The sequence below is a fragment of the Amblyomma mixtum genome, chromosome 1, assembly GCF_055824585.1.
Source record: "Amblyomma mixtum isolate Tamu chromosome 1, ASM5582458v1, whole genome shotgun sequence".
Taxonomy (NCBI): domain Eukaryota; kingdom Metazoa; phylum Arthropoda; class Arachnida; order Ixodida; family Ixodidae; genus Amblyomma; species Amblyomma mixtum.
The window spans coordinates 10,784,704-10,928,882 of NC_143012.1; the positions used below are offsets into that span (position 1 = coordinate 10,784,704).

Below are 144,179 nucleotides of genomic sequence, written 5' to 3' on the forward strand. Positions count from 1 at the left end.
TGTAGCTGAGTGTGGATGAATATGTTGGGTTCCACAATGCAAGCTGTGGTGACCTTCGCAGAAAACTCTTGACCATGCTGTACCATGGCCTTTGCAGACACCTCAGGAGCCCGGTATGGCCACCCAGCTGGGTAACCAGACCAGCTGGGAGGTGACCAAACATGAATCTGGTATCCTGGCTCCAGAGCACATGAGACCCCATGGTGAGGGTGGTCTGCCACATCTGCATAAGATGCACACCATCACCTGCACACTAATCAATGCTGTGCACTGAAATCTCCCAACGAGCTAGACATTGTGTTCAAAAATAGTCTAGTTTTACGTACAAATGTAAAATACGCTCACTGCAAAACCAATCATTAGTATCAAAACAAACTGTTTCTATATAGCTAAAGGTTCTTGATGGCAGATTTCCCAAACTGATGCACAGAAATAATTACTACAGTCTTTTTATACTCAAGAAAACCGCTACAGAATGCACTGCAAGGAAGGGCACAAGTTTAACTGTTTATGACTACCTTGAGTTTTTTAGTATATGCATGCTCTCGCATTTTGCACCAATCAAAATGGGGCTACCTTGACATTGTGGTAACTGAGAGAAATTCAAAACCACAGAACAACACTGCGTGTCACGCACACCTATCTCCGTTGTCACCTGAAAAGTACAGATATGATTAATTTACATTATTTTCATACGTGGTTCTATTTACACTGTTCTTGCTTGCTGAATAAACTATATATAAATGCAATCAGATATCATTAGCCGTACGCAATCTTACTAAAGGCAAACATGCTATTCCTTAATGCTTGCCACTACACGCACACTAAGCGCGTGCTCACCAGTTTGACGATTTCCACGCGGGCAGCACATGAAGAGAGATTGCACAAAAACGGGTCATGGATGGGTCCCGCACAGACTTCGTGTGAGCTGGAACCTTCACCGGCAGGAGCAACACACCTGCAAATAAAATGTACAAGAGTCATACATGTTTGTTTTTCGCGCGCCCTAAGAGAGATGATTTTTTTTTCACCCTCCTACGGTCATTTCCACGTGACTGCTGTGTAACTGATGATGTAACACTGTTATGAAAATTTTACCTTGAATAGCAAAATCACTTTTGTGTGCTTCACTAATAATGCTTAAGCCAGGATATAGTATTCTTTTAGAGTTTCACGCATTTTTTTCCACACTTAAGGAAACGACGCCTTCCAGCTGATTTCACCTATGCTGCCTTTCACATTCATCAACACCAAAAACAAAGAAATCGACCAACGTACTAGCATGCTAGAATTTGTTTTCTCAACTTGAGCCGTGTGCAAAAACTGAAAACAGTATGACGAAAAAAGCAACGCGAAATGCCGAATAAAAATTTCGGATTCGCAGCATGCATGCAAAAGAAATGAGAATGACGCTACACACACACGGATGTCTCGTCGAGAAGCCCGACACATTCCTGGAGTTTGTTGGTCGGCCGCGCGAACGCCTGTCGTGTCATCCGCTCATCACGCGCGCAAAGCCCATCCGTTCTGCGACGTTTCACAGCTGGCGATCGCCCCTCAGAGCTCGACAGTTCGGCACTGCTTCTCGCCGCAATGCATCCTTGCATAGCCACCACACCATATGCCTCGTCAGGTGATTGCACAGACGAGCTGTCTAGTCAGAGACAACTCGAAAACATCGCGGTGACCTCGAAAGTCGCTCACCTTTCCCACTTCTAGGGTTTAACAAACGACGAATGAATGCAAGGAGCAGCAAATCGCAGCGCCGGCACCGCCATTCGAGCAATTTTCGCGCTTCACTAACCGCACGGAGGGATGATTTCTCACTGCGAGCGAAGGGTTTGCAACGGGAGAGCAATTAGCGCCCCTATGCGGCTGTACGCTTAAGCCTTCACTATTAACGCTCTCAAGGGTTGCTTATTTCAGATGTGCTCTTATAACGCCATACCATTACATTGTGCAATCAAAACAAGACTTTTCGAAGCTTAGTTTTGTCTTGAAATAAATACCCGTTAAAGTGCGGCTACCTAACGCCGTATAAATCAACATTTCACTAACTCATTTGCACGATTCGGGTACCTTTCGCCGGGCGAAATGATGGCGGCGAATTTCAGCCATTTTTTGCAATGGCGGCACAACGTAAACGTGATGAAACGTCATTCTGACATCACTCCAACATGTGTGCCTATCACGTGATTTACGTGATATTGTTCCAACCAATCAGATTTTAGGAAGTTGCCATTTCCGGTGTGCAGCTATTTTCTCCAAATTCGCAAGTCGAGCGCAAGTGCTCTCGCGCGGACCACTTGTAGCTTCTGTACCCTTCACAATCACATATATGTACCAACCGGGCACCAAGAATAGCGCTACGAAAATGCATTTTCAATGCCACGTCAAATCGACGTCACCGCGAAAAGTGCTCGTGTAACCAACCCTGATTGACACGCCCATTGACGGCGATTGACACTTCTGACAGCCAATCAGAGAGGCAATATGGCGCCGACAGGCGAATGTGAATATCGAGAATCGGGCCCCAGCTCGGCTCGTCGGCGCGGTCCCAGGGTAACCACACCGCGCTGCGCACCTGTGCTGCGCGCCGCAGCCGCGAGGAGGCGCTCGCTGTGGTGACGTCACACCAAGCGGAGAGAAAACTGGATCGTGGTGGAGCAGCGCAAAGGACGGACACAACAAGGAAGGACGTCCCGTCCTTCCTTCCCGTCCCGTCCCGTTCTTTGCGCTGCTCCACCACGATGCAACAGTACCAACTAGCCCAGCAACTTGCTCTTCAGAAAACTGGAGACCAGCTCGGCTCGTCGCCGCAGTCCCAGGGTAACCACGCCGTTGCTGCTCTTTCTCTCTCTCTCCTTCCCTTCCTCTCTCTGAGAGAAGATTACGCGTGGATGTGTATACACCAGGTGTCCCAGCTAAATGTACCCAAGCTTTTAAAAAATACGGGGTGTCCTAGCCGTCTGAAACCAAATGATGGTTGTTTAGAGTCGCGTGACCTAGTCTGCAGTATTTTTTTCGTTCTTCAAGGTTGACTAATTAGTTAATATTAACTAACCAACTTTTTAAATATTGACTTGAGGAACAAAGTGTCAATGGAAAAGTTGTAGATTGCTTTGAGAAACAGCTTACTGAGACATTTGCAGCAAAGTAATATTTACCTAAAGTAGTTTTTTTACCGGCCTTTAACCATAACCCGCACAATAAGAAAAAGCTTCCACATGACAACTGTGCCACTTCAACGTCCCAAGACGCGCCTTAAAGAATAAAATTCATTTTTCCTGAAGTCCTCTCCTGGATGAGACTTCGGGTGCGCACTGGGGCAGAGAAGTGAGCGAGCAGCTGGTCACGTGACAACTTTCTTTTAAGGCGAATAAATGAAGCTACGTAAATCGTAACTTAACGGAAACAGCACTACTATAGTCGGATACAACTTAAGTCTGCAGTGAATCTCCGCCCACATTCAGCCTCCGCGCACACAATTCCTCCTCGACGAAAAAGTAGTCCGCTGCTTAAACGTTTCTTGTTACCTAAACAAGAAGCTTACCACACACAAAAAAACTATGAGCTCTACAATTTTGATACACGGATTGTTTGATGTAGTCAGTCATTGAAAAGTTGATTTCGTTTGCTGTTGCGACTGGCCAGCGAAGTAATACAAGACGCCGCGGACCGCAGCCCAGTGTTAGCAACTGCTGTTTTTTTAAGTTGTATCCTACTATAGCGGTTCTGCGAGGTGATCTATTACTTTTGCATTGACACTTTCTTCTGAAGTCAATAATTAAAAAGTTAGATAATTAAACTTAACTAATTAATGAACTTTGAAGAGCGAAAAAAATACTCAAGACTAGGCCACGCGACTATCAACAACCCTGAGTTGGTTTCACTGGACTAGGACACTTCGCCTTTTTAAAACTTTGGTTACATTTAGCTGGGACACCCGGTATAAGGTGTTTCGACCAAGGCCTCGTTTGCTTTCGCAACTTTCCGGGCTTAACCAAACTAAGCCTCTGTCAATTTTTTTTTAACGCAGCCCTTGATTATAGGTCGCCGGTTCCAACGAGTATAGGTCGCCGGTTCGAATCCCTGCCACCAACTAGACTTTAACATAACTAGTAAGTTTATGCTGCACGAAACGCTGAGTTTTATGGATCTATCCGGAGCAATCTGCGGTCATTTTTACGCAGCCCCCGATTATTTCCGACATGCGGTGCCGATTAATACTACTACGACTACTACGCCGACGGCTTTTCGACCGAACAAGCTGTAAACGCTGTCACGTAATATTAGACGGATGAGCTGAGCAATCTGATGGAAGCAGCGACCATAAGTAGTGGTGCCTTTGACCTTGCAATTTTGCAATATTCAAAATTTTTGTCCGGGGCTGCTCGACATGTTCTCTCAACATGTTCTCTCAAGAGAAACGATTAAATAAAATGAAGTAAATAATGCTTATCTCATTGTCTCACGTAACCGGCGCCGTCAAGACGCGAGCAATCGAGTTTTGACGCTTTTCTTATAGCCGGTGTCCAAAGCAGAATTCCTGTCTGGTGATCCTTCCGCAACCCGTAAAGTAGGGAAGGTATGGCGGTCTTGTAGCAGTGGTGCGGAGGGCGTTGTAAGGCAATAGCCTGGATTGTATGGTGACTTAAGTGACGCAAGGTGAACGCACGTGACCCGAAAGACGCGGGTTCGATCCCGGCCTCGGCGGCTGAATTTCGATGAAGGCGAAATTCTAGAGGCCCGTGTGCTGTGCGATGTCAGTGCACGCAAAAGAACCCCAGGAGGTCGAAATTTCCGGAGCCCTTCACTACGGTGTCCCTCATAGCCCAAGTTGCTTTGGGACGTTAAACCCCAATAAACTAAACTAAACCAAACAAGAAAAAAAATTGCGAGGACACTTTGGCAAGTAAAGTGTTAAGAGGCGAAAGCCATGGCATGACGACTTCCGGTGGATGTGATGGCACACCGTTCCTGTGGCTATATCGATACCCAAATTATGCATCTTTCGGGGATCTTGAGTGTTAATTACGCTAATTATACAATTTTCCATGTGATTTCACACAAATCCGACGTTTTCCCGACCATTTTGTGGCAATTTTTACTATGCCGCGACGACTTCCGGTGGATGTGACGTCATACCGTTTCTGTGGCTATATCGACGTCCGCGCTATTTCAACGCAATTCTGACATTTTTGACTAATTAACTAATTACTCTACAGGCATCAAACGTAGCTTCTAGGTTTATTTTTTCCTCCTGTATCTGAAGCAATCAATTGTTTTCTGCTATCGTTTTTAGTTTCCGAGTTAACACGAGTTAAGCGCTGCCAAAGATGTGGCACCCTCTGCTAACGGACGACAGTGTGAGCCATTAAAGGCTTTCGCCTTAATAATAAATAGCATTGTGGTGAAGTGCTGACGTCTTCATGTTCGCGAGACATCCATAGCATTCACTGCGCCGACTTCTTGTTGCTTCAGACTCAAGGAAGAAAATCCGCAATTAGATGCAGTTTCCTGCTTTCCTTATTTGAGCCAACGAAAAGGAGTGAACCCGCAAGAAGACACTGGCAGAAGTAATTGCAACACTAATTGTTTCCGTGGCTAAATGAAGTTAGGAAAGCAATTTGCTTCGCTGATGACTGCTTACGCAGCAACTAGCATTTTATTGCACTTCTAATTGCAACGACGGTGTACGAGATTACTGCAGCCTTGTTAGCCATGACACCACAGCTGTGTGTCCTGCTGGGCGGCGCAGCGGACTTCGTGGACATTATACGCTGCTGGCCGAATTCATTAAACACGTAATTGAATCTAAGACAGAAAGGACAAATTGGTCCGTTTGTCTCCTTTACACGTAAACACAACCCATACTTGCTTGATTATACATTGATACTGTACAGCTGTCGCGAGTGAGTACAAATACCTTGAGGTTTATTTTTTCATCTAAACTAACTTCGACTAAGATTGTTGTCAGCAAGGGCTTACAAGATGCTGAATTTCGTCATACGCAATTTCAGAAAAGAACCTCCCAAAATTAGAGAACTACTTTACTGTACTAACGTAAGATCTCTAGTGGAGTACGCCTTTGCGGTTTGGAACCCGCAGGCAAAATTCTTTCGGGCATGCTTGAAGGGGTACACAACCGTGCAGCTAGATTTGTTTATCTAAATTATAACTTTATGTATAATTATTCGGATGATGAGAGGGAATTAATTGGAACAAGAACGGGCCGGGGGGGGGGGGGGGGGGGCTTATGGCACGTTCCAACAGATCATGAACGGCAGTTTACCAATAAAAAAAGTGTACGAAAGCTGCATCTTACCAGTACTCACGTATGAGGCAGAAACGTGGAGGCTAAGAAAAGGGTTCAGCTCAAAATTAAGGACAACACAGCGAGCTATGGAACGAAAAATGGTAGGTGTAACGTTGAGAGACCGGAGGCGGGCAGAGTGGGTGAGGGGACAAACGCGGGTTAATGACATCATAGTCGAAATCAAGAGGAAGAAATGGGCTTGGGCAGTGCATGTAAAGCGAAGGTAAGATAACCGCTCATCCTTAAGGGTAGGGGAGTGGATTCCAAGAGGAGGCAAACGTAGCAGGGGGCGGCAGAAAGTTGTGCGGACGGATGAGAATAGGAAGATTGCTGGGATACGGTGGCCGCAGCTTGCAAAATACAAAATACAGGGAGGGACATGGGGGAGGCTTTTGCCCTGCAGTAGGCGTAGTCAGGATGATGACAATGATTTTGAAGTGACTCACTGGAATCCTTGGCTGTTGACATGCTTACCGTTCTTGTAGAAATGCATCTAATTTCAAGGACGCAGTTTGTGTATTATTGCAAAGGCTCGATATATTTTGCTAGCTAAATACATACACTGGTGTGATCTTAGTGCGGTCTAGCGATCCGATATAGATAAAGATTTAGATTTCTCGTTTCTAGATTTTCTTTTGGTGCGCCTGTATTTTGCCAGGTACTGTGTTTGCCAAAGGTGACCAGATTCTCGTAACCTTAGAGAGATTTAGATCCTAAGGGGCGCAATAAGTGCTCCAATATACGGCTAAGAAACAAACCATGCAGCCTAGGTACTTTTGGCAAAGGCATGCAGTAAACGCCCAATTTCTCCGCAGCCTGTGGAGATCGAAGGTGTCTCTGGACAGCGTCTCTAATATGGTGATCCCTGATTGCCCCACATTGAAGAGGCGCGTGGTAGTAAGGATGCTATGGTAATTATAAGAGAACAGTGCTCTTCTTGGGCTGTGGTAGGAGCTGTATTTTGTTTGAGCTAAGCGAAACACCAACCGCCAACCGGCACCAACAAGCTATCCAAAATGTCTTCTCAGCATTACAGGATGAAGTACGGAGAAGTGGGCACTCAAAACGGAGACACTTTATTGCGCTCTCCTGACAACCACCCTCACAGTGATTTGCCCCGCCCGCTTTCAAACGCTTATCTACTTCACCTTAACTCTTTTGAGGCGCCGACCGACATTCGCATTAAAAAAAATATTCTTTGCTCGCGAACATATGCGGAGGCCTCAGGAAACCAATTTATTTAGTTTTTAGCGCGAAACACTATAGCTGTTCATTTTCTAAAGACATGTACAACTGCTCGTACCATGAGACACAGTGGTTACAGATTGTAATATCAAACACCATAAACGGTAAAAAAAAAGAAAAAAAATATCCGCTGTATCTTGAAACTACGGCATTTTTTTAGATATTTTAAGAGCTACAGACTGAGAACAAAATGCTGTTAGGCGCTCCAAGATCTGTCTCCGTTGCTATGTCGTAAAACGTGCGGCCAAGGATACTGTTTTCAGAAATTAAACTGAGTTCGCTAACAGAGGTGAAAAGCCCTGCAGTTGCGATTTGAACTGCACTAAATTCGTTTAAAACAAAGAAATGATCGCTGTCTGTCGTAACGTACTTGGGCTGAGTACCATACCAGGGTAAGTACCACCAGAGACCTGAAGAGAAAAAACGCCACCTTCCGCCCTCACCGTTCGATCACGTTTCCTACGTGGCACTCGCAGTAATACGGGACGTACTACGTCCGCCGCTATGGACGAGAGTGGCGCTGGTGAACACTCTCAACGTTCGCTTACACTACTGATAAATACTCCCAAAAGCAGATGGGACAGCCGCCGCCGTAGCTCAGTTGGTAGAGCACCGTACGCGAAATTTGGAGGTCGTGGGTTCGGATACCTCCGTCAGAACTTGGTTTTCTTCTGCTTTCTTATCAATTATCTGTCGGAATTGGGGTCACAATGCACTGGCGACTGGAACAACAAGCTTCCACGGAGGCCGTATCTCTTTCACAACCCTCCTTTCTTAAAGTACCGTAAGCCACTGAAATTGGTTCCGCATCTTGGCGCACTGCGTCGTCACCGTCGTCTCGGTTCGGTTTAAATAAGCCGCGACCGTCACCAGCGTTGACAGAAAAGAGATTCGCAGTATTGTATGGCTCAGTTCTATGTTAGAGCCGTTTGAGCGACAGCACGCGGAATGCATAACTTAGTGCGTGACTGGTTCTTTATGCGTCGTGCGTGGCGTAGAGTGGCGGATGGAGTGGCATGCCAGCGGCTTTTATTTATGTATTTATTTATTTGAGTATACTGCAAGCCAGAGTTGGCCCAAGCAGGAGGGGCATACAAATAAAAAAATTATATAAGAGCATCAGCTACAACACCGCAAGTCAATAAACAGGACACAAATCCAGAGTCATCAAACAAAATACTAGGAGCCATACAATAAGTTCTCTAGCTCCTTCTCAAAATTCCTAGATTTACATAGACCCGAAGGAAGACCATTCCACTCCGCGACAGTATTCGGAAAAAAACTGTTCTTAAGCCCACTAGTTCGTGCGAAAATTGGTGCTAATGACAGCTCATGTACATGTCGTGTTCTCCTAGTGCCCGCCAGCTTCACACAATCAGGAAGATCTGCCTTCAGATTTCCAGACATGTAATTATGAAGCAGTACTAGACGGGTAGCTTTTCTTCTCATTGCCAAGAACTGTAAATTACTCTTTCGAATTAATGCAGTTGGAGAGTCTGTCCTTCTATATTTATAGCTGATTTTTATATTGCTATTTTATATTGCTTTTATATATTGCTTTTATATTTCTTTTTACATTGCTATAATTATAGCAGCCTATATATAGGCTGAGGAAGATTTTTTTTTAGCAGCTGCCCCTCTGCGGCCGTGCGTTGTGTGGGTCGTGAAAATGTGAGGGGCTTTTGACAATGCCTTCATCATCATCATCATTTATTTACCCTTAAGGGCCCCAGAGGGCATTACATAAGGGGGGGGGGAACAGTAATCAAGTCACAAAGAACAAAGAACAAAGTTGGAACATAAACTTAGACACATGTAGATACAGCTGTGAACACTTCAAAAGAAAAACAAGCGAGTAAGTAGGTAAACACAAGAAAAAGAAAGAGAAAAGAAAAGAAAAAGAAAGGGCCTTTAACAGGAATCATTTGGGGAATAAATCAATTAACATCTGTTTAAATTTTAGGGAATTAACTTCATTCACAACACTGTCAGGAAGGACATTCCACTCGGCTATGGCAGCTGGCAAGGACGAGGAATTGAACGCATTGGTTGAACATGAATGCGTTGAATACTACGGCAATTAAACAAACGTCGCGATGATCTTAAAGGGGGCAAAATTAGGCTCTCACGCAGTTGGGGAAAATTATAATAAAGTTTATGAAATAGACACAGCCTTGCTATCTTACGACGGGATGCCAAGGAAGGTAAACCAACGGAGGATTTGATATTAGTAACACTCGACCAAGACTCATAATTTGATGTTATAAACCGAGCAGCTCGATTTTGAATGGCCTCTAACATATGTGCTAAATACTCTTGATGGGGATTCCAAATGCTCGATGCATATTCAAGTTTAGTGCGGATGAAAGTTTCGTATGCGATTAGTCTAACCTTAGGGGGAGAAAATGTGAGCGATCGTCTGATGAATCCTAGTGATTTAGAAACGCTAGCAGCCAGGGACGTAATGTGCTTCGACCAGTTAAGATCACTTGTTATTTCTATGCCGAGGTATCTGTAGGATTCAACTTCAGATAGCGCGGTCCTGTTTAGCGAGTATGAAAAGTGCAGGTTAGATCGTTTACGGGACACGTGCATAAACTTGCATTTAGTTTCGTTCAATTTCATGAGCCAGGTAGAGCACCAACTTTGTATCAAGTTCAGGTCGTCCTGCAGCAATGACTGGTCGTTCGTAGTGCTAACACGGCGGTAAAGAACGCAATCATCTGCGAACAAACGGATGGATTATGAAATGCCAGTAGGAAGGTCATTGATAAAGACAGGAAACAGGAGCGGCCCAAGAACTGAGCCCTGAGGCACTCCGGAGGTAACTTTAGTAACGGTAGAAGGATGGTTGTCGATGACGGTGTATTGCGAACGATTAGTTAGGAAACTGCGAATCCATGATAATATCAGCGGGTGCAGTGAAAGGGAGGAAAGTTTAGCCAAGAGGCGCTGGTGGGGACGGTCGAAAGCTTTAGAAAAATCGAGGTAGATGATTATTTGTTTGAAACAAGGAGTTAAGGTTTAGGTGGAGGTCAGTCGTAAATTTAAAAAGTTGAGTTTCACATGAGTAGCCAGAACGGAATCAGTGTTGGTTTGGAAAGAAAAAAAGAATTTCTATCGAGGTGATTAGCTACTTGGGAGTAAATAATATGTTCAAGTAGTTTACACGCAATGCATGTTAGCGAGATGGGACGATAATTTGATGGATCAGAGCGGTTTCCTGCCTTAAAGCAAGGCACGACTCGGCTAATCTTCCACTCAGACGGAATTTGGCCACTAGAAATAGATTGCGTGAAAATGATTTGCAGGAAGCGGCTGGAAATTTGGTACATTTAAGAATTTTCGCAGAAATGTTGTCGGGCCCAGGAGCACTTGATACCCTTAAATCTTCAATAAGTTTACATATTCCTTCGGCTGAGATACTAACAGGTGGCATTTCAGATACATTTAGGCTCTGTGATGTAGGAATGTTTACGGCTGGTTCGTGGGTGAAAACAGATGAGAAGTAAGCATTCATTACGTCCGAGCGAAGCTCATTTGGAACATGACAACCATCTTGATCTAATAAAGATATATTATGCGAACCGCTACGACCTGGAGTTAAAATAGTCCAGAACTTTTTTGGGTTGTTTCGAAGGATATCGAGTAGGTCATTGCTGTAAAAGTTTTGTTTAGTGCTCTTAAGCAACTTGGTATAATTTCGCAGGTAGCTAAAATATTTTTCCCATTTAGACGCTAAGTTGGAGCTCTCAGCTTCTCTAAATAATCGTTTTTTCTTATTGCACAGACTTCTCAAAGAGTTGGTAAACCACGGTTTTCCGGCATCACCACGAATGCAAACGAGGGGTACATAAGATTCAGTTAAAGAGGTGATTTTATCTCTATACATGGACCAGTTATCATCAATAGACCTGAAAGAGGCAGTCTGTTCGAAAGTGGAGAAGAAATTTGGCTAGTTCTTCATTGATTTTAGAAAAATTGGCTTTTTTGTAGTCGCGTATGTATTTCACTGAGCGTTGTCGTGGAGTGATGCGAACTGAAAAGTTGAACAACACTATGCTATGATCGCTAAGACCGGCGATAGATGATAAAGACTGGATTAAATCAGGATTATATGCAAGTGCAAGATCTAGGATGTTTGTGCCCCGAGTTGGTATTCTGACTGCTTGAGAGAGGTCAAACGAAAGAATAAGATCCAAAAATTCTCTGGAATGGCGGGAAGATGCGGTTAGATTGTCCCAATCGATATCAGGGAAGTTAAAATCGCCGGTAACTATGAGGTTGGCTCTGGGAAACTGTTTATTTATGTCGAGCAGAATGGTACTTAGGTCGTCGATGAAGGAATGATCGGAGTCAGGTGCTCGGGAACATGCGATTATTATATTGGTGCAATGAGCAAGTGAAACGTTCACGCAAATTATTTCGCTTTTACTATTGACTGCGACAGCAGAAGAGACCAGAATACTTTTAACAAGAACCATCACGCCGCCTCCCCTACGCCCTGGTCTGTCACGGCGGAAACAAGTGAAGGATTGCTTATCTTGGAAAAGTTCGTCATTCAGTATATCAGGTGTGAGCCACGTTTCAGTAAAGATGGCAATATCTGTGCTGTTGTCTTGCAATATAGCTTCCACGGCTTCTTTCTTTGGAAAATAACTTCGGATATTTGTTAGTAAAACGGAAACTGATTTATCGATTGGGGCAGGGGCTGCACGCGTGCGATTTTGGAAACATTGGTGCATAAAGGACCTGTGTGCCTGCGGTGAGCGCTATAAATTTATTTCAACGACAGAATCTTTAACAGCATCGTACACAAACTGTTTGTTGTTCATGATGAGCTTATCAAAACGGATTTTAAATGAGCCACCTCGTTGCTGACCATACGAAAAAAGTTTCTTCCTTGCCAAGCGAACGCGTGCAGAGTAGTCCTCACGGACAGAAAAGGAAGAATTTTCTGGAAGAATTTCTGGAAGGAAGAAGTTCACTAAGCATAGTATTTTGAGAGCATTCAATGCGGGATATAGCCAAGGCAATTGATTCGAGGGACGGTTGAGGGGCGTTATTCTCTGGGGGTCCTGGATTCAATTCCACATCCCCGGCTAGCACAAGCATAAGACAAACGACATAGGCGTTGATGCACTAGTAGCATGAAGTGCACAAGAACCTTCGCAAACTGCAGTCAGCGTCGATGGGGCACGACACCGCAACCAAAAACGAGTTATCAGAGCGAATGCAAATTGAATTTGGTAAGTAACCAACCTGCATGAAAAAGGGCATTCTTGTGACCTGCATCGTTGCGGTGGCGTGCCCCGAGTGATCGCAGTGTGATGGCGGTATTTGTAGTCCAATCAACGCGGTGGCGCTGAGCGTAGTTCCTGGTTGCCAGATGTGGAAACGGTTCGCCAGATGGGGAAAGGTTGAGACAAGCGGGTACTGCACGGCGTCGATTTCATTGTCCATGAAGTCAACTTGATGCCGAACGTCGGAATCCATGTCCAGGTTGTAACAGCTGCCTTGACAGCCCGGCGGCGTTGACGTGGTAATCCATATCAGTAAGGCCTGCATGAAAAAGGGCATTCTTGTGACCTGCATCGTTGCGGTGGCGTGCCCCGAGTGATCGCAGTGTGATGGCGGTATTTGTAGTCCAATCAACGCGGTGGCGCTGAGCGTAGTTCCTGGTTGCCAGATGTGGAAACGGTTCGCCAGATGGGGAAAGGTTGAGACAAGCGGGTACTGCACGGCGTCGATTTCATTGTCCATGAAGTCAACTTGATGCCGAACGTCGGAATCCATGTCCAGGTTGTAACAGCTGCCTTGACAGCCCGGCGGCGTTGACGTGGTAATCCATATCAGTAAGGCCTGCATGAAAAAGGGCATTCTTGTGACCTGCATCGTTGCGGTGGCGTGCCCCGAGTGATCGCAGTGTGATGGCGGTATTTGTAGTCCAATCAACGCGGTGGCGCTGAGCGTAGTTCCTGGTTGCCAGATGTGGAAACGGTTCGCCAGATGGGGAAAGGTTGAGACAAGCGGGTACTGCACGGCGTCGATTTCGTTGTCCATGAAGTCAACTTGCTGCCGAACGTCGGAATCCATGTCCAGATTGTAACAGCTGCCTTGACAGCCCGGCGGTTTGACGTGGTAATCCATATCAGTAAGGCCTGCATGAAAAAGGGCATTCTTGTGACCTGCATCGTTGCGGTGGCGTGCCCCCAAATGACAAAAGATCATATCGATGAATAGATTTCAAGCACGGGTTTGATTTTCCAGGAGGAGCGGAAATGATTTACACAGGAACGCTTTTACTCGACACGAGCTTGTGCTTGCTCTTTCAGGGCTGCCCGTTAAACGTGAAATGAAAACGCCTCCACAGCTGTCGCTTGACCGCGTGTTTCATACTCTACTCTTCCCCGTGAGTTTATTCTTCTTGTTACAACTCGACTGCTTGCTTCCTTTTAGGCATGCTGATGCTTGTTCGACAAAAGACGAATTTATACCGGAGAAAATGCGATTTCAAACTTGAAAATATTTGCTCCCACTCCTCAGTTCTAACTCATAGCGCCATGACTAGAGACCGGATTTTAGGCAAATGCCTATTTTTTTCAACGCTTCCTAGGCGCACCATTTTTACATATGAGCACGAATTAGGTGTTGACAATATGTTTAATACTATTTTTATAGCACCTATAAATGCCTATTTTGGGTTTCAGTGCCTATAAATGCCTATTTCCGACGTCGGTGCCAAAAAATGCCCTATTTTACAGAAAAGGGACCTGAAATACGCTATGGTTTTGCTTTCAGATTCTGTTTGCTTCCGAATCCATTTCGGTTTTGAGTAGAACACACACGTGGCAACATTAGATGACCTCGTCAGTTGGCTGTGGTGAACACTGCACCTACGCCGGCTGCGTACACAATACCAACCACGTCAGCCGAAAATATTGCCACGTTTCCACAAGCAGCCACTAGGCGGCTGCTCTTCGCAAGTCGCGTGCACCGCCGAGTGAAAGAAGATCGGTTCCGGCTTCCTCTAGGTGTTCTTGGCTTGTTCTCCGGTGCCGTCCACGTCAACCATTAAAGCCTTTCGGTTACGAGCCCCAACGGCTACGTAACACTGGTGGAGGTGCATTCAAGATCCCATGTCCCGGACCTCTTCTCGCAGCGGTTCAGCGAGTCCCGACCGACTCCCGCTGGTGTCTACACCCGTTCATCGCAGCAGCCGCCGCGTTCACGGCCTCTCCCCAGAGTTCGGTCTCCTTCCCGACCGCCGCCCCGTTCAGCTTCATCCCATGGCGCAGGCGAGTTCCCCTCATCTAACCCTCCAGCAGCCCCGTGTACCGACGAGTTTCCATGGCGCTCCTACTGAAGACGTCGACGACTGGCTTGAACAGTTTGAACGTGTGGCCAACTTTAATCAGTGGAGTTCTGCCATGAAGCTGCGCAACGTATACTTCGCGCTGGAAGACGGCGCCAAAACCTGGTACGAGAACCGGGAGACCGGTCTTCAAAGCTGGGATGCCTTCCGCCAGCAGCTGCGCGATACGTTTTCCAGCCCCGACCGCCGCGACCGAGCGCACCGCCTCCTGGAAGCCCGTATCCAAAAGCCCAACGAGAGCGTCGCCATGTTTGCCGAAGCCGTGACCCGTCTTTGTCGGCGGGCTGATCCCGACATGACGGAGGCCGCGAAGTTGCGCCACCTGATGCGGGGCGTAAAAGAACATCTTTTCGCTGGTTTGGTGCGGAATCCCCCCCAGACCGTTGCTGACTTCATCAGTGAAGCAACCCACATTGAGCGAGCCCTCCAGCAGCGTTCCCGACGAAACGAGTCTGCGTACGTTCAGCCCTTCAGCTCAGTGGCCGCTTCGTGCAGCGCCAGTGAACATTCCTCTTTGCGAGAGTTGATCCGAGACGTAGTTCGCGAGGAGCTCCGGAAACTCCACATCATCTCGCCTGATCCCACACGCGCTGCCCTCACTGAAGTCGTGCGCGAGGAGATCCGGCAAGCGTTTGCACCGCCTCAGTTGCTGCCCGAGCCACGCCCTCTGAGTTATGCAGCAGCTGTCCGTCAGCCCGCGGTGCCTCCCGCGCAGCCTATCCCGTTCGACTCGCAGCCGCCGTCCGTACTGCCGCCACCCTCCTACCAGCGGCCACCGCAGCAGGGACTCGCCATGCAACCACCGGTCCGGAAGGCCGACATCTGGCGCACTCCTCGTCAGCGGCCGCTCTGCTTCCACTGCGGGGAAGCCGGCCACCTGTATCGGCGCTGCCCCTACCGTGAACTCGGGCTTCAGGGATTTTCACGTCACGCCCTGCGCCCACGGTTCGGTGAGCGACCTCGGGAAATCGAGGAATACCTTGCTGCCCAGCAGACTTCACCGAACGGCCGCCAACGGTCACCTTCTCCCGTCCGCTACTCGTCACCTAGCCGTCGTACTTTCAGCGATACGATGAGGGGGCGGTCGCCAAGCCCACGCCGGGGAAACTGAAGGCGGCGACCTCAGGGGGGCAGGTTGCTGTAAAACGAAACCGACGTCCCGAAGACCCCCCCGTGATGACGCAGCGTGATTCCGTGACTCCGAGCTTCCCTCATACCGATGACACAGCTAGCGCCGACCTTCCCGTGCTTGTTGACGGGCACCCAGTGACTGCTTTAGTAGATACAGGAGCAGACTTCTCAATAATCAGCAAGAATTTCGCGGATCGGCTCGCAAAAGTTCGGACTGAATGGCCTGGACCCCAAATTCGTACTGCTGGTGGCCACATTATGACACCTTTAGGGCGTTGCACTGCACGAGTCACCATTGCCGACTCCGTGTTTGTTGCGGTTTTCGTTATTCTGCCAAACTGTTGCAAGGACCTCATCCTCGGCCTTGACTTCTTACGACAGCATGGTGCCGTCATTAACGTTCCTCGCCGTTTGGTCACGTTTTCACCGCCTGCACCGACTTCCGCAGACGCCGAACGACGCCACGCACCTTTGCGCATCCTTGACGCGGATGTAACCGTGCCGCCACGCTCATGTACTCTCGTTACCGTCAGGTGCGACGACCAGTCCAGTGCTGCAGGGGTGGCCGAACAGAACACTGAGCTGCTGCTCCATCACGGCGTCTGTGTTGCCCGCGGTATCGTCCATCCGACCAACGGCCTCGCGGATGTACTCCTTACCAACTTCGGCAATGAGCGACAACGCATCGCTAAAGGGACCACGGTCGCCTACTTGGAAGATATCGCCGAAACTTCTGATTGCATCGCACTCCAGACCGGGACATCTGCCAGCCGACCGGCCCAATTCGCCCTCGATGTGAACCCCGCTCTATCACCTACCGAGAAGGATCGACTTGTAGGGCTGCTCTCTCAGTTTCAAGACTGTTTCTCGTCTGCCTCCGCGGTCAAGCAGACGCCCCTCACCAAGCACCGCATAATAACCGACGAACGTATCCGACCAGTCCGACAGAACCCATACCGAGTGTCACCGCGGGAACGCGAAGTCATCGCTCAGCAGGTAGACGAAATGCTGAATGACGGTGTCATACAGCCATCGAGGAGTCCCTGGGCTTCACCTGTCGTCTTGGTTAAGAAGAAAGACGGCAGTCTGAGATTCTGTGTTGACTACCGCAAACTCAACCAGGTCACAAAAAAAGACGTCTACCCCCTACCACGCATTGATGACTCCTTGGACCGGCTGCGCCATGCGCGCTACTTCTCCTCGCTCGATCTCAAAAGCGGTTATTGGCAGATCGAAGTAGACGAACGGGACCGTGAGAAGACTGCGTTTGTCACGCCGGATGGACTATACGAGTTCAAGGTCCTACCGTTTGGATTGTGCTCCGCTCCAGCGACATTCCAGCGAATGATGGACGCAGTCTTATCCGGCCTTAAATGGCAAACTTGTTTAGTATATCTGGACGACGTTATTGTGTTTTCCCCAACGTTCGAGGAACACCTCCAATGCCTTTCCACCGTGCTACGGGCTATAAGATCTGCCGGCCTCACGTTAAAACCTGAAAAGTGCCACTTCGGTTACGAAGAGCTCCTGTTCCTGGGCCACGTCGTCAGCCGTCGAGGTGTTCAGCCCGATCCCGCCAAAACTGCAGCCGTCGCCAACTTCCCTACTCCATCCGACAAGAAGACAGTCCGGCGTTTTTTGGGACTCTGCGCCTATTACCGCCGATTCATTGCAAACTTTTCACGAATTGCTGCCCCGTTGACGCGTCTCACCCGAGATGATGTCACCTTCGCCTGGACAGACGAACAGCAAAAGGCATTCGATGAATTACGGCACCGCTTGCAAACAACGCCTGTGCTTGCCCACTTCGATGCCCATGCCGAGACCCTGGTTCACACAGATGCAAGCAACGTAGGCCTCGGCGCTGTGCTCGTACAGTGGCAGGATGGCGCTGAGCGAGTCATCGCGTACGCTAGCCGGACTTTGTCTCGTGCTGAAACCAATTATTCCACCACCGAGAAAGAGTGCCTCGCTGTTGTCTGGGCAGTGATGAAATTTCGCCCGTATCTTTATGGCCGCCGCTTCCAGGTCGTGAGCGACCATCATTCTCTTTGCTGGTTGACGAACTTGCGCGATCCCTCCGGACGCCTTGCACGTTGGAGTTTACGTCTACAAGAGTTCGACATGACCATCGTGTATAAGTCCGGACGCCAGCACAACGACGCCGACTGCTTGTCCCGTTCGCCTATCCAGTCGACGAACGAAGACGAAGAGCCCGACTTCCCTCTTATCGCAACTGTCGACGCAGTCACTGTTTCGCAGCGCCAACGTGAGGACCCGGGACTCGCTCCACTCATCGACTTCTTGAAAGCGCGTACTACGGAAGTACCCCGTCCCTTCGCCAGAACGCACTCCTCGTTTTGTCTCCTAAACGACGTGCTCTACCAGATCAACTTTTCTCCCACGGGAAGGGATTATCTCCTCGTCGTGCCAGACACTCTCCGCGACGAAGTCTTGCTGGCATGTCATGATGAGCCCACCGCCGGTCATCTCGGCTATGCTCGAACTTTGGCTCGCATTCAAAAGAGTTTTTACTGGCCCAAACTTGCGGCGGCAGTGCGCCACTATGTACGAACGTGCCACGATTGCCCGCGACGGAAAATACCGTCTGTAAGGCCAGCTGGTTTACTGCAGCCTGTCCAAGTGCCCAGACTTCCATTCGAGCAGGTTGGCATGGACTTGTTGGGCCCTTTTCCAACTTCCTCCTCGGGCAACCGGTGGATAATAGTCGCTACTGATTACCTCACGCGCTATGCTGAAACAAAAGCCCTCGAACGAGGCACGGCAGCCGAAGCAGCGAAATTTTTCATCGAGCGCATCGTCCTCAGGCACGGCGCCCCGTCAGTTGTCATAACGGACCGAGGCACAGCTTTCACGGCCAAGCTGCTGGAATCCGTCATGCAGCTGAGTGGCACTACCCACCGTAAATCCACCGCCTACCATCCACAGACGAATGGCCTTACCGAACGTCTCAACAAAACTCTCGCCGACATGCTGTCTATGTACGTGGACGTTGAACATCGGTCTTGGGATGACATCCTACCGTACGCCACATTCGCGTACAATACGGCACAACAAGAGACAACGCGCATGACGCCCTTCTCTCTGTTGTATGGCCGCGAGGTGTCCACCATGCTAGAGGCCATGTTGCCCCATGACGGTCGTGACTCCGAAGCTGGTACCGAGGACTTTACTCAGCGCGCCGAAGAAGCACGGCAGCTTGCGCGACTGCGCATCCGGAACCAGCAAGGCCGAGACGCTCGGCGTTACAATCACCGCCACCGAGTAGTGACCTTCGAACCGGACGACATGGTGTGGGTGTGGACTCCGATTCGACGCCGAGGGCTTTCCGAGAAACTGCTAAAGCAGTACTTCGGTCCGTACAGAGTGGTCCGTCAGCTCAGTGACGTCACATACGAACTTCTTCCAGACGGCTCTTCTACTTCTCATCGCCGCCAGCAGAAGCCCGAAGTCGTCCACGTCGTGCGAATGAAGCCGTACTTTTCGCGCGAGCACCGCTAGCAGCCTACCGCCACGCCATAACCGCATGCTTCTTGTGACCGTTCATTTTCTCACCATCCTTGCTTACGAACTGCTTATTTTCTGCGATGTTCTTCTGAACTGCTTTTCTTACCTTCTTTTCTTGCGCATGCATCGGGTCGATGTTTTTTTTTTTAGGGAGGGGGGTAATGCCACGTTTCCACAAGCAGCCACTAGGCGGCTGCTCTTCGCAAGTCGCGTGCACCGCCGAGTGAAAGAAGAAGAAGATCGGTTCCGGCTTCCTCTAGGTGTTCTTGGCTTGTTCTCCGGTGCCGTCCACGTCAACCATTAAAGCCTTTCGGTTACGAGCCCCAACGGCTACGTAACAATATCGAAGCAACCTTTTTCCTATTTTCTACCATTTTATCGTGGCAGCTTGTTGATGACTTAGGCCATTAAAGTGGTAGTTGACCAGATGGCACCACATTTCGGAAAGTATACGGAGTAAGTTATAGGTTCGTCCAAATAATTCGCAGTTGGTTCCAATTGAAACCAACTGTAGAATGTTCCATAAACCTGCTGGAAACAGTTTAACTGATTAAAATATTCACCTGGGTAATCTGCCTTATTTTCGTTCCTTGTGCCCCTGCCGCATGCCATCTTCATCAAATGGCATTTGGCGGTAATCTTGTTGGAGCAGGCCACACTAGACAGCTGGCAGTCGTGCGTGCATACGAAAACGCATTCGTGCACTGAAACCATAGAGTAGATGACTCAAACAATGTCTATTTAATGCTTGCATGAAGGCCACTCTTCCGGCGTCGCTCCCGAAAGAGTGATGAGAGTGAGAGTGAGACATTTCTCAGGTGATGAGAGTGCTCTAGTCAGGAGGGCTCAAGCTGCCCTCTCAGGACAACCTTCAAGGACACCTCGTGTACTTGTGCCCTAACTTCACTTTTCTTGCGTGCACTATAAAAAAAATGGAATGTGGGGGTGTAATGCTCACTACCAACATTGGACTAATTGAGAATGTGCAGCAACGAATCGCTGCTCTTCCTCACGGAGAAGTTGCGGAGAAAATCCGCGCAAAGTTGCAGTCCGTCTTGGACAAAAACGAGGGGTTCTCAGTACTCAAGCAAATTTCAGGAGTACTTACCGGTGAACATTCTATGATACCCAACACCTGTGTAAAGCCATCAAATGTTCCTAAGTACAAGCACGCTCCTGTAACATCCGTTGATGTTGAGCGTTCCTTTTCAGCATACAAGCTTGTTCTTACTGATAAGAGGCATAAATTTGAGTCCATCAACCTGGAGATGGTGCTTGTCTGCTACTGCTTCCATAGCTTTACCAGTGTTTTCTAGATGGATGATGTTTAGTTTACCATGGATCCTCATGGATGTACGTAGGCCCGTGTAGAACTATGATTCTTTTCGGCGTATTCCGCATCCAGCAGCACTGTGTGTATCATTTTCTAGCATCTCGTATTTATGGTTTCCAGACCCTTCTAATGGCAAGCACCATTTGATATTCGCGTAGATCCTGACACGTGAAGCCACAAACTATAAAACACTGTTTACACAAATGACAACATATTTATTAATGTTGAAGCATCGTGTATGCCTGCAATAAATAAGTTCAATTCCTGTGTGAGCGAAGACTGAACTCATTTGTCAGATGCTTTGAATTGACAATGTTTCTATCAATTTCTAAATACATGGCCTTCTGTTAAGGTGTTCATTGTTTCTACTTTTGTACACGACAAGCGAATTGTTTGTTTCAAGGTATACCAAATTGTTTTAAAAGGGTTGGTAACCGTCTCTTTTCCTCTGATGAAGCATGTGTATTGTACGAAAAGTTGCGCGACAGCCTTAAAAAAAAAAACGGCTTCTAGTGTTCGCACCTTGCTTAAGGTCCCAAATCATTCCTGCTGTGTTTTTGTTTTATTTTACGGTAGATATTGCGCGCTGAAGTTCGGAACTGTGTGCACTTTTGATAAAGTTTATAGTGCCTATTTTTCTTCGTTAGGTGCCTAAAATGCAATTTTAGTGCCTAAAAATCCGGCCTCTAGTCATGACCTTTAAAAGAGCCTTATTTTTTATTTTTGTTTATTTATATTTAGAGTTTATTTTTTTTTCTTGCATGAAAATTAAAACCGGTAATGTAAAAAGATGAGTCGGGAACGAAAAAAATTAACTGGAGATGTACAGTTTTTTCTTGAGGCAAACATTGCTGGGTTTTAACCCGTCGTATTTCTTTTGTTTTCAAAGATTATTCAAGTTCGCAAGGACATGACATTCAATTAGCGTGCATATTATTCACTAGACTGCAAATAAATAAATCCCCGGTCCGATTTGATATTTTATGACATGCTGAATTTTGCTAAATCACCCTGCTTGTAATCTTTGCCAGGCCGTTCGAGGACGAAAAAATGGAGAGCAATGAGAGCAAAGTACTTCGAGCCGTCACACTCCTGCCATAACCATTCTTTCCTGCGTCCTCCTGTATTCCATGTCCTTTTCAGAACTGTGCCGTTAGCGTGCGCTTTTCTTGGCTTGAGTGACTCCAAGGAAAGCCGGGCTGGATTTAAAATAAGGCAATGCTCCCGGCTTATGAGCCACTCATTTCACGAAGATTTACTCTGAGAAGCTTTTCTTCGTGCTTGCATCTCGTGATCGCGCCGCCCTGTGTTCCACTCAGAGCGGGGATGAAGTTAATCAGCGAGCAATTATAATCCCCAACTGTGTTTGTCAGGCGAGACGATGAAAGCTGCCTATTACGGCGCCAACCTGCGTATATTTGAGTAAATATCAAGTTTCGTGTTTGATTTTCATCATATTGGAGTCCTCATTTTTCCATTCTTTCCATTCCCTTGTAGCTGATCGGCTGTCATGTTTTAAACTGAGCTCGTGTGATGATGTAAAAAATCAAATGGGCAACAGCGGAGGCACGTGGACGCTTCGTTGCATTTCTTCGACGCTGTTCATTTTCTTCAGTGTTTTACAGTATTATTTATTGAGAAGGTGGCTGTCTGGTGGTAGGGGTGAAAAACATTTATTATATACCCATTAATATGTTACAGAGAGGTGATTGGGGAAAGGCCCTATTGGTCCTTTCCCCTCACAATTCTAGGTGGAGCCCCTAATCCGGGGCCCCATTGGCAGGCAACGCCGCCCGCGTCCGCTGAACCAAGTCCTTTTGGGCCTTTAGGTTCTGACAGCCGAGCAGGGCTGCCTCCCAGTCGTCTCTGGTGGGGTTGGGGGGTGGGGGATAGATCGGGCACGAGTCTGTGCGGGCTTCAGGTCAACACCAGACTGAAAAGCAAAATGAAAAGGCGACTGCACACATTGTTTGAAACGCGCTCTACACCGAGCAGCGTGAGGGAAGACGTGTACATAAAAAAAGAAACACGGATATAATTTGCGTGAGAAATAAAGCACAAAAAATATTTGGCACTTAAGATGTACGTCCATGCTGCTAAAGCTCTATGCACAAATGAGCCATCAAGAAACTCATCAAGCATGGCAGTCACTAATTCACAAATAAACCACAAAAAAAAAAGCGGAAAGCATCATTTCAGCGATCGTTGTGAACTCGGCAACAATGAAGGTGATCGCTTGGTGACTCCGACGCAGGATATACTCGACGCTTGGTGCTCCGTCGCGGTTAAGTTCTCTATGTCCTTTGAGCTTAATGTACCCGAGTGAAGTGCTCTGCCGTGATTCATTTTTGACAAAAGGCGAAAAAAATACATCACCATAGCTGGTGCCTTGGCACCCAATTTTCGCTGTATTTTTTCGGGACACTGGTCGTCGAGCTGGAAAAGAGATCGGCTGCCGGCAAGGCCCAAATGGTTGGACTAAAACGATATTCTCAATTTTCTTTCTTTCATTGTTTCTGCTCACGGGATGCTGTCGCTAGTTCCAGGACACCCGGTCAAGCGAACGCGAAGGGGCGCAGTTTAAGCAATCGCCGTCCGCATTCTTGTCGTCGTATCTTACGAAGAGCAGGTGACTCGGCACTTGTATGCACCACCGTGAAAAAACGCCCCGCAGTCAAACGCGATATGATGTAAGCGTGAAACCGAGATGAAATATTGGGATCCGCCGGCTAAAAAAAAAAAAAAAGGAAGAAGCAAAAGTGTTGATATGGCCTCAGTTGCAACACGTGCGAACTAAAACTGAAGATAAGGCTGCTCGCGTCTTCTCGGCCCGGCGTGCGAGATTTGGCGAGACTTGGCCTAAGCCTACGGGCAGCTGCCATGTGGCGGCAGCGGGGCTTCGCTCTTTCAGTGCTGCTCGTGTGCCATTTTCTTGCGTCTTTTTTTACGTCGTTCGAAATTAACCTTGAATTAATGAACTAATGAAGCCTTCCCTACTTCCTTCGTCGAGCTGTGGCGTCAGCTGAAGCCCTGTGACACCCGGGGTCCTGGAATTGCCGAAGCTGTAGCGTGAGAGAAATTACAAGGTCCCAGCTTTTACCGCCGCCTGAAAACGTCGCGCTTGAGTCAGCTCTTGGCCTGTTCATCGCGAAACACGGAAGATGACCTCTTTTATCGCGTATGAAAGAACTCTTGCCGAATTGGCACTGCTGCCAACTTGTCATCGAAGTGCGGTGTTGTCGGCGTCGCCTCTTGTGAACTCGGTTTGCATGGATGAAGCCTTCTCAAAGCTTTACTCGCGGCAGCAAGAACGGTAAGTGCGATTACAGTCGGTCAGTTCTGCAACTCGCACAGTTTTCAGATTCTGGAGCTTTTGTTAGCGTGGAAAATGCGTTGAATGCTCATAAGGAGATACCCACCAACGTATATATGCCCCAGGATATTTCTGCGCCAGTCGCGCGGAGGCGCAGGCACAAGCCATGATAGGAGGCGCTCGAAGTCGTGGATCGCTGAAGTGTGATGGCATACCTGTGACTGATGTAGGAGTGAAAGGCAAGCCCCGATGCGATCATCTGTTCTAGAAAGCAGGGAGGGAAGTAAGCAGCGAAGGTTTCGCTCGGCGACTACTGCAGGTTTAGGAATTAGCACTGATCTTCCCGTTCCCATTACCGCTCCCGTTCCCGAAGTATCTTTTGGCAAGAGAGAGAAGGAACCAAACCAAACCAGAAGGAAAGGCGGGGATGTCAGCCAGGAGAAGACACCAGTTTCCTTTCCTTCGCAGAGGGAAATGGTGAAGGTTTGTGACCATGTATGAGGAACTGTGAAGTGCAAAGAGTGCAAAGCGGCTCATATCCATAACATCGGAGAAGCCTTCAAGTTTTGGGCCAGCAGAAGGCGCGTGGTTGGCTTGCATCGGAATATTGGTTCGCATGATCCTTCTTTCCCTGTTTCATATCGATTGCACTGGCATGCATTTTGTTGAGGAAGAGGCTCCGTTTCGCCGATACTTCAGCCAACTCACGTTGTACGAACACTTTTACGCTAACATGAACTGGGTGTGGAGGGCATTTTACTTACGATTTATGTGGGTTTAACGTCCTAAATTTTGCGGCTGAGGCTGTGAGGGACACCGTAGTGAAGGTCTCCGGAAATTTCGACCACCTGGGCTCCATTCACGTGCACTGACTTCGCACACTAAACGGGCCTCTAGAATTTCGCCTCCATCGAAGTTCTACCGCCGCAGCCAGGATCGAACCCGCGTCTTTCGTGTCAACAGCCGAGCGCGATAACCGCTGAGCCACCGCGGCATTTTACTGCCTGCCTCAGCTTGATGCGTCATTCAGCGTTCGCACCCCTGAGCACGCACCACTTTAATAAGCCATAATTATTATGCAAAAGCAGAGTTTTTGCAACGTTGTCACAAGCCCTTGGCCTGATATTTCGAACTATTCTGCACTGGAATACATGACTGTATCGCGTGTCGCACAGGTCGGCATTAGCTCGTCGCGTGAGAAATTGTTGCGTTCGTTTTATTTATTATTAATTTTGATCGGCTACATCAAGAAGCAGAACCACCTTCATGCAAGCTGTCGCAGACGCGATTCGCTGCCAAGTTCCACCGCTGTTGAGGTTCATTAGGTTATCTAGGCGCTTTACTATGTTTATCTTTACCCTCATTCTTGCTTATCACCGCAGACGCGCGGCCTTTGCGTGGTCTTTTCGACGTGCTTCGCGTATGCCCACCGGAAATGATAAAAAAAACTGGCAAAATATCGCAGTTTCTTGCTGATGAGTTCGCGATGTCGAAACTGTTCGCAAAGATGCATGTGCGGCCTTTATCAAAAATACCGGTTGTTTCACCTAAGATGTTCCGTGGTTTTAATGCGAAAACAGTTCTTGCCTCATGATGGCGTGGACAGGATAGGTCACTACGGGCTGTGGACAGAGCGTGTCTTCAAGAACTGTCGATCATCTGTTAAGAGTGTAATGGTAATTTGTAATGATCAGTAATGATTACATCGAAAGTTTAAGTGGCCTAATTACTAAATAAAATAATTGGTCAATTAATAAAGCAAATTATGTCGCCAATTACTCCGTGTAATGTACGAAATTGTTGAAGTACTACTAATTCCAACAGAATTGAACAAATACAAAACCAATAATGAAATTATTTGGGTGTTAGTTATTATAATTATTTATTTATTGTCATACTCAGTTAATTGATCAGTAATTGACTACTACCCCGAGTGGTCAATTACATTGCTAAATAACAGAAGACGCAAGGGAACTCGAAATGCTTTTCCGCATATTTCCGCACATAAGTAGACTTAAATGACCTTTCAAGAGAATTTTATTGGACCCCATGGTTACACGATAAGGGACCACAGTCCCTCAAAAAATACAAGAGTACAGTTCGCGACTAGTGTCGCTCGATTACGGAAAAGCGATCACTCAAGACACGACGGCGACTCCTGTCGCCCTGCAAACAAAAAAGTCAGGGGGCACTTTGACTGTCTAAAGTGCGTAGAGGCGAAAGCGTTTTCCGCACCACTTTCAGTGCTTCTGTGGCACTGGTGGCGTCACATGTAATTGAGTACTAATTACTAAGTGATGACAAATCACTAATTAATCGTTAATTACTGATGAATGCCTGAATACTAATTAACTGCTAATTAAGCTTAAGCGTAAGCTTCGCCTTTAGGAGTGGAACGCGACAGCGTGTTGTAGCGCTGCCAGGGAGTCCACGGAACGCCACCACCCGTTCGGCGCGATGCCTTGCCGTTTCAACGCAACGGTTTTTGAGGAAAGGAAATGGCGCAGTAAATCTCTGTCATCTCGGTGGACACCTGAACCGCACCGTAGAGGAACGGAGGAAGTGGGAGTGAAAGAAGACGAACATGGCCCGTAATGAAGAAAATGAAAATTGTATTTCAGGAAAGAAAATTACGCAGTAACTGTCTCACATATCTCGTTGGACACCCGTCAAAATTCAGGGGGGGGGGGGGGGGGGTGCACTTTTTTGACCTAAAGTGTGGTCACTGATGTGTGGTTAAGATGTTAAGCTTCGCCTCTAAGAGTGGAACGCGAGAGCGTCTTGCAACGCTGCCAGGACGCCATCGCCCATTCGGTTCTACGCCTCGCTCGTCGGTAAATTGGTTTTTGAGGAAAGGAAATGTATTTCTCTCTCATATCTCGGTGGACACCTAAACCTCGCCGGAAGGAAAGGGAGGAGGATGGCAGTGAGCGAAGACACCGTATTCACTAGACGTGCCTTTGTTCATTCGAAACCATCGAGCTGGCATGGCGGAGTGGATAGCATGCTCGTCTCGCACTCCGAAGACCGGGGTTCGATTCCCGAGCTCGACCAATTTCTTACTAGGTTTTATTTATTTATATGGCCTTACTAGAGAAGTTAATTAGGCTAATTGGGTAATTAAGCAATTAACTAAGCTCAGTCCCACTTACTTGGAGCATCACTATATGGTCCCTTCAATTGGTTGCATGGTTACTAGCCAAAGTACAATTGGCCGCGTTTGAAATTGGCGCACTGTGACGTCACGACCGTTTCGACCAACTGAAAAGCGTGACATTCTCTGTCGACAACTGCTGCTTACAACGATGAGACATTAAAGGCTTTCGCCTTAAAAGTCATTCACTGCACGTAATAATGTCCACGGTGTCCGCAATGTCCGGATGCCGCGGGGGAAGCACGCTCCCTAACTAAATAAGAAACGCGCAATAACACCGCGCACTGCACACACTCAATAAGGCAGGAGCCGTACGGTCACGCGGCCCCTGTCGACGGCGATGAAGCGAGTGCTCGAACTTAATTCAAAATAGGCTGATTTAGAAGAGCGCTTTTTCTGGCATAACATTGTCAGCGGTGTAACGCATCAGAATACAGCTAAGACGTGCTTGTTAGTAGCCTTGTTAACTGAGACTGCATAGTTAACTTTGTTACTCTTAGTCTCCTTATTACTGAGAGGCATGTAGCGCTTCTTAAGCAATATCGATATGTATTTTTATAGTTTGGAAAAGGCGGCTGCCCTCGGCCCTATGGCGTAATAAATTTTGGTGGTATCGCGCCAAAATACAGGCGCTATCGAGAGGCTTGCAGGCAAGGCAACTCCTCCAGTGCACGTAACTTGTCGAAAATTATAAAAATTTGTTGGGCCGTCGCGCCGAAGGTAACTGTGTTTCGAAATTTTGAAAACTAATGTGGATATTACGAACACCGGGCTACACGCATCTCAGTAAATAGACTACAGTAATGAGCGCTGGGGGGGAGGGGGGCTAAGGGGGCTGAAGCCCAGGGCTTCACCCGCGACAGCAGGAGAAGGGGGACATCTTGTCAAAAACAGCGCTAGCAGACAAAGGACCAGAACGAGAAGGACACACAACTGCGCTGTGTGGGGGCCCATTTATTCTAACCTGCCGAGTATATGGAACCACAGGCAATGGAACTGAATTCGAGCGACATATATGAAGGGAGAAAACCAGAATGAGGAGGCGGACCCCCACCTGATGTAACTTCGTCTAGCCGAATCAGTTGTGGAGAGCTTGTCGAGCTGCAAAAAAAGGAATCCCCCGCCACCCCGGTGGGACCCCCTTCCTCAGGAAGCATAGTGCGTTTGCTTACTGATCGCGGAAAAGTTTTCGTGATTTCCTGTTAATCTCCCCCGTCCAGCGGCGTCTGAAGGTGCAGTGTGTTTGAGAATCCTAGCATCGGCATTAAGAATCAGAATCAAGAAGTTTTATTAAGTGACACAAAGAAAATCACTACACAGATATTTGGACCGATAGCCAATGAGGCTAGTCAGCGGTCCAACACAAAATAACATGCAGGTGAGCAATCACAAACACAATGAAGAAAAACTAATTTTGTAGCCTTGCTTAGTTTCCCAGAAAATGTAGCTTGCATGTCAGTTTGAAATTCCTAGCTTGTTTTATTTCAATTGGCAACGAGTTCCAAAGTTTCGCTCCTGTAAATTCTATTCGTTTTTTTTCGTATGCATTATGGCAAATAGGAAGATTAAAACTGCCATTACTGGCTTGTCTAGTGTTGCGGTTGGGAATACTGAATGTACCAAGAGGTAAGGGGTAGTTGGTATTTATAATATTATTAACCATAAGAGCTATTTTGTAGTCGCGTAAAGTTGGGAATGATATGATTGGCATTGCGTCAAAAATGTTATTGCTAGAACTATACGAGGTAGGTACTCCAATGGTTTTCAAGGCACGTTTTTGTAGTCTCAGCAATGGTGATAAATACGTTTAGTAAGGGATTCCCCATGATTCGCTGCAATAACTGAGATGACTGTGACGTAATGAAAAATATAGCGATCTGAGAATAGCACGTGGAAAGTGCTGCCGTGCCTTTGCCAACGTAAAACAACCGTACACCTCTTTTTTACACACACTGTGCACCTGTTCCTTCTAAGACAAGTGACAGTCAAACATAACCGCTAAATATTTAAAGGAAGACACATTGTGAATAATATTGTCTTCAACACATAGAAAAAGCACTTGATTCAATACTTTTGTTTTGAACGAAAACTAACATATTTAGTTTTTTCAATGTTTAAAGTTAGATGATTATTACGAAACCAAGTCGAGATGCGTTGGAGTTCATTGTTTATAGGATTTTTCATTGACTCAAGTGAGTTGCCAGTAAAGATAAGTGCAGTGTCATCCACGTACATCAAAATTTGAGAACACTGTATTGCACTAGGGGGGTGTTTAATAAAGAGCGAAAATAAAAGCGATCCCAGAACTGAGCCCTGGGGTACACCACACGTGATAGCTTGGTATGCAGGCTTGAACTGTTTGAGGACAACTTTCTGCGGTCGTGAAGAAAGGTAATTTTTAAAGAACTCAAGTGCCCCGCTCCGAGCGCATTGATAACATTCTTGAGGTTGAACGATTCCAGTAAGAAAATATAATCAGGACAGTCATCCATTGATAAGCCAATGTTGAAATCACCAATTGATTATTAAAAGACATCATAGGAACCAGAATGGACTCCATATCAGATATGAATTGACTTGTGCACGAGTTTGGCGGATGATATATCACGCCTATTACGACGTCTGTCTTAAGGCGAATAAAAAGTACTTCGGTGGTTTTAGAACTTAGAGAGGAATCTGAGAGCTGTTGATAATCTATGCCGTTTTTAATACAAAGAGCGACGCCGCCACCTCGTGCGCTGCTATCTCTTGGTAAAGATAGTGTTGTGTAACCCGGTATGTACGTTATTTTTCCTTTCCTAAGCCAGGTTTCACTTACAGCGATAAGATCATACTGGAACGAATGTTGCGGTAAATGTACAGTGAGTTGGTCTAGATTTTTATTGATGCTGCGGACATTGCAATGAAAAATGGAAAGTTTTTTGCTCTCATGCCAGTTAGCGTTGATTTCTTCAACGGAAAAGGCCATGATTCTAGACTACCTGAGCAAGATCATCGTCACAGGTTATATGTAGAACATGCGAGGTATCTGTCTTGTGCATCAGGACCTTGCCATCTGATACCTATGTGTGTTTGCACTGTTGTTCCTTTTTGGCTTTCCGTGCTTTACCTAGCAAAATTTTGTTTGCCGGGCACAAATGCTCGTTGATGAACACGGGATTCTCGTGATCGTCAAAGCTCAAAAGTGTGATGTTCAGCCGTTGCTTTTTCGCGGTTTTCAGAATGCTGTCTCTCACTTTGCTAGAAGAAAACTTTAAAACAATGTTGGGTTCATCTTTGTTTTTTGAGGGAACATGATGGATAGCTTCAACATCGGATTCATTGAACTCGGTGCTCAAGAAATGACAGATCGATGTCATCACTGAAATCAGATTTTCACTTTGTGCCGGAGGGATGCCTTTGATTTCGAGGTTATTTCTTCTACTGTACTGCTGCAGCTCAGTTAATTCATGCCTGTGTGTTTTCACTTCATTTGTGAGTCGGTTGTTTTCTTTTTTCGTTTCCTGGTTTTACGTTTTTCACGTCGGACAGGGTATTTTTGAGCTCAGAGATCTCAGTTGTAAATTCTTAGAACTTTTCATTGATAAAACCCATTGCAGTTTTGACAGATTCCATTTCAGATTCAATCACATGCTTTAAATCGAGCTTCAGTTCAATTTGCTTAGTGTCAAACTGTGCACTCAAATCAGTCGTTCTTCTATGGTTGGAGGAGGCTTTTCACCCATACTGGACACAAACAGAGCAATCAAGGAGCCTAAGAACGACGTTTGTAATTAAAGATACAGGATAAACACCTGGAATAGACGAAGAAGGCGGTTAGCCTCTGTCTGGTTGCGAAGGCTGCCTGGATTGCTCCGTGAATATCCGCTTACACAGAGCGGCGAGGCAGGACTCCCGCCTCGGCGCCAAGCATTCCATTCGAGCTGCTTTCATAATCCGCAAAAAAATCCCGTAATTTTTAAAGCCACAAGTATATCCGCTAATATGCAATGCAGTGTTCGATGTGAAAAATATTTGCATTGAGGCTTTTCCATGGCTTACAAATGTAAGGAAATGCAACGCTTTGGGGTCACAGCAGGGTAGGCAGAACGAAACCAGAATGTGCAGCGGCGTTTGAAGCGGCGTCTACCTGTGCGAATATCATATACAGACACTTGTGGAAATAGTAGGCTGTGCTAGCTCTTTGGAAGTCCCACAGTTTCACTTTATTCATTTATTATTTATTTTTACCTCAAAGGCCCCATTGAAGGGGTATTACATGAGGGGGTGGAATACTCAGCAGTACATTTCTTCGATGGACGATCTGAATGATGATGAGTCGGTCTGATCCAAGATGGCGTTTGGCAGGTCATTCCAGTCCCTTGCTGTATGAACGAAAAATGGTGACAGATGCGCAGAAGTGCGGGCAGGGGGAGGATAGACGGCCTTCCCGTGGTTTGTGCGATTGAAGATGCGATGTGGGGGCTGATAACGGAGTTAAGCAATGGATGATAACAGAACTTGTGAAACAGACACAGTCTGGAAATTTTTCGGCGGCTCGCTAAGGTAGTGAGATGAGCATTGCGTTTTAGTTCAGTTACACTTACATGATAAGAATAGGCTGAGAAAACGAAACGAGCTGAGCGATTTTGTACAGATTCGAGAGTACTGGAAAGGTTATTTTGATGAGGGTCCCAGACAGCGCATGCATATTCTAATTTGGGACGAATGAGTGTTAAATAAGCAAGGGATTTCACTGATGGGGGTGCTAGTCGCAGGGTTCGTCGAAAATAACCAAGGACGCGATTTGCCTGGTTAGTAACCTGAGATATATGAAAAGACCAATTTAGATAGTGTCAAATGGATGCCTACATACTTATAAGTTGGTACTGAAGAGATTTCTGCATTCCCGATTAGATATCTTGAAGATAGTTGAGAATGACGTCGGTGAAATGATAGCAGAGATTTTTTTTTTGCATTTAAGGACATTAGCCATGTATTACATTAGGTTAAAACGTGCTGAATGTCAGCTTGGAGAAGCAAAATGTCAACGCTGTTAGTTATAGGCCGGTAGATAACGCAATCATCAGCAAACATACGAATGTTAGAACATATGTTAGCAAGCAAATCATTAATATATATGAGAAAAAGAAGGGGGCTCAAGACGGTGCCTTGACCTACCCCAGACATAACAGAGGAATAAGGAGATAAACATTTATTAGCAAAAACAAATTGCTGTCGATTAGTGAGAAAGTTGGCGGACACTAGGAATTTTATAATTTGAGAGAAAGTTATATGTTCCATTAGTTTAGAAGTGATACACGTGATAGACATTGGTCGATAATTATGGCGAGAAGATGGCCTTTTTCGGGGGGGACTGGGATGACCTTGCCTATTTTCCAGTCATGTGGTATGATGGCTGATGAAAGGGATTGCTGAAAGATATGAGACAATATGGTGCTAGTAGCATGTTTTGTATTTTTTAACACTTTAGTATTAATGCCGTCAACACCAGCTGAGGGAGCTAATTTCAAAGAGTCGATTATTTTGGCAATACCATCAGGTTCAAAGCTGAAATCCGGCATAGGGGTAAAGTTAAAGGAAGGAAAATTGGGTAATTCGTTATCCGGTTCGTGAGTGAAAACTCAGCTGAATGATAAATTCAAAACTTCCGCAACGTCATGATCTTGAATTGGATTATTGTCATCGTCACACAGTGTTATATTTCTGATGCAGTTAGGATTGATGCATTTCCAGAAATGACGCGGCTTTGTACGAATCATGTCGGGTAAGGAAGAAGAAAAAAATGTCTGTTTAGTTTTGTAGACTCGTAAGTTATAGGATCTTTCTGCTTCGTAATAATTCTGCCACGTGTTCGGGTTATTGGTTTTTTTTGGCGGTTCGGAAAAGTCTTTCCTTTTTGTTATTCATGCGCTTTAGCACGGAATTGAACCAATGTGATTCATGGCGCTCGGTTACGGTGATGGTAGGTATAAATTTTCCGATGAGAGCGTGAATTTTGTTTCTGAATAACAGCCAATTAGTTTCAGGAGTGCGATCATGAAAATCGGTAAGAAACCAGGTTCGGAACGCATCTAGTTCACTGTTCATGATTTCATAGTCTCCTTTTCATAAAGTGTGATTGTTTTAGTTATTTTCCGGCTTGTGAAGCGAAACACTCGTTTATGGGTTTATGTTTAGGTTTATGTTGTTTAACGTTCCAAATCAAGTCCAGCTATGCAGGACGCCGTAGTGGAAGGCTCTGAATAATTACGACCACTTCGGGTTCTTTAACATGCATTGATATCGCATAGTACACAGGCCTGTAGCGTTTCGTCGAATGCGAAATGCGATCGCCGCGGCCAGGGTTATTTATTTCGTTGGCTCTTTTTTTCTTAAGGATTGGTTTCGGAAAGCCAGGTGAAAAATTTTAATTTTTGAGGAAATAAAAGGCGCAGGAGCTGCCTCACTTCGAGGTGGACAACTCAACCGCATCTTGAGGGTTGGGAGTAAGGTGTGAATGAAAGGAGAGGTAGAGGTGCTTTAGTGGAGGGCTCAGGAATAATTTCGACCACATGGGGATCTTTAACGTGCACTGACATCGTACAGCACACGGGCGCCTTTTTGCATTTCGACTCCATCAAAACGCGGCCGCCGTGTGGCTGGGTTTGAACCCGGGTACTCGGCTCAGCAGCCGAGCGCGTTAACCAGTGAGCCAGGACTTAAATTCTGCTATTCAAATGTGCGCCACGAGGGACAGAGTAGATTGAGACCCTAGGTTGGGACTCTCCCGCACCACTAATGTATCGCGGGTGACGCCACGAGGGCAGTAGTAAAAATTCACCGTGAAATAAAAATAATTTTAATATTACCCTCTCGGGTCACTAATTAACGAGTTTTTCTATTTCTTAGTCGCTGCCACATTACCCAGCTGAACTGTAGGAAGCTAGCTCAGCCTGCTTTTCTTTTATCGTTAGCATTAAAGCAGTGCTGCGAGCGAAAACCTTTCAGTCGGCTTGTGTACGGCGCCATATTGAAAGAGGAGAGGAGGAGGCGCGCTCTGCAATGCAGCGCCGCAAGTTGTCGGTCGGCCCACGTGGCTCTTCCGCGGCGCTCGGCCACGGACGCGTACACGTGTCGCGCGTTCCAAGAGTCGCGTTGTGTTTTGTGCGCTGTAAAACTATTGCTAATGCGTTACTGTTGCATGAATCCCATTGATCGCACTTCATTCTTTTAAATTTGGTGGAATTAAAATGAAACATGGGATATGGTGTATCAGGGGGCAGAGGGGTCATTAGAGGGAAAGGGGGCCTACATGCGCATTAGCCCAGGGCCCCCATTTTTCATAATTGGGCTTTGACAGTAATAGTTAAAAACTATATACTCAATATTAGATAAACATACTAATTGGCATGTCTTAGCTGTTTTTATTTATTTATTTATTAGAGATACTATCGGTCCGGTCAGGACCAAGATAGGAGTGATACAAGGTACAGATTAGAAAGGCGGAACATGACAATCAAAACACCAGCACCATCCAGTCGGTGCCAAGGTTTAACATATAAAGAAATGGAATTGACCTCTAAGCAACAAATAAAAATGCACCAAAATATCGCTGCAACGAAACATAAAACAATCTGGAAACACCATGTCCAACACAAATGCAAGGCGCATTATATCAGGCACTATACCAACCAATCACGAACTCCAGCAGAGAACACATTCACACCCGTTGCGAGCACCACATTCTCTGGCAGTCTGTTCCATTCTCTCGCTGTAGACAGGAAGAAGGAATGCTTGTAGCAGTGCTTAGAAAACTTTTGTTCTTTTACGTGTCTGCAATGTTTAACCCCGAGTGATACGTGAAGTAGTTTGGCTTATGTATTGCTGCTTATCGATATGTACCATGTTGTCCATAATCTTATAGAAAAGAATGAGTCTCTTTTGTTTCCGGCGACATTGAAGAGGGCGCAAGTTCGCTAGAGTGTAAAGTGGGGTTACCTGATCTTGTCTTCGGAAGCGAGAATAGATAAAGCGAAGTGCTCGTCGCTGCACTCGCTCCAGTTCAGCTGCAAGTGTTTGAGTGTAGGGATCCCACACCTCACACGCATATTCCATTATCGGGCGTACGAGCATCTTATAAGCCGTAAGTTTAGTATCCTGTGTAGCATGCTTAAGTGACCGCCTAATGAATCCTAATCTTTTATTTGCTTTAGCAACAATGTTATGTACGTGAGTGTTCCAACGCAGGTCTGAAGTAACTGTCACTCCCAGGTATGTATATTCTGTTACTCGATTAAGTTTGTTTTCTTGTAATGAGTAGTCAAATTCGAGTGGCTGATGTTTGTGTGTGATTGTCATACATACTGTTTTACTGGGGTTTAAAGACATTTGCCACTTTCTACACCATTCGCTAATGTTGAGCAGGTAACCATTGAGCTTAACTTGATCTTCAACTGAATTAACATTAGTATAAATAATGCAATCGTCTGCAAATAATCTGGCCTTGATTTCTGAATCTTCAATGAGGTCGTTTATGTAAACAAGAAACAATAACGGTCCGAGTACCGAGCCTTGTGGTACTCCCGATGTCACGTCACACACTTGGGATGCACTCCCGTCAATACTTACAAATTGCCTGCGGCCCACAAGAAAACTTTCCAGCCAACGAACTATATTTGAGTTTTTGAGTACTGATTGAAATTTGCTTAAAAGTTTTCTATGATTTACCTGATCGAAGGCTTTCCTAAAGTCTAGGAATATTATGTCAATTTGCCCTTTCTGGTCAATGATTTCGCTAAAATCGTGCAAAGTTTCTATTTTGTAACCGTCGACATGCCCTGTCGAAAACCATGCTGACACCTATTCAAGAATTCAATATCTGTTAGGTATTGTCGAATGTGCTTTGAGACAATGTGCTCTAGAAGCTTACAACAGGTTGACGTTAGTGCGATGGGACGATAATTACTTTACCGTTTTTGAATCTCCAGTCTTGAGAATAGGAACTATTTTGCTAGTTTTCCAATCATCGGGAACCGTGCTTGTTGATAGTGACTTCCTAAACACTAGTACGAGGTATCTAGCGGACCATTCTGCGTATCGCTTCAAAAACAGATTAGGAATATCATCAGGGCCCATTGATTTTGATGTTTTTAGGCTCAACAATAAATTCAGTACGCCTTCTATCGATAAGCTTATGTCGTCAATTGCGCGTGTTTCAGCATCGAACCTAGTATCCGCTGGCTTGTTATCGTCTTCACTGAAAACACTTGCGAAGTATCTATTGAAAAGATCGCACATTTCAGTCTTATCATTTATAGGTCCGCTCTCTGAGCTTATCTCCGCGACTTTTTTCTTTGGTACTGCCAAGTGTCTCCAAAACTTTTTCTGAGGCGCTACACTGCTTGCTGACAATGCTATATAGAAGAAAGCGCTCTTCTAACTCACTCTATGTTAAAAATTGCGGAGCATCTTAGATGAAACACCTTGTATATACAGCCCACCGAGTTTGCTTCCGGCCTATGCACTGAGGCTCGCTTTGGCCTTCCAAATTTCTCAATGGTGAGGCGAACTGTTCTTTTCATCTACCCGAAATTCAGCATTTCCCGGAGCTCAAGAAAGCTCTACTTAATTGTTTAGAACCAAATCTTTCCCGGCATTATATATATCCGACAGCAGTTGCGCAATCTATCTCAACGTGAAGGTTCACTCTCATGTAGACCGATTTGCACCAAACAATTTTCACTGGTGTAAAGTTCATTTACTCACCAATAAAAATTGCGGGGCAGGGTAGAGACGCCTTGCGGTTTGCTGGGATATGTTTTGCTCAGCCTTCTTGCGGTATCGAACGGTGTTAGAATGCTTTATTTTGAGCGGAAGTTTGCGGGGATACAGTGGCGGCAACTGACAAAGGACAGGGTTAATTGGAGAGACATGGGAGAGGCTTTTGCCCTGCAGTGGGTGTAGTCAGGCTGATGATGATGATGATGGATGGCATTAATTGATCACCTGCAAACTGCCATATTATAGAATCCTACTCTGCATTCAGATGAACATGGGCATTCGGCGACGACCATGGAGTGGTATGCGCCATACGGTAGCTTGAACGTGCCATGATGGGCACATGAAGGCCACTGCAGGTCAAGCAGTTTTGATTGCTGGCTGCATGCACTACTTCCCGCCACTGCTGGGCTACCACTACTTTGTGATCAGAGCTCCGTCATTAATTTCTGTGTTTCAAAATTCAAATCACACTGAGTGCCTTGCTGTCTGTTCATGTGTATGGTGACAGTTTTCGTAGTTTCGCTTGAACAGCGCGATATCGAGAGCCTCGGCCACTTGGATCCCCACGACTGCCTGGTGTACGAGTCACTTTCGCTGCCATAATAATAATAATTTGTCTATTTCCATCAATGATGAGGGAGACTGCGGATAAAAGCCGCTTGACAACCAAGCGACTTGACTGAAGCCCGCAGCCTTCCTACAATGCAGGCGGCGATGGAACAAAAAAAAAACTTGCACAAAGCACAACATTCAAAATTAATGCACATACACTTGATAGTCACAAGAGGTAAACATAAAAAAGGCAAGATAACACTTTTAGTTGTTATTGTAAGCAAGGATTCTTAATGAAATGTTTGCGTAGGGTTCGTACAGGAATTGTATGTAAATCTATACCTGATTTGTGGAATGAATTTAGAAGAGTTGGCAGTGTGTATGACACTTTTTGCCTAGAATAATTGGCCCGCGCAGTGATCACCTTCCACGGTTCTGTGTAACGGGTGGTGTAGGAATGTGTGTTTTCATCGCGATCCGATAATTCATGCAAAAAACTTGAAATTTTCTTTCACCTCCCGTTTGAACGCCAGACTTAACTTATAGTTATAAAGATTAAACACGCATATTATGTTCGCTTTCGAAAATAGCTCTGAAGTATGGGAAGTATACCGACTTTATTTCAATAAATGAATGAATAATGAATGAACGAATGAATGAACGAATGAATGAATCGATCAGCCAATCAATAAATCAATGAACTAATCCATGAGTCAATCAACCACTAAATCAATGAATGAATTAAAGAATGAATCAGTGAATGATCACTGAATGAATAAATGAATCAATGAATTTTATTTTTCAAGAAAGGAAGCTGGATGGTCTCGGAGGCTAAAAGCTGCTCAGTGATTTCCTTGTGAAGTCGCATTTATCGTACTGCCTGCATTTGGTCATAGTTACGTAAGTGTATCCTGAGCCATGTCGTGAACTTTACGTTGTCGTGCCTGCAGGGGATTTTCAGTTCCAGTGAATGACAGTGACGTTTTCTCTTCTCCGCAAAGTTATCTTTAGTGAGTGCTTAGGCAGTAGGCAGATCAGCATCGACCTGGTCGTCATTCTCTGTGGCGTATTAAGCACCCTCAATTTCCGCTGCCGGCCAGCGCATCGCCTTTGAAAAGTGGGAAACGCCGTGAAGGCAAAAAAAAAAAAGAGAGTAGCGCCCTTTAAAGCTAGACACACCCTGGAAACGAAGTGGTGGGCAGCTACCAGAGCCATACCTGGTAGTTGGAGACTTTAATGCATATTCTTGCTTTTGGGGAACCGAGAAAACTGACTCTAAAGGGCAGGTTATAGATAATTTTATTCTATGCGTTAACGTCAGTTTGATGAACTCTAGTAAACCGACATACTGCTCCTCGACCTGTGAGAAAATGAGTGTTTTAGATTTGTCTTTTAGCTCACCCTCTGTTTTTAGCAATTTTAAATGGGATGTCATCGACAATCCATATGGCAGCGATCATCTCCGTGTAATAATCGGTTTAACATCTCCACCCAAAACCATCCCAACAAAACAAATCCGAACTACCTATAAAAAAATGAAACAAAGCTTCTAGACATTACTTTTGACAGAAACTAACTTTCCTACCTCATATCAATGGTCTCAAAAAGAAAGCCACCCGATCCTGGAACATACTTAAAGTACTTTCCCGAAAACACTGGGGTTCCCATAGGACATGTCTTTTACGAATCAATTTTTCTGTATTACGCTCTACCTTAGATTATGGATGTATAGTTTATGGGTCAGCGAGACAATTGTATCTTCAGTTTCAGTTTTTTTATTTCCCACAAGTACAGGGCATGTACGAGGTGTGGCGAGGGTGACGGCTGGATCCAGTACAAAACCTAGGCTTGCGTCTCTCCATTGGTGCATACAGTTCTTCACCCGTAAACTGGTTTTATGTAGAGACCAACGAACCGTCACTGACCGACAGAAGCGCCATGCTCACATGTGCTCATACATTCTAAATATCCGGTCGCTGCAGAAACATCTATGTTACCCTATAGTCACAAAGTGCCCATCTGGAATATTTTTAACAACATAACACAAGGTACAGTCGTGGACAAAAGTCTCCGGACCACGTGTTCGTCTAACGAAGACAAGAGCTCTGCTATTAGTCGGTGGCTGGAGACCACAATTGTGGAGGTAAAAGTCAAAATTTTGTTCTTTCATCTCCACAAGTGTGGTCTCCAGCCGCTGTCTGATAGTAGAGCTATAAGCTTCGCTTGAGGAACAGGTGGCCCGGAAACTTTTGTCCCCAACTGTACCAGGCAACTGCTACTGCGATTTGAAGAGATATGCCAGGGTCTTGGCGTACTAAACACATTGCCGGGTATTGCGCAAAGACAAGATCCACTGCCTCCATGGTACAATATTCCATCAATCTGCGATTTTACACTTGCATGATTCCGTGAAAAACAAACTCCACAACAACATATGATACAAGAATTTCTTGTACTCGAGGAAACGTACAGTACTTCAGAAGAGCAAGGTTCCGGGCTAGTTGGTAATGCATTTGAAGGAACACCCACCCCCTCATGTTTTCTATTTAAGGGTCTTTCCACCAGAATAAACTTTCAGTTGTGAGTCAGCGCTCGTGTGTGTGTCTTTTCTACGTGTGTCCGTGTTTCGTCGCGCTGTTTGTTCCTTCAAAGTACAGTACTTTCACAGGTTTTTATACATATGGTTCAAAACCAGGTGCTTATGTTGAAAGCGCAGTGGTACAAGGGGATTGGAATCAAATAGTAAGACTTCCGCAGTATGCATCCATCTTCACTGCCGAATATTATGCTATCTCCGTAGCCATACAAAAAATAGTGTGACGAAGACGAAGCTGGCAGTGGCGCGGGACAGAGCGCCCGCGCTAGGCCAGCGGCCATTAAAATCATCTCTTGCTCATTGTTCACCACGTCTCATTCTTCGGCTGGCCGCCACGTAACATTTGGTGTGAGGTGCGGGGGTCCCTTCATCGCCATTCTGGTCACGGAGCTTCGCCGTCCTGGGCCTGCCGTGGACGTCGGCCGTGAGTACCTGGTCAGCGCCGCACGGCCGTGCCCCAGCCCGCCCGACCTGAACCGACCTTGACGCTCACCCCAGCCCCGTCCCCCGCCCGGACCACACGACACGACGACCCAAGACCCGACGGACCCCAGACCCCACCGACCCAAGACCCCACTGACCCAAGACCCAAACATGGACACCGTCCCCTTGCCTCTGCCGTTCGGTGCGTCCAGAGACCTCGGCCGTCAGCTCCTTGCACCCTACGGCCCGTGGACCGGGACTCATTCTCTCATCTTTCTCATCGTGGCGGCCAGCACTGCACCATCTTCTACATATTGTTCAACCCCAAGGTGTAGGACGCCATCCGAGCAGTCAATGGGGGCGGAATGGTCAGTCAGAAAATCCAAGCCAAGAATGAGGTCATGGGCACAGGTGGTCAGCACGGTGAATTGAACCGGTATACTGTGGCCGCCAATGGTAACGCGCGCGGTACACGTACCGTCGACAGCAGGCGTGCCACCATCCGCGACACGCACACGGGACATTGCAGGCGTGAGGACTTTGCGTAGGCGACGGCGGAGGGCAGCACTCATCACTGATATTTGAGCACCGGTGTCAATCAGGGCGCGCACAGGAACACGGTCGATAAAGACGTCCAGGAGATTTGATCGAGAGGTCGAGAGAGGATTTGTGGTCCGGGTCGTAGATAGTAAACAAGAACCTCGCAAAGTTCTTCGCAAAGAACCTCGCAAAAACCTCGATGTTGTAACGAAGACAGGACTGGCACAGCTCACAGTTTCAGCAAAGTTCAGCGCACAGCAGAGAACTCACAAGATGGCTGGCTCACTGACCGAACCACACACACACTTCGTCTTCGTCGACCGACACAAGCACGTACACTTCGGCTTCATCGTCGGCGCGCTCCCATGAGCACGCGCCATTACCCCCTCCATCAAAGCGGCGGCCCGACGCCGGGAAGCGTAATCGCCAACTGCAGCCTCCCGCGTTCCCGGCGGGAACGAACACGCAGGGCAAAGTTATGTTCGGTATAGAGGGCGGAGGACACAGAACATGGAGAGCTGTTAAGGTGGTGAAACGGTGGGTTGCCCGCCTCACCGCTGGCCCGCCTCACCGCAGTGGTAACAAAGGGGCCGCTGGTCAGGTGCCCGCCACACGTCCGTCTTCCCCAGCCTCACTTCGGCCAACACAGGGACAGGCGGGGGCCGCGGCTGGAAAGCAGATGGGCTTGCGCTCCAAGGGGTGAGGTCGCAGTTCTGCCGGAGTACGGCGTCTGGCGCGGGGGCGTCGGTGTGTGGGCAGCAGGGGCAACAGGTTCAGGGACCGCCTGCTGCACTTCCTCTCGGATAATTTGTGCTAACGATGGACACTGCGGCTGCGACTGGGCAGAGAGGTGCATTTTGTGCAGCTCTTCTTTGACGATAGACCGAACCAGCTCCCGCAGGGTGTCAGTGGAGTCGCTGGAGGCTGACGAAAAGTCGGCAGTAGATACAGTGTTCACGGCGCGATTGTAATAGCGGGCGCGTTGTTGCAGTGTCTTTTCCACGGTAGTGGCCTCCGATAGAAATTCCGAAGTGGTGTTAGGTGGGTTTCGCACAAGGCCAGCGAACAGTTCTTTTATCCCGCGCATCAGGTGGCGCGCTTTCTTGTCCTCGGCCATGTTTGGATCCGCCCTTCTGAACAGTCGTGTCATGTCCTCATAATACATTGCGACGCTCTCATTGGGTCGCTGGTTCCTTCACTGCAGCGCCGACTCAACTCGTTCCCGACGGTCTGTGTTGACTTAGGTCGCCAGCAACTGCTGCGGAACCGTTCCCAAGAAGGAAACGTTGCCTCGTGGTTCTCGTACCACGTCCGCGCCGAGTCGTCAAGAGCGAAGTAAATATTGTGCAGCTTACGCTCCGCATCCCAGCCGTTGTACCTGGCAACGCGCTCGAACTGGTCAAGCCAGTCCTCCGCGTCCTCAAACACTTCGCCATTTGAAGGTCGGCGGCGTTCGCGGCTGGAGGACCATGAAATGAGCAGCTGAGTTTCCGTTGTCAGCCATAGCTGCCGCGTCTCCGTTGTTAGCCATAGCTGCCGCGTCAATCCTGTGCGTCGCGGCTGGAGCCCTGGTCTTAGGGGATAACGGGCCGAACTCTGATGACTAACCTTGGAGTCGGCGGTTCGCACTGCGATGAATCGGAGTCAAATCCGTGTTCATAGAGAGCCTTTGGGGCACGTAGATGTTAGAAAGTACCCAGCACCTCCACCAAAAATGTGACGAAGACAGGGCTGGCACAGCTCACAGTTTCAGCAATGTTCAGCGCACAGCAGAGAACTCACAAGATAGCTGACTCACTGACCGAACCACACAAACACTTCGTCTTCGTCGACCGACACACGCACGTATACTTCGGCTGCATCGTCGGCGCACTCCCGTGAGCACGCGCCAATATACACAGACTCGCTAAGTGTACCTACAGCCGTTCACTCCAGACATGCACATACTCCACTGCTTGGTGGCATTATACACAACATAAGAACAGCCATAGCTCAAGGACAAAACATAAAACTCCGCCATGTACCGACTCATATCGGAATTCAAGGCAACGAGAGAGCAGACTTCTGCGCTGCTCAAGCCGTTGTAAACTAATAAACAAAGCAAATATATCCTTTAATGATTGCATGCACTTAGTACACCGTAAATTAAGGAAGACATGGCAGTTAGCTGGGAGCAGTGAAGTAAGTGACAAACTACACTTGATAAAGCCAGTTTTAGGGGAATGGAAGTCTTGCACACATCAAGAACGTTTCAAGGAAGTAACCACGCGACGAGCGGTTAGACCTGGCCTAGTATTGATTTCGCAATAAAAGTAGCCGAACATACTTCGCTGTGGTGCTGTTGTTTCTGATGGAGACACTGCAGGCAGCTGCTGAACTGGGGGTGCTGACTGCCAAGCTATTGTAGCCTCGCTGGTCTCCATCCTGGACACTCGAATGGGAAGGGGTTCTGGTTCACTGCAGGCTGTTACAAAAATACAACAGCTACATGCACTGCATTTATGAGAACTGCTCGTAATAATCCTGTCAGCTCCATATGAAATTAAAATGTAGATATTCAGGTACTATAGATCACAGTAAAAGAAGCAGTGAATAGACTTTCTTTTCATGGTTCCTCTTAGCACCTATGCATATATCTTAAAAGTCGGCACAGAAACATCAGGTAAAGCGTAGAAAGTTGGGCTTGTTGGTTGCTGGTACTATTGTGAGACATTCCAGCGGCTAAAAAGACGGACAAAGGAAGACGAGACAGGACGAACGCCGGACTTCAACTGAGGTTTATTTCACAAGCAGCTATAATAGACAAAATGGGGCGCAAAGAAAAGTGATCCATGACAAGATAAGCCCATAATAATAAAAAAAATGCAGAAGGCGCCTGTGCCATGCCACTCATGTTTGCCACATCGGCGCACCTTCTATTTATCGCCTACCTGGCTGAATAAACCCGCTTTCCTTCAGGTACTCTATTTCTTTTTGCTTCATACAATATAGATCATCTGTTGTTTTCATTGGTGATTTCAATGTTAACGTTCTTTGTCCTGATTTCACTAATCAAGAACTTACTGATGTGTTTCTTTTATACGGGCATGAAAACGTCATTTATGTACCAACAAGAGTAACAAACAATTCTGGAACCCTGCTAGATCTTTGTTTCACGAACTGTAGCTCGGACGATATTGAATCTGGTGCTTTATTAGCGGACATGAGCGACCATCTACCGATCTTTATTTTTCTAACACATCTTACTCAACACACGCCGCGACCTTTGCGGAAACGGATTCAGTACACGGTTATTAATGAAGAAACAATTAAGATATTTGAAAGACTAACAGCGCAAACAAATTGGGACGACGTTTACTGCTCACAGAACCCAGTAATGGCGTACAATTTATTCTGAGAGAAAGTTGAGAACACTTATAAACAATCATTGCCAGTATTAGAATTTAGGAAAAGTAGGAAAGTAAGAAAGCCGTGGATTAACAGAGCACTTTTAAACAGAATCAAGGAACGTGATAGTCTTTTCGCTCTATTTATCACAACTAGAACTGTGGACTATTTAAATCAATATAAGAAATTAAGAAACAAACTAAGACATGACATTAAAAAATCGCGCCATTCTTACTACGAAAACAAGTTTGCAGGTGTCATCAACAACCCAAGAAAAATGTGGCAAACCGCAAACCATCTTATGTCAAATACTCAGAAGAAAGAACTCCAGGAATTGAGTAATGAAGGCACAATTTATACGGGAACCTCGCTAGCAAATAAATTCAATAAACACTTCCTAAATGCAGGAGCATTTAATAAGAACAGCGCGGATAGCTCTAACCTTGACTGCAAATCAGATATGAGTTCGGCTATTGCAGGTTCAAGCTATTTCACTCCTACTACAGAGGCAGAAATATTTTCCCTACTAAAAAAGCTAAGTAACAGTAGTGCTTGCGGAGTGGTAACTTGAAAGCGCAACCAATAAAATTAGTTGCACATCTTTTTAGCCGCCCTCTGTCTCACATATGCAATTTGATCCTAAGTTCGGGTGTCTTTCCCGATAAACTGAAAATCGCAAGAGTAGCCGTTGTTCATAAAGGAGGTGATAAATGTAACCTTAATAACTACGGACCTATCTCTGTCTTGCCAATCTTTTCTAAAATAACAGAACAAGTTATAATACGCCTTCTAAATTACTGCCAGCAAAACGTCAAAGTAGAACAACAGTATGTGTTCCAAAAATGTAAGCCAACGGAGACGGCCCTTCTAAATATTAAAGATCAAATAATAGATAACAGCATAAATTGTACACAGTAGGATTGTTTCGTGATTTCAAAAAAGCATTCGACTCTATCAAACATGAAATCTTACTGCAAACGTTACCCAACTACGGAATTAGAGGTGTTGCTCTAGACTTAATTAAGAGTTACCTGTCAAATAGATTCCAGTACACAGCGGTAGGCAAAGCGCAGTGAGATATTAGTGTTATCGCTTATGGGATACCACAAGGGTCTATACTTGGTGCATTATTGTTTCCGTTGTATATCAATATTGTTGTAAATAGTATTCCACTAACCCTGCAAATTATCCTGTATGCTGATGACACTAATGCCTTTTCTTCCGGTGCGAATATTGTAGATATTGAGAGGCAGGCGAATGTCTAGCTGTGTAACCTATCCGTGTGGCTTGGCGTAAATAAATTAGCCCTGAACACGCACAAAACAAAATATATTGTATTTCGGCCAAAAAATAAATGTACGTCAGACATTCTTCTGCGCTTCGGCAATGAACAAATCGAACGCGTTGCATCACATAAATTTCTAGGTGTAATCTTTCAGGAACACCTAAACTGGTCTGCACATGTCGCAAAAGTTCGAACAGATATCTCAAGAACGATTGGGCTCACCTATCGACTAAAGGATTTGCTACCACCATGGTTAAAAAAGCAATTGTATAATGCTCTAATACACTCCCGTGTTCACTACTGTCTTCTTGTATGGGGTACGACCACAAAAACAAATTTATAGAACCTACATGTACTACAAAAACATTTCCTGCGCCAAATAGAAAATGTTCCGCGCCGAACTCACTCAGCCCCGTTTTTCCAGAAACACCGAATCCTGACTATCACAAACATCCTATGTAAAAAAACTAGCAGTAGCTATATACGATACACTCAAATCAAACAGAGTGCATCATCTTTCATAGAGAAATATGTTCATAAACAACACATGTATAATCTCCGGCATACCATTTATAACAAAGACAAGATTCGTACAAACTACGGAACACAAAAGTTAACATATCAGATTCCTGACTTCTTGAATAAGCACGCCATGGTTTTGAATATCATTACTGACAGTACTTCAGCTCAAGCCTTTAAAAAAAACGTTAACACATTTTTTTTGACCACACAATTTTGACTATCTCCTTTTTTTTTCTCTGGGCCCCAAGTAGACACCAGATGGTTTTTGTTGTGAATGTTTTATTGTTCCTGCTTGTTTATTTTCTCTGCCTATTACTACATGGCATTTATTTTAGCTGTTTGTTTCCTCGCAGTATGACTTAGCCCTGTATGCTATGCCGTCTTAATGTGTTCCTTTTATGTTGGTGATTACTGATCGAAACTTTGTTCAACGATGTGACTGTAACTGCTGTTGAGTGATGTGTTTGGGAAGGGGGGAAGGGGCCGACACTGAGTCAGGCATTAAGTTGCCTTTATGTCTGCCTCCTAGGCACCTTATTGCGCTGCCTGAATAAAATGACTTTGATTTTGACTTTGACTTTGAAATCACACAAAAATGTATCAAAAGAGAAAGGAACTGTTAACGACATGGTAGGAATATTCAGCTGTTATGCGTCTTCGATGGCAGTTATAAAACTTTGAACTAGACATGAACGAATGGACCCAGGAAGAGAATTCCAGGCTTCTAGTGAACATGGAAAATAACTGATTTTGAACAAATTAGTATGTGCAAAATACGGTATCAAAATCAGTTCACAAGGTTGAGAATTGGGCGAGTTGGTACGAATTCCACAGTAGTATGAATTCCACAGCAGCCACAGCGGTATGAATCAAAATTAGCTCGTGATGACTTCTTGTAGATGATAATGTTGCAAAGTTAATGTAGTGGTTATCTGAGAGTCTTACCGAGGAACTGACTATACAATGTAAGAATTTTAGTGATTCAGTGTGGCGACGGGCGGAGAGCGTGGTTAAATTTAATGAGAGAAGTGTAGAAGAGGGTGAGAAATCGCGATCATAATGGTGACATATAAAACGCACAGCTTTTTTATGGACTGCTTGTACTGCTTGCTCTGCAGTGGTCATAGTCAGGCTGATGATGATGATGATGTATGGAGTAACATGTATGCCTTAGCGCAGGATCGGGGGAGGGGGGAGTGCTAGTCTCGATTTGGGAGCCAGGAGGCCGCCTCCTCTCGTCGGATCTTTTTGTGAGGTGGTGAGTATGTCCTGCGGGAGAGTCGGTATTGTTTGAGTATGTGCGAATAGGTGAGTAGGATGGGCTCCGCCTCCTATAAGTTGGAATGGCCTTCCACTGTCGCGCGGAGGATCTCTCTAACTGTAACATGAGCGCACTCATTTCTAGGGAGAAACACGTGCCCAGGTGTCCAGATGAAGCGAGGTTTCGAAATTTTATGCGCGCCACAGAATGCTATGTGTAGTAGGGGAGATGCGTGCCTGTGCATAGTTACTTCAGACAGTTTGCAAGCCAGTGGTGTTAATTATTGATTGATTCGGTGACCTCGTTGGTATTGCCAAGGCTATGGCACATTCTTCCGCCTCGGTTCATAAATAACCTAACCTCATGTTAAGTAATTCACGCCGTAACTTTTCTGAGGCCCCATTCTTATTGAAACTACCAATTTACGAGCCACTCATCATCATCATCAGCCTGACTATGCCCACTGCAGGTTGAAATTGGAATACGCGATGCCTCTTTGGGACCCTATCACGAGAAACTAGTCAATTCACTTGAAATTGTTCAAAATAATTCTGTTCGTTTTATTCTATCGAAATATGACCGCACAGCTAGTATAACTAACATGAAATCCAGGCTAGATATTATATCCTTGTCATTACGTCAAAAAACTTTCCGGCATAGCCTTTTTCACAAAATTCATCATCATGCCACACTACGCCATAGCCTTTCACCTTACCCTCCGCACTTATAAAGCCGTATCGACCATCCTCATAAAGTTACGACTGAATCAAGAAGTTTTTGCTCAATCATCCATGCCCCCTACCGCACGAGAGTGGAACTGCCTTCCCGCATAACTCGAGAATATTGATGACCAGGGGCTTGACCCCGAAATTTTCTGAGCACTGCATACCCCCCCCCCCCCCCCCCCCCCCCCCCCTTCGTCCCAGACGATTTTATGTAATGTTCAGCTTGTAGAGGAACTCACACAAGTTACATGCATTGCCGCAGCCATATTTTAATAGCACTCTTTATGACTTTGGCTTTCAAACAGTGGCCCTCATTTTGTGTTTCAGTAATTATTCAGGAATTTGCTGATCCATTTGCATTCTCTCTTGTTTATTCTAGATAAGACTGATGTACGTAGTTGGGGCTATGTAATAGGAAGAAGTTATTTCAGAAAAGAGTCACTCCTTCGCCATGACATGACGTATAGAACTCCTTTTAAATTAGGGACACAGTTCCCCCAATTAAACATTACTTTTTAAATCAGCCTACTCCTTCATCCTTGTCATTGTCCTCAAATCACCATAAACTATCATGAAAATAACAAGCGCTTTTTTTTAAAAGTGACTCTGTGGCTGTGCGCAGGTTCACATGCATGGGTTGGAAATTTCGACAAAAGCCATTCGTTCACAGTTGCTGACTTTGTTGTAGAGCAGAAGCTTTTATGTTGTTTTTTATGTTATGGGAAAAATATTTTAAATAACCATGATTTTTCGCTGCGGTGTTTTTTTTGTGAGGTAATAAATATTATTTACTAATCTAGTCCTCAGAGTACTGTGTGCACTCGTATTGTTACGTAAATATTAAAGTGAATGAAACAACTAACACTTCGGCTTTATATAACAGCGGAAAAAAGGACTAAGGTGCTGTTTGGGCCCAGGCTATCTTTTCATTTTTTTACCGGCTGCGTATAACAACTGTCGACAAATATTGCTGGCTGCACCAGTGTTAATGACAGCCAACTTTTTCGTGCTGCTTTAGTTAACATTGTATATTCTGGTCCTTTGTAACGTTGTATATTTTGTACAGCGCATTTAGTTTCCTATGCTTTCGATGTCTTTTTTTTTTCACCAATCCCCTTCTGTAATGCCATTAACCCTGAGGAGTAAAATAAATGAAATGAAACTTCCACACATACGACAAGCGAGCCAAAAAGGCATTCATACAAATGAAGCTTTTCAACTGTGCCATTTTTCGTGTGTCTCATGTGTCGAGAATGTCTTAGTAGCATGCAGTAAAGAGACATGCCATGAAGAGTATGTATAAATCAATTAATTTTCCCCGTTTTTCAAAGTGCAAATGATCAGCTTGCAAAAAATTGGTCCTACATTGTAAAGAGGAACGTACCAAAAAGATGCTCAGGTGGGCATAAAATCGCTTGCCTTTTAGCGCATTCCCTTTTGGCAATTCTCTTTATTCCTTCGAAAAGGCATAAATAATGTATGCCCACCCAGGGAAGTTTTTTCTGGGCGCAGTGGGAATAATTATCAATTCCTTAAAGGAAAAATTTAGCGGGGCACTTTGTCGACCTAAAGTGCGGTGAGGCGAAAGCATTAAGCGCGGTGTTGCTGCTTGTGTTACTGATGGGTGCTTAACTCTAAGAGTGGAACGCGACAGCGTTTTGCAACGCCGTCAGGGAGTCCACAGAACGCCATCGCCCGTTCGGCTCTACGCGTTGCTCGTCGGTAAATTGGTTTTTGAGGAAAGGAAATATATCTGTCTCACATATCTCGGTGGACACCTGAACCTCGCCGTCAGAGAAGGGAGGAAGATGGAAGTGAACGAAGACGCCGTATTCACTAGACGCGCCTTTGTTCACTCCAAAGCATCGAGTTGGCATACGTAAGATGCCAGTCTCGTCGTGTACAAAGACCTTTTTCTTTAAGTTACACACCGGTACGTTGCCCGCTAGAACATGGTTAGAGAAAAAGGTAATTTTTGTGTCTACCGTTAATTGCCGCCTTTGTGATGAACCACAGACAATTGAGCATTGTTTCATCAGTTGCAAAGATGCAGTACTCTTCTGGGGGATCCTGCAACGCACATTTAAAAAAAGAATTCATCTGACTCCACATTCTGTTCGCTATCTCACTGCGCTGCCATTTGTTGATGAACCCCTGGACATGTTCTTTCTGATTGGACTGCACAGCCTCTGGAAAACCCGCATGATGGACAGACACTGTGAACCTGTTGTGTCTACAAAGGATCACTTCAGTCGAATGGTTGTTCATCTAAGAGACGTGTATGCCCAGACTGAGTACGAACCGGAGCACTCACTATTAGTGATGTGCTCCGCATTGCCCGTTTTCTAGTGCATGGTCTTTTCAATATGTATTGTTTAACACTTTTTTCATAATGGCTTGTATATAGTTCATGTACATAGAACATTACATCACTGTAATAAATACCATGTTGAAGAAAAAAAAAAGTTGGCATGGTGGAGTGGTAGCGTGCTCGTCTCGCACTCCGGAGACCCTGGTTCGATTCCCCAACTCGGCCAATTTCCTACTCGGTTTTATTTATCTTTCTGGTCTGACTAGAAAGGTTAATTAGGCTAATTGGTTAATTAACTACTTAACTAAACTCAGCCCACTTGGAGCATCACTATACCATACCGTTAATTGGTTGCATGGTTACTAGCCAAACTGCAATTGGCACTATTTGAAATTCGCGAACTCTGACGTCATGACCATTTCGACCTATTGAAAAGCGTGACACTTCTGTCGACAGCTCTTGCTTACAACGATGAGGCATTAAAGGCTTCCGCCTTAAAAGGTACGGGGTGTTGAGGGAATGTTTTTTTACCCTGCAGCGGCAATGCATTACAGCAGGGGAGCAGGCTTTACGATAGAATACATCATGTTATACAGCTCTAAGAAATAAAGAAAAGTCCAGACTACAATAAAAACGTGCCAGTTTTCTTTCATCTCAGTTCCGTTCTTCTGTTCAGTTCTTCCGTCATTTTCTAAAGATGCCATGAAGAAAGCCCAGAAAAGAGTGCGCATCCATATAGTTAATGGTAATCACATGGCGCGCGCGATTCACCAGAGTGCAATAGCAGCGAGTACTGGGCGGTTGGTTTCGGCCTTCGACTTCTACACTCCGGCACGTTGCATCTATGGTCACTGTCTGCTTGGGTTACCTAATCAGCCCATTACTTATCCTGCAAGCCACAACACAGACGACGTTTTTTTCGGCATTAACTGAACATCAGGTTTGTGGCGTAGCCAGAAATATCTTTCCGGGAGTGTTATGCTCCGCGGGTAAGAAATATACAGGGTGTTTCACGTAACTTGAACCCGGTAGCTGCGGTTTACCGGTTTCACGTAACTTGAAAGCGGTAAACCGCAGCTCGCTGAAACCAACGATACATTGTTTGCCATCATGTGGCGCTCCTCAGAACATTTTTTTTCATTGTGCTTAATTAGTTAATTAACTAAGGAGACTTATGCAAATTTTCAAATATTCATTTTAGTGCCACGACCGTTACGTTAGCTTGTAGAACAGGTTTATCAACAACCGATCCAGTTTATTCTAATATCGTATCACCTACGGGCTCCTTTTTTCCGGCATCTAAAGAAAGCCCTCGAAATATGAAAAAAATACCACGTGACTACGCTCGTGCGCTACCATATTGCAGCGCTTTCAACGGCGTTTCCAGCAAGCGGAGCGTGTTCGCTGACCGTGGCGAAGTGAACGGCAGCCGCGGTTAGCAGCGGCTTCACAGTGCGTCAACACTTTGCGCAGCGCTGTGTAAGTGCTGTGGTGCAAGGGGAATGGAGTAAGGCTTCCACAGTGTGCATCAATCTTCACTGCCGAATGTTACGCTGTCTGCGTAGCCACTCAACAAATAGTAAAGGAAAAGCTCACAAACAGTATTATTTACACAGACTCAATAAGTTTAATTACTGCTCTCCACTCTAGAAATGCAATCACTCATTTACTTGGTGACATCATACATAACATAGTAATAGCCACAGGTCAAGGACAAAACATGAAACTCTGCTGGGTTCCAGGTCATGTCGGAATAAAAGGAAACGAGAGAGCAGGCTTCTGCGCTGCTCAAGCTCATGGCAACCAAATCAGAAAAGTAAATGTACCGTGTAAAGATTGCATTAACTTCGTTCATCGTAACGTAACACAGAAATGGCAGCCCGCATGGAACTATGAAGCAAATAACAAACTGCACTTAGTAAAGCCAAAAAGAAGACAGGCCACAATTTGAATTATGCGGAGATGAGCTGACGATAAACCATGTTTTATTTTCATGCTGAAAACTAGAAAGACTGAGGAAGGAGCATTTTACAGTTTTTTATAACGAACACATACCATTCCATCCAACATTGCTCTTAGGTGAACATGCACTTGTTGACATTCACAGGTTAAGTTTTTAAACATAGCAGGTGTTTTAAACAAATTGTAGATGGGATAAATAATGATGAGTTTTTTACAAGCAGATTTTTTTCGAACCACACCTCAGCCACCCTCTCGTCCTAAGAAGAAGGCTGAGGGCTTTATTCAATTTGTTTCGAGCCTCGACATCCTTGCGCAGCCAAGGATGGTTGCAGTGGTTACCTGACCATCTTTAAGGCTTGTATTAGAAGCAACTTCTATAATTTTGCCTTATGTTTCTTTAGGTTGCACGAAATAACTTTTTAGGCGTATTACACCACCGCTGATTTACACTTGTGTATAACATCCTCTATAATACAATTTTCTACTCCCTGAGCTTGGCGCATGAGAGCCTTAGCTGCTTATGCTCCACAACACAAAACTTTTCCGCTAAGCGGGACACTCAACGCAACCGCATTCAAAATCTGACTTTAGTGGTGTGCATCGCGAGAAAATTTGGCTCTGTTTTCCGCACAAAACTGAAACAGTGCCAGCAAGTGCGCAAGAAGTGCAAAACAACGTCCGCTGATGACTTATTGTAGTGGCGAAGGTGCCAAATTCGAAATCCGTACTGGCGATGCATGTTGATATCCGGCGTCTTCGGCGGCATTGTGAGCGAAAAAGCAGATGGCCCACCTGCCACCTATGTCAGGTGACCATGTGACGTCATATTTGTGCCTAACATGCCAAGTGGCAACCTGGCAAGCAGACTGTGAGGATTCTGCCCCCCGCGGCACGTGGTAGTTAAATTATTGATCGCGATAAGCTGCTCGGGAGGAGCAACCTCAGTCTCACGAGTCACGAGCCTCACCGGAGGTTCTGTTTGAAAGATACCTGTCGGGGAAGGGTCACATCACTAAACCACTGCACCGCTTGCAGGAGAGACTGACGAGTTCCGCATATATTGGCATGCAGGCAGAACCTAGGCGACTGAGACGGAAAACTTGCGCGGGGGAGGGATCTAGATTATTATCACATTTACTCTTAAGGGTAGGTTACGCATTAAGTGATGGTGAAAGAACAGTATCCGCGTCTGCGAACTGCGACACAAAAGGGACCCTAGGCCCATGAAGGCACTATAGATACACTAAAGGTGTAGCTTAAGTTTCCTCGCGAGTGTTTTAACCTAGGTTTGTTTCTCCTGGAATTTTCGCTGCCTTGCGTCAGTGTGGTTGCATCTAATACTATATTCTATTTTCCCATTTCGAGCTTCCCTTGCAGCAGGAAGGGCTGCAGGAATCCCGCCACTCAGAAGCACTCGTGTCCTTCAGGAGACGGGATCCCCTTCTGCTAGAAACCTGCAAAGGGTCTCACATCAGCCGCCAGCCATAGCAGCACCAGCAGTCGGACAAGCTCACAACTTTGCGGGACCGCATGGTCTACGCAAACGACCGGCCGTTCTCGAAATGTTTATTATTTATTTTTATTTATTGAGGATACCCTCACCTTGAGGGTATTACGTGAGGGGTGGATCAATAATGCGGCAAACAGAAAAAATAAAAGTGCTAGCATAATCATAAAAGGACTAAAAGATATATTTCCGAAAAAAAAAGATCAGCAGAAACAACGAAAAAAAAAGGCATGAAATGATACACGAAAAGGAATAAATGGAAAAATAAGGATAGGGATCAAAAAACCTCAAGAAGAAACGTCATGCATAAGTGGTTCAATAGTAGTAGGGCGCATTACAGGCAGGGAAAAGAGGTGATACCTTCATTTTGATGTATATCTTACCTTTTTGTAAAATGAAGAATTTCCGCATTCGATGGTGTGCTGCTGAATTTCCTTTTTTGCCACATTCTTCTTTTGTACGCTCTTGTTCTGCGCCATTTTACTGGCTTCCTGGTCAAGGGAAACCGGCTGGGGAGGAAATTAGCCGTTCTCCTTGTTTCTTGATGCCTCGCTTCTTCTAAGACATTTGGAAAAACTTCTCCGAAGTGACTTTTTCCGTGTTACGAAACGCATGTGTCCTTTCGATTTGCTTCTCAAATATGAGAAGGATTTTGCTTCCTTCATCATACCCTTGAAAGCGTTAAAAAGCAAACGCTATATGGCGCGCTCATGAAAAACAGTGTGCTTAAATATGAACAGCAATAAGTGCTACTACTTCATCATTTCCATACCACTTTCCTTAATCCCTATATATTCTGCAATATTTGCTGGTATGACTGTATATGGTTGTGCCTATTTTTTCTCCTCATTTTGTTGTTTGAAGCTTCTGTTGAAACAATTACGGGAGCAGAACTACACCAAACTGGCAGCATTCCTGCCATTCAGAAGAAAGGAGGCCCTGCAGCTACCTGGGCTGTTGGTGCAAACCTGTCGCCTCAGAGGAGCCAGCTCAGCGCTCATCAGTGATAGCAGCGCCCCCAGTTTGACCGGCTGTCGTCTTGCCAGACGATGTTCTCCCACAAAATTGCTGCCCAACTGGTAAGAAGAGCCCACAAATTGCACGTTTGGGAAAGGAGTAATTTTAAATATTTTACTGCACTCTTTTAATTTTGATATCCCTTACTCCAGTTTTACAGTGTAGGTGGTCCCGTGATGATAATAACCCCCACCTTTCCCCTTTCTGCAAGCTTTGGAATCACCCGTCCTGGTGTTTCAGTGAACGTGTTCAGCGAACGGTTCATACACGCCTGGGCTGCGTTAAAAGCGGAGTAAGGTTGAAATTCAGACAAAATTCTTTGACATTCCTGGATTACCGTTCTTAGGCAGTTTGTTTAGGTTAGGTATGAAAGGATACAAGGAGGTCAAGAATATTTGCACTTCCTCGAGTAACAGGCGAGGGCTGTGTTAAAACCTCAGTAAGGTAGAAATTAGGACAAAATTTTATGACAGTCCGGGATCCTTATTTTAGGATGTTTGGTTAGGTTGGGTATGGGAGGTTAGAAGGCGATCAAAAATATTTGCACTGTCTTTAGTAATTGGCCTGGGTTGGGTGAAAACCTGAGTAAGATGGAAATTCAGACAAAAATTAGGGGGGGGGGGCGGCACTTTGTTGACCTAAAGTGCGGTGAGGCGGAAGCCTTAAGCGCAGTGTTGCTGCTTGTGTCACTGATGTGTGGTTAAGATGTTAAGCTTCGCCTACGCGAGAGCGCCTTGCAACGCTGCCAGGGAGTCCACAGAACGCCATTGCCCGTTCGGCTCTACGCCTTGCTCGTCGGTAAATTGTTTTTTGAGGAAAGGAAATGTATCTGTCTCGCATAACTCGGTGGACACCTGAACGTCGCCGTAAGAGAAGGGGGGAAGATGGGAGTGAACGAAGACACCGCATTCACTAGACGCGCCTTTGTTCATTTTGAACCATCATGCTGGCATAGCGGAGTGGTTAGCGTGCTCGTCTCGTACTCCGGTGTGGTGGCGGGGAAAAACATTTATAGTGCAATAAATTTTTACACAGAGGTGATTTGGGTAGGCCCTATTGGCCCTTTCCCCTAACAATACTAGGTGGAGCCCCTATTCCGGTGGAGCCCCATTGGCAAGCAACGCCGCCCGCGTCCGGTGAACCAAGGCCTTTTGGGTCTTTAGGTCCTGACAGCCGAGCAGGGCCGCCTCCCAGTCCTGTCTGGTGGGGTTGGGGGGGATAGATGGGTTGGATTGACACGCCCAAACCATGTGGAAGGTGTCAGCCACCTCCCCACAGAACTGGCACGTGCCATGAAAGGATGCGTTGAAATGTTTAAGTACCGCCGGGCACAGTACAGTGTTAGTAAGAATTTTGATGAGGAGGCGCTCGTCAGCGCGATCCAGTCCCTTACAAGGGGCCGGGTAGCGCCGGTGCTCCTCCTTGTAGTAATCGGTGATGTGTTTGAATGTAAGGGCCAGATTGTCTGATTGGGAGTAGGCTTCCAAGGACAGGGAGAGAGAGTGCGCGGGCGGCCTGATCGGCCTGTTCGTTTGCCTGTAGGCCCTGGTGACCGGGGGCCCAAATCAGGTTGCGTGGAGTTGGATCTTCGCATCGGCAGCTATATTCCAATATGCGCCAGGCAAGCGGGGGAGCCCAGCCTAACTCATAGTTCCGACAGGCCCCTCGCGAGTCGGTGATGATGTGTTTCGACTTGGGAGTAGGGAGAGCCAGAGCAATGACAATCTCCTCCGCGTGTGTTGCGCTGTAGGCTTTGAAAGTGAGCCCGTTAACTGTGTTTGTGTTGTGTACGACTGCGGCCGTGTACCACACCCCGTGGTGTGGGCCGGCAACGTCCACGTAATACACGTGTTCTTGGTTACCATAGTATCGCGCCAACGCTTCCGCGCGCGCCTGGCGACTACCGCTATGGTCTTCTCTGGACATGTTGCGGGGAAGGGGTCGGACCCGGAGGGCTCGTCTCCAGGGTTCTGGCACTCTCTCCCTTTCCTCAATATGGTAATCATGTTTGATGTGTAGCCGCTCCAAGAGGCGGCGACCGGACGTGGTCTGTGCAAGACGCGTGTATTGGTTGACTAAGTGGGCTTCTCGAAGCTCCCGGAATGTGTTTACCACGCCCAAGGCCAGAAGTCACTGGTTGGACGTGGTGACCGGGAGGTCGAGAGCCCGCTTGATGACTTTCCGGTGGATGACCTCCAGTTGGTCGTCATCATGTTTGCGCAGGTGCAAGTAGGGGGTTGAGTAGAGGATTCTACTCGTCACGAAAGCATGGGCAAGCCGCAGTGCATCCTTGCTTCGTAATCCGCCCCGCTTGTTGGAGACCCGGCGGACCATGCGGCCCACCTGGTCTCCCACTGTGCGAAGTTTGGCTAGGGTAGTGTCGACCCTTCGTTGATGATGTATGAAGAGACCAAGGACGCGGATCTCCTTGGACTCCCGGATCGGTCCCGAGGGGAGACTGATTCAAAGCGGCGTTGTGTCCCGAGGGAAGGGACGTATGTGCACAAATTCTGATTTAGATGGGGCGCACTGGAGTCCGCAGTAGGCCGCGTAGTCGTCGACTAGGGTCGCCGCTGCTTGCAGGCAGGATTCCATGTGGCCCAGGTTACCTTGCGTGGCCCAGATTGTAATGTCATCCGCGTAAAGAGCGTGATGTATCCCGGGCAAAGAAGACAATTTGGAGGGAAGATGAAGCATTGCCAAATTGAAGAGGAGGGGAGACAGGACCGCGCCTTGAGGTGTTCCCCTCGAGCCGATGGTGTATGGCCCGTGTTCCGCATCTTGTATGCGTATGTAGGCTTGACGGTCTGTAAGAAATTGTTTTATGTAGTTGAATGTTTTGTGGCCACAGTTGGTGTTACTGAGGTGGTCCAGGATTACTTCGTGTTTCACGTCGTCGAATGCGCCTTTAAGATCCAAGGCCAGGACCACCTTGTCGTTGGACTCCGGAGACCGAGGTTCGATTCCCCAAATGGACCAATTTCCTACTCGGTTTTATTTACTTACCTGGTTGACTAGAAAGGTTAATTAGGCTAACTGGTTAATGAAGTAATTAACTAAACTCAGCCCACTTGGAGCATCACTGTACCATCCATTTAATTGGTTGCATGGTTACTAGACAAAGTACAATTGGCCCCCTTTGAATTTCGCGCGTTGTGATGTCAGGACCATTTCGACCAATTGAAAAGCGTGACATTTCTGTCGACAACCCCTGCTTACAACGATGAAGCATTAAAGGCTTCCGCCTTAAAATTCTGTGAGGTTGCGGACTTGCATGTCCTGCAGTTCAGTTAGGTTTGGTATGGGAGACTAGAAGGAGGTCAAGAAGATTTGCACTGTCTATAGTAACTGGCATGGGCTGTGTTAAAACCTATGTAAGGTAGAATTTATTTATTTATTTATTTATTTATTTCACATACTTTCAGGGCCCGAAGGCATTACAGAAAGGAGTGGTACAACAACAAAAAAAATACAGTGCATAGTTATACAAAACAAGTTATATGATGGCAGAAAACACAGTTTTCTTGAAGTTATCAACATCGGTAATGGCAGCGATGGAGGGCGGAAGGTCGTTCCAGTCAACGCTGGTTTTAGGAATAAAAAAATCATGACACAATTTGGTTCTCGAAAATGGAACACCGACTTTAAATATATGATCGGAACGGGATGAAATGTATGAAGGGCTCGAAAAAAGATGATCCTTTAACAGGGGGTTATGGTGATACAGTCTGTGGAAAAGACATAGTCGAAAACACTTCCGGCGCGAAGAAAGGTCTGGTAAGGCAAGTGTGCTTTTCATAGAAGTAATGCTGGCGTAACGGGAATAGTTAGTTAAGATGAAACGTGCTGCACGATTTTGAATGGATTCTAATGTGTTTATCAGTGTGATTATATTAGGATCCCAAACTGCAGATGCATACTCTAGGTTTGGTCGTACTAATGTTTTATAAAGGGTTAGTTTTATCGGCAGAGGCGTGGTAGAGAAATTTCGGCGCAAGTATCCAAGAGTCCTGTTGGCGTTATTTGCGACATGTTGGACGTGTCTATGCCATGATAAGTTACGTGAGATATGAACACCTAGGTATTTGTAGGAGTTAACTGATTCAAGTGGAATGTCGTGAAGAACATAAGTACGCTTGTTATCAGTGATGTTAGTGCGACGTGACACATGCATCGTTTTACATTTATTAACGTTTAGTCGCATGCACCACTTATCACACCAGTTAGATACGCTTGTGAGATCATCCTGAAAATAAATAGAATCAGTTTGGTTAGATATTTTGTGATAGATGACGCAGTCGTCTGCGAAAAGCCTGATAGAAGAATGAGAAATGCATTCAGGAATATCGTTAATGTAAATTAGGAAGAGAAGAGGTCCCAGTACCGACCCTTGTGGTACACCGGATGTCACAGAGGTGTGAGAGGAGGAACAGCCGTTAGCAGAGACATACTGAGTTCGATTCGATAAGAAGCTTTTAATCCAGTTCAGTACGTTAGGGTCAATGTTAAGCATGCTAAGCTTAAGAATTAGGAGATCGTGGGAAACAGTATCGGAAGCTTTCACGAAGTCCAAAAACACACAGTCTACATCAATGTTCAAGTCAGTGTAAGCAAAAAGGTCATTAGTAAAACATACAAGCTGTGTTTCACATGAAAATGTCTTCCTGAAACCGTGTTGTTCTGCTGAAAAGAAGGAATTAGACTCAAGGAAATCAATCAGATGAGAGTATATGATATGCTCCAAAATTTTACATGGTATACTTGTGAGTGATATAGGACGATAGTTATCGGGAGAATGAGTGTTACCTGATTTTGGTACTGGAACAACCTTGCCAACCCTCCAATCGCCTGGAAGTACTGAGGAACAGAGTGACTGGGAAAAAATCATTGAAAGCATAATAGAAGAGTAGGGTTCAGAGAGTTTCAGCATTTTAGAGTTGATTGCATCGTCACCGGGCGAAGAAGACATTTTCAAGTTCTCAACCAACTTTTGCACACCGACCCAGTCAATACTGATAGGGTCCATTGGAAAATAAGAGAAAGTAGTTACAGACGGTAAAATATTAGCACTTTTCTGGAAAACGGAAGCAAACACATCATTTAAAACGGAACAACACTGGTTCGGAGGAATGGAAATATTGTCAGAACGGGTTAGTTGAATTACCTTATCTTCTTTGCCCCCAACAATATTCCAGAATTTACGCGGATTAGATTGCAGAAGTGATGGGAGGGTGTTGTCAAAAAAGTTCTGTTTAGCATCTTTAACAGCCATTAAATATTCAACATGAATGCGATGATATGCTGCCCAGCGTTCAGGAAGGTTAGATGCTTTAGCGCGACGAAAAATACGCTTCTTTTTGTTGCATAAGCGGCGTAGGATTTTGTTAAACCACGGAGAGGTAGTATTTGAGAGAATCCTAATTTTAGGTACGTATCTATCTATTAATTCTATCAGTTTATTTTTGTACAAGGACCAGTTTTCTTCAATAGTAAGTTCGGAAAAGTTCTCAGTGTAGTCGGCAATGAATGATTCTAGTTCAGCTGTGATGGACGTGGTATCGGCGGCATTGTAATCACATATGGTCTTAACTATTTTCTTAGGACGAACATTCTTCCTAATTGTGAAGTGAAGCAGTGAGTGGTCACTCAGTCCTTCTAGGTACGTTGGCGGAGAGACCAAATCTGGAGCTGTAGTAAAACAGAGGTCTAAAATATTAGACGATGTGCTGGTGGTACGTGTGGGTTTGTTAATTAGCTGGGTTAGATTAAAATCGGCGCAGGTGTCTAAAAAATTAGTGCACTCGGAGGATGGCTGCTTAAGGGAGGGAATACAGTTTCGCCACACTATGTTTGGGAAGTTAAAATCACCCAGTAGGAATAAGTGTGATTTCGGGTGTCGAACAATTAATTTATTCAGGGCATCATGAAGGTCGGCGCAAAAAGTAGTAGGTGAGGATGGGGATCTATAACAAGCGCAAAAGATAAGGTCACCCGTTGGAAAGCTAACATGGATGCAAACGATTTCTAGTGGTGAATCGATAGAGATAGCAAAGGAATTGATAGCAGAGCTCACGGCAATCAGTACACCTCCGCCTGTTCGGAAATCGCGGTCGTATCTGTAAAACTTGTATGTTTTTTCGCAGTCTAGTATTTCGCTATTCTTTATTTTTGCTGAGAGCCAAGTTTCGGTGAGCACAACAATATCAGCCGAGCATGCATCGATATGTGACGATAGTGATGTACGTTTGTTGATGACACTTCGGACATTAGTGAAAAGAAGCTATATGTAGTCTGTTTGCGTTCGATCATGAGATAGCTATGCTGAGCTTGAATGTGCGGTGGGTGAACCTGGTGGTGTGATGTCTCTTTTTGGGGTAATTGCACTCCTGGCTGGTCCGATTTCGCATACTTCGTCAGTAGCTGCACAGTAAGCGTAGCATTTTTTACCTATGATCAATTTGTTGTGGCGTAAAGAATAGAATTGGCCGCTAGCCTTGCCGAAATCACTAAGGGCTTTCCGCGATTTACGGGTTGCTTTACAAAAATCTTCGCCGATAGAAACGCCTTCTTCTTTAAACTTTGATTTTTGTGAAAGTATATATTCTCGAGTTTTATAGGACGCAAACTTAGCAATAACAGGTCGTGTTTTGCCATTTCCAAAGCTGCCTAACCTATGAGCCCTGTGAATCGCGACTTCCGAGGAATTCAGATTGAGACACTTCGAAAGAAAGTGTTGGATCTGGGCTTCCGATTGTGCCCACGTTTCTGACGAATTGTCAGAGATGCCATAGAATATTAAGTTGTCGCGTCTTGACTGGTCCTCCAGCTCGTCCAGTCTGGACGCGAGCGCAACGCTCTCATTTGAAACAGCCTCTTGGACTGCTGCAGTAACATCGCTACTAGAAGGCATGTTTTCGAGACACTCAACCGCGGCTTCCACGGCAGTCATCCTATTAGAAAGGTCTGAAACAGTGTCGGACAGCGCTTCCTGGTTAACCTTGAGTTCAGCTATGGCATTCATCATTTCTTCATGTCGTGTATCAAACTTGGACGACAAAGCATTTATCGCGGCCATAACTTCACTATGCTGACGGTCGACATCCTTGTTAGGACCAGGATTTAGTTCTACATCGCCGGAAAGTAACAGTAACATTGCAGTGGATACACAATCATTCAAGGTGGCAGCAAGCACTTGTGGGCAAGGGAAGAGCAGCAAACATACATTGCTTGTACGTTTGCAAAATAGCGATTCAGATTGACTAACCTGCACAAGAAAGCAGAATGGAGAACTTAGCGACCGCATGGTAGCCGCTCTCCCATGCCCACTGGAAGCGCCTCGTAGATGCCAGCTGCTTAAATAGGGGCGGTGCAGTGCTTCCGCTGACGGATGCGTCGATGTTCCACGAGACTCGGACGTGAAGGTGATGACGTCTACTGTGCTCAGATAAGGCCCGTTGTCAGCTGTTGGTAGTCGCAGATCCAGGCCAAATTCCCAAGAAGATATCGATGCATAACACGTGTCAGTCGGTGAGGACGGGAAGCCATAGACAGCAAGCTGCACAAGAAAGCAGAATGGAGAACATTCCTGGTTTCCTTATGTTAGGCAGTATAGTTAGATTTGGTATGAGAGGTTAAAAGCAGGTCAAGAATATTTCCACTCTCTTTATTAACTGGCCTTGGCTGGGTTAAAAGCGGAGTGAGGGTAAAATTCAGACGAAATTCTATGACAGTCCGGGATACCTTATATTAGGCATTTTGGTTAGTTGGGTATTTGAGGTTAGAAGGAGGTCGAGAATATCTTCACTTTCTTTAGTAACAGGCCTTCTTTGGGTTAAAAGCTGAGTAAGGTTCAAATAAGGACAAAATGCTGACAGTCCGGGATTCCTTATGTTAGGCAGTTTGGTTTGGTTGAGTACGGGTGGTTAAAAGCAGGTCAAGAATATTTCCATTGTCTTTATTAACAGGCCTTGGCTGGGTTAAAAGCTGAGTAAGGGTGAAACTCTAGACGACATTCTATGACAGTCCAGGATTTAGGCATTTTGGTTAGTTGAGTATGGGAGGTTAGAAGGAGGTCGAGAATATTTGCAGTCTCTTTAGTAACAGGACTGGGACGGGTTAAAACCTGAGTAAGGTAGGAATTAAGAAAAAAATTTATCACTATCCGAGATTCCTAATGTTAGGTAGGTTGGTTAGTTTGGGTGTGGGAGGTTAGAAGGTCAATAATATTTACAGTCTTTATTAACAGGCCTTGCCAGGGTTAAAAGTTGAGAAAGGGTTAAATTCAGACGAAATTCCATGACAGTCAAGGATTCCTTGTATTAGGCAGTTTGTTGAGGTTGGGTATGGGAGGTTAGAAGGACGTCAAGAATATCTTCACTCTCTTTAGTAATAGGCCTGGGAAGGGTTAAAAGCGAGTAAGGTTGAAGTTAAGACAAAATTCTATGACAGTCTGGGATTCTTTATGTTGGGCAGTTTGAATAGGTTGGGTATGGGAGATAAGAAGGCCAATAATATTTGCACAGTCTTTATTAACAGGCCTTGGCTGGGTTAAAAGCTGAGTAAGGGTTAAATTCCGACGAAATTCTATGACAGTCCGAGATTCCTTATATTAGGCAGTTAGGTTAGGTTGGGTATGGCAGGTTAGAAGGATGTCAAGGATATTTGCAGAATGTAGTCAAAAGCCTTGGCTGGGTTAAAGGCTGAGTAAGGTTTAAGTTAAAAAAAATTCTATGAGAAATCGGGCTTCCTGATGTCAGGTAGTTCGGTTAGGTTGGGCATGTGAGGTTTATTTATTTATTTATTTATTTATTTATTTATTTCACATACCCATTCGCATACCCTCAATCGCCAAAGCATTGTAGGGGGAGTGGGTTACAAAAAGCAAAATCAGAACATGAAAGCGGCAGGTATATAGTACAAAATACAAAATAAATTTTATAGCGTGAACAGTTAAAAAGCGAGAGGATGAATATAATTGCACCAGAAAAGTAAATCGAAAACCAAAAGAAGACACGAATAACAATAACAAACAAAACAGCAAAAAGGAAAAGAAGGCATTAATAAAATCTTAGGTGACATCACAAAAATGATTGTACAAGGCTTGCCTGAAAAGAGTGTAATCTGATATAGATGCAATCCCTGCGGGAAGGGGGTTCCAGTCATTAGATGTGTTTGGCAAGAATGAATAATAAAAGGTGTTAGTGCGGCAATTAGGAACAGCAACCTTGTTGCGATGGTCGACACGTCAGGAGCGGTAGCTAGGCTGCATGATGAATTCACGATGCAGAGTCTCATGGTAGAAAATTTTATGAAACAAGCATATGCGAAAAATTTTACGGCGCAAAGACGGACACGGCAAACCGACATTAGACCTCATTAACGTTATGCTGACTGTTCGGTTATAGTTAGAAAGTACAAATCGAATAGCATTATTCTGCACCATTTCAACAGCATGAGATAAAGTGTTTTGATTAGAATCTCAGATGGAGGCAGCATATTCGAGTTTGGGTAGGATTAGCGTTTTACGAAGAAGCTTTTATGAAGTAGGGGCTTTACTGAAATTACGTCTCAAGTATCCTTAAGTGCGATTGGCGCTGCTAATACTATGGTTAGTGTGAACTTTCCAGTTTAATGTGGAAGAAATGGTTAGGCCAAGGTATGTATATGAAGGCACAGACTAAAGTGGAGTGTTGTAAAGTGTGTACACCGAGGTACATTCACCTTGTCGGGAGACACGCCTTATTTTACACTTGTTAATGTTTAGCTCCATGCGCCATTTCGTGCACCAAAGAGCAATGTTACTTAAATCGGACTGAAGTATTAGTATATCTTCATCATTACGAACCTCACGATAAATGACACAGTCGTCAGCGTATAAGTGCATGCAAGAAGAGACACAGCTTGGCAAGTCGCTAATGTATATTAGAAATAAAAGTGGCCCTAAAACGGAGCCTTGGGGCATGCCTGATGTTACTTCGGTTAAGGAAGAATTACAATCGTTAATAGAGACGTACTGGGAGCGATTAATAAAAAATGTTCAAGCCAGTTTAGTACAGCATGATCAAGATTCGGTGACAGTTTAATCATTAAGAGCTTATGATGTACTTTATCAAAGGCCTTGCAAAAGTCCCCAAATATGCAGTCTGCCTGGGAATTCCGCCCCGCCGCGGTGGCTCAGTGGTTATGGTGCTCGGCTGCTGACCCGAACGACGTGGGTTCGATCCCGGCCGCGGCGGCTAAATTTCGATGAAGGCGAAATTCTAGAGGCCCGTGTACTGTGCGATGTCAGTGCACGTTAAAGAACCCCAGGGGGTCGAAATTTCCGGAGCCCTTTACTAGGGCGTCCCTCATAGCCTAAGTTGCTTCGGGGCGTTAAACCTCAATAAACAAATAAACTGGGAATTCCGATCAAGTAGGCTGTGCTATGAAGGCGTGAAATGAAGGAGCTGAGTTTCGCATGAGAAGGAAGGGTGAAAGCCATGTTGAACAGATGTAAAGAAGGAATTAGAGGGCAAAAAACGATAGATATAGGAATATGATATGTGCTCCAATAATTTACACGGAATACTGGTCAGCGATATGAGTCGATAATTTAAACGGGATGTTTTGTTGTCTGATTTACGAAGAGGAACAACCTTCCCGATTTTCCAGTAAATCGGCAAAATGCTTTGGTTGAGCGACTGCTCAACCAAATTCAAATCATGGGAGTGTCATTCAAATTATGGGAGTGTGGAAGGAGGTCAAGAATATTTGGCGAGTTCAGTGATAGGCCTTGGCTGGGTTAAAAGCTGGTTAAGGTTGAAATTTAGACAAAATTCTATGGCAGTCCGGGCTTCCTTAAGTTAGACGGTTTGGTTAGGTTGGGTATGGGAGGTTAGGAGGGTACCAAGAATACTTGCACAGCTAGGATATGCTGACAGGATATGCTAGGATATGCTGGTTAAATAACATTCAATTGTTAGCTTTTGAACTATTACTGTCAAGCTCCTTAATAATTGGGAGTCGTGTAACGCACCGTAAGTTATACCCATATCTGTTTTTTTAATTTAGAAAACACGGTTACCCTGCGCGTTGCGGTCGAAGAAATTTTGGCTACATCGCGTCAAAATGCATGCACTTTCGAGAAGCTTGCAGGCAAAGCAACCTGTCCGGGGCACGTAACTTGCCGAAATAGCCACATTTTTTTTGGGCCGCAGAGCCGAGGGTAACCATGTTTTCTAAATTCTAAATACATATATGGATGTCACTCTACACGCCTTTCGGTTATTAAGGAGCCCAACATTAATTGGTAGAAATTTCGCTATTCAGTATTATTAAATCAGACTGTTAGCACTTGTTAGCTGTGTTCTGATGTATTACACTGCTAACAATGGTTTGCTGCAAAAGCGCTCTTCTAACACAAAAATCCCATTTTTAAAAATTCTGCAATGTCTTAGGGGACACGCGCTGTACATAACTACTGCACAGCTCCAATAGTCCTCCATAAAGTGGGCAGTAAAATTCCAATATCCAATGCCAGGCTTGGATACACAATAAGATCAGTGCTATTCACCATCGGTTTGCTGGAGATATTCCGAGACCTGGATTGGGAACACTTGGGGATAACAGTTATTGGAAAATACTTAAGTAGCATGGGATTCGCTGATGACATTACCTTGCTTATACACTCACGAGATGAACTGCAGAGCAGGATCAGTGAGTTACAGGCACAGCAGTGCGGTTGAGAATTGGTAGCAAGGTGCTAGAAGGAGCAAGGAATCACGTCTACTTAGTGTAATAGTGACCGCTGATCCGGATCATGAGGTAAATAACTGGGAGAATAAGACCAGTGGAGTGCGTATGGCAGGCTCTTTCAAATCATCAATTTCAGTTTACCAATATCCGTCTAGAGTAAAGTATACAGTAGCTGTATTTTCCTGTACTAGCCTATGATGCAGAATTGCGGAGGCTAACGAAAAGGGACAATGCGACGAGCTATGGAAAGATGAATGATAGGTGTCACATTACGACACCGGAAGCGGGAGGAGTGGATGAGGGAACAAGCGTAGCATGGGGCGGCAGAATGATAGGCGGGCAGATGAGATAAACAAGTTTGCGGGGGTACGGCGGCCTGAGCTGGAAAACGACAGGTGGTTAACTGGAGAGACGTAGGAGATGCCTTTGCCCTGCAGTGCGTGTAGTCAGACTAAATTGGTAAATTGGTTTTTTAAGGAAAGGAAATGGCGCAGTATCTGTCTTACATATATAGGCGGACACCTGAACCGCGCCGAGTAAGGCTTATGAAATATATTTTTAGCAACCTGCCCATCATGTCAGCTGCATTAATCTGGAAAGGCTGCTCGGGAAGAGCAACCTGGGTCGCAAACCAGCACAAGCAACCCGGGTCCCACCGATGGGAGCACCTTCCCTAGAAGTGTAGTGGCGTATCGCTAGACAGCAGCATAAGGGCGCTTGGAGTGGTCATTGAATTTAGACAGTGACCGATTCCATATATATGGGCATTAAGCCATTATCGATATCCGAAAAACTGCCATCCTCGAACACTGGATCTGAACAATCAACCGAAGTGAAAACCGAACTGCTATTCGTAGTTCGTATTGGGCCTAATTACTCAAATCGACCATCATAAATTTTTTCTTGACTTCCACTAAGATGTCAGTACGCGTTTCTTCCTTGACCGAATCTTAACGTTACTCCTATCGCCGCGCTTTCCTCAACTTAAGTAGAACTCTTTTCGTTAGTCTCCATTTTTTCATAGGTGAGACCGGTAAGGTACGGCTCTTGTATACTTTTCTCTTGAGGGATATTGGTAAAGTGGCATTCATGGTTTGAGAGAACCTGCCATTTGCGCTCGACGCCATTCTTCTTCTAGTTCTTTCACTCTCGTGATTCGGATCTGCGGTCAACACCCACCCTATGTCCTTTACCATTCGTTACCAATCGTTAACTGTTGTTCCCTTCCATGACCGTTGAACATAACTTCAGTGCTGTTAATTAATTTTTAGACCAAACGTTCTCCTCTGCTGGAATAACTCGGTGATCATGGTGTTCAATCGATCCCTTGAGTGACTTGGCAAGTCAGTCATCAGCACATCGCAGGTTACCCACGTATTCATCATTAACTCTGTGGGGTTTCTAGCGAGGCTGGGGCTCTGCACTCAGGGCCAAGACCTTCCGCTAGCTGCGATAACACTGTGCTGGTCGCGAAGGACAACACATCAAAAAATGGCCCGCGGGCAAACAGTTTATTTCAGTTCTCCAGGCATGCAACGCGCACGGGGGAAAGTTAGATGTCACCTGAGAAACCCGGGACTATCGCTTGGGTCCGTCCACTTTATTAGGATCTTCCAGCAGCGCCACAGGGGGCGGCTCTTTCTTGCATTCCCACAGGATATGATCATATGCCGCCGGGCCCCTACACAATTTACACTTCGGCTTCACCTCAGTTTGCTGGGTATGTAAGGACTTAGGAAAGATGTCGTCTGTAGTATTCTCCAAACACACTCCTGCTCCTTGACCAATGTCTTATCCGCCGGCGGGACAACCCTCCGGTTAGGCTTGTTGTCCTAGGACTCGCTAGTTAACCTCTCTGCCTTTTCTTTCCTTCTCTCCGGGTCTCTGTATGCAGTGCCTTTGCGGTTGCAGGACGCCACGGGTACCTCTAGCTCTTCATCTTCCCCGTTCCACCCGTCCGGATGACGAATTTGTGCAGGCCTCTGCTGTACGTGGGCGCGGCTGTGGGTTACCAGAAGCGCAGGACATGTTCTCCTTGAAGCTGCGGCTGAAGGTTTGGACGGCAGAGGTCACCACTCACAGAGGACTTGCACACGGTGAGCACATCGTTGATTTTAGCCTGCGCGCTGCGGCGTCCGCTAAGTCCCTAAAAGCAGAACTGTGGAAACTTTTCTTGGATGTCTCCAGTATATGCGCTTCCCGTACTGCCACACTTCTGTTGTGGCTGTGATGTTCATGTCCTTCAATAGGGCAGTCACAGTTTTTGTGATAGTGGAGTGGTCATCATGCTTATAAGTGTGAGTTCCAATTCGAATTTTCCTTGACTGCTTAACTGTTATACAGGTGAAGGAAGAATATTATTGATTCTAGCAGCGCCACGATGAGAAGAGATATGAGCAAATATATATGAAAACGAACAGCAGGCTCAGCTGGTGGTTCGTCCGTTTTGTTTACTGAGCAATCCCTTTTAGAGCGAAAACTCTACTTCACGACCAGAGCAGTCAGCCTGATTTTCGAGTTCTCAAGTTGCTTCCTCGCTGGCCAGTGGACGAGAGCAGGATTCTGTCGCGGCAGCCGATCACGCCTCGTGTTTAACAAGCGTAACTGAACAGTTGTGTTGTGTACTCGTCGTCTTCTTCATCTAATAGTACTCTCGACTTAATATCGTCTCTAGGCGTACCGAAGACCCAGCAAAGGAAAACCAATGTGGCTAAACACTTGCTTCCGTGCGTCTTCTCCGTTTAACTGCTTTAAAAGCCTGCCACTTTTTCCAGGAGAAAATGAATCTGATACCAATCTGACCACACGGCATGCTAGTGTGTTTTCTGAGAGGGAGGGTAACTGCAGGGCCTACGTCATCCGATACATCGCGCGAGGTTCTTAAGTTCAGTTCCTTGTTTTGTCCTCTCAAATTGCACTTCGCAGCTAGTGTTACTCCCCATATCTTTTCGGTTACTTTTCTTTGCGCGTGCAGCTTCAGTGATTTACTGAGACACGGACGGCCGCACAGGATCGTTCATCCCAGCAGTCAGCCTCAATTTCGCATTCTGAAGTTATTTCTTTTGAGCGGGAAGCCCTTGCGGAAGGAAGTTAAAAAAATATCGGTTGGTAACTGCTTAGATAATTTAATTAGGTATCGAGAAGGGACCGTTTCATTACGTAATCTCAGTCAGCCATAACCTGCATTGAGTACGTTCCCTTTCGTGCATATCTCGTTAGCACAGCTGTACGGAAGAATTGTTATGCTCTCATTGCGCGCGGAAAACTCTGGAGAAGGCTTACCCTGGGTGGGTGTTCGGTGGTGGCCTTTTTCGTGCTCATTTTTTTCTTCATGATTTTCCTTCCTGCATATATCTTCTGTATGGTATCAGACGTTCTCTCGCGGCTGCGCACCGCAGTCTGCACGCTTCATTCGAACACACTGATCGCAGTTAGCAGCTTGTAGTACCATTGGAAACACGGAGAGGTGACATGTCAGAGGGAAAAAAAGTCAGCTTCCTAGTGCGAAATTACATATATATGGAGTGTGTGGGATGCTGTGCGCTGTGTGAATAATTGGAGCTTTGGGGACTGTGTCGCATGTAATCGCAGGTGGTATTGGTGAGCATTCGCATGGTACATAAGAACCTCTTCACGTGCCGAGAATTCTTCAGAGACTGGGAGCTAGGTGAGGACTGTCGATGCGGCACAGTTTCAGCACAGTGATGAAAATCCTTGCACAGTGGCAGTGCACCTTAGTTCCTTTCACCTTCAGCTCAGCTCGGCTCTATTCAGCTCGGCACGGTTCAGCTCGGCTTGGTTCTGCGCAGCTCGGTTCTGTTCTTGTCGTGTCCGGTCGCTGTGTTGAATGCAGCGAAAGACGCACACGGTACTTTAAGACTTCGTTTATTTAAAGCCGATGAGGGTGCGACCAGCGTCGACCGAGGCAGGAGCCGAACTGGCCGCCCGAAGAAAGGAGGGAGCGGAGAAGCGTCCACGGGAGGGAGTGGCTTCCCAAAACAGGAGGAGGATGCGGGGGCGCACCATGGGGGGGCATCTGGCGACAGCGTGCGACGAGGGGCAAGTGGTCGTTAGGAGGAGGATGCGAGTGGTCGTTAGGAGGAGGATGCGAGTGGTCGTTAGGAGGAGGGTGCGGGGGCGCACACACACAAAAGCAATAAGGGGACACAACACTTCCTTCCCCCTTAGAAAGTTGCCTGGTATCGTGCAGGGGGTCGGCGCTCACGCGTGGAGGCGCGCTGGCTTTGTGCGCTCGGGGGAGAAACACTTGTAGGCTGGCTGTTGTTCGCTGTGTCTCCTAGGTCTGTCCTGGGCGAAGTCTCTTCTTCCGGGAAGAGGTGCCAGGCTATGTGGGAAGATGGTGCACGTGCTCTCTCCGCTGGCGGACAGCTCTCAGACGGCGTCGTAAATCTACGCAGCTGGTTGAGATGTCGGCGTGCTACTGTGCCATGTATGTTGACGAGCCAAGAGCGCAGGCCTATGCGTCTGACAATTGTAGCTTCCTCCCAGCGTGGCTTTTTCAGAAACTGTCGGGCGAGGACGCGCTGCCCCTCATTAAGCGTGCCGCAGCGCGGAATTGCTTTTTCTTCCCGGAACGTCTCTGCCTTTGGCTCGGGGAGGATGGCTGTGAGCTGGGTTCGCATTTCACGCTCGAACATCATTTTCGAGGGGGTCTCGCCTGTTGTGCTCTGAACCGTCGTGTGCTGCTTGAAGAGAAAGCGCGCAAGGCGGCGCTGCAGCGAGCCTGTCTGATCTCTTTCAAGGGCGCGTTTTAGCTCGGCTACGTAGCGCTCGGCTTGTCCGTTTGTCGCTGGGTGGTAGGGGGCCGATGTAACTGATGAGATCCCGTTGTCGCGATAAAACTTGAGGATCTCCGCAGACACAAACGGTGTTCCGTTGTCCGACACTACCTTGCGCGGCAGGCCGAACGTTGCAAATAGTGATCGGAGGTTGTCAATGACTGCTGCTGAAGTCGTCTGTCCCATTTGCCTTATCTCAAGCCACTTTGTGTAGGCATCTACGACCACAAGGAAAGTGCAGCCCTCAATTGGTCCTGCAAAATCAATGTGCAGTGTGTGCCATGGTGTGTCTGGCTTTTCCCATTCTGGGACAGGAGCTTTCGGCGGGGCGCTCCGGCTGCTCTGGCAAGGCTTGCATTCTCGCACCACTGTTTCGATGTCGTTGTCAATGCCAGGCCACCACATGTAGCTTCTGGCACACTTTTTCATTGCAACGATGCCCCGATGTCCGGCGTGGATGAGAGACATAGCTTGTGCGCGTAGTTCTCTCGGCATCACAACTCGGGACCCAAATATGATGCAGCCGCGATGGGTGCTCAACTCTGTAGCTCGCCTGCGGTAAGCGTCGAAGTTGTCCCCTTTGAGTTTATGCACGTTGCCTTGTTGAACAGCTGTGTAAACTAGCCGGAGAGCTGCGCACTTCTGCGTAGATGCTGCAACTGTGCCTGCTGTAAGCGGAGGTTCTGGCAGTGCTTCGAACATCAGAACGTCTCCTGGTGGAAATGGTTCGTCAACAGTTGCGTCTAGTGGCAGACGGCTTAGCGCATCGGCGTTTTGATGTTTACTCCCATTGCGGTAGACCAGAGCGTAGTCGTACGCTGAGAGTTTGATGCACCAACGTGTCATTCGCGGAGACAAAGTTGGTGGCATAGGCCTTTGTGGTCCCAGAATGCCCAATAGCGGTCGGTGATCGGTTATAAAGGTCACCTTCCGGCCGGCAATGTACTGGTGAAAATGTGTCGCCGCGTAGACGATGGCTAGCCCTTCTTTGTCAAGTTGCGCGTAGTTGCGTTCTGCTTGCGACAACGTACGTGAGGCGAAGGCGATGGGAGCTTCCCTTCCTTGCTCGTCAGTTTGCGATAGAACCGCGCCGACTCCGTACGGTGATGCGTCGCAAGCCAAAAGCAGAGGCTTCCTTTCGTCGTAGTGGCGGAGGACTGTACATCTTCGAATCAGGTCTTTCAGGGCATCGAATGACCGCTGATGGCGTGGCGACCATGTCCATGTCACATCTTTCCGAAGGAGTTGGTATAAGTCGTTGGCCACGGTAGCTCTTTGTTCCAAGAACCGGTCGTAGAACGTCAAGAGTCCGAGAAAAGCCTGTAGCTCCTGCTTGTTTGTTGGAGCTCGTGCTTCTGTGATCGCTCGCACTTTGTCCTCGGTAGGGTGAATGCCTTCCGCATTAATTCGGTGTCCCAGAAATTGCACCTCTGGCACCGCAAAACAGCACTTCGATTTGCTTATGCACAAATTAGCGTTTGCTAGCCTTTCGAGAACGAGCTCTAGGCGCACTGCATGCTCTTCAGTGGAAGTGCCACTGATGATGACATCGTCAAGGTAGACACAAACTCCTGGGATGCCCTGAAGCACTGTCTCCATGAATTTTTGAAATATGGCCGGGGCTGCAGCTACGCCAAAAGGCAGTCGCTTGACTTTGTACAAGCCTTTCAGTGTGTTAATTGCCAATAATTCAGCAGTTGACTCGCTCACCTTCAGCTGCTGATACGCCTGGGTGAGGTCCAATGTGCTGAAGACTCTTGCGCCACGCAGTACACTGAATACTTCTTCAGGTGTCGGTAGCGGGTAAGAGGACGCTTTAGTCGCAAGATTGACGGTGCTCCGGTAGTCTCCGCAGAGGCGTATGGTCCCGTTCTTCTTGCGAACTACGACAAGTGGTGTGGCCCATTCTGAATGCTGCGTCGGCTCGATGACACCTTGCTGCTCCAGTTTGTCCAACTCTTTTTCAACTGAATCTCGGAGAGCAAACGGCACCGGCCTGGCCTTCAGAAATTTGGGTTGCGCGTTGTCCAACAACTCCAGTGTGACCGGGGGCCCTTCGTTTCCTGGAATCTCTTCCGAGAATACTCTTTCGTATTTCTCTTGCAGTTGCTCAACCATGTTCTGGCTCGGCGTCTGGTGTATGCCGCATATCATCACGCCTAGTGGAGAAAACCAGTTTCTCCCTAGAAGGCTTGATCCTGTGCCCTTCACAACAAGCAGAGGTAGCGTATGGGTCTGGCCGTTGTAGTTAACCTGCACGTTGGCAGAGCCCAATAGTGGCAGATTCTGTCCTGACCACGTTCGCAGGTGCGTGTCGTCTTGTTGCAGGGCGGGTGCGTCAGATGGCCATGAAGTTCGGAACGTGTCCTCACTGATCAGAGTACAGGCTGCGCCGGAGTCCACCTCGAACTTAATCAGCTGGTGATGTACGCTTACTTCTGTAAAAATCTTCGGTCGCGTGCCGAGATTCATGGTGTTCAGGTCGTACAACACAGATGGTGTTGCTGATGTTGTTCCATGGAGATCAGATAGCGGCGTATTCTCTGAGGCGTTGACGCTGTGATTAGGCTGGGAAGGTGACTTTATCTTGGCAAGTCTCCGTTTCGTAATGCATGCTCTTTCGATATGCCCTCGCTTGTGGCAAAAATTACACGTGGCTGACTGGAATCGACATCCCTGGGGGTTGTGTTGGTCGTCACACCGCCAGCAGCGTTGTGCCTTTTTGACCGATTTTACAACAACAGAAGGCTTGCGCACCTGGTTGCTTGTCTGGTGTACCGGCTCGGTGTTCCGGCGAATCCCTCTCTGCTGGTGACCGGCGCTCTCCGCTCGAACGGCGATGTCGTAAGCTTTGCTGAATGTGAGGTCCTTCTCAGCGAACAGGCGCTGCTGCAGTGACTCGTCACTCAGTCCGCACACAAATCTGTCGCGTAACATCACGTCCAAGGGAAGCATGGTGGTGTTAGCAGAAGAAGCTGCGTCTCCCTCCTGCCCGGTAGCTGTTGTCGACAGCGTTCCAAAATTGCAGTCGGCAGCGAGCTTCTTGAGCGCGGCTACGTAGGCGCTCACAGTTTCTCCTCCCAGTTGATCTCGTCGTTGGAAGCGAGCCCGGCTGTAGACCTCGGATGGCCTTGGGTCGTAGTGCTTTTGCAGCGCTTTTACGATGTCGTCGTAAGACACTGCCGCTGGTGTGCTTGGCTGAATAAGGGCGCAGACAGTATCGTAGGTCTGCTCCCCGCACAGCGTCAGCAGGTTGGCCCTCTTCAAGGCTGGGTCTGTGATGTTGTTAGCTTCAAAGTAGAACTGAAGGCGTCCAACCCACGATGACCACGATGAGCCGTTGAATTCTGGTATCTGATTGGGAAACCCTCGCGTAGCCATGGCTTGTCAATAGCGTTGCGTAGCGCGGGTCGAATCCACTTTCTCGTCGCCACTGTCGTGTCCGGTCGCTGTGTTGAATGCAGCGAAAGACGCACACGGTACTTTAAGACTTCGTTTATTTAAAGCCGATGAGGGTGCGACCAGCGTCGACCGAGGCAGGAGCCGAACTGGCCGCCCGAAGAAAGGAGGGAGCGGAGAAGCGTCCACGGGAGGGAGTGGCTTCCCAAAACAGGAGGAGGATGCGGGGGCGCACCATGGGGGGGCATCTGGCGACAGCGTGCGACGAGGGGCAAGTGGTCGTTAGGAGGAGGATGCGAGTGGTCGTTAGGAGGAGGGTGCGGGGGCGCACACACACAAAAGCAATAAGGGGACACAACAGTTCTATTCAGTATAATGGCAGTACGCAAGGATGTGGGCACAGCGCGCACCCTGAACTATAACAATTAAGGTGCTTGTAGTCACTGCCACCTAATTACCAAAAAACAAAATTGTGTGCATCTGTGCGTCAGAATAAGTTGCGCTAGTTGGTATGTGTTCATTTTGGGTAGAAAACAGCGTGAACGGACGAAGGACCGAGAACAATGAAACGCACAGATGAGCGCTGACTCGCAACTACATTTTTTATTCAGTTATTATGCTATTTAGGCAAGTGATTAATACTTATAAATGTTTTTTGTGAAGAAAAAAATGTAGTTGCGAGTCCACACTCGTCTGTGTGTTTATTTCTGGGACCATGCTGTTTTCTACCCAAAATGAAATGCTAGTGGCGTGTTCCACGGTACCTACGGTGTACGTAGGTACACCGAATTGAATAAAAACACCAGGCACTCCAGAATTTTTTTGAAGAATGTAATTTTTTATCTTTAAGGCCTCAAAAAAAAGTTTGTATCGAAAACCTTACTGGACATCTTTAGAACGCCAGGTCAATGTTCGCATGTAGCCGCCATATGCGGTACCAGACGTCCTAAAGGTGCCGCGTAAGGCTTTCGGTGCACACTTTTTTTTGTTTAGGATATGGATAAAAAGTTCATTCTTCATAAAAAATAAATAGTTCCGGAGTGCCTGATGTCTATATTTGTATCTGTTAATGTTGCTATGAAACATGGATACGAGGCACTCCGAAACTATTTTTTTTTTAAGAACGGGCTTCTCTATCCGTATGTCCTGTAAAAAAAAATTACCGAAAATCTGTACTTTTTTTATAGGACATACGGATATAAAAGCACCTTCTATGAAGAAAATAATTCCGGAGTGCCTGGTGTTCGTGTCCTAGTTTTCTCATTGCAGCGCGTGAACTGAATAATCACCCCCTAACATGCGTCCGATATTACATTGTAAAAAAAAAATTGAACCCTCCCAGGCAACCACACCAGGGAGCAGCGTCGGGCATCCGCCCTTTGGATACCCGGGGGACAGCGAGGTGAGATAATGTGTCTCAAAAGACACACTACCTCGCCTTGTCCACCACGCACGGCGGCCGAGCGTACAGCCGGGCACAAATCGCCCGGAACGACCCTGGAAGGAATACCAGTCCCCGCACCGCTGCGATCGCGGCATAAGCGCTGCAGGCACTGGGATTCGATCCAGGGTCTTCGCGAGTGCGAGCCCCACACTTTACCCACTCGGCTACCGTGCGGCACAGCTTCTTCGTGTTACGAGCGGGTGCTGATACGCGGGCAACAAGCATGCGGCCGAAACGGAGCATGCGTCGAGCCACGCCGATGCGAGCGCGAGATATGAAGTTTGACGCTGATAACCGCCAACATGACGAGTGGTCAGCGGTTCGTGCGCGCCGCTGTAGCGTAGTTTTGTAAGCATGAAATGCTTTTAGCTCCCGTTGTCGGCAGCGTGGTGACGTCACGCCGAGACCCACAGCCGACATCCCGGAACTGAATTCCACCCATACGGGCACCGTACGAGATTTAACGAGACTCAGACGTCATCTTTTAGTGGCTTTGAGAGAGGGCCGCTTAGAGCAACAGGGGAGCTCCAGGGCGAGAAGGGCTTTAGGCGGAATTCCGCGCCGTCCCCAAGGATGGCGCTGTGGTCCCACACTCACGCATGTAAAAGACCGGCCGCTGGGCCTTCAGCCCATGCAGTTTCCCCCTTTGGCGGGCAGATGTATACACGCTCGCGGAGTATTCGAACGTGCTGCATATGCATTCTTCTCAGGCTTGCGTCTCGTCGTGTCCGCGTACGCTTCTGCATCGTCCTGCATTTCAATGCCGCCACCGCCAGAGCTGCTTAAATGGAGCCTGATGAAAGGAGAGATAGGAAGCGTCTTGCGGAAAGCGTTCGCTTTGCGAGTGATACGCCACAGCTCGCAGCTCGCACAAGACTGCTCGCCCCTGCCGACAACGCCATGATTATGCGGCCGCTCCAAAAAGCGCCAAGGCAGCCACGGTTCACGGCTGCCTACCTAAGCCCGCACGATTGCTTCGACGCAACAAGAAGAGTGTGGTGTGTTTAGACCCATTTCAAGATTTTGACTAGTACCATCTACAACCAATGTGTTAGGCCCGTAAACATTTCATGTTTACGCTACTCTCGGTTACGGGAGAGGCAGAGATTTTTAGCTTAGATCGTATATAGTAGGTCGGTCGTACGCGACTCTGCACATGGTCTTTCTTCTGAGCGCTGTAGTTGTTTTTTTTATCGCCTGAAAAGCGTTATCGTCAAGAACGCTGGGGAAGCTAAACACACGGAATGATTTGACCTCGGATTCGTGAGTGATAGAATCTACACAGATGGAAAGGGGTCGCTGGATGAAACGTTTCGTGCCTGCTGCAGATAGATTGCTCATGCAGAAGCACATCCCTGGAAAACAGAGGCAAAGATTTATTAGTTGTTTTGCGCATTCCCCCATAGCCTTCAAGCACTTCACATTTCTGAACTGAATTTGCGACGTTGCTTTCGTAAACAAGGGAAGCCCATGATGAAGTCCATTCAGGGATAATTCTTGTAGACTGGGTGACTGTTAACTACACATACCCGAAATTGCACCGATAGTTATTCCAGCCACTCATCGACGCGATTGTAATGCGAAACTTACAAACACTTATAGAAGTTTTCAAAAAGAACGTGGTCGAAAATTAACGTGGTCGAACTGTTTAACTTGTCGTTCTGTTTGTGTGCTCTTCATTTCCTTCTCCTCTATTCGCAGGTATTCGCGGAATTCGAAGGGACAGGAAGTGGAGCGAGGTGCTGGAAGTTAAGCCGAGGAATCGAGTCCCGATTCCTCCCGTCCTGGCCGCAAAGTGTCCTCACTGTCCTCACTCCAGGAATTGATAGATGTTGCGGGAATCAGCAATGCGCAATTGTCATTAAAGACATTGTCCTTTCACCACCGGTGATTCGCATTCTGGTACAGCAGGCACCCTTTACACTAATTCACTGCGCGCTACGGTAAGATGTTCAATCGCCCATCACAAGGAAATGCTCGCCACTGTAGTGAATCATATTCCATGCAAATGCGATGCTGTGTGAATGCGGATTTGTGTTTTGTTCGAGCATCCGCGTATATTTCGGCATTGCATCAATGAAGCCTGCCGTCGAGCACGGTAGTGCAATCGCAGTTCACAGTCCTGACGATGATGCAGGAAATCGGTTCGATCCAAGGTATACAGCTCCGCCATGTCCCGTTTCAAGGCACCATTTCCGCAGCACTGGCCACATTGCCAAGCTCTCAAAGCCCCAGGAAGTACTGCTCCAGATCCCGAGGATGCAGCATGTCTGCCAGTACTGAACTGAACTGTACGTAGACAAAATACATGCCCGCGAAGGTCCTTCGTTGAACACGTCCCTTTTGAATAGCAGCCTCCAAGATCGCGTGCCTCGCAGAACAGGTCGCGGAACATGTCGCCCGCGCTGCAGGTCGCAGCAGGTCCCCGCCATTCAACAGGCCACCACCCCTCGCGGAACAGGTCACTCCCCCCACCCCACCCGCACGCTACAGATCGTTCCTCGCGGTGGCAACCACCAGTGCTACAGGTCGTCCAGAGTGCTACCCTACAGCTGCCCCTTCACCCGCGGTACGGGTCGTCCCTCGTGCTGCATATGCCCCCCCGCACCCACCACCCCCCAAGCTTCACTCCCTCTTCACCTTCACGCCCCCATTCCCGCCTTCACCCGCGCTACAGGTCGTCCCTCGTGCTACAGGCGCCTCTCTCCCGCCTTAATCCGCGCTACAGGTCATATCTTCCCCTGTTATGCCTTCGCTCGTGCTACAGGTCGTCCCTTCCCCTCCTCCCGCCTTCGCCCGCGCTACACGTCGTTCAACCCCGTCCCGCCGTCGCCCGCGCTACAGGTCGTCCCTTCCCCTGTTAGGCCTTCGCCCGTGCTACAGGTCGTCCCGCCTTCGCCCGCGCTACAGGTCGTCGCGCGCGCCACGTCGTCCCCCTCCCGTCCAGCCCTCGCCCACGCTACAGGTCGTCCGCAACGACGACGGGACGGGACGACGACCTGTATGCGCGGGTGACGACGGGACGGGACGCGACGACCTGTATACGCGGGCGACGACCTGTAGGCGCGGGTGACGACGGGACGGGACGCGACGGGACGCGACGACGCGTAGGCGCGTGCGACGACGGGACGGGACGTGACGACCTGTATACGCGGGAGACATGTATACGCGGGCGACGACCTGTAGGCGCGTGCGACGACGGGACAGGACGGGACGCAACGACCTGTATACGCGGGCGACGACGGGACGGGAAACGACGACCTGTAGGCGCGTGCGACGACGGGACGGGACGCGACGACCTGTATACGCGGGCGACGACGGGACAGGACGGGACGCAACGACCTCTATACGCGGGCGACGACCTGTACGCGCGTGCGACGACGGGACGAGACGCTACGACCAGTAGGCACGTGCGACGACGGGACGGGACGAGACGACCTGTATACGCGGGCGACGACCTGTAGGCGCATGCGACAACGGGACGGGAGGCGACGGGACGGGACGACCTGTAGGTGCGTGCGACGACGGGTCGGGACGGGACGCGACGACCTGTAGGCGCGTGCGACGACGGGACGGGACGGGACGCGACGACCTGTAGGCGCGTGCGACGACGGGACGTTACGGGACGAGACGGGACGCGACGACCTGTATACGCGGGCGACGACCTGTAGGCGCGTGCGACGACGGGACGGGAGGCGACGGGACGGGACGATCTGTAGGCGCGTGCGACGACGGGACGGGACGCGACGGGACGCGACGACCTGTAGGCGCGTGCGACGGGATGGGACGCGACGACCTGTATACGCGGGCGACGGCCTGTAGGCGCGTGCGACGACGGGACGGGACGACCTGTATACGCGGGCGACGACCTGTAGGCGCGTGCGACGACGGGACGGGACGGGACGCGACGACCTGTATACGCGGGCGACGACGGGACGGGACGGGAAACGACGACCTGTATACGCGTGCGACGACGGGACGGGACGCGACGACCTGTATACGCGGCCGGGCGACGACCTGTAGGCGCGTGCGACGACGGGACGGGACGCGACGACCTGTATACGCGGGCGTCGACCTGTAGGCGCGGGCGACGATCTGTAGGCGCGTGCGACGACGGGACGGGACGCGACGACCTGTAGGCGCGTGCGACGACGGGACGGGACGCGACGGGACGCGACGACCTGTATACGCGGGCGTCGACCTGTAGGCGCGTGCGACGACGGGACGGGACGCGACGACCTGTATATGCGGGCGACGACCTGTATACGCGGGCGACGACCTGTAGGCGCGGGCGACGATCTGTAGGCGCGTGCGACGACGGGACGGGACGCGACGACCTGTAGGCGCGTGCGACGACGGGACGCGACGACCTTTATACGCGGGCGACGACCTGTAGGCGCGTGCGACGACGGGACGGGACGCTACGACCAGTAGGCGCGTGCGACGACGGGACGGGACGCGACGACCTGTAGGCGCGTGCGACGACGGGACGGGACGCGACGACCTGTAGGCGCGTGCGACGACGGGACGAGACGGGACGCGACGACCTGTATACGCGGGCGACGACGGGACGGGACGGGACGCGACGACCTGTATACGCGGGCGACGACCTGTAGGCGCGTGCGACGACGGGACGGGACGGGGCGGGGCGGGACGACCCGTAGGCGCGTGCGACGACGGGACGGGACGCGACGGGACGCGACGACCTTTAGGCGCGTGCGACGGGATGGGCCGCGACGACCTGTATACGCGGGCGACGGCCTGTAGCCGCGTGCGACGACGGGACGGGACGCGACGACCTGTATACGCGGGCGACGACCTGTAGGCGCGTGCGACGACGGGACGGGACGCGACGACCTGTATACGCGGGCGACGACCTGTAGGCGCGTGCGACGACGGGACGGGACGGGACGCGACGACCTGTATACGCGGGCGACGACCTGTAGGCGCGTGCGACGACGGGACGCGACGACCTGTATACGTGGGCGAGGACGGGACGGGACGGGAAACGACGACCTGTATACGCGTGCGACGACGGGACGGGACGCGACGACCTGTATACGCGGCCGGGCGACGACCTGTAGGTGCGTGCGACGACGGGACGGGACGCGACGGGACGCGACGACCTGTATACGCGGGCGACGACGGTCGTCGTCGACGGTCGTCGTCGCCCGCGTATACAGGACGACGGGACGGGACGCGACGACCTGTATACGCGGGCGACGACCTGTAGGCGCGGGCGACGATCTGTAGGCGCGTGCGACGACGGGACGGGATGCGACGACCTGTAGGCGCGTGCGACGACGGGACGCGACGACCTGTATACGCGGGCGACGACCTGTAGGCGCGTGCGACGACGGGACGGGACGCTACGACCAGTAGGCGCGGGCGACGACGGGACGGGACGGGACGCGACGACCTGTATACGCGGGCGACGACCTGTAGGCGCATGCGACGACGGGACGGGAGGCGACGGGACGGGACGACCTGTAGGCGCGTGTGACGACGGGACGTTACGGGACGAGACGGGACGCGACGACCTGTATACGCGGGCGACGACGGGACGGGACGGGACGCGACGACCTGTATACGCGGGCGACGACCTGTAGGCGCGTGCGACGACCTGTAGGCGCGTGCGACGACGGGACGGGAGGCGACGGGACGGGACGACCTGTAGGCGCGTGCGACGACTGGACGGGACGGGGCGGGACGACCCGTAGGCGCGTGCGACGACGGGACGGGACGCGACGACCTGTATACGCGGGCGACGGCCTGTAGGCGCGTGCGACGACGGGACGGGACGCGACGACCTGTATACGCGGGCGACGACCTGTAGGCGCGTGCGACGACGGGACGGGACGGGACGCGACGACCTGTATACGCAGGCGACGACGGGACGCGACGGGAAACGACGACCTGTAGGCGCGTGCGACGACGGGACGGGACGGGACGGGACGCGACGACCTGTATACGCGGGCGTCGACCTGTAGGCGCGTGCGACGACGGGACGGGACGCGACGACCTGTATATGCGGGCGACGACCTGTATACGCGGGCGACGACCTGTATACGCGGGCGACGACCTGTAGGCGCGGGCGACGATCGGTAGGCGCGTGCGACGACGGGACGGGACGCGACGACCTGTAGGCGCGTGCGACGACGGGACGGGACGCTACGACCAGTAGGCGCGGGCGACGACGGGACGGGACGGGACGCGACGACCTGTATACGCGGGCGACGACCTGTAGGCGCATGCGACGACGGGACGGGAGGCGACGGGACGGGACGACCTGTAGGTGCGTGAGACGACGGGACGGGACGGGACGCGACGGGACGCAACGACCTGTAGGCGCGTGCGACGACGGGACGGGACGCTACGACCAGTAGGCGCGTGCGACGACGGGACGGGACGGGACGCGACGACCTGTAGGCGCGTGCGACGACGGGACGTTACGTGACGAGACGGGACGCGACGACCTGTATACGCGGGCGACGACGGGACGGGACGACGGGACGGGACGGGACGCGACGACCTGTATACGCGGGCGACGACCTGTAGGCGCGTGCGACGACGGGACGGGAGGCGACGGGACGGGACGACCTGCAGGTGCGTGCGACGACGGGACGGGACGTGACGGGACGCGACGACGGGACGGGGTGGGACGACCCGTAGGCGCGTGCGACGACGGGACGGGACGCGACGACCTTTAGGCGCGTGCGACGGGATGGGACGCGACGACCTGTATACGCGGGCGACGACCTGTAGGCGCGTGCGACGACGGGACGGGACGCGACGACCTGTATACGCGGGCGACGACCTGTAGGCGCGTGCGACGACGGGACGGGACGGGACGCGACGACCTGTATACGCGGGCGACGACCTGTAGGCGCGTGCGACGACGGGACGGGACGGGACGCGACGACCTGTATACGCAGGCGACGACGGGACGGGACGGGAAACGACGACCTGTATACGCGTGCGACGACGGGACGGGACGCGACGACATGTATACGCGGCCGGGCGACGACCTATAGGTGCGTGCGACGACGGGACGGGACGCGACAACCTGTATACGCGGGCGTCGACCTGTAGGCGCGTGCGACGACGGGACGGGACGACGCGACGACCTGTATACGCGGGCGACGACCTGTAGGCGCGTGCGACGACCTGTATACGCGGGCGACGACCTGTAGGCGCGTGCGACGACGGGACGACGCTACGACCAGTAGGCGCGGGCGACGACGGGACGGGACGGGACGCGACGACGGGACGGGAGGCGACGGGACGACCTGTAGGTGCGTGCGACGACGGGACGGGACGCGACGACCTGTAGGCGCGTGCGACGACGGGACGGGACGCGACGACCTGTATACGCGGGCGACGACCTGTAGGCGCGTGCGACGACGGGACGGGAGGCGACGCACGCGCCTACAGGTCGTCGCGTCCCGTCGCGTCCCGTCCCGTCGTCGCACGCGCCTACAGGTCGTCGCGTCCCGTCCCGTCGCCTCCCGTCCCGTCGTCGCACGCGCCTACAGGTCGTCGCCCGCGTATACAGGTCGTCGCGTCCCGTCCCGTCGTCGCACGCGCCTACAGGTCGTCGCGTCCCGTCCCGTTGTAGGCGCGTGCGACGGCGGGACGGGACGGGACGCGACGACCTATAGGCGCGTGCGACGACGGGACAGGGGGACGCGACGGGACGCGACGACCTGTAGGCGCGTGCGACGACGGGACGGCACGCGACGACCTATAGGCGTGTGCGAAGACGGGACGGGACGGGACGCGACGACCTGCAGGCGCGTGCGACGACGGGACGGGACGGGACGGGACGCGACGACCTGTAGGCGGGTGCGACGACGGGACGGCACGCGACGACCTGTATACGCGGACGACGACCTGTAGGCGCGTGCGACGACGGGACGCGACGGGATGCGACGACCTGTATGCGCGGGCGACGACGGGACGGGACGACCTGTGTGCGCGGTCGACGACGGGACGGGGCGGGACGACCTGTGGGCGCGTGCGACGACGGGACGGGACGAGGCGGGACGACCTGTAGGCGCGTGCGACGACGGGACGGGACGCGACAACCTGCATGCGCGGGCGACGACCGATTGGGAAGGGACGGGACGCGACGACCTGTATGCGCGGGCGACGACGGGACGTGACGGCATTCGACGACCTGTAGGCGCGTGCGGCGACGGGACGCGACGACCTGTAGGTGCGGGCGACGACGGGACGAGACGCGACGACCTGTAGGCGCGGGCGACGACGTGTAGGCGCGTGCGACGACGGGACGGGACTGGACGCGACGGGACGCGACGACCTATAGGCGCGTGCGACGACCTGTATACGCGGGCGACGACGTGTAGGCGCGTGCGACGACGGGACGGGACTGGACGCGACGGGACCTGTATGCGCGTGCGACGACGGGACAGGACGGGACGCGACGACCAGTAGGCGCGTGCGACGACGAGACGTTACAGGACGCGACGGGACGACCTAAAGGCGCGTGCGACGACGGGACGGGACGCGACGACCTCTAGGCGCGTGCGACGACGGGACGCGACGACGTGTAGGCGCGTGCGACGACGGGACGCGACGCGACGACCTGTATGCGTGGGTGACGACGGGCCGGGACGGGACGCGGCGACCTGTAGGCGCGGGCGACGACGGGACGAGACGACGTGTAGGCGCGTGCGACGACGGGACGGCACGCGACGACCTATAGGCGTGTGCGACGACGGGACTGGACGCGGCGACCTGTATACGCGGGCGACGACGTGTAGGCGCGTGCGACGACGGGACGGGACGCGACGACCTGTAGGCGGGTGCGACGACGGGACGGCACGCGACGACCTGTAGGCGCGTGCGACGACCTGTATACGCGGACGACGACCTGTAGGCGCGTGCGACGACGGGACGCGACGGGATGCGACGACCTGTATGCGCGGGCGACGACGGGACGACCTGTGTGCGCGGTCGACGACGGGACGGGGCGGGACGACCTGTAGGCGCGGGTGACGACGGGACGGGACGCGGCGACCTGTAGGCGTGGGGGACGACGGGACGGGACGGGACGCGACGGGACGCGACGACCTGTAGGCGCGTGCGACGACGGGACGCGACGGGATGCGACGACCTGTATGCGCGGGCGACGACGGGACGGGACGACCTGTGTGCGCGGTCGACGACGGGACGGGGCGGGACGACCTGTGGGCGCGTGCGACGACGGGACGGGACGAGGCGGGACGACCTGTAGGCGCGTGCGACGACGGGACGGGACGCGACGACCTGCATGCGCGGGCGACGACCGATTGGGAAGGGACGGGACGCGACGACCTGTATGCGCGGGCGACGACGGGACGTGACGGCATTCGACGACCTGTAGGCGCGTGCGGCGACGGGACGAGACGCGACGACCTGTAGGCGCGGGCGACGACGGGACGCGACCTGTATGCGCGTGCGACGACGGGACGGGACTGGACGCGACGGGACCTGTATGCGCGTGCGACGACGGGACAGGACGGGACGCGACGACCAGTAGGCGCGTGCGACGACGAGACGTTACAGGACGCGACGGGACGCGACGACCTAAAGGCGCGTGCAACGACGGGACGGGACGCGACGACCTCTAGGCGCGTGCGACGACGGGACGCGACGACGTGTAGGCGCGTGCGACGACGGGACGCGACGCGACGACCTGTATGCGCGGGCGACGACGGGACGGGACGACCTGTATGCGCGGGTGACGACGGGCCGTAACGGGACGCGGCGACCTGTAGGCGCGGGCGACGACGGGACGAGACGACGTGTAGGCGCGTGCGACGACGGGACGGCACGCGACGACCTATAGGCGTGTGCGACGACGGGACTGGACGCGGCGACCTGTATACGCGGGCGACGACGTGTAGGCGCGTGCGACGACGGGACGGGACGGGACGCGACGACCTGTAGGCGCGTGCGACGACGGGACGGGACGGGACGCGACGACCTGTATACGCGGGCGACGACGGGACGCGACGGGAAACGACGACCTGTAGGCGCGTGCGACGACGGGACGGGACGCGACGGGACGCGACGACCTGTATACGCGGGCGTCGACCTGTAGGCGCGTGCGACGACGGGACGGGACGCGACGACCTGTATATGCGGGCGACGACCTGTATACGCGGGCGACGACCTGTAGGCGCGGGCGACGATCTGTAGGCGCGTGCGACGACGGGACGGGACGCTACGACCAGTAGGCGCGGGCGACGACGGGACGGGACGGGACGCGACGACCTGTAGGCGCATGCGACGACGGGACGGGAGGCGACGGGACGGGACGACCTGTAGGTGCGTGCGACGACGGGACGGGACGCGACGGGACGCGACGACCTGTATACGCGGGCGACGACGGGACGGGACGGGAAACGACGACCTGTAGGCGCGTGCGACGACCTGTATACGCGGGCGACGACCTGTAGGCGCGTGCGACGACGGGACGGGACGCGAAGGGACGCGACGACCTGTAGGCGCATGCGACGACGGGACGGGAGGCGACGGGACGGGACGACCTGTAGGTGCGTGCGACGACGGGACGGGACGACCTGTAGGTGCGTGCGACGACGGGACGGGACGCGACGACCTGTATACGCGGGCGACGACCTGTAGGCGCGTGCGACGACGGGACGGGAGGCGACGGGACGGGACGCGACGACCTGTAGGCGCGTGCGACGACGGGACGGGACGCGACGGGACGCGACGACCTGTAGGCGCGTGCGACGGGATGGGACGCCACGACCTGTATACGCGGGCGACGGCCTGTAGGCGCGTGCGACGACGGGACGGGACGCGACGACCTGTATACGCGGGCGACGACCTGTAGGCGCGTGCGACGACGGGACGGGACGGGACGCGATGACCTGTATACGCGACGACGGGACGGGACGCGACGACCTGTAGGCGCGTGCGACGACGGGACGCGACGCGACGGGACGCGACGACCTGTAGGTGCGTGCGACGACGGGACGGGACGCGACGACCTGTAGGCGCGTGCGACGACGGGACGTTACGGGACGAGACGGGACGCGACGACCTGTATACGCGGGCGACGACGGGACGGGACGACCTGTATGCGCGGGTGACGACGGGCCGGGACGGGACGCGGCGACCTGTAGGCGCGGGCGACGACGGGACGAGACGCGACGACCTATAGGCGCGTGCGACGACGGGACGGGACGCGACGACCTGTATACGCGGGCGACGACTTGTAGGCGCGTGCGACGGCGGGACGGGACGGGACGCGACGACCTATAGGCGTGTGCGACGACGGGACGGGACGGGACGCGACGACCTGCAGGCGCGTGCGACGACGGGACGGGGCGGGACGGGACGCGATGACCTGTAGGCGGGTGCGACGACGGGACGGCACGCGACGACCTGTATACGCGGACGACGACCTGTAGGCGCGTGCGACGTCGGGACGGGACGACCTGTGTGCGCGGTCGACGACGGGACGGGGCGGGACGACCTGTAGGCGCGGGTGACGACGGGACGGGACGCGGCGACCTGTAGGCGCGGGGGACGACGGGACGGGACGCGACGGGACGCGACGACGGGACGGGACGGGACGCGACGACCTGTGGGCGCGTGCGACGACGGGACGGGACGCGACGACCTGCATGCGCGGGCGACGACCGATTGGGAAGGGATGGGACGCGACGACCTGTATGCGCGGGCGACGACGGGACGTGACGGCATTCGACGACCTGTAGGCGCGTGCGGCGACGGGACGGGACGCGACGACCTGTAGGTGCGGGCGACGACGGGACGAGACGCGACGACCTGTAGGCGCGGGCGACGACTTGTAGGCGCGTGCGACGGCGGGACGGGACGGGACGCGACGACCTATAGGCGTGTGCGACGACGGGACGGGACGGGACGCGACGACCTGCAGGCGCGTGCGACGACGGGACGGGGCGGGACGGGACGCGATGACCTGTAGGCGGGTGCGACGACGGGACGGCACGCGACGACCTGTATACGCGGACGACGACCTGTAGGCGCGTGCGACGTCGGGACGGGACGACCTGTGTGCGCGGTCGACGACGGGACGGGGCGGGACGACCTGTAGGCGCGGGTGACGACGGGACGGGACGGGACGCGACGGGACGCGACGACGGGACGGGACGGGACGCGACGACCTGTGGGCGCGTGCGACGACGGGACGGGACGCGACGACCTGCATGCGCGGGCGACGACCGATTGGGAAGGGATGGGACGCGACGACCTGTATGCGCGGGCGACGACGGGACGTGACGGCATTCGACGACCTGTAGGCGCGTGCGGCGACGGGACGGGACGCGACGACCTGTAGGTGCGGGCGACGACGGGACGAGACGCGACGACCTGTAGGCGCGGGCGACGACGTGTAGGCGCGTGCGACGACAGGACGGGACTGGACGCGACGGGACCTGTATGCGCGTGTGACGACGGGACGGGACGCGACGACCTATAGGCGCGTGCGACGACGAGACGTTACAGGACGCGACGGGACGCGACGACCTATAGGCGCGTGCGACGACGGGACGCGACGACGTGTAGGCGCGTGCGACGACGGGACGCGACGCGACGACCTGTATGCGCGGGCGACGACGGGACGGGACGACCTGTGTGCGCGGGCGACGACGGGACGGGGCGGGACGCGGCGACCTGTAGGCGCGGGCGACGACGGGACGAGACGACGTGTAGGCGCGTGCGACGACGGGACGGCACGCGACGACCTATAGGCGTGTGCGACGACGGGACGGGACGCGACGACCTGTATACGCGGGCGACGACGTGTAGGCGCGTGCGACGACGGGACGGGACGCGACGACCTGTAGGCGGGTGCGACGACGGGACGGCACGCGACGACCTGTATACGCGGGCGACGACCTATAGACGCGTGCGACGACGGGACGGGACGCGACGACCTGCAGGCGCGTGCGACGACCTGTATACGCGGACGACGACCTGTAGGCGCGTGCGACAACGGGACGGGACGGGATGCGACGACCTGTATGCGCGTGCGACGACGGGACGGGACGCGACGACCTGTAGGTGCGTGCGACGACGGGACGGGACGGGGCGGGACGACCTGTAGGCGCGTGCGACGGGACGGGACGCGACGAGTTGTGTGCGCGGGCGACGACCTGTAGGCGCGGGTGACGACGGGACGGGAAGGGACGCGACGGGACGCGGCGACCTGTAGGCGCGGGCGACGACGGGACGGGACGCGACGACCTGCATGCGCGGGCGACGACCGATTGGGAAGGGACGGGACGCGACGACCTGTATGCGCGGGCGACGACGGGACGTGACGGGATTCGACGACCTGCATGCGCGGGCGACGACCCGTAGGCGAGCAGCGTAGGGGACGGGACGGGACGATCTCTATGCGCGGGCGACGACGGGACGGGACGGGACGCGACGACCTGTATGGGCGGGCGCCGACGGGACGGGACGAGACGACCTGTAGGCGCGTGCGACGACGGCACGGGACGCGACGGGTAGCGACGACCGCGTCCTGTATACGCGGGCGACGACCGGTAGGCGCGTGCGACGACGGGACGGGACGCGACGACCTGTAGGCGCGGGCGACGGCCGGTTGGGACGGGACGGGACGCGACGCGACGACCTGTATGCGCGGGCGACGACGGGACGGGACGCGACGACCTGTAGGCGCGGGCGACGACGGGACGGGAAGGGACGCGACGACCTGTAGGCGCGGGTGACGACGGGACGGGACGCGACGACCTGCATGCGCGGGCGACGACCCGAGGGCGCGGGCGACGACCGGTTGGGTCGGGACGCGACGACCTGTATGCGCGGGCGCCGACGGGACGGGACGCCACGACCTGTAGGCGCGGGTGACGACGGGACGCGACGAGGCGCGGGCGACAACGAGACGGGACGGTACGCGACGACCTGTATGCGCGGGTCGCCGGGACGCGACGACCTGTATGCGCGTGCGACGACCTGTAGGCGCGGGGGACGACGGGTTGGGACGGGACGGGACGCGACGACCTGTATGCGCGGGCGACAACCTGTAGGCGCGGGCGACAGCCTGTAGGCGCGGGAGACGACCTGTAGGCGCGGGAGACGACCTGTATGCGCGGGCGCGGACGACGGGACGGGACGCGAAGGCCTGGACGGGCGACGACGGGACGGGATGACCTGTATGCGCGGGCGACGACGGGACGACCAGTAGGCGCGGGCGACAACGAGACGGGAGGGGATGGGACGGGGCGACGACCTCTAGGCGCGGGCGATGACAGGACGGGACGCGGCGCGACGACCTGTATGCGCGGGCGCGGACGACGGGACGGGACGCGAAGGCCTGGACGGGCGACGACGGGACGGGACGACCTGTATGCGCGGGCGACGACAGGACGGGACGCGACGACCTGTAGGCGCGGGCGACAACGAGACGGGATGGGACGGGGCGACGACGGGACGGGACGCGAGGACCTGTATGCGAGGGCGACGACGGGACGGGACAACCTGTAGGCGCGGGCGACGACCTGTATGCGCGGGTGAAGGCGGGACGGGAGGGGACGGGGCGACGACGTGTAGCGCGGGCCTGTGAGACGGGCGACGTGTAAGACGAGCAACGTGCGACGTGAGACGAGCGACGAGCGAGGCTGGGTACTAGTCTCGATGGCGACCTGTTCTGCGGGCGACTGATTCTACTGGGGACCGGGTCAACAGGCGATCTGTTGAACGTAGGTCCTTAGCGCGCATGCGTTTTGTTTTACAGTTCAGTAGCGGCATACATGGTGCATACTTTGTGGCTGAATCCTCCGGATCGGAAGCAGCTCCTACAGTACGTCCTGGGGCTTACCGACCTTTTGGGAGCTTCGAAATGCGGCCAGTGCAGCGAAAGTGGTGCCTCGAAACGTGTATACCTTGGATCGAACCATTACCTGCGTCGTCGTCAGTATTCTTAACTCCGGTTGCACTTCCGTGATCGAAGGCAGGCTGTAATGCCGAAATATACGCAAATGCTGGAAGCAAAACAAAAGTCCGCATTCACACAGCATCACATTTGCAAAGAAAATGGTTCACTACAGGGGCCAGCATTTCCTTGTGGTGTTGATTGAACACCGTGCGGTAGTCCGCGATTATTTTGTGTAAAGGGCGCCTGCTGTACCAGAATGCGAATCACTGAAGGTGATAGGACGATGTCTTTAATGACAATTGCGTGTTGCTGATGCCAGCAGCATCGGCTAGTTACTGGAGCATAGTAAGCACACACTGCAGGCAGCTGTCCCGATTCCTTGGCTTGACTTCCAGCAGCTCGCTCCACTTCCTGTGCAATCGAATACCTGTGCAAGAAATGAAGGAAATGAAGAGAACAGAACGAGAACAGGTTGAGCAGTTCGAGCCCTGACGTTCTCTTTTAAATCTTCTGTACGTTCTTGAAAGTTTCGCAATACCCCCGCATCGACGAGTATGTGGGGTTATCAGTCAATGAGTCTGCACGAATTATTCCTGAATCCACCTTATCAGCGGGTTACGAAAGCAACGATACAAATTCAGTTCAATTTTAAGGCTGTGGGGGAATGCGCAAATCAACTAATAAATCTTTGCCGCTGTTTTTAGTGATACGCTTGTGCATGAAGAATCTGTCTGCAGTAGGCGCGAAACTTTTCATCCAGCGATCCCTATCCATCTATGTAGATTTTATCACTCAGGAATCCGAGGTCAAGTAAGTCATTCTGTGTGTTTAGCTGCGGCCGGCGTTTTCGACGTTAACACTTTTTAGGCGATAAAAAAAAACGACGCTACAGCGGCGCGCACGACACCGCAGAACACTCGTCATGTTCGCGCTTATCAGCGTCGAACTTCATATCTGGCGCTCGCATCGACGTGGCTCGACGCATGCTCCATTTCGGTCGCATGCTTCTTGTTCGCGCATCAGCACCCGCTGGTAACACGAAGAAGCTGTGCCGCACGGTAGCCGAGTGGGTAAAGTGTCGAGCCCGCACTCGCGAAGACCCTGGATCGAATCCCAGCGCCTGCAGCGCTTATGCCAGCGATCGCAGCGGTGCGGGGACTGGTATTTCTTCCAGGGTCGTTCCGGGCTATTTGTGCCCGGCTGTACGCTCGGCCGCCGTGCGTGGTGGACAAGGCGAGGTAGTGTGTCTTTTAAGACACATTATCTCACCTCGCTGTCCCCCGGGTATCCAAAGGGCGGATGCCTGACGCTGCTCCCTGGTGTGGTTCCCTGGGTGGGGTGAGTTTTTTTTTTTTACAATGTAATATCTGATGCATGTTAGGGGGTGATAATTCAGTTCACGCGCAGCAAAATCAGAACACTAGGACACGACCACCAGGCACTCCGGAATTATTTTCTTCAAAGAAAGTGCTTTTATATTCGTATGTCCTATAAAAAAATTAATATTTTTCCCAATCACGTATAAACATTTTTTTTATAGGGCATACGGATAGAGAATCCCGTTCTTTAAAAAAATAGTTCCGGTGTTCCTGGTGCCTGGTGTCCTGGTTCCGTGGCAACATTAACAGGCACAAATATACACTCCAGGCACTCCGACTTTTTTTTTTTTTAAGAATGTACTTTTTATCCATTTCTCCTGAATAAAAAAAAGTTCGTAGAACGAAACCCTTCAGCGTGCGGCTGTCATATACGGTACCACATTTGATAGCCACACGCAAAAATTTACCTGGTGTCCTCAAGACACGCGCGGTTTTCGGTACAAACTCTTTTTTTAGGCCACAAAGATCAAAAATACATTCTTAAATACAGTTCTGGAGAGCCAGGTGTGCACGTTTGTGACTGTTAATGTTGCTCTTGCTGCACGTGAACTGAACAATCGTCCCCGTTTTGCCATGGACGCATGCGAAAATTAACCAGACGTCCCAAGTGCGCCGCTTAAGGTCAAGAGATCGGAAGCGGCCGGAGTAGGTGTGAGAACAAACGCGGGTTAATGACATCCTAGTCGAAATCAAGAGGAAGAAGTAGACTTGGGAGGGAGATGTAATGTGAAGGCATGATAATCGCTGGCCCTTAAGCGTAACGGAGTGGATTCCAAGAGAAGGCAAGCGTAGCAGGGGGCGGCAGAAAGTTAGGTGGGCGGATAAGATTAAGAAGTTTGCGGGGATACAGCGGCGCAACTGGCAAAGGATATTGTTAATTGGAGAGACATGTGAGAGGCCTTTGCCCTGCAGTGGGCGTAGTGCGGCTGATGATGATGACGATGAAGGTTAAAAAGTACATTATTAAAAAAGTTCTGGTGTGCCTGCTGTTTTTGTTGAACCTACTATACATACACCTAGGTACCGTGGAACACACCACTAGGATTTTATTTTGGGTAGACGACGGACCGAGAACAAAGAAACACACAGACCAGCGTGGACTCGCAACTGCATTTTTTTTTCAGAAAAAACATTTATAAGTAATAATCACATGGCTAAATAGCACGATAACTGAATAAAAAATGTAGTTGCGAGTCAGTGCTCATCTGTGCGTTTACTTGTTCTCGGTCCTTCGTCCGTTCACGCTGTTTTCTACCCAGAATGAACACATACCAACTAGCGCAACTTTTCCATTCTGCTACACAATTTTGTTTTTACGTAGTCAGGTGACAGGGCCCACAAGCATTTCATTGTTATAGTTCAGGGTGCGCGCTGTGTCGACATTCCTGCGTATTGCTCTTTAGCTGAATAGAGCAGAACCGTGCAGCAGAAGTAAGCCGAGCTGAACCGCGCCGGGCTGAACCGAGCCGGGCTGAACCGAGCCGGGCTGAACCGAGCCGGGCTGAACCGAGCCGGGCTGAACCGAGCCGGGCTGAACCGAGCCGGGCTGAACCGAGCCGGGCTGAACCGAGCCGAGCTGAGCTCATGGTGGAATGAACTAAGGTGTACTGCCGCTGTGCAAGGATATTCACCACTGTACTGAAACTGTGCCACATAGACAGTCCTCAGCTACCTCCCAATCACTGAAGAATTATCAGCACGAGAACAGGTTCTCATGCACCATGCGAACGTATGGTCACTAATTCCACCTGCGATTACATGCGACATAGTCCCCAGGGCTCCAGTTATTCACACAGCGCGCAGTATCCCACACACTCCATACATATGAAGATTCGCACTTTTTTCCCCTCTGATATGTCACGTGTCCGTGTTTCTAATGGTACAATGATGCCCAATGTGCTCAGTGTGTTCGAATGAAGCGTGCGAAGCCGCGAGAGAACGTGTGAAACCATACAGAGGGAAAACCATGAAGAGAAAAAAAAGAGCAGGAAAGGCCACCAACGAACAGCCACCCGGGGTAAGCCTTCTCCAGAGTGCTATGAGAGCATAACCATTCTTCCGTACAGCTGTGCTAACGAGAAATGCACGAAAGGAAACGTACTCAACGCAGGTTATGGCTGACTGAGGTTACGTAATGGAACGGTCCCTTCTCGATGCCTAATTAAATTATCTAAACAGTTATAAACCACTATTTTTTAGCTTCCATCAGCAAGAGCTTCTCTCTCCAAAAAAACAGCCTCAATTTCGCGTTCTGAAGTTGACTGCTGGGGTGAACGATCCTGTGCGGCAGTCCGTGTCTCAGCACGCGCAAAGAAAAGGAACCGAAAAGATGGGGAGTAACACTAGCTGCGAATTTCAGTTCGAGAGGACAAAACAAACATCTGAATATGTAAGTAAAACAGCGCTAGACACGGGACAAAGGAAGAACAACACAGCACAAGGCACAGCGCCTTGTGTTGTGTTGTTCTTCCTTTGTCCCGTGTCTAGCGCTGTTTTACTCACATATAATGTACCAACTTGCCCAAGCCTCCGCCTTAACAAAGCATCTGAACTTAAGAACCTCGGGCGATGTATGGGACGACATAGGCCCTGCAGTTACCCTCCCTCTCAGAGAACACACTAGCATGCCGTGTGGTCCGATTGGTATCAGATTCATTTTTTTCTGGAAAAAGTGGCAGGGTTTTAAAGCAGCTAAACGGAGTAGACACATGGAAGCACGTGTTTAACCACATTGGTTTTCCTTTGCCGGGTTTCGATACGCCTAGCGACGATATTAAGTCGACAGTACTATTAGATGAAGAAGACGACGAGTACACAACACGACTGTTTAGTTACACTTGTTAAACACGAGGCGTGATCGGCTGCCGCGACATAATCCTGCTCTCGTCCACTGGCCAGCGAGAAAGCAACTTGAGAACTCGAAAATCAGGCTGACTGCTCTGGTCGTGAAGAAGAGCTTTCGCTCTAAAAGGGATTCGCTCTAAAAGGAATAATATTCATCCTTCACCAGTATAACAGTTAAGCAGTCAAGGAAAATTTTGGATTGGAACTCGCACTTATACGCGTGATGACCACTCCCCGATTATAAAAACTCTGACTGCTCTATTGAAGCTCATGAACATCTGAGCCACAAACGAACTGTTGCAGTACGGGAAGCGCATATACTCGAGACATCCAAGAAATGTTTACACAGTTGTGCCATTAGGGGTTATGCATTTAGCTGCTAAAATAAACGATGTGCTCACCGTGTGCAGGTCTGCGGTGAGGGGTGAGCTCTGCCGTCCAAATGTTAGCCGCAGCTTCATGTAGAACATGTCCTGAGCTTCTGGTAAACCACAGCCGCGCTCACGTACAGCAGAGGCCTGCACAAATTCGTTATCAGGGCGGAAAGAAGGGGGTAGATAAAGAGCTGGCGGGTACCTGTGCCGTCCTGCAACCGCAAAGGCACTGCATACAGAGACACGGAGAGAAGGAAAGAAAAGGCAGAGAGGTTAACCAGCGAGTCCTAGGACAACAAGCCTAGCCGGATAAGACATTGGTCAAGGACCTGGAGTGTGTTTGGAGAATACTACAGACGAGATCTTTCCGAAGTCCTTACATACCCAGCAAATTGAGGTTGAGCCGGACTGTAACTGGTAAGAGGCCCGGCGACATATGATCATATCTTGTGGGAATGCAAGAAAGAGCCGCCCTCTGTGGCTGCGCTGGAGGATCCTTCCCTTGAGCAATGGGAGGCCGTGTGGGCCGCTCAGTTTGCCGTCACTAGATGAGAACTGATGACCATCTAGCACAGCACCACCTACACGCGATTTTGATGAAATAAAGTTTGTCCACCCCACCCACCCTGCCGAACTCTTTCTGATGGCTTACTGCTTCCCTTGCCCTCCCGGTCCCCTCAGAGCGACAGTGGAAAAAGCGAGGAAAGGAGCCATACGCTATATCACTGGCAATTTCCGCTCTCACAATCTCTGCAGTGAATGCCTAGATGCCCTTTCATGGTGTTATGCACGTTGTTATGTTCTTTAGCCGTTCGTTTAGGTATCTGCCCGTCTGGCCAACGTATTGCTTGCCGCAAGAAAGTGGAATTACGTAGACGACACCCTTTTGGCAAGCCACGAATCTGTTCTCGTGATTAGTAGTACTTTCTTGTGCAACGTATTGCGATTTAACTTTTTTACAAATCTTGCCAAGCCTATCGGGAGCCGAGAAGACAACCCTAATTTCTGCGCATTTACCAATATTTTTCAGCCTGTGTGCGAAACGATGAATGTAGGGGACTAAGTGGTCTTTTTTTCTTGTTTTTCTTCTTGTTTTTGTTACCGGTCAACCGGTCAGCAGAATCCTGTGTCAGCCGCCCATCTTTGGCGCTTTCATCTAATGAATAGTACTTTTTATCGATATACAAGTGATATAGCGTTTGGCACCTTCAATATCATGATTAAGTGTGTATGAATAATGAGCGTGTATGATTGAGTGTGTTCTTTTTCTTCATTGTTTGGTGGCCACCGATTTATTTTCACTGTCCAAGCAATAAAATTTTCAATTGCAAGTCAGCGCCCGTCCATGTCTCTTTCTTGTGTCGTCCTCCAAGTTCGCGCTTTTATTCAGGAAAATGTCCTACCAACTCGCCCAAGCAACCGCTTTAAACGCCTTCTAACCTCCCATACCCAACCGTACCAATCTGCAGGACATGAGGAAGCCCGCACCCTCATAGAATTTTTCTCAATCTCAACCTTAGTCAGGTTTTAACCCATCCCAGGTATGTTACTAAATACAGTGCAAATATCCTTGACCTCCTTCTAACCTCCCATACCCAATCTAACCAAACTGCAAGATATGAAGAAGCCCGCACCCTCATAGAATTTTTTCTGAATCTCAACCTTAGTAAGGTTTTAAACCAGCCCATGCCTGCTACTAAAGACTGTGCAAATATTATTGTCCTTCTAACCTCCCATACCCAACCCAACCAAACTACCTAAAATAAGGAATCCCGGACTGTCATAAAGTTTTGTCTTAATTTCTTCTTTACTCAGGTTTTAACCCATACCAGGTGTGTTCTAAAAACAGTGCAAATATTCTTGACCTCCTTTTATCCTCCCAAATCCAACCTAACGAAACTGCCTAACACCAGGAATCCCGGACTGTCAAAGACTTTTGTCTGAATATCAAGCTTACTCAGATTTTAACGCAGCGCAGGCCTGTTACTAAAGACAGTGAAAAAATTCTTGACCTCCTTCTAACCTCCCATATCCAACCTAACCAAACTGCCTAACATAAGGTACCCCGGACTGTCATATAATTTTGTCTCAATTTCAACCCTACTCAGGTTTCAACACAGCCCATGCCTGTTACAAAAGACAGTGCAAATATTCTTGACCTCCTTCTAACCAAACTGCCTAACACAGGGAGTCCCGGACTGTTAAAGTATTTTGTCTGAATTTCAGCCTTATTCAGATTTTAACCCACAGAAAGCCTGTCACTAAAGTCTGCAAATATTTTTTACCTCCTTCTAACCTCCCGTACCCAACCTAACCAAACTGCCTAACCTACTGCCAACCCTACTCAGCTTTCAACACAGCTCATGCCTGTTACAAAAGAGAGCAAATACTCCTGACCTCCTTCGAACCTCACATCACCAACCGAACCCAGCTATTCGACATGAGGAATCCAGCACCTTCATAGAATATTGTCTGAATTTCAAGCTTACTCAGCTTTTAACCCTGCCCTGTCGTGTCTGAAACATTCGCTTAAAATGTTGGCTGAAATACCGGGAAATACCAGAAGGGGGAAATACCACAAGAGGGAAATACCAGAAGGGGGAAAGGCGGGGGTTCTTGTCTTCGGACCACCTACACAGTAAATCTGGAGTAAGAGATATCAAAAGTAAAAGTATGCAAAAAAGTACTAAAATTACTCCTTTTCCAAATGTGCAATTTGTGGTCTCTTCTTACCAGCTGTTCGGAGATTTTCTGGGAGAGCATGGTCTGGCAAAACGACAGCAGGGCAAACTGGTGGCGCTGCTATCACTGATGAGCTCTGCGCTGGCTCCTCTGAGGTGAAAGGTTTGCTCCCAAGCGGCTGCAGGGCCTCCTGTCTTCTGAATGAAGGAATGCTGCCTGTTTGCTGCAATTCTGTTGCAGTACTTGCTGCAACAAAAGCTTCAAACAGGAAAATGAGGAGAAAAAAATAGGCGCAACCATATACTTTCATACGAGTAAATATTGGAGAATATATCAATTAAGGAAAGTGATATGGAAGTGATGAAGTAGTAGCACTTATTGCTGTTCATATTTAAGCACGCTGTTTGTCATGAGTGTGCCATATAGCGTTTGCTTTTTAACGCTTTCAAAGGTCTGATGAAAGAAGCAAAATCCTTCTCATACCTGAGAAGCATATTGAACGCCCATTTGTGTTTTGTAGCACGGAAAAAGTCACTTTGGAGTTATTCCGAGCTTCATGGAAGAAGCGAGGCATCAAGAAACAAGGAGAAAGGCTAATTTCCTCCCCAGCCAGTTTCCCTAGAGGAGGAAGCCAGTAAAATGGCAGAGAACGAGAGCGTGCAAAAGAAGAAAGTTCACACCATCGAATGCAGAAATTCTTCCTTTCCCAGAAAGGTAGTATGTATATATGAAAATAAATAAATCACCTCTTTGCCCTGCCTGAATACGCCCTACTACTATCGAACCACTTATGCATGACATTTCTTCCTAACGTTTTTTGATCGCTATCCTTATTTGTATTTCTATTTATTCCCTTTTCCTGTATTGCTTCATGCTTTTTTTTCGTCTTTTGTGCCTAATTTTTCTCGTTCTGAAATATCTACTTTTATTTCCTCTTATGATTTTGCTAGCACTTTTATTTGCTCGGTGGAGTTTCTCCCAATTTCTGTTTGCCCTATTATTGATTTACCCCTCATGCAATACCCACAAACTGACGGCCCTTGAGGGTATCCTGAATAAATAAATATAAATAATAAACACTTCAAGCATGGACGGTTGTTTGCGTCGACCATGCGGTCCTGCAAAGATGTGAGCTTGTCCGACTGCTGGTGCTTCTATGGCTGTCGGCTGATATGGCCGCCTTTGCAGGTTTCCAGCAGCAAGGGATCCCGTCTCCTGAAGGGCACGAGTGCTTCTGGGTGGCGGGATTCCTGCAGCCCTTCCTGCTGCAAGGGAAGCTCGAAATAGGAAAATAGAAAACAGTGGATTAGATGCAACCACACTGAGTCACGGCAGCGAAAATTGCAGGAAAAAACAAACTGACATGAAAACACTCGCGGGGAAACTTATGCTACGCCTTTAGGGTACTAATGGTCGTCGCACTTCACAGACGCGGGATAATGTTCTTTCACCATCACTTAAGGCTTTACGTGCCCTTAAGAGTAAATGTGACAGCATTCTAGATCCCTCCCCCGAGCAAGTTTTCCGTCTCAGTGGCCTAGGTTCTGCCTACGTGCCCATTTATGCGGAACTCGTCAGTCTCTCCTGCAAGCGGTGCAGTATTAAGCGATGTGACACTGCTTTGACAGGTGGCCCTTTCAAACACGACCTCCGGAGAGGCTCGTGACTTGTGAGATTCAGGTTACTGTTGCCGAGCAGGAAGAGGAGGAGGAGGAAAAACTTTATTCAAGAAATGGTTGGTTTGGTTTGGTTTGGTTTATGGGGTTTAACGTCCCAAAGCGACTTAGGCTATGAGAGACGCCGTAGTGAAGGGCTACGGAAATTTCGACCACCTGGGGTTCTTTAACGTGCACTGAAATCGCACAGTACACGGGCTTCTAGAAATTCGCCTCCATAGAAATTCAGCCGCCGCGGCCGGGATCGAACCCGCGTCTTTCGGGTCAGCAGCCGAGCACCATAACCACTGAGCCACCGCGGCGGGTATTCAAGAAATGGGGAGTTGTGCGAGCTTAAGTGTGGGGTCAACCTCTGGACACTGACAATCATGGAGGAAGGAAAAAGAGAGGAGAGGCCATCACGTGACATTTTGTGAAGCCGGAAATCAGCTCGGCGCCATCTTGTCCGGGCTGACGTCATCGCATAAGTCCCGCCCTCGACTACTGCGCGCGCGTTTCAAAGCCAACGAAGGAGCGTGCTACCGCAGGGGCACAGATCCCCGCGCTGGTGGCGCTTGGCTGCTTACCGGCCGGTTTAGGGCGCCCTATGCCGGTGTTCGTCAGCGGAAAAGTTAATAAAGCGGAAATACCGGTGTGAGACAGGCGGCTACTTTCAGTTACTGCTTCGTACTGCGTCGTCTCCGCGCCGTCTCCAACTGCTCGGCCCTGGTCACAATTAGTAGCAGCCGAGAAAAATACTTATCTCAGCTCTTGCAAGCGCGGGAAGTGACCTTCGCTTTCAATTACAGCGGTGGCCCATCTTGCGGTGGTTATCTGCGGTGGCCCCCCTTTGGCAACGCGCGTCCCTGGGACTCTGAAGTTGATGGCTGCATTCGATGAAACTAGTATACTTGCTTGTTTAGCTCAGCGCTCGAAATTAGCCTTCACCGGGTGAGGTGAAGGACACGCGAGAAACGTGGGCCTCTCGTCGCGCGAAACCACACGACGGCCACCGATGCCCGGAAGGGCATTCGTCCGCTATCGAAAATCTCCTCCCTGTTCGAGGGGGGCACATGTTTTATTTATTTATTGGAAACGAAAATAATGGAAACGAAAATAAATGTGGAAACGAAATGTGGAAACGAAAATAAGAGTGCCCATTTATTCTTCACCGTCGCACGGCGTATGGCACTCCTTTTAATTCTAGGCACAGTTCACCCCATTATTAACAGACCTTTTTACGTGAGTTTACTTTTTAATCCTTTGCATTCTCCTCAAATTAAGGTATCGCGAAAATAAAAAGTGCTTTTTTTTTAAAGGACCTTCAGCCGAGCGCAGGTTTGCGTATGGGGTTGAAGTTTTGACAAATGTCATTTCTTTGCAGTTGATGACTTTCTTATAGAGCAGAAGCTTTTGTGTTGTTGTATATGATGTGAAGATATTGTAAATAGCCACGTTTTTTCGTGCGAGTTGTTTTTTGTGAGAAAATAAATGTTTTTTACAAATGAAGTTCTCGGCATCCTGTGTGCATTCGTATCTTTATGTAGATATTGCAGTGAACAAAACTAACCCTTCGCCTTTATTAAAGAAAAAAAAAATCTCTAAGGTATTGTTTAAGCGCAGGGTCTCTATCTTTTCATTTTTACCGGCGGCGTATAACAGGGGTGTGCAAGCATGCAAAGCGAGCGCAGCGGCTTCCTTTAAAATATCGCCCTCGACCGATGTCATAGCCCCGCTGCTCACACAAGCGCAATCGCGAAAAACGAAAATAGTTACACTAACACCAGTGACGATCACTAGAGCGTTGCAAGAGCACGCCTAATAGCAACGAGGTTTCACTGCCGATGGAAACGGGAGCGCGAATGGCACACGCACACTGCACGCACAGGACGCGAAACGTCCGCGCAATACGCCGACGACCTCTCTCGAGCGCACGGCGTATTGAATCACTGGTAAACGAACAGCGCGAGTGCTCCTCAGTAAGCAGCGGCGGTCGCCCGACGGCTCCGAGCAGTGACGCAGTTGACGAAATGCCCGTGCGATCGTGGTCGAGCACGTTGAAATCAATGCACGCAACAACGAGAGTTTTGCAGCGAATTCCGCCTGAGATATGAGTGAACGGCGCCAACGTAAGCTTGTGAGCACGATCAAAAACAAACTCGAGCAGTTGAGAAAAGTACGCCGCACCGCAACTGCTACGCCGCGGTCGTCTGCTACCGCCCGGCTTGCAAGCAGCAACTACGACGCCGTTGCTAAGCTGCCCGGACTAGGTGGCCTCCCGATCGCGAAAAAAACCACGTGATTTCCTCCACATTTTTCTCCCATGGTGTTGTGTGGAAAGGGCCTCTCCTCTCTTTTTCCTTCCTCCATGCTGACAATTTAACTGCTCCCTGTCACGGTGGGGAGCTTGCTCACAATCTGCCACCTACCAAGGTAAGCAGGTTGTTATGACGTCACATGGTCACGTGACAGGTGGCAAGTGGTCTGCATGCTTTTTCGCCCTTTACGCCGCCATTGACGCCGTATTTCAACAGGCATCACAAGTACGGAGCTCATATTTGGCATATTTGGCACGTCAACAGCGGACGTTGCGTTGCACTCAGATTCCTGCGCGCCTGATGCGCACTGTTCCAGCTTTTTTGCGGAAAACACAGCCACACTTCCTCGCGCTGCAGAGCTTTAAAGCCAGACTTTTAATGCGATAGCGTTTAGTGCCCCGCTACGCTGAAAAGTCGTAAGTGAGTAATTACTGAAACATCATAGTTACACAAAAATTCGTCGTGCTATTTATCATTAAGATATCAGTTTTTAAACCTGAACAGAGAGCGCTCTGAAAACCTAGAAGTAAAACACCGGGTACCGCAGTGTTTCATATTTGGTCCTACAATTTTTGTTATATATAAGTGATATTTCAGAAGTATATACCTGACATAGCTCTCTTTTCTGACGACACTAGTTCACAGGTAAGTACACAAAGGAAATAGAAAAAGCAGCTAACCTTTACCTCTCTCAGCTGTCTACTTGGCTGCAGGAGGATAGCCGGCAACTGAATATGCACAAAACAAAGTTTATACTTTTCAAACCCGTTCACAAAGCTACTAAACAAAGCATTACACTTAATTTCACAATGGAACGCATTGATCAGGTACCAATACAGAAATTTTAGGTGTCTGGTTTAGTGAGAATTTATCTTGGACCCCGCGTAATAATCACCTTCTGACCTATCTCTCCTGCGCTGTGGGTTGTATGAGCTGTATAGCTCCACTTATCCCTCTCTGGCTAGAAAAAAAAACTTTATATTACGCGCTATTTCACTCACGTCTACTTTATGCAATATTAGTGCGGGGCACTACTACGACCGGAAATTATGACAGGTTGCTCGTGCTGCAGAACACGTTCCAAGTCTCATTGAAAACTATACAGGTAGAATAAGTGACCTACCAACCGAGCCACAATTCTTATGACACAAGTTATTAAAGACCAATAAAGTTTATTACTCTAAACTGATGCAACTAATCTATAAGAAGAAACCTTATACTGGACTTCGAGACAGGTCGTTACAATACCTTCCGAGCCGATACCCATACAAAAAAAAATTGGAACTAATTATGGGAAACAGGCTATTGAGTATCAAGTAATAGATACTTGACCGCCATGAACGCTACTTTATTTTACACTAGCATTTAAGCAATTCAAATGAAAGTATAAAGCATTTCTACTGATCATCGAGGTCAATTTTTGCATATAGGTACTCATAAGCGTATGCAAGCCATCAGTTTTGTGAATTTTTTCCCAGGTTTAAGTCATCATGTCATCCATCTCAAACGCCAATTCATTATCTCACAAACCTCTTGTCGCGAAAAGTGTGTTGTGTACTGTTATACCGCGAAAGTTATGTGAATCTTTAACCGGCATTCTGTGTTGTTTTTTTGTCACTGTGTATAATGTTGAGCAGAAGGAAACACTGCGTATGTATGCCTACTGCGAATTAAAGTTGGGAGACGAGGTCTTGTCACGCTCCATGCCTTTTGCCTTGTCTTCCACTTTCAGTTGAAAGAAAATAAAATGTTCTCTCTCTCTCTGTTCGTTCATCCCAGTCCTGCTGCCACTCTTTGCGGAGTGCTGTCCTAATATGTGGCCTGATGCTCTGGTATGGAAGTTGGTTTACATTAACAAGACTCAGTTCGACAACTGATGCAGTTTGGCAATTGATGCAGTTCGGAAACTGCTGCAGCAAGCCTATCTGCTTCCTCATTTCCATCTATGCCACGGCGACCGGGTACTCAGCATATAGTGATTATGAGCTTCAATGTGCGTGCAGACCTTAGGCATTTGAAGGGGTAAGTGATAATAGGGTTATTACAGGGCTTCCCAGAGGACAGGGCCGTATCCACACTTAAGGAATCTGAGTAAATAACAGAGGTTAGGATTTTCTTTTGCAGGATGGACCTAACAGCACGCACGATACCATGACATTCTGCAGTGAATATGCTTGTGTGTCTATGCTTTGTTTTTATTACAGAAAATTGACTGCTGTGAACTGCTCATGAAACTGAAGATGTCTTGGAGGCATCAGTGTAAAACTCTGCGCACTAATACTTTCTTGGAGGCACATGGAATGACGTTTTATGCCAATTGGCGACCAGTCTTTGCAACCTCAGAAAAAGATATGTCGGAAAAAGCTTTATGCACTTCTCAGGGAGCAATTATTTCTTTGGAAAAAGTCGCCATTATATTGGAGACTGGTATGTTCATGTCTTGGATAAGTGTGGTTACTCTGATGCGTAAATACGGTGTTTCAGACGGTCGGTTTGAAAACAGCACTGTACTGGTTGGGTTTCCCGATAGCGCGTTGCATGGGCGGTCGGCATGAGATAATACCTTAGTGACGTATGTTATACTTGTATACTTCCACCGTCGTTCAAGTGACTATCGGTCCGTCTCAACATACAAACTCGCAATTGGGCTTATACGGAAAGCCACCAATCGCAGACCCAGGTGGTACACTGCATCGAGCATTTTTAAGATGGTTCTTCGAACTCACTCGTGCCCTACTGAGCCGTAGTCTATACTTGACAAAACTACGGTGTTTAGATGACTCGGCAGTCTCGATCTGTACCCTAAGACTAGTGTGACAGGATCTTTAGAAGGTTCAGCGTCTTCATGCATTTAACTCTTAACTACTTAATGTGTGTGACGAATGTAAGCTTTTCGTCGACTATGACGCCTTTTTGGACAGCAATCTGAGACAGAAATCTGAGGCTTTTTTGGACAGCAATACCTTGCCCGTTCAGTGTGATGTCAGGTTCGGGTCTAATACCACGTTTTTGTAGAAGAAATATGTCGTGGTGCCTTACGTTCACCGCGTGTCGCATAACCTAAATATGATAGCAAGCAAGTTTGGTGTGGACATCGTTTTCACGGCACCTCGAAAACTGGTAAGCCGTTGCGCACTGGCGAGCCGAAGTCATAACAAACTGGCTTGCAGCATCAAACATGTAACCAAGTTCGTTGCGGTCAAGGTTGGTGTTGTCTACGAAGTCCGTTTGAGCTATGGCCGCGTCTACATAGGGCAGACCAGTCGCTGCCTCAATTAACACTTGGGAGAACACGCTGCTTACTTTAAATCGTCTCAATCTAATAACCTGCCTAAGCATTGTTTCAGCTGTTTCCATTTCAGCTATGGCCGCGTCTACATAGGGCAGACCGGTCGCTGCCTCAATGAACACCTGAGAGAACACGCTGCTTACTTTAAATCGTCTCAATCTAATAACCTGCCTAAGCATTGTTTCAGCTGTTTCCATTTCAGCTATGGCCGCGTCTACATAGGGCAGACCGGTCGCTGCCACAATGAACTCCTGAGAGAACACTCTGCTTACTTTAAATCGTCTCAATCTAATAACCTGCCTAAGCATTGTTTCAGCTGTTTCCATTTCAGCTATGGCCGCGTCTACATAGGGCAGACCGGTCGCTGCCACAATGAACTCCTGAGAGAACACTCTGCTTACTTTAAATCGTCTCAATCTAATAACCTGCCTAAGCATTGTTTCAGCTGTTTCCATTTCAGCTATGGCCGCGTCTACATAGGGCAGACCGGTCGCTGCCTCAATGAACACCTGAGAGAACACGCTGCTTACTTTAAATCGTCTCAATCTAATAACCTGCCTAAGCATTGTTTCAGCTGTTTCCATTTCAGCTATGGCCGCGTCTACATAGGGCAGACCGGTCGCTGCCACAATGAACTCCTGAGAGAACACTCTGCTTACTTTAAATCGTCTCAATCTAATAACCTGCCTAAGCATTGTTTCAGCTGCAAATGACACCCACTTTTTGAAAAAAAAACAAAAGTTCTTGGCTGTTCTAAAGGACAATTTGCGAGGGAGCTTCTTAGGCGTCATTTATTCATAGGTTAGGAAGCGCTAAGTGCGTGAGGGAAGTGTCTATTGTTCTGTTGCGAAAGGAATCTATGTTTCTAAATGCTGCGTAGTTTCTTGGGTTTTGGTGCTTGAAGGTGGAAGAGGCGCTTCCTGTTACTTTTCGTGCAATTTTATCTCGTCGTTTAGCTCCACATTACCATGGTTCAGATTGTCTTTTTCCTGCCCCCTCGTCTTATTCACTGGTAAGCTGGGCATGCGCATTCAGTTCCTCGAGCTCATAATTCGGCTTCCGATTCTTTCAGTTGCAATTTAGCGCTCGTCCTGCGTTCCTCTCTTGTCCCCGTTTGTCTCGCGCTAAGCCAACCTGGAAATCATGAATCACCAACTGGCCCAAAACTCCACTTTGCTAGAGTTTTTATGCTTTGTAGTTCTTGCGTATCATTTTATCCTGAGTCCGAGCAATAAGAAACAAGACACTGCAGCAACTGGATCATTATGTACAAAAGAGTGGATAATCAGGAAGCGGGAAAAGTGGTCAGAGTCGTGCTGGGTTCTGGTGAAGCCCCTTTTCAGGGAGCGATCAGGTTTTTTGGAGGAAGTCCTTATGCGATAAGGGTGTGCTGACAGTTCCTAAAATGGCGCCTGTGTTTCACCGTCTTATTCACAGGAAGGTCACAGAACCCCCCAATGGTAAACAGACGGGAAGCCCGTTAGCCGGAGCTTGACTATGGTCCCGACCGCCACCGTTCATGGCTTCTGCCCTTCACCTCAAAGCCTTTCGCCACAGTACGGATGACAGCTTCGGTGTGGCGGCTAAGGGTTCATGGTAGCGCCATGCACCATCACCTTGAGACTCAAGGTGCCCTTGCGGGCTTTCTAGAGAAATAACGTGGTAGCCTTCCTGGCTCATTCAATGCAGGCTGCCATGCTATTGCACTGGAACGATGTGAGACAAAAGCAAGACCGCATCTCTCGGCTCGATGCTGGTTCGTGACTTCACGTGTACCGTCAAATGTTGTGCGACGTCAAGGAACTCTGTTCCATTTGCTAAGGCTTAGTGTCGCGTACTCCTAGCCTATTAACGAGAACGCTGTAAGAGGGAAAGTAGAGAAATTCAGGATATCGCTGCAGAACAGATGTTCGGCTCTAAGGAAGACGATCTTTATTTTGAAAGAATGAACGATCCCCTCAAAGCTATCATTACGGAGTGTGCAGTAGAAGTAGGCGGTAGGATGGTTCGACAGGATACCGGCAAGCTATCTCAGGAGGCGAACAATCCGATTAAGAAACGCCGATGCATGAAATCGTTTAACCCTAAGGACAGAATAGAACTGGCAGAGCTGTCGAAGTTAATAAATAAGCGCAATTATGCAAAAACAGCGCGAACAAACGGGGACAAGAGGAAGAAAACACAGGAACAAGCGCTGACTCTAAACTAAAGTTTAATCACAGGAAACACGCTTATAAAAGGAAAACAGAAAAAAAAAAGAAACCAAAACCAGAACGCACGTGCTACTAAGTGATATCCATATATGCATCCTCACAGTCACGCAGGAACAGGGATGGTTTGTGGCACACAATCTTGCCTTCTTTGCCATATTATACACCTCGATGATTTTCCTGGTCAACTGGTCGGGGTGTTTGTACAAAATGTCAGGGTTTTCTTCCCCTCGTCCCCGTTTGTTCGCGCTGTTTTTTGCATAATGTACCACCAACTCGCCCGCTTAACTATCCTGTGGAAATAAGCGCAAGGTAGCCGACACAAGGAAGTTTAACATGGAGAACATCGAGCAAACTGAGAAAATCTAAAGAACGAAGATAGCCTAAAAGCAGTGAAGTGAAAACTAGGCATAGGTAAAAACCAGGTGTATGCGCCGAGAGGTAAAGAGGGCAATGTCATTAGCAATGTGGATAAGATAGTTAACGTAGCCGAACAGAGAGAGAGGAAAACAAGGACGGAAAGGCGGGGAGGTTAACCAGGCGATGCCCAGCAGGCTACCCTACACGTGGGGAGGGGATGAAAGACAGCGGCAACGATATGAGCTTTCCAAGTATCCATCGACCACTATGACTAGGGGACAGAGGGCGTACACTTAAAGCTTAAAGCTCAGCCCTGAGTCCGTTAAGAACCTCTGGAGCGCTTTCACCGCTTTCCTTTGAGAGGAAGGTTTTTTCCAAGGTCCTAGTATGCGTGATTCTGTTAGGGGACTAGAGTTCAAGCATCCGAGAGTGGCAGCCAGGAAGGCGCACTCTCGCTCAAAACGAGAGCAGTGACAGAATATGTGCCAGATCGTTTCATCGCAACCGCACTGCTCTCACGCTAGAGACTGCCATCGCGATAAGATTAGAATAGGCGTTTGTGCACGCCACTCTCAGCCACAGGCGGTACAACAGCGTAGTATCACAGCGGGGGAGGCCAAATGGTATTTGAAGTTGAAGCAAGGGGTTGAACCAACGATGCTACGAGATGCATTATCGAGGAGACTATGAAGCCCATGTTGGCCTGTTTCGATGGTCAACGAGTGTGAATCAGAGGTGTGCCCTTGTACAAAGGGCACGCCTTGTGGCGAAAGTAGCCGAAGTGTTCTACACAAATCTATGCCGTAGCGAATGTAATGAGAACGTTAATAAGAGAGGCAGTAGAGCATAGCAATGTGCAGTAACGAAGGAGGAAGGAAAGAAAGCCTTAGGAGCAGTGCAAAGGGGGAAAGCAGCGGGTGAGGATCAGGTTACAGCAGATCTCTTGAAGGACAGTGGGAAAATTGTGCTAGAAAAACTAGTCACACTGTATACGCAATGCTTTATAATCTGGTTTGTACCAGAAGCTTGGATAAACGCTAACATCACCTTCAATCATAAGAAAGGAGATGTCAAGCTTACTCTCAGTTGCCTACAAGGTATTTACTAAGGTAAACGCTAATAGAGTCAGGGCAACCTTAGACTTCAATCAACCAAATGATGAGGCCGGCTTTCGTAAAGGGTACTCGACAATAGACCCTATTCACGCTATCAATCAGATGATAAAGAAATGCGCGGAAAATAACCAACCCCTATATATAGCCTTCACTGCTTACAAGAAAGCATTCGACTCAGTGGAAACCACAGCTGTCATGCAGGCATTGCGTAAACGGGGTGTTGAAGAGTGTTATGTGAAAATATTGGAAGACATTTATAACATTTTCACAGCTACCATAGTTCTCCATAAAGTCAGCAATAAAATTCTAATAAGTAAAGTTGTACGGCAGGGAGACACGATCTCGCCTATGCTATTCACTGTCTGTTTACAGGATGAATTCTGGCGCATGAAATGAGAACTGTTGGGGATAAGAGTTAATGGAGAATACCTAAGTAATCTGCGATTCTCTGATGGCATTGTCTTGCTAAGTCACTTAGGACATGAACTGCAAAGCATGATCAATGAGTTAGACAGGCAGAGCAGAGCGGTGGCGCTAAAAACTAACTTGCAGAAAACCAAAGTAATGTTCAACTATCTAGCAAGGGAACAGCAGTTAGCAATTGGTAGCGAGGTGCTGGAAGTAGTAAGAGAATATGTCTACTTAAGGCAGGCAGTGACTGCTAATCTGGATCATGAGTGGGAAATAACTAGGAGAATAAGAATGGGGTGGAGCGCATATGGCAGGTTCTCTCAGATCATGAATGGCAGTCGACCAATATCCCTCAAGACAAAAGTATACAACACCTGCATCTTACCAGTACACACCTAAAGGGCAGAAACGTGGACACTAACAGACAGCGTTCAGCTTAAAGGGCAGCTGCAGCACTTTTTGAGAATTTCGCGATATTCAAAAATTGAAATCTATGTAGGCTGTAGGTAAAGCATGCCAAGTGTTTTTGCACTAGCATTTAAAATAGTGACGTAATCGACGATTGAATTTTGCGCTTCTCCTCAATACACTGGAGGAGTGCAGGGAAACTTAGCGTGACGTCAAAGAAGGTATGATTTCAAATTACCGCTGTCGTCCGCCACACCCTGCCCTGACGCGTTTGACGCTGCTAAACAACTCTCGGCAGGGTTCGCCTTCGGTGACGTTGGTTTTTTTTCTTCAAAGCAGGCGTTTGTGCGTTGAAAATATACCGATACCTTCAATGACGTCATCATGCGCCCCCCACTTGTCGTTGTGCGCTGCAGAGAAGCTTGAAGGGCGTCCGGATTTTAATTAGCGATTACTTCACCATTTCAAGTGCTAGCCCAAAAAGACTTCCCATGCTTTACCTGCAAGTTTCACACATTCGACCCTCTTAAGCTCGTTGATTTCTAAAACTTATGCAGTTTCCCTTTAAGGAGAACGCAGCGAGCTATGGGAAGGAAAATGGTAGGTGTAACGTTAAGATATCGGAAGCGGGCGGAGTAGGTGAGGGAACAAACGCGGGTTAATGACACCCTATAGTCGAAACCAATAGGAAGAAATGGGCTTGGGCAGGGCATGTAACGCAGCGCGTCCTCGCGATTACGTGCGCCCCGGGCCGGGGAGAAGGGCCTCGCGCCCCGGCACTTTCTGCCCTGGGTCTGGGGACTTTCCCCAGAGAAACGCTGGATCCACAGCGGGATCGTTCGTAGCTCCGAGATCAAGCGTAGGCGAAACATCCCCGGCATGTAACGCAAAGCCAAAATAACCGCTAGTGCTGAATTTGTAACGGAGTGGATTCCAAGAGAAGGCAAATGTAGCAGGGGTCGGCAGAAAGTTAGCTGGGCGGATGAGATTAAGAAGTGGGGGGGGGGGGGATACGGTAGCCACAACAGGCAATGGACAGGGTTAATTGGAGAAACATGGGAGAGGCCTTTGCCCTGCAGTGGGCGTTGTCGAGCTGATGATGATGCTGATGTATTAGTTCAAATCAAATCAAATCAAATCAAATCAAGTTTATTTCATAGTTACAGCACATGGTTATGAGGTATACCGGGTGTTTTTTTTTAGAAGGTCCAAAATTTAAAAAAAGGTAAATTGCTTTATATTTATTTTAGCACTGGGGCTATACTGGAGGCTACGGCGGGCGCCAGGCAAGAGGAAAACTGCTTTAATTAGTTCGCTGATTAACTAAATATGTTAATTAACTTTTCTAATTTTTGTTTTAGGGGATATGTTGTATTCGCAGAATTGGCGCGAGTCGGTCTCCCTTCTCTTCGGCGTGACTTCACAAAGCACCTGTTGCGCTCCTAGCGGAGAGCGCAGGCGTTAGGCGGCGGCGGTGGCACCGCCGCGCCACGGCAAAGGCTGGAAGTGCAAGTAGTAAAGCTTTCGCTTTAAAAACGGGGCCCCATCTCACGCCGTTGCCTTGCGCGGCGCATAGCCACGGCCGCGGCCTGACTGCGCTCTTCTCGTCAAGCCCATGAGATGCCGCCTCCAGCCTATACGCTTCGGTAGGTTGCAAAGAGAAAGCATCAGCGAGCTACGGAGACAGAAGAACGAGAAGAACGGCTTTCCAAGCGACGAGCTCAAGATGCAGCCAGGCGAAAAAACCCTCAGCGTCTTCGCATAGCCATACTAGCATAAGCATAACCAGAGCATCACCACAAGCGGTAAAATAACAGAACCACGTATTGCTTCGCAATTATCAGGCTTAACCAAGCTAAGCCACAGCCAATTTTTTTATTATTCACATTAATGACCATTCTGCCAATGCTTCTTCCCACATGTGATTATTTCTTGATAACTTCCGCAATTCACCGTCCCATATAGTATTGACGCCGATATCTTTCAAAATGAAACCTGGTGGCAAAGCTGGTTGTTATCTGTTATTGTTACTGAAATATGACGTCTTTCCATCGCAGGCAGTCGTACATTCGTTCCTCGTACGTTCTCTTCTGCTGTCAAATGTCATCTGTTTCTTCCTTTAAGAGTTTTCACATTACTCTAACGCATTATCTAATGTAGTCATACCATATCATGAACATCGCTGATGAGGCCAACCACAGCCTTTTTTCATTCTGCCGTAATCTGTGATTTGCTGACCCATACATTAAAGTTTCAGCATACCTAACTTTTGTTCATACTAAATTAGAATACACGTTTGTGGTGTCGGACCTGCACTAGTCTAAACACTTCTTCCATAACAGAAAATAAATACAAAATTTGGAGGATGCTTAAGCTTCTAAGAGTGGAATGTGACAGCGTGTTGCAGCGCTGCCAGGGAGTCCGCTGAATGGCATCGCCCATTCGGCGCAATGCTTTGCCCGTTGGACAAATCGAGTATTTATTTTTTGAAGGAAGAAAATGATGCAGTAAGAGTGTCATTTATTTTCATGGACGCTAGAACCAAGCATATCATCTTTTTTTATGTAGCCCCTATTATAGGTCGTCAGTTCTCGCGATAATAGGTCGCTCGTTCGAATCCCTTCCGCGAGCTAGGCTCTAACTTAACTCTGCGTCGCGCACTGGAGATCGAACCCCGCACCTTCAGCATATGTGCTGAGCATCCGCTTAGCATGAGGGAGGTGCAGGGTTCGATTCCGGTGATACAATGGGTACACTTAAGCTTCCCCTGGCCTGGTGCGATGGCTTATTCAGTGTAAAATTCTTGGGAAATGAGTCGTTGACCCCACCTTCAGTAAACCGAAATGCCTTGCACCATGACGCTCTTTGGCCATTTACTCCCTTGCGTCACAAGAAATAATCGTCATGGTCATTGTCTCGAGCCAACCTTTTCTCACTACCTATAACTTCGCTAATATTTTAAGCGAAAAAAAGAATGCCACTGCCGCTCATCGGAGCCTACGGAACTGTAGCTGGAATTTACCCCCTCCCCGGGACTGGATTAACCCTTATGCAGGGCTGTAAGTCCACCACCAGCCCGTCTTTGGTCGCGGGAACTGGTGAAATTGCACAAACCTCTAGACTTTAGGGCAGTTAGGTAGAGTTAGGGTAGGTTCCCCATCAACGCTGAAAAATAGTTGACTTGTACAATGTTAGGCATATGAACAACTGGCTGCAAGATTATGTGGGCAAAGAATCAGCGACTGATGCCGACCATCATACACTCAGCATTAGGATAGCAACATATGTGCCTTAGCGATTTGTATCTCAGCTGCGTCGTGGTAATGCTTTATGATAGACATCTTGTTTCATTAGGGAAGACTGCTTGCTTTTAGCTGCAAAATACCAGCCGAAAACACTTAGGATGACCTACTGACATCATTATTCGGCGAGCAATCCTGCTTAGCTGCACTGGCGGTGGGCATCGTCTCCAGACGTGGCTGGTTCAGGCTATAGTGATCGATATGAATTTCGGAATCCACGCTAAGCCTGTGCTCGAGATAGGAGGCACAGCACACGCGATCATTTCAGCACGAATGCTCTCAGTAATCAAAACCAAGTCCAGTTCTGCTGTTGTTTACATACTTGACTATAAATGAATTGAATGGAGGGTTCACAAACTGAGCAGCTAGCGGGAGGAAGACCACTCGCTGAGCTTCTCCAGTACACTGTCACTATATCAACTGTCGATGTGCGACCTTCGGTGTCGTAGTAGACATCCGCACACAGAGACATTTTGTTCTTTCCTTGTGTATTGAGTACCATAGTTAACACAATCTGCATTAGTCTCTTTGCAGTATGCCTAACTGAGCTACTGCCAGACAGGAGCGCGCCAACATTACATCAGAAACATCGCGGCAAGGGAATTGCTCAGGTACACACCTGTTCAAATGCTTTCTGGTCGTATGGTTTGGTTTTTGCCGTATAGTGGGGTGCTATGGAACACCTGAAGCTCTAAATCTCTGCAGAGGAAAGAGAACCCCATCGCCCCATTTCAAGGCATTTTGTTCTTTAGTGGTGCAGTAAGCTCCACTATAGGAATGGAAAGCAATCCATGGGCCGCGAAGACTGTTGACAAAGGTTGTATATATATAATGCAGCATTTTTTTTGCCCAGTTGCCAAGCGCTCCAGTAAAATCACCGCCGCCCACAAATTTGATGCGAATGCTCGAGCACGTGGCTTGGACTGCCACCAGCAAAACACAGAATTCGCCCCCGGGTTTTAGGCCATGCTTCTTGATGCATTTCCGGAGGGTGACGATAGGTGCACTGTTCGATATAGGCGAAGAGGTACCGGGATAATAAAACGTAGGGAATTATCGGGTACAACTAATCTGAAATACCAAGAAGTATATGGAAAGAAATAACGGTGCTAGAACTTATTATACGAATACAGTTTTGTGCCCAAGGATAGAGGTTCAGCTAAGATTATAAATAAATCAGAGAGCTGTTGGAAGATTAGCACTAGGCGTCCACAGCAAAACCACAAATGAGGCAGTAAAAAGGGATAAGGATTGGGCATCGTACGAAGAACAGGAAGCTCAGAGTTAAATATTATATGAAGAAGGCTTGAGGAAACTGGACAATAACAGATAGGTAGCTAAGGTTCGGTTTGGTTGGGTTTAGTTGTGCATAAGCATATAAGGCAGTCATTCACCAAGCTGAAGGTGTAGCAAAATTGTTTTCTGAATTTTACAAACACGTGAAAGACCATCAGTGATGTAGAGGGCCTAAAACATGAGCTAGTATTTGTTAGTAAAGACAATAAAAAATGGCTATTTGTGAAAGCTTTAAAGAAAACCAGGCCGCTTCACTGACCTTCCTTGTCTGGGCAAGGATCTCGAGGCTCCCAAACAATCAAAAAACTTCAGCCTTCTTCTCAGGAACGAGAAGGTGGCTGAGGTGTGTCGTCATATGTAGCAATTAGAATTCAGAGCTTTTCAAGGACGCCTGCGCTCCTTAAAAAGCCAAAAACACTTGGAATATCAACAAGTTCATCTTCTCCTAAAATCAATGCTGGGTGAAAATGAATGTGTTCTGTGTAACATGCAGTAAAATATTTTTCCCTCTGTGATTAAAGTTCGGTGCATGAGAATAAGATGAGGTGTACTGCAATTTAATCTCTGAATTTTTCACAAACAGATTTGCTTCTTTTATAAGTAGAGAGTTGTGTGTAAGGTGCGTATCTCCAATACGGAGACCGCGTAAAATTACTTCTATGAAACGTTCCCGGTGACTACAGGCTTTCCATTCACCCACTAAGGGCTTTCCTAAATGCAGTTTGTTATTCATTACCTTGTCGCAGGTTTCGTGCTATTTAGCCTTCAGATTACTGTGTATTTATTTCATGCAGTCTCTGTGGGGTACGTTGAGTTTCTTGATTTCATGACTGTGAGCTTGTGCAGCTCATAAGTCGTCCCTTTAATTACCATCCATTCTAACAGGGCTTGACACTCCACAGAATTTTATTATATGCCCGTATTCTGACTTTTTTCTATTTTGTGTAATATGATTCATAATAAAGGTTTGACTGCATTTCTGGAATGTTATGTCGTGAGCACGCTAAGTGAATCGGTATAGATTATGCGGTTTCGAATGCTGTTATATTATTATTCTGCCTACAACTACAGAGAATGCACACCATTTGGCTGTAAAAATGGATGCAAAGTTAGGAAACCTTACTATATTTTCCAAGTTTCTTTGTACAACCGCACTTCCAACATATTCTGCTGTTTTTGAGCCGTCAGTGTAAAATTCTGTGTAGTTCACATGTTTTTCTTGTAGTGCCCGGTATTCCTGTAATATGTGCTTGGATGGTGTTTGCTTTTTTTTTTTAATTGTGTTAACGTGAAGTCCCATACAGTGGGGAAGCGATACCTTGGGGTCTGTGGGTGGTGTGTTGAGGCGACATCAGTAATGCTGTCTAGTATTTCCAAGTTATTGCAACTCCCCCCGAAACGGGGAAGCAGCGGTCTGATTGCAGTTTGTTGTTGAACAGTGCTCTGGAGGTGCACTTTGTAACAATCAGATAACAATTATGTTTTAGCGGAGATCTTATTTTCAGTGCATATGCGCATGTGAGCATTGTTCTTCTCTCTGCTAGAGAGGGTTCATTTGTTTCTGCATAAAGGCTACGTATGGGAGATGTTCTTTATGCTCCGCTTGAAAGACGAAGACCTAAGTTAAGAACTCCCTACTGAAAGGAATCCGTATGCAACTACATGCAAGGAAGGCATACGGTTTCCCTACATTTTCCACAAGGCGCATACAGAACTCCAACGGATGCCGTACGGGCTTTACGGAAGCCCATATGGATCGTATAGAAATCGCGCGCAGGTTACGGTCGGTTATATGCGGAGAACATGCGGGCATCATAGGGTGTTACGGACGGCCTTATGGAATATACGGTGGGTGCGGACCGCTGTGTGCCGAAAATATGTTGATTGGGATGCATGGTTTTCGACCACCGTGTGTACCAGGAGTGGAGAGAAGAAGAAAATTATAGGGAGAATAGTCACCGCTAAATTGCTGAACGTCATCCCACAATTTCTTGGGAATAATAGTGAACTATTATTCAAGATACACATTTTTTCCAAGATGTTTTTTTCGGCATTTCTGCAAATGTGAGGCATATTCTGTCATGCCCTTTTAAATAATAACAGGTTCTTCGCAGTGGGGTACCTTCAAAATATTCCCCATGCTTTCTTTTTTTCCTAGTCTGCACTCCTGTGCCCACCAAACCTTCTTATTTCCTGCTATTTGTCGTGATGTTTGTGGGGTTGCTATCATTTCCGCAGAGATTATAGAGCTGGTAAATGTTTCGTTATATTTTCTATGCTTAGTCTATCATCGAATTCTTGATGTAATGTTACATTTGTGGCAAACAGTGACCAATCAGGTAGTTGGAGTTTCCAGCGCTGAGGTAGTGTTAGGATGATTAGGATTGAGGATGATAATTTTAAAACTGTCCATAAGTGGTCACTTTCTTGAGGATATTTAAAACATCCACATTAAAATCATTAAAAACTGATGGTGACACAAAGGTTAAATCAAGTCAACACATTTTTCCTGAGCTTGGACAGCAATATGCGAGTTTTTCCGTATTCGTTAGGCTTATGTTATTTATAAGTATAGGATCTTCAACTATTTGGCCTCAGGTGTCTCCGCGCTCACTGCCCCCAAAAAGGGGAGTGTGCATTAAAATCTCCACCTACCACATATGGTTGATGAAATTGTTGGAAAAGGCTTTCCAAATCACGGACAGTAAATGGGAGGTGTGTTGGTATATATACAACTATTGCTATTGGTTGTATTGCTATTGTTTTGTGTGCAACTAAACTGATTGCTACAGCCTCGAAGTTTGTTGTCATTGACATTTCTCGTGCTGGGATGTCGCTTTGTGTTATGATTGCGACACCGCCTGAGAGCATGTTCGCCTGTTCTCTATCTCGTCAGAAAATTTGAAATTTTTTCAACATATTTGCGCGTTCTGGCCCTAGGTTTGTTTCCTGAAGACGCAAAGCTATAGGCAACATTGATTTAACTATGCCTGTAATTTCTGTGCAGTTTATGATTATTCCTCCAGAGTTCCATTCAACCAAAATGCCATGTTTTAGTGTGTTAGGTGTTGGAGGAAGGTTAGTTTTCAGTAGGCTTTAATCTTCGCTTCCATTTTTTTTTTCTCTAGAGAGTTACGCTGCCCCTGTAACACGGCTGTGTTGGAGGGGCGGGAAAAAAAAGAAGAAAAATCAATAAGAGAGAAGACAGGACATCTGTTACAAAGATGATAGGAAATTGAAAGATGAAGGGGGGACAGAAAAAGGCGACTGCCGATTCCCCTCGGTCTGAGGAAACTGGATGAAAACACGTAGGCAGCTACGGTATTTAAATACTTAAATAGAAAGAACGTTTACTTACAATGGTGGAAAAAGGCTAGAAAACTAACCAGTAAGTATGGAGGAAGAAGGAACGGAGAAATACAGAGCTTTCAAGAACGGGTGAAAAATCGTTGAAGGTAAAAACTGGATTAATTCAATGGAAAAGAAGCAGAGTGTAGAACTATATCGAAATTGCGAAGAGCATATCAGGAAGGAAATATATGATAAATCAAACGTCAGTGACCAACTTTTTGAAGCTAGATCGTGGTGTCTTAGGGCACGCATCTGCAAAAAGAATTTCAACCAAGATGACACATGTACAGTGTCCCCGCTGCAGTGGCTCAGTGGTTACGGCGCTCGGCTGCTGGCCCAAAGACGCGGGCTCGATCCTGGCCGCGGCGGCTGAATTTAGATGGAGACGAAATCCCGTGTACTGTGTGATGTAAGTGCACGTTAAAGAACCCCAGGTGGTCGAAATTTCCGGAGCCATTCACTACGGCGTCCATCATATTGCCGCGAATCTTTGTAATATTTTGTAGTGTTTGTTTGTGCCTGCATCAACATACGATGCAGGCACAAAGGTGCAGGCACGATGCAGGCACTGTGCCTGCATCGATATACGAATGGATACCATCACATCTATGACGCGTTCAATTGTTTCTACAGATTACACAGCACATGTGTCTTCTTAGTTAAATTTCTTTTTGTAGCTGCGCGTTCTAAGATACCCTAACCTACGGCTTCAAAGAGTAGGGCACTGCCGCTTGAGTTATCATAGAACGATTCCTTCCTGTTCTGACTTTTCCAGTATCGATATAGTTCTACACTATGCTATGAAGTCCGTCTCTAAGGCGTCCCTCATGGACCTGAGTCGCTTCCGGACGTTAAACCTTGAACCTAATCAAAACCAACATTCTGAAGTGCGACAGCGAGAGCCCGATATAAGCCACCTGACAGAGAATTCAAGATCCAGGAGTCTGAGAACAGCATATGACAAGCCGCTCTCTAGAGGTTGGCAGCTATTTCTTTTTATAACCAGAACGATTTGAGAGCATCGGCATGACAAAAAATTATTCCGTCGCAGTTACATTTCAGTGGAGTAGCATCTTTCTGGGCGTAACCACCAACGCAGGCTAGTGAGCACATGCATTTCTGCATTGCCCCTTTGTGTAATCGTTTTTTTTTTCCTCAGTATCTCTACCGCTGGTGCGAGCCCGTCCTTCGTTGCTTACTTCCGTAGCGCGCAACAAAATGTTCGAATTCTGAAAGAAAAAGGAAACTGCACCAATTTTATTTCCGGTATTTTGTAATACTAGTAGCAATAGCTTGGGTTTAACGCACGTGTCGAAGCGACACTGGGGCTATCGGGGATGTTGTAGTGGAGTACTCCAGAATAACGTAGACCAGCTGCGGTCCCTCAAAGAGCGCTCGAATCGCGCACGCGCATTTTCTCATTTTGGCGCCATCGAAATGCTGCCCCCGCAGCCGGGATCGAACGCGCGACCTTGGGATCAGCAGCCGAGCTCAACAGCCACCTAGCCATCGTGAAGGGTCTTGTTTTGTATCTGCTGCCTGAGAGAATGAGTGGCTCCGAAGATAAACGTTGCACAACATGGTTGTTAGTTAGTTATATGGGGTTTTATGGCGCATAAGCAACTATGGCTATCATGCGCCAAACACAAGGTTAGATGATATGTTAAGTGTATAGAGGTTACATTATAATAGATTAAAAACATTGGCTTTCTTTAGAAACTTACAAACAAGTGAAAACTCGACAAGTGTTTGCTTGCCTAAAAGCAATGCGGGATGAAATGGAATGTGTTCATTGTAAAATACCGTAAAAAATTTTTTTCGAAGTTCTTCGAGACGTGAACAAGAAATTAAAATGTGATTTACTGTGAGCTCCTCACCACACATTTCACACACAGGTTTGTCTTCTTTTGTTAATAAGAAGTTATGGGTACACAACATGGTTGGGTCTTTGCGCCTCTCTCACATATTCATAGAACATGACACAAAGCTAGGGAAGCCATTCTCCATCGGTGCTTTATGAGTTAGAGCAGTTCCAACAATTCGATTCAAAAGTTGAACGGAACACTTAACCTTCGCCTAAAGGGTATGACGCGATAGCTTAAGGTGTTAATGCCCATATATGCAGAACTCGTGTTCTCTAATTAACATTCACAGATCCCTGGGAGTCCTCATATCACTCTTGACGCTGCCACCGGTGGGGCTTGCCGAGCAAGTTCTAGCGATCAATCATTATTTCAATTGCCAGCTGCCACGGTGAGCAGTTTGTCACAATTCGGTAGGCAGCCAACGCCACAAGGTCACGTGACCTACGTGGCCCACCTTCATCACTGATTGCTTCTCGGGGGGGGGGGGGGGGGGGGGGGTCTGTCATGAATTTTTCGATGGTCAAGGACGCCTACGCCGGATTTTTTGCAACCCGAGTTCCTTAACGCTATCGCAATAAAGTTGCACGCAAACATGTGAAAGGTTTATGGCGTTCAACGTCCCAAAGCGACGCAGGCTATGAACGACGCCGTAGTGAAGGGCTCCGGACGTGCACTGACATCGCACAGTACACGGGCCTCTAGAATTTCCCCTCCATCGAAATTCCACAGCCGCTGCCGGGATCGAACCCGCGTCGTTTGGGCCAGCAGGTGAGCACCATAACCACTTAGCCACCGCGGCGGCAAACATGTGAAAAGGAAGACTCTAATAATTAAACTCATGATTTCACATCAATCTGACGTACAATGCTTTAGAATTACAGAAAGCACATTACAGAAGCGCCAGTTCATCTCTGCCTAGATATATGGCCTCCTCCAGTTTTGTGGTCGCTTAGACTGGGTGCCATTTTCGCACTGTCTAGCACAAACCGCTTTTGGTGGGTAAATCGGCGCGTTGGCACAACTCATTTTTCCTGGAAGAAGTAAAAAAAGTGGGACTGAACCGATCGAGTCCCGAAACGGTTCGGAACGGTTCCTTTGAATCGTTCCAGTTTGGGTTTAGTTCTAAGATTGCTAAAAAAATATGGGTTCGGTTCCAGGTTCAGATTCGATTCCGACTCGACAACTTGGCTATAACTAAAGTAATGTAGTTCACAGCGTCGTCTCCGTCTAAACATTTCCCCTCAGCATCTAGAATCTTTTCGTGCTTTCTTAAATTCGTTTGACCCAGCAAGCTTATATGGTTCCTGAGTTTTCTAGGCCCTCCTTTAGTTGCAACGCGGACTTCAGCCAGTCAGTGATCAGAGGACTGCTTTATTTTAGCCTGGACGAGGACCTGCACTTGCTGTTCATTTTGTCGATAAGATTCCCATTTTTGGTCTATTTCCTCTTCAGATAACTGCATCTCTTTGCTGCTCTGTGGTCTCTTGAAGCCAACCGTCGTTGTTCGATGGCCCCCTTAATTTCCTTATTCCACCAGCTTCGTGGCTTCCTCTTTCCTCTCCACTGGACTACACCTTTTACTTTTCATTTTTGTGCTGATGAGTAGTTCTGATTACGACCCCACTTTTCCATGGGGCACTTCTCTATTGCTTCCTGTATGGCAACTGTTATTAGCTCTATTTGTCCGCCGTTTAATTTTGCGTTCTCTTTTTTTACTTCTCTGCATTTCTCTTTTTTTCAGGGCTCCCAACTGTAGACTAACACATTTATGATCACTTCCCAGGCTGTACTTCGTCTTCGCCTATTTCTTTTATTGAGAGCTTGCTATGATCCCCTGCGACATTAGGCAGTAGTCGATGGCCATTTGCCTGTTACGGAATTCCACGTTATTTGTCCCTCATATTTAGTTTATTGACAATGACTAGGTTTTGCCGCTCACAGAGGTCTAGCATTAACTCCCCGTTACAATCTGTGTACCCATCCAGATCCTCGATGCGGCCATTCATGTCACCCAGCCGAATAATATCGACACCGTCTCCCAACTGCTTTATATCGCCATTGAGACGCTTAGCTAGATCCATGTTTTCTTGACAGCATTTGTCCCCTGTCCCTAAATAAACTACCCCTAGTCATGTCATTTTACGGCAATTGTACCAGGTACCCAGACATGTTCTTTGAAAGTTGATTTTATTCTTTGCTAATTTGTTACTTGATGTATCAGAACACCTACTCCTCCTCCCTTCTCCGTTGTTGCTCTGTTGTGCCCTTCCCAGACATAGCCATCGATTAAAGGTGGGTCGTCTAGATCCCTCAGATGTGTCACGCACGGAGCGTACAGGTGCCGTCAAAAGTAAATGCGCAGAATATAACCAGCCCCTATATATAGCGTTCATTGATTACGAGAAAGCATTCGACTCAGGAGAAACCTCAGCAGTCATGCAGGCATTGCGGAATCAAGGTGTAGAAGAGTGTTATGGAAAAACATTGGAAGATATATATAACGATTGCACAGCTACCTTAGTTCTCCATTAAGTCAGCAATAAAATTCCAATAAGGAAAGGTGTCAGGCAGGGAGACACGATCTCGCCTATGCTAATCACTGCCTGTTTACAGGAGGTATTCCGGGGCCTGAAATGGGAACAGTTGGGGATAAGAGCTAATGGAGAATACCTAAGTAATTTGCGATTCGCTGATGACATTGCCTTGCTAAGTCACTCAGGGCATGAACTGCAAAGCATTATCAATGAATTAGAAAGGAAGAGCAGAACGGTGGGGCTAAAAATTTACATGCAGAAAACCAAAGTAATGTTCAACAGCCTAGCAAGGGAACAGCAGTTCGCAATTGGTAGCCAGGTGCTGGAAGTAGTCAGAGAATATGTCTGTTTAGGGCAGGTAGTGACAGCTGATCCAGATCATGAGAGGGAAATATCTAGAAGAATAAGAATGGGGTGGAGCGCATATGGCAGGTTCTCTCAGATCATGAATGGCAGTTTACCAATATCCCTCAAGAGAAAAGTATGCAACAGGTGTATCTTACCGGTACTCACCTATGGGGCAGAAACGTGGAGGCTAACAAAGAGGGTTCAGCTTAAGTTAAGGACAACACAGCGAGCTATGGAAAGAAAAATGATAGGTGTAACGTTCAGAGATCGGAAGCGGGCGGAGTGGGTGAGAGAACAAACGCGCGTTAATGATATCCTAGTTGAAATCAAGAGGAAGAAGTGGGCTTGGGCAGGGCATGTAATGCGAAGGCAAGATAACCGCTAGTCCTTAAGGGTAACGGAGTGGATTCCAAGAGAAGGCAAACGTAGCAGGGGGCGGCAGAAAATTAGGTTGGCGGATGAGATTAAGAAATTTGCGGGAATATGGTGGCCGCGGCTGGCGAAGGACAGGGTTACTGGAGAGACATGGGAGAGAGGCCTTTGCCCTGCAGTGGGCGTAGTCAGGCTGATGATGATGATGATTTATATTAACGAAAAAAATTTAATCAATTGCCCCCCCCCCTCAATTCATGCAGTTTTGAATACACATGTGCAGCCTAATTGCGATTGTGCGAATTGCACTGTGCATCAACAAACATGGTCCATCATGCTTTAGATTTCAAGAAATTAATTTTTTTTTTGACGAAGACCCCTTCCATTTACTTTTGACGGCGAGTGTACACACCTACTTGTCAGTCCTTTAACTGTTGTTCTATTTCTAGCCATTTCGCTCTCTTTCTACCGCCTTACATGTTTATGTAAGTGATCCTGGCGTTAAATTCCCTTTTAGTAGTTTTCTTCCTGTACCCACTAGAGGCCATTTTGTTGGGCTCAGCCTCTATTACTACACTTCTACCCACCGCGACACCCTGAGCCGCCGTAGATCTCCTAAAAAAGCTACTGCCCAGCCTGCCAGGCGCCCCCCGATCTCTGCTCCTACCTTTCCACTAAAATAGATGCCATCTCGTGAAAATCCTCTGCCAAAGCCTGCTCCATGCACTTTCCTGTCTATGTCTGCCACATCAAAGCCTTTCTCCAGGCTTTACTTCCTTATCTCTAGATTAAGAGTCGTCCAGTCCTTGGCAACCTCTCCGTTCCGTCCTTGTACCTCCGGCGCAGTGCACACCCCGATCTGCACTTGCTATGCTATCGCCTTTATATCGGCAACGCCCTCAGCTAATCTTTCGACTACTTGTGCGGCGTCACCATTCATGACTTCATTCAGCCCCATCGCTACCACTACCAAATTGTGCCCTGCAGCATTCTCAGAAAGTTCACTTCTTGTCTCTCTCAGTACCGCGTCCATTGTCCTCCCTGAGAATGTCCTAACAGCTACCTGCCTATCACCCTTTCCACTCCATTCTAGCTCTTTTGCACCTCCTCATGTTTGAGTCACCAGCGATAAGCACAAAGGGTACTCTCTCCCTCCCTCCTAACTTCCGGATTCTGCTGCCTCGGTGACTGTGACTTCATTCTTTGGGTTTCATTGCCTCATTGTCATCGTTTCATCCATTCTCCTTGGGGGGAAGGAAGATAGGAGCGTCCACTTTGAAACAGGATGGTGCCAGTTGCCACCATGCTAGGCTTTCTTTTTTACTACTTCTAACTGTGTTGTGAATTTCCTTAAAATTCTCCATTTTCTTTCAATATGGTTTCAAACACTTCTAACCTTATGTAACCTCTCTGCATTTGAGCCACCAATCTTCCAATCGGTTTTCGCTAACTTCCACTGCAGATTTTTTTTACAACATGACCACTGTTCTCAAAACCCTAGGGCCTCAGGAAGAGTGACTGTGCCTGCATCGACATCCGGATGGATACCATCACATTTGAGTATGAGATAATTGTTTCTACAGATCTACCACACACTGCACATGTGTCATCTTCTTCGTTAAATTTCTTTTTGCAGCTGCGCGTTCTAAGACGCCCTGACCTAGCTTCAAAGAGTAGGGCACCGCCTCTTCAGTTATCATAGAACAATTCTTTCCTGATCTGTCTTTTCCAGTATCGATATAGTACTGCACTGTGCTTCTTTTCCATTGAATTAATCCAATTTCTAACCTTCGCGTTTTTAACCCGTCGTTTAATTCTCTTGCTCCGTCCTCGTGTGCGGAGTACTTACTGGTTAGTTTCCCAATTCTTTTCCGCCACTGTGAGCCAACGCTCTTTATGTATAAGTATTTAAATAGTTAGTTATATTGATTTTAATGGCGCAAAAGCAACTGAGGCTATGATGCGCCAAACACAAGGTTGGGGTTTTTGTTAAAGGTGAAGCTTTTTACACTTAGAGTTTGTTTAAAACGCTGGCTTCCTTGAGAAACCTAAAAATACATGAGATGTCAACCAGTGCACGATCACCTAAAAGTAACATGGGGTGTAATGGAAGTCTTTCCTTATAAAATGTTGTAAAATATTTCTTTCTTAGTTCTTCTAGTTTGACACATGAAATTAAAATGTGGTTCACTGTGAGTTCGGCACCATACATTTCACAGAGAGGTTTGTTTTGTTTGGTTAGCAGAAAGCTGTGCGTGAGGTGGGTGTGTCCAATGCGGAGCCGACATAAAATAACTTCGGTAAAACGTTCTTGATCCCTACATGACTGCCATTCCCCTAAAATTGGCTTCACATAATGTAGTTTGTTGTTTACGTGCTCTTGCCATGCAGCCTGCCACTTATTTTTGAGTTTACTGTATATAAATTTTAAACAATCCCTGTGCGGTATGTTCACTTGCTTTATTTGGCCATTCCGGGCTTGTGCAGCGCATACATCTGCTTTCTCATTACCTACAATTCCAACATGGCTAGGAACCCAGCAGAATTTAATGTTATGCTTTTGTTTTGTGATTTTAACTATGTTATGTATGATGTTTCCTATTATAGGTTCAGCTGCGATTCTGGAGTGCAGTGCTTTAAGCATACTCAGGGAATCGGTGTAAATGATGCTATTTTTGATATTCTCTCTTACTATTTTTTCTACAGCTACAAAGATGGCATAACACTCAGCAGTAAAAACTGATGCGCATTCTGGTAGTCGCATTATCTGTTTATTTTTTCCTTGGATTACTGCACTTCCAACGTGACTTTCTGTTTTTGAGCCATCGGTATAAAATTCAATGTAGGTGTCATACTTTTCTTGTAGTGCAAAGAATTCCTGTAATATGTACTCATTTGGCGTTTGCTTTTTATCTAAATGTGTCATTGTGAGGTCACATACTGAAGGCAGGCTGTACCATGGTGGTAAATGTTCATTCCTTTGTGCAATATTCGGTAGGGCATCTAGTACTGTTAGCTCTTCACATTTATCTTCAAAGCGCAGTAGTAATGGCCTGATAGAATGTGGTTTGTTGATGAATAATCTTTTAGATGGGCACTTGGTGACAATTGGATGGCAGAGATGTTTCGGAAGAGAACGGATTTTTAAGACATATGAGCATGTAAGGGCGATTCTTCGATCCTCAAGAGCGGCTTCATTAGTTTCAACGTAAAGGCTAACTACTGGTGATGTTCTGTATGCTCCAGATGATAGGCGCAGACCAAGATTATGAATGGGGTCTAATCTTTTTAAGTAGGATGCTCTTGCCGAACCATATACTATGCACCCGTAGTCCAGCTTGGAGCGCACCAGAGAGCGATATATTTGTAAAAGGCTTGTGCTATCGGACCCCCACCGCTTCCGTGAGAGAACTTTTAAGATATTGAGGGCTTGAGAAGCTTTCTTTTTAAGGTTGTTAATGTGTGGTAGAAATGTGAGTTTCTTGTCGAAAGTTAGGCCTAAAAATTTGTGTTCTTGTTTAATTGGTAGCGCAGTCTGATTCAGGTATAGATTGGGATCGACCTGTAGGCCTCGTCGCAATGAAAAATGAACAGCTATTGTTTTTTGAGGAGAAAATTTAAACCGATTTCTGTCTGCCCAAGCACCTAGTTTATTTAGTGTGATTTGTATTTGTCTCTCACAGGTTGATATGCTAGAGGACGTGCATGCTATTTGTAGGTCATCTACATAAACTGAATACATTATGGACTTGGGTATTACTTTAGCTAAGGAATTCATTTTTACTATGAAGAGTGTCGTGCTTAGAATGCACCCCTGGGGTACGCCGTTCTCTTGGGTGAAAGTCATGGAGAGAGTTGCTCCTAGGCGGACTCGGAATGTGCGGTTAGCCAGGAAGTCGTTCAAGCAGTTCAACATCCTGCCGCGGATACCTAGCTCTGCTAGGTCACGGAGGATGCCGAACTTCCACGTAGTATCGTAGGCCTTCTCCAAGTCGAAGAAGACCCCAATACAGTGCTGCTTGTGGATGAACGCCTCCCGGATGGTGTTTTCTAGACGGACAAGGTGATCTGTGGTCGAGCATGCTTTTTTAAACCCACATTGGTGTGTATCTAATAGTTGCCGAGATTCAAGTATGAAGGTCAATCTAATGTTTATTACACTTTCGAAAGATTTAGCAATGCAGCTGGTGAGGGCTATTGGTCTGTAACTGCTAGGACTTGTTGGTGGTTTTCCGGGTTTAAGAAAAGGTATTATGACTGCTTTTTTCCACTAGTCAGGTATATTTCCAGTTATCCAGATTTTATTAAAGAATTTTAACAGTGCCTCTACAGCAGCCTCGGAGAGATGTGCAAGCATAGCGTAATGCACGTTGTCTGGTCCTGGTGCTGTCTTTTTTCCAGAAGATAATACTTTATTTAATTCTTGTAGTGTGAGAGGCTGGTTATAATCCTCATGTACACCTGCTCCAGATGGAAATTTTTGTTTTTCAGCTATTGCTTTGTGTTTCTGAAATGTGTTTGTGTAGTTGGATGAGCTTGAGATCTCAGCAAAATGCTCGCCCAGTATGTCGGCCTGTTCTTCTAAAGATGTTTGTGTCCCGGGTGCTGTCAAGAGAGGAAGTGTGAAAGGGGTATGGTCACCAGTAAATTTACGAACTTTTTCCCACATTTTCTTTGATGTTATTGAACTATTTATTGAGGAGACATATTTCTGCCAACAGGTTTTCTCTGCATTTCTTCGCACATAGCGCGCTCTGGCTTTTGCCTTCTTAAAGGTAAGTAAGTTCTCTGCAGTGGGATATCGACGCAGAGCGCTCCAGGCTTTGTTTTGTTGTTTTTTTGCTAATGTGCATTCTTTTGTCCACCACACTTTGTGTTTCTTTTGTGCAAGTCCTGTTGTTTGTGGTATAGCGAGTGTTGCGGCCGATATTATGCATTCAGTAAACTTCTCATTAATTTCATCTGTGCTAAGGTCGTCACAAAATTCCTTTTCCAGAGTGGCAGTTTTTGTAAAAAGTGACCAGTCGGCGAGCTGAATTTTCCAGCGCCGTGGCCTTGTGGGGATGATTGGAGTGGACGATGAGAGCCTGATGACGGTAGGTAAGTGATCGCTGCCCATGGGGTCATTTAAAACATCCCATTTAAAATCGTTACAAAGTAATGGTGATGCGAAAGCTAAATCGAGAGAGCTCATTTTTGCTGAGCTTGGACAGCAATATTTGGCTTTTCCCGTATTTAAAAGACAGACATTATTCGAAAGTATTTAAATACCTTAGCTGCCCAACTGTTATCGTTCAATTTCCTCAGGCGTTCTTTATACAGCATTTTACTCTGAACTTTCCATGCTTCGAACGATGGCTAGCCTATGTCCCCCTGCACTGCCTCGTTTGTGGTTTTGCTTTTGGCACCTAGTGCTTATCTTCCAGCAGCTTTCTGACTCACTTCTACTCAAGACTGAACTTCTGCCCTTAAGCACAGAACCGCATTCCCGAAAGCAAGCCCCGGCACCATTATTCCTTTCCAAATACATCTAAGTGCTTCATACCCGGGTGTCCCAGCTAACTTGAACCAAGGGTTTAAAAATGAAATATTGGGGTCAGGAGAGTGAAACTACCTGCATATTGGTGACAGGCATTTGGCGCACCACAGGAAATTTTTTGTATTGCAATTACTTAACTAGTAATTAAAATAATTTTTTTTAAATTTTTAATATTGACTTTAGACACTAAGTGTGATTCGCAAAGTTGGAGAGCACTTTCAGAAACCCCCATTCCATTATTCGCCATAAAGAAAACCTTACGTGTACCTCTTTTTTCGAGCTCGAAAGAAAGCCCGCGAAATACAAAAAAAACCACGTGACGAGCGCATTCGCGCGCCGCGATCGTGCTGCTCTCAACCGTGCTTTCAGTGAACGAAATCAGCTCCGGTATTCATTCGGCGGCCCCGTTTCAGAGGCAGGCCGATATCTTGGTGGTGGTTTCTTCGGCCGTGTCAGCCAGTTCGCGCGTGACGGTGTAAATTGCAGCGAGTGCGCTGCGCTTTGCAGTCGCGATAAAGACTGCCAAGCTCGAAGTTTTCAAATGAGAGGAGTTTTATTTGCCAGTTGCAAAGAAAATAAAAGTGGCGGTTTATGGCTTGGCTGTGCGGCGATGACAGCCGTGGCATGCGGTTGTCCTGACTCCATTTCATTTCGGTTTCTTACCAATTATAAAAAGTGCTCGAATAGGTCACCTTGTGCGACGATACAGCTATGGCATCTTGTAACCAAATCAGCCGTTGCATTTCGTATGACAGCCTCAGGCATGTTTAAACAGACTTCCGTTATTTTGTCTTTAAGGTCTTGCGGTGTGGAAGTTGGTGTGCTGTACACCTTGTCCTTGATATGACCCCACAAAAAGTAGTCCAGAGGTGTCATATCAGGAGACCTGGCTGGCCAGTTCACGGGACCTAGTCGTCCTATCCATTTCTGCGGGAACGCTGCGTCGAGCCAGGTCCGAGCCTTGGCGCTGCTGTGCGCGGGGGCGCCATCGTGTTGAAACCACACATTTGTGGCCCTGGCGAGCGGTAGATCCGAAAGGAAGTCGTCAACGGGTCCTCTGAGGATATCATTGGTGTAGCGATCTGCTGTCAGCGTCTGGTCGAAAAACACAGGCCCGATCAAACTACCGTCGAAAAGTCCACACCAAACACTAAATGACCACTGGTACTGGTGCTGCGTCTGTAAAACCCAGTAGGGATTTGAATCGCTCCAGTAATGAGCATTGTGCAGGTTCACCTGTGAATTGCGCGAAAAACTAGCTTCGTCACTCCATATCACTTTGTTCAAAAAATCCGGGTCGTCCTGCATCTTTATCAGAATCCAATTAGCAAAATCGGTCCTGTTTTGGAAGTCCCGTGGCAACAGATTTTGATGAAGCTGTACGTGGTACGGATGCAGGCGGTGTTTGCGCAGTATTCGCCAAACTGATGACCTGGAGACTCCGGTATCCTCGCTCACGCTGCGCACGCTTGCTTGGGGTTCCAGAGCGAACAGCGATAAAATATGCGTCTCGAAGTCCTCGTCAAAAACAGGTGCTCTGTGTCGTGTGGACGTAAAACTGCCCATCCGTCGCAGCGTCTCGAAGGCACGCAGGATCGTTACTGAACTTGGCCGCCTGCCTGGGTGCCATTGTTGCATAAGGTCTGCAGCGCGCCTTCTGTTCCCATGACATGCACCTAGAGCCAGAACCATGTCTGCTTTCTCTTCATTTGTAAACGGCATGTCTGCAGTGCTAGTAATCACTACACCAAAGATTCAGTCTCGCATGAGAGTGGCATAAGAAGAGCACACGACAAACTGTGCTTCACCGCTGCTTCCAGCTTTCAAAATCCTCATTAGGAAACTGCAACACACAGCCGCCAACACCTCGCGGCGAAACATTATTCCCTGTATTTCTCTTTTGCTTCTGAGTGACAAAGCAGACTCGCCATCTCAGTATCTTATCAGATTGGGACTAAGTCGTCGTCGCCGGGTGCCAACTAGCTGACGCGGACGAAAAACCCCCGCCAAGATATCGGCCTGCCGCTGCAACGGGGCCGTCGAATAAAGGCCGGAGCTGATTTCGTTCACTGAAAGCACGGTTGAGAGCAGCACGATCGCGACGCGCAAATGTGCTCGTCACGTGATTTTTTTTGTATTTCGCGGGCTTTCTTTCGAGCTCGGAAAAAGAGGTACACGTAAGGTTTTCTTTATGGCGAATAATGGAATGCGGGTTTCTGAAAGTGCTCTCCAACTTTGCGAATCACATTTAGTGTCTAAAGTCAATATTAAAAAATTTAAAAAAATTATCTTAATTACTAGTTAAGTAATTGCGATACAAAAAATTTCCCGTGGTGCGCCAAATGCCTATCACCAATATGCAGGTAGTTTCACTCTCCTGACTCCAATATTTCATTTTTAAACCCTTGGTTCAAGTTAGCTGGGACACCCGGTATATGTTGTACCCCCACAATGTCCTATGTCTCATTATCCCGACATCTCTTCGCTGTTCTGCCCTAAGAGACTGTTCGTGCTTTTCCGTGTATATCTGCCGTTCGTTTAGCCATATCCCGAGATATTTGTACTCGGCCACTCTGGGTATTCTATGGCTTTGTATTGCAAACACCTGATCAGTTGTATCGTTAAAAATCATCACACCTCACTTAGTCGCGCTAAAACAAACCTAGAGCCTCCGTCTCCACAACATTTAACCAGAGTTTGCAAATCTTCCTGGCTATCTGCTAAATAGAACAATACCGTCCGCATACATTAAACCCAGGAGCCGTTGCTCAACGACATTCCCGCGCAATCTGTACGACATATTATAACCTAGATTACTTCCTTGTAGCCTTCTTTCCCTATTTATCACATAAAGCATGAACAGCAGCGATGACAGAGGACAACCTTGCCTTAACCTTTGTGTACCTCCACAGTTGCCGTACATTTAATCCCACCCCATGTAATTTCAACTTCATTATCTCGGTAGATTTCCTGTAAAATATCAGTTACCTCATGACCGACACCTTCATCTTTTAATATGTTCCACAGGAGTTCCACCACCATCATTTTTCTAGCGCCACGCTGCGGCAACTAACTGAATTAAGGCGTCAGAAAGGCTCACACTGCGAAGCGTGCGATGCGGCTGGCACTTACAATGTCATGCTAGGGCGACAGCCAAATAAAATGTAAGCGACAAACGATGTCAGACCTGATGTAACAAAGCCAAGCATGTAGAGACGTTTCTTAAAGATGCTCCGAAAGAGTGCAGACAGAAGAGAGCGAATCCATAGTTCATATGGCCCGCACAATGTCCCAGAGTGCAACAGCTGCACAGGGCAGCCGGTTTCATCCTTCGGCTTCTACCTCCCGACATATTGCATCTATGGCCAGAGTTTGTTAAAAAGCATGTTTTAACTTGGAAAGCGGTACGCTGCTAAACTTTTATTTCTTTCAAAGGGAAGGCTTGGGACAAACCGGAAAGTTCGCGAGCTGTAGGAGCTTCACTCGCTATCTCGGGCCCCCGCGATAACGAAACTGCAGCGCATAGCCGCGCGCGTTACGCCGTAGGCGAAAATCGAGAAACGGACCCGTCGCATTCGGGCACACTCCGAGAAGATCGGCCATATAAACGCAATGGCAGTCGAATGGAACGGAGCACTTGCTATCGTCAGCCGTCGCAAACACACAGAGCACTGTCTCGGACTCAGCGGCCAAGGCTTCGCGGCACCGGCGCCAGTCCAAGCCACGCTCTCGTGCGCGTTGAACGTGGGGGGCAGCGGCATACACGGTGAAACGAATAACAAACTATCATTACGAGTGTGCGACGTTCAGAGTGCTTAGTGCTGCTTAAAAAACAGTAAACAGTAAAAAGTTCACGATAAACAAGACAATTCTCTACACACAAACTCAAAAGTGTCTATGGATTGTGTAATGCAATCCATCACTCGGAGGGTCTCCTTTTGGTCACTATCTTGCTAGGGCCGTGCTGCGGCAACTAAACTGAGGCGTCAGAAAAGCTCCCACTGCGAGGCGTGGGAGCTCTCTCCCTGAGTCGTACGTAGCAATCAGAGATGCAGAACCAACTGATCTCTGTCTTAGCACTGCTTAAATACAATCTATCTTTCACGCAACTTGCATGTTACAAGGAGTGAATTACTGATAGCTGAAAATGCGCATGCCACAAAGTTGGTCCTGCATTGGCCCCCCATTAACACGCTTCCGCGATCTCGCTAAGAAAATTGCAACGCACTCTTAGATAGAGGTAGAGCCACGGTATGATTAACTTAGTGCCCTAAAACGTACCAAAGTCGTTCAATACGCGTTGTTCTTTTTAATCTCCTTGTCGAACTACTTCAGCGTCCGGCGCTCTGTCGCAGCTAACGCCGATTTGCCACACCACCTCGTATGACCACCTGTGCGTTTTTTACTCTTCGGAACGCAGGCACTGGATTTGGCGCGCACTGACGGACACAGTTGACGGCGGTGAGCACACGAGCCAGCGGTCGATGGGACACAAGAGAGAACGAGAGGACACCAGGCGAAAGTTGGTGCTTGGTGTTCAAGGCGCCTGTTCTTATCAGTTGTACAGTTTCAAATAATGTGCAGAAGTGTGCCGCTTAGCTAAGAGTCATTTTGTCGGGCCTAGATGAAACAGAGGACTAGCTGCCAACGGCGCAAACCACTGTTTCCCCACCTACAACCTTGTACTGTGGTTCTGAGTTACGCACAGCCGGCCAATGCTTCAGTCAGCGCAGTAACACTCCGACGTTACGGAAGCAGCGCCCTTGACAGATTTTATTTCCTGCTAATCTCCGCTTGCTCTATAGGTGAGAACCCTGCACTGTTGAAGCCAGCGTGAACGCGGACAGCAGCACCGTGCGATTCCTCCCTTCTAGTAGTCTGTCACATGCGCTGATATTTTTTCACTCGCCATTCTACAGGTCCGCTTCCAGCACGAACACGGCTCCGTGCAGCCGCCGCTACGCGTATCGCCTATCGCGAGCGATCGGGAAACTGTTGCGCAGGCGCAGTGACAGTCGTAGGCGAGTGCCCCGGATTTGTCGCCTGCTAAGTCACGCTCCCGCTCTTGCCTCGGCCTTTGGGAGCTGTAGTCGGCGCACTTTCGCAGAGCACAAAGCCGGAGCGGCCGGCCGTTCCAGGCGCCCACGTTAGCCGTTCCGCGGAGCGCCAGCGGTACGTAGCCGCGTTCAGGCGTCAAATGAAAGTGAACAGCGGAGCGCGCGGAAAAAAGTTCAGTTTACGCCGTCTGCCTGTCGCCATCAGAGACAGACGCGCTCATTTGGTTTGCGATGGTTTTGCTTGTTTTCTTTGACGTTCGTTTTCTCGGTTTGCCAATGGAGCGCCACGTTCGCACTTCCCACCGATCTTAACTCGCGCAGCATGGCTTAGCTGGTGGCGGCGGCGGTGGACCACGTGGGTGAAGCGAGTGCTCTTATATCCCTGACCTGCAGCGCATTGATTTTGCTTCTGTCATTCCCCGTTATCAGCCTCTGTCAGCGACGCTAACCTGAAATTATGCCCAGGCTTAGAAGAAAAAAGTAGCTGTGGCTCAACTCAGCTGAGCCAGGATATACAGAGCGAAAGTTCTGTTAAGCGTGGTTAGGGACGGATTAGCTTTGGTTCATCTTTACTGTTTCAAGACTTCAGCGAGAGAGAATTGTTCCAGCGAGAGCAAATCGCGTGGGGCATCAAGTGCCACAAGAGCGAGCGTCTAGAGCGGCGGTCGGCGCAGCAGGCGGACGTATCACAATTTTTGTATCAAAATTATGATGCGGCCGTCCGTCGTACTGCATCCCGGGTGGCGTCATACATGTTTTCGTGTGGGTGTCAATTCACCCAGAGACAGTAAGGCTTCCACAATGCCACACGTAAGCACTCGTGTCTCTGCCGAATTGTTTATGCCCTGCCAATTTGTACTAATTTTATTCCTCGCCAATACGGCTACTGCACGTAACGCAAGGCAGATTGAGCACCAGGCCAGGGGAAAGCTTGCGCCCATTAGGAAACTGCCGCGCACAAGGCGGCACTGGGTATCGAACCCCTACCTACCGCATGCGAGGCGGTTGTTCAAATCACAGGGTGTTACGGAACGTTCGGTGGCGCCTGTTTGGGAAAATTTTTTCTAGCTTCGGAAATGGGGACTTTTTTTTTTCCGAAACCAATCTTCCCATCAAATCAGCGTCATCCGCCTCCTCTACCGATTCAAGCCGCGTTTCCTCTATGTTCACAAAGCCCTCAGAGTCCCTACATGTAACCATTTGCTCGACCGTCTTATCACCACTTCGTTATTCCTACCACGAAAACAGAATGTACACAGATTCAAACCGCATGCAAACACGTGTTCAGATAAATCCAGTTATAATAAATCATGTGCGTGTGTGGCCCATCCGCACATCAAATCACCTCCTCTACCGATTCAAGCCGAGTTTCCTCTAGGTTCACAAAGTCCTCAGAGTCCCTACATTTAACCTTCTTTTGCTCAACCATCTTATCACTTCATTATTCCTACCACAAAAATGGTCAGAATGCGTACAGATTCAATCCGGGCGCGAACAAGTGTTCAGATAAATCTAGTTTACTGCGAAAACCGACCACCCGGAAAGGCAATAACAAACTTTTGTTCGAAAAATTTTTTTGTTGTTGTTTTAGATCGAACGACACATGACACACGAATAAGCGCTGAAAACGTAGCTGTCGGTTCGAATAACCTGTCCGCTAGAAAAACTAAATTTTGCTTCCTACTTACTATGCGCCTAACCTAACTATATAGCCTGCACCTATTCAAATAATAAAGGGAAAAACTCATCTATTTGACGCCGCCACGCCGTTCCCGCTTTCAGTCCGCCTGGTCCCGGTCGCCACGTGCAATCCCAAGAGCGCCGAATCTTGCATCCGCACCGCACGCCTGCCGACTGTCAACTGCGCACAGCGCCCTCCCCCGGCGTGGCGGCGCTACGAAGGCGCGAAATCACACGCCACACATACTTATCATTATCATCCAAAGGAAGGAGAGCGTCAGCCAGTTTACACATGCAGCTGGAAAGGGGAGGGGAGGGGGGGGGGGGGGGGGGCAGCGCGGGTGAGCGGAACGCTACTGCTCGGCTGCAGCCCTGCTCTAGCCGCCGTCGCCGCTGCTCGGTTAACCTTGGCAAAGACAGTACAACCAATACTGCTAACGCAGATTTGTCGCATCACCTCGTACGACTGCCCGCGCGTTTTTTGTTTCTCTCTGTGGAACGCGGGAACTGGACCAGGTGCGCAATGACGGACCCGGGCGGCGACGACCGCACGAGGAGAGCCAACGCTAGAATGCACGCATGAGAAGACACCAGACGGGAGTTACTTCTTCGCCTTCAGGGTGCCAGTTCTTCATCGTTTGATGGGTTCAAATAACGCGTCTCAAGGAAATGGGCGATTAGCTGCCAAGGGTGTGGGTTAGTTTCCCCACCTACATACCTTGCACTGAGGTGAAGAGTTACATATGGCAGGCTACAGTAAGTGCAGTGGCACTCCGACGTTTGGGAAGCAGCGCGTGCTTGACAGAAGCAGCTTCCTGCCGATATCCCCTTGCTCCAAACGTTGACACGACCTGGCACTGTCCAAGTCAGCGTGTTCGCGGACCGCAGCGCTGCGCGGTACGATTCCGCCCATCCAGTCGTCTGTCACTTTTTTTTTTTTGCTCGCCATTTACAAAAAAGCAGTGTAGCGACAAAGGACGGAAGTACACAGGACCAACTCAAGTTTTATTTGAAAGAAAAAGAAACATTTTCCTGCCTTTTTTTTTTCACAACCACGCGTGGATAAGCTGAAACACATCGAACACTGATAATTCAATCAGGTGGGTCAATATACGTTGACAGTCGTACGACTATAGAAGGATTTCGAACGCACGTTTCGCGGTTCTTGTGAATGTGACAGGCTTCAGTACGGCAAAGCAGGCCGCCACATTTCGCCGCAAATTGCGATGCACGGTGATCTGGCGGAGATAACAAAGACAATGCCTTGTCCAGTTTCGCCAAGCACCATTCTGTGTTTTTGTTTTATTTTATTTGTACAGACACTGTTACGATCCTCACTATCTTACGATTACTGAAGGACTAAGACCCCTCCTTTAGACATGTTATGAATCCTGCTCTCCGCCAGGTGCGACCGTCCTACACTCGAAAACTTCTTATCTTGCCACCTGGTTTTCCGCCTCTCCCTGTCTACATTCGGCTTCCCTTGGAATCTGCTGTGGTACGCTAGCCAATAAAAGTTTATCTGTCCTCCGCCTTATACACTCTTCCCATACCAATTTACCCGTCTTGATTTCAGTCAGTATATTCTTAACAGGCATTCTTTTCTTTGATTCATTCTGCTCTTTTCCTTCTTAAGCTATCGTATCATCCTTAGCTCGCTGCGTCGTCCGCATTATGGACATGACCAAGCATGGATCAAGCAGCTCGAAAGACATTACAATGGAAACCCTTACTTAAGGCCAGACGTAAAGCGTTGCTACGACGTCATAGGAGCCTGCAAGCTTATCAGTAAGGAACAGGGAGCAAGGACGCCACGAAGTGGACGCGTGGGCAGCCGCTAACATTCGTGGTGTCGCAGAAGGGAGACGTGACCGATAAGTGCCATGACGGATTGAAGGCCACCATAATACATCAAAGCGTTGTCTCAATCTGTCTCGGAATGATGCGATTTCGTTACAGACGTGGAAACGATACTATACTGAAGATACTTTATGTTTTTAAGTTATTTATGCAGATTAACACGTTTCCGTGCAAAGTGTTTTTTTTTTTTTGTTACCAGAGTACCAAGAAGCCTAGCAACATTTTTCCCGTCGGCACGCGAGTCTCGTAGTCTCGGAATAGAAATCTTATAATGAGTTTTCTTTCTATATCGAATAACTTACGGCTGCTATAGGTTTGGTTTATGGTTTAGGGGGTTTAACGTTCCAAAGCTACTCAGGCTTTGAGAGACGCCGTAGTGAAGGGCTCCGAAAATTTCGACCACCTGGGGTTCTTTAATGTGCACTGACATCGCACAGTACTAGGGCCTCTAGAATTTCACCTCCATCGAAATTCGACCGCCCCGGCCGGGATCGAAACCGCGTATTTCGGGTCAGCAGCCGAGCACCATAACCGGTTGTGGCAAAGTGAGTTTCTAGCTGTGACATGCCCTTTCCGAGCTGTAAAATGATGACTTCTTCAATTATCGTCCTTTCCTTTGTTCTCAAAGACAAAATTCACCCTACTAGTTCCACAAACAAATTTTTTACTTCCGCTGTAATCAGTTTCTTGCCTGTCATGGCAGTCCTCTCCTCTGGCCTTATCTCGTTGCCTGCGAGGGCAACCTTACCTCCAGGTGTCTCTTCCCGAGCTCCCGTAAGGCTTATGCACTCCACTGCGGTAGGGATGTGGCAATCGCATTGAATTTGGCTACAGTTAGCAGTTTGCTCAGGCTCCGGTGATTGTGATGACGCCTCAAGGTCACGTCACCCTTCTCGACCAATCGGAGAACTTCATGACAAGAGAAACCTGAATTTTTTTGTGAGACGATGACCAATATGCTATTGCATTAAAAAGAAAAATCACCCCTTTCGACCGATCGGAGAATTTCATGACAACAGAAACCTGATTTTCTTTTGCGAGACGATAACCAAGATGCTATTGCATTAAAAATAAAAATGTTATTTTTTTTAAGCCTACATTTACCACGAAAGGGCTCGCAATGTTGCCTATAAACGGAAAGCTATGTGAATGGTCAGAGCAGTATGTTGCACACTTATAAAAGGACGCCATGTTGAGGCATACCTACTGGTATAGAACAGTGCAAGGACAAAAGGAAAAGCATTGAAATCGTCGCAACGATTCTTTCCGCGACAGTGAAGACAAAAATGAGTACAGAAATGAGTTAGTGGAAAACTTACAACTAAATAAACCTCCCTCATATAACCTAAAAACAAGGCCCATCGTAACAGAAGAAACAATGACGGTCGGCAAATAACAAATGAACTGACAATCGGATGTGCATTATGTCAGAATAAAACTAACCACGCATCAATCTGTCCCACATAAAGGTGAACTAAATCAAGACAACCAGCACTCGCAGGCCTGAATATGTTTTGTTTTTTTTTGGAACGCGCAGCGTCTTTCTTTGTTAAACGTTGTGTGTAATCGCCTACCGACATTAGTGAAAACAGCGCGAAAGAAGAAGCCCGAAGGCGAAACGAGGAAGTGACAGGAAAGAGCGCTGACTGACAACTGAATTTATTGAGCGAAACAAAGAGTCCTGTCACTTCCTCGTTTCGCCTTCGGGCTTCTTCTTTCGCGCTGTTTTCACTAATGTCAGAATGGAATAACTAGCCCAGCAAAAAGTTCTGCTAGTAATCGCCTAAGCACGCATTAATGGCCTCTCTCACACGTGCAAGTGTTCGCGCCAGCTCATTTTCCATGTGTTAGCATTTCTCGTCACCGTGTCTTCCAGATTTTTGAGTGTTTGGTTGCCTCGTCTTCCCGCCGCAGTGGCTCAACGGTTACAGCACTCCGCTACTGAGCCGGAGTATCCGGGTTCGATCCCGGCCGCAGCAGGCGCGTTTCGATGGAGGCGAAATGCAAAAGGCTCCAGTGTGCTGTGTGGTGTCTGTGCACGTTAAAGATCCTCAGGTTTTCTAAATTATTCCACAGCCCTCCACTACGGCCCATCTTCGCTCTTTCTTCTTTGATTCGCATCTACCTCCTATCCATTACGGCGCGATTGAGGTGTCCACCGAGAAGTAAGACAAATACTGCGCCATTTTCTTTCCTAAAAAACCGCTCATTCATTGGTTCGCTCGTCGCGTACAACAAACAGGCTTACGCCGCCAATCTTGTTCCTTATATTCTCTTTACCGGCCACATCTGGAACACGCTACACCACCGGAAAGGAAGAAATGAACGCAAGAAAACAAATGCAGAGGCAGAGGATTGCCGAGGACTCTCTATCGACATAAAGTAGACGCTATGGAACCGTTTTCGTCATGACTGCAAATAATTGCATAATTGCAAATAATTGCAAAATAATTGCATAGGTGCTGGTTTCGTGACAACTATGCTCGGTGTGAGTGCGCTACTACAAAGCATAGCGCATCACGCACGCATTTTTATAGTCAGGTAATGTTGGCGTAAAGCTGATTAGACTGCAGTTTGAAAAGTGGCAACTCTATCCTCAAAGGTGGGCACTGTTTATTAAAACGCGTCTCAAGTTTCCTAGGTTTTAGCCAAAAACGAGCATCTATGCCTCGTGAGTGCGCTTCACCTCAACCGTCACTAGAAGAGTGCCTTGCCCCAATGATTAACAAGGTAAATTGCTCATTACTGCAAAGGTAACGCAGCGATTTTGTTGATTTTTGACGTGGAATGACGATGTGATGTGTTCTTTCATATTTTGTTGCAACGGGGCGAGTGCAGTAGCGTGTTTCAAGACACATTTTTATCACAAGTCGGCCATTGAAAACGCATAGCACGTTGTCGATGCACCAAATTCCTGGGCATGTTTAGCATTAGGGGTCCCGATCTCGAGAATAGCCGTCTCGTGTGACGAAGTTGCTATTGGTAGAGAAGGCCGTGACGTCATACAACCACCAATGTAAAGGTCTCCAAAGAAAGCTTAAAAAAACAGTTTCTCTGAAAAGAAAAAAGAGGGTCGAGCTCGCGCTCGTGTCGTGAACTGCGTGCGCGACCTCGAAAGTACTGAGGAACTTTTTTTCCTCTATTCCATGGAAGTACAAAAACACTGACAGGACTTACTTACTTGACCTTACTTGGCCTTACTTAACCAGGCCACTTCCCACAAACCCGCCATACATAGTCACTCCAGCATCCTGCATCACTCTGCCCGCACATCAAAATTCCGCGAAACACAGACAAGCATTGAGAAAAGGCAGCCGGTCAAGAGGTCGATCACACCCAGCATGTACTCTCACAAAACTTATGATAATATCAGTGCGCTCGAAGTTATTCATGCAGCTTTCAAAAGAGAAAAGGGCAACGTCATTAGCACAAGCCAAAATTTTAATGAACTTTACGCAGAGGCAGCGTCGCATCTTTTGAACTCAAGAAGCCACTGAGGAACACTGAGTCAGTGCGATTGTTTGGCGGCCTTATGCGACCTCTTAATTCCGTGGAGTAGACAACAGCCCCACAGTGTATTAACGCACTTTGTTAATTAGCATCGCCAATCAGGAGAAGCGTACATGCTCGGGAGGGATCTGTAATGGCAACGCACTGTACTGTTAAGGCAGCTTAAGAGCACCAGTGTTGATTACCTCGCCCGGTGTTTAGCGCTGCCGACCAGGGGAGTGCCTGCCTGACACTTTCTCCGTTTTCTTTCACTCCTTTCCTGTCAGTCGCTTCTGAAGCTCTTTTGATTCTACACAGCCTGTAATTCACAACAGCAGCCAGTTCTAATTTTCCAGAAATTTCACAGAAGTTTGCAACACTAAAAAAAAAATGCTAACACTACGTTCCACCCTTATTCACTGACGGCGCACCATTACCTTCGAGATGAACACAGCGACGATGCATCCCTAATCACCAGTATTTGGTCACATGGTAATGAAGTAACTGAGTTTCTCGTTAGTAGTGACATACTACCACTGCTACTGCCAACAAGAGCCACAGGTTTGGGCACATGCCCGCCTTCCCCTTGTCCCACTTGATGAAGGTGTTATCACCAAGAGGCCCTCTTCATATTTCAGCAACACAAGCGCTAAAGCTGCATTCACCAATCTGTTCGTATAGTACGAACAAAGGAGTGAGCGATCACCAGCCGCGCAGCCGTGGCTGCTCCGCGAAGCGGATACACTCCCCGCCGCGCTGGCGGCCAGTGCTCTGGGAAAAAGGGACGCCATAAAGCACAATGGAAAACAAGTGAAGAGTACGCCCAGTACTGCAAATGCGAGGCAACGACCTCGATCAGTCGATCCGTGCATAATAGCCTTGCGTAAACCTCATCCTCTCAGCGCTTTCCACTTGCTAAGCTCGAGGGCCAAGAAATGCGCGCAACCAAAAAGGCAAAAAGCCTTTTTCACCTCAAATGGCCACATAGGCCAAATCATATTGTTCAAACCAGATCCGCCAGTACGGGCTGTTTCCAAGAACTTTTTTTAGGGTGACGAAGAAATGAACAGTGCTGCAAGTTACTCTTTGTTTTCTATTTTTACCATCGTTTCATCCAACCTCTTTCGTGTTTAATGATCGCCCTTGCGTGTTGGACGCTATTATATTTTTTTTTGTGTATTCCTTTGTTTCTGTCAGGATGTGTGGAGTAACACTAACTTAATATCGTCTAAGTCTGGAAGAGGCCATTTCCAGCACGCTGAGATTTATGCAGAGTGGTATGCCACCATAAAACCACTCTTGAGCGCGGCGAACGTTTTGTATTTTTCTGGCTTATGGCATTTCTTCCTTTCTGGTTTATCCATAGACCAGCTTTTTTTTTTTTTTTTGCAAGGCGGACGTAGATTTTAGAGGCCCTGTTTTCGACTGCGCCCTTCTAATGGCGACGAAACGTGAGTCCATTACTGCGCGGTCCCCATTTGACAGCCTCCGTTTAGATTTCGTCGTTGGACGCGATGGATGTTGCGAAAGGGGCTTACTGGTCTTTTTGTTTTTCGCGATATTAAGTGGGCACGTGTGCATTCCTCAGCATATTGCGAATCGTAATCAGCATCCAAAACGCAGCGAAAAGAATACTCAGGAAAGAGAGATAAGAAAGCGAAGCCAGGGTCGTTTCCGTATTATTAATACGAAAGCTTTGGATGGTTCGTAAAGGCGCGTTCACACTAGGCCGACGAGACCCCGATGCCGACGCGACGGCGACGCCGACGGTCGGCGGTCGCGTCGGCCAACTTGGTCGTTCCCCGACTAGCCAGTCACACTGCACCGACGACGACGACGACGCCCCCAACGTTCAAGCGTCGTCCTAGTGGGCTTCTTCGATTAACAGCGCTCGGGCAGCCCGCTGGCGACCCGCAAGTTCGTCTCTGACAGGAAAACGCATCATGGTCACGTGGGCTGGCGGCCACCGGAACCAGCCTGTCGGCAATCACGGCGGCAAGCAAGTCGCGGATCACGGAGGGCAGATGCTATCTCTAGCTTCGCGTTCTGCGTCTCATTGCTACGCACGCGTACGGTAGAAATAGGCTGCTTGGTATCGAAAACAACGACTTGCAGTTATTGAGGGCTGCGTGCCGCAGACTGCAGAACATGCAGCTGATCAAGCTCGCAAATCGGCAACGACAACGCGAGCGTGTGCCTTCGGTGCACTGTGTAAGCTTCAAGAAATCCTCAAAAGCATGCGATGAGCAATCGCAATCTAACGTGTTTCAGTCGACACCACATAGGACGGAAAAACTCCCCGTGCGTTGTTTATAAAACGTACGACAAGCCGTACTCTCGGATTATTGCGTGTTTGCTTACTACGCAGTAAGTATATATGACTGGTATGAACGCCGACGATCGACCCTGGTGGACCCTGGTGGACTCTTCTGTGGTCGTTGCGATTTCTACGCTCGTAACCTGCTTCCTGTAAGCTGTAAGCAGAAAGGAATCGGGATACGTTCGTTCAACTGTAGTCTGTCGGCCGCCGGCTTTTGCTGCGGGCAAGGAACGCATAATCTCGGCAAAATTTGCTCATATCAGCTGTTGAACGCCCACCTAGAACAAGCGGGTGCGCTGCATAAATTTAGCTGCGTATCGTTTCTGTAATAATACAGCTTTATAGCAGAGAACTGGCACTGAAATGAAAGGCGCTACAATAAAGCCGATAAAGCCCTGCGTGTCGGCGCCTCACGTTCCGCGTGTGTTTGCATGGCGATCAGCGCTAGAGCTCATTTTTATCTATTTTTTTTAAATGAGCCAAACGCGAGGATGTGCATGCCTGCGGTACTTCTCAGATATTTTGAGCATATGTAGCAGAAGGCCCGACCATGAAGCTGTACAACACTTGGCCGT

The 144,179-nt window shown here is 48.5% G+C and overlaps 1 protein-coding gene, 1 long non-coding RNA gene and 1 other non-coding gene across 4 annotated transcripts; 1 reads left to right on the forward strand and 2 right to left on the reverse strand.

The window, feature by feature from the left end:
* Positions 1–23,700: 23,700 nt before the first annotated feature.
* Positions 23,701–78,504, forward strand: LOC149365445 (uncharacterized). Of its 2 annotated transcripts, none has more exons than XM_089584997.1 (4): positions 23,701–24,244; positions 55,096–55,310; positions 68,876–69,077; positions 78,325–78,504. In XM_089584997.1, exons 2-4 carry the CDS (start codon positions 55,281–55,283, stop codon positions 78,447–78,449), a joined length of 357 nt encoding a protein of 118 aa, XP_089441123.1. In that variant the 5' UTR covers positions 23,701–24,244; positions 55,096–55,280; the 3' UTR covers positions 78,450–78,504. The 2 variants fall into 2 exon arrangements, with proteins under 2 accessions (XP_089441123.1, XP_089441190.1); XM_089585064.1 differs by having other exon boundaries at positions 68,893–69,077.
* A 13,350-nt stretch (positions 78,505–91,854) lies between these two features.
* LOC149365446 (uncharacterized) lies at positions 91,855–99,734 on the reverse strand. Its single transcript, XR_016291940.1, has 3 exons — positions 98,877–99,734; positions 96,171–96,287; positions 91,855–91,973 (listed from the first exon to the last, which is right to left on the reverse strand). It is a non-coding gene; the product is annotated as an uncharacterized LOC149365446 (long non-coding RNA).
* An 11,632-nt stretch (positions 99,735–111,366) lies between these two features.
* On the reverse strand, positions 111,367–111,442 carry LOC149365447 (RNase MRP). Its single transcript, XR_016287757.1, has one exon.
* Between the last annotated feature and the right edge of the window lie 32,737 nt (positions 111,443–144,179).

Excerpts from the sequence above, each read along its gene's own strand:
- LOC149365445 (XM_089584997.1), top strand. The coding sequence starts at position 55,281 with ATGTTCTCCCACAAAATTGCTGCCCAACTG. Across the intron at positions 55,311-68,875 it reads ACAAAATTGCTGCCCAACTG|TGCCTTTGCGGTTGCAGGAC; the intron begins GTAAGAAGAGCC and ends CTCTGTATGCAG. Across the intron at positions 69,078-78,324 it reads TCACAGAGGACTTGCACACG|GTATTCGCGGAATTCGAAGG; the intron begins GTGAGCACATCG and ends CTCTATTCGCAG.